The 121356-nt window shown below is 34.6% G+C and overlaps 6 protein-coding genes across 6 annotated transcripts in view; 4 read left to right on the top strand and 2 right to left on the bottom strand.

Moving 5' to 3' along the window:
• Nucleotides 1-1671: 1671 nt before the first annotated feature.
• On the bottom strand, nt 1672-14477 carry LOC132559111 (RUS family member 1-like). Its single transcript, XM_060223723.1, has 14 exons — nt 14321-14477; nt 13625-13702; nt 12717-12831; nt 12223-12301; nt 11388-11493; nt 10786-10887; nt 10324-10394; nt 9667-9851; nt 9323-9380; nt 5520-5593; nt 4814-4923; nt 4518-4563; nt 2829-3013; nt 1672-1842 (listed from the first exon to the last, which is right to left on the bottom strand). The coding sequence occupies exons 1-13, from the start codon at nt 14453-14455 to the stop codon at nt 2841-2843; spliced, it is 1332 nt and encodes a 443-aa protein (XP_060079706.1). The 5' UTR covers nt 14456-14477; the 3' UTR covers nt 1672-1842; nt 2829-2840.
• Nucleotides 14478-15801: 1324 nt separating this feature from the next.
• On the top strand, nt 15802-16587 carry LOC132559096 (coiled-coil domain-containing protein 152-like). Its single transcript, XM_060223708.1, has one exon. It carries the CDS (start codon nt 15802-15804, stop codon nt 16585-16587), a length of 786 nt encoding a protein of 261 aa, XP_060079691.1.
• A 1831-nt stretch (nt 16588-18418) lies between these two features.
• LOC132559118 (E3 ubiquitin-protein ligase RNF185-like) lies at nt 18419-25427 on the top strand. Its single transcript, XM_060223728.1, has 5 exons — nt 18419-18686; nt 20289-20420; nt 20859-20916; nt 21566-21683; nt 22353-25427. Exons 1-5 carry the CDS (start codon nt 18538-18540, stop codon nt 22448-22450), a joined length of 555 nt encoding a protein of 184 aa, XP_060079711.1. The 5' UTR covers nt 18419-18537; the 3' UTR covers nt 22451-25427.
• A 5907-nt stretch (nt 25428-31334) lies between these two features.
• LOC132559109 (ribosomal protein S6 kinase beta-1-like) lies at nt 31335-51382 on the bottom strand. Its single transcript, XM_060223721.1, has 16 exons — nt 51207-51382; nt 43469-43503; nt 42870-42987; nt 42013-42081; nt 40556-40627; nt 39911-40044; nt 39127-39227; nt 38172-38262; nt 37046-37136; nt 36836-36877; nt 35705-35770; nt 35273-35335; nt 34356-34433; nt 33947-34054; nt 33634-33746; nt 31335-31937 (listed from the first exon to the last, which is right to left on the bottom strand). The coding sequence occupies exons 1-16, from the start codon at nt 51294-51296 to the stop codon at nt 31736-31738; spliced, it is 1473 nt and encodes a 490-aa protein (XP_060079704.1). The 5' UTR covers nt 51297-51382; the 3' UTR covers nt 31335-31735.
• A 3691-nt stretch (nt 51383-55073) lies between these two features.
• On the top strand, nt 55074-102921 carry LOC132559095 (stalled ribosome sensor GCN1-like). Its single transcript, XM_060223706.1, has 52 exons — nt 55074-55097; nt 55188-55290; nt 56736-56934; nt 57214-57319; nt 58324-58422; nt 59131-59265; nt 59736-59804; nt 60531-60639; nt 61284-61358; nt 62156-62284; nt 62674-62826; nt 63424-63521; nt 63825-63900; nt 64226-64378; nt 64918-65010; nt 65254-65329; nt 65957-66116; nt 67776-67953; nt 70065-70189; nt 71813-71991; nt 72831-72924; nt 73453-73572; nt 74989-75181; nt 75682-75998; nt 76934-77158; nt 77807-77934; nt 78252-78444; nt 78904-79140; nt 79735-79929; nt 80345-80591; nt 81113-81234; nt 82157-82271; nt 82596-82775; nt 83142-83362; nt 83722-83929; nt 85301-85497; nt 85659-85848; nt 86529-86599; nt 86859-87074; nt 87560-87724; nt 88131-88292; nt 88582-88674; nt 90828-90971; nt 91803-92072; nt 92565-92681; nt 93180-93410; nt 94304-94497; nt 95586-95797; nt 95971-96119; nt 98107-98211; nt 100364-100582; nt 101019-102921. The coding sequence occupies exons 1-52, from the start codon at nt 55074-55076 to the stop codon at nt 101145-101147; spliced, it is 7998 nt and encodes a 2665-aa protein (XP_060079689.1). The 3' UTR covers nt 101148-102921.
• A 10346-nt stretch (nt 102922-113267) lies between these two features.
• Nucleotides 113268-121356, top strand: part of LOC132559110 (14-3-3 protein epsilon-like) — a 12809-nt gene continuing 4720 nt past the window's right edge. The window contains exon 1 of the mRNA XM_060223722.1: nt 113268-113439. Within this exon, the coding sequence (XP_060079705.1) occupies nt 113376-113439 (64 nt within the window). The 5' untranslated portion in view covers nt 113268-113375. The remainder of the gene's footprint in view (nt 113440-121356) is intronic.

Genomic DNA, 121356 nt, shown 5'->3' with positions numbered 1-121356 from the left:
TGATGGACCCCTTGCATCTAAACTCTTTTGTAACTTCTCTGTAATTTTTCTTAAGGCACATGTCTTTATTTAAAGGGTTGGGTCTGGTCTTGTAAGGGTCTACAGAGGCGGAGAAAGATTGTGCTTGAGAAGTGGTGAGCTTGATCTGTTTCCAATGTGAATTGTTTTTTCCTGCGCAAAGCTACTATTATTGAATATATGTACCAATGAATGCCTGCTCATTTGTGTATTCTATAGTAAGAATGTATAACTAAATTACATGAAAGTATAATCCAAAGTATGACTGTTTCAAACTTACTTGTGCATATGAGAACCACCGACTGTAAATCACCTGATTTTCCTGGGTCATTTTTTTCCATATCAGACATCTTATACACCAAGAATTTAGTATAAAATGCATGATAAAAGATTTATATAAAGAAGTGTTGGAAGAAATATTTGAAAAAAAAAAAAAAATATATCAATTTGCATGTGACAATCGTCGCAAATTAACGCGAAAAACTATCTCACGGAAAGCGAAGTGATTTACAGTTGTCATTGAGTAGATGTATGTGTATAACAGATGTGTAAATGAGTTATTAGATTGTATATTTATATGAACACACTACAGGAAGCATCAATAAATTGTTCATATATGAACTGAAATTGTGATTAATTTCCTGTTATTTCTATCTTTCCCATGAGCGCTATACAGTAATCCCATTTTGGACTGAAAACAGTTGTCCCATGCGGGACAGGACCTAGCTGTCCCATGTGGAACAGAATCTAGTTGTTCCTTGAGATACAGGACCTAAATGTTGAATGAGAGATGGGATTTAGATGTCAAACAATCTGGTTGTTCCATGTGGGACCCAACTGTTTAATGAGAGATAGGACCAAGATGTCCCAAGATCTGGTTTCTTACAAGAGACAGGACAAGCTATCACAAGAGGGACAGGAACAAGCTGTTCATATTTAGTATGAAAAACTATGTATTGCTATGGTGTAGTTTAGTGACCTTCAGAAAAGATAAATTTTAGGTCGTTTAGTACAAACTACATGAAAATAAAAAATAAAATAGAGCTTCAAGACAAAGTCAATATTGTACAAAGAAACATTTTAGACCACCTTACAGCTGCTGTTGATCAATCCTTCAAGTAAACAATCTTTATTAATGTTCAAGAACTTCAACAGGAATCTGTAATAACTTAATGAGCAGATTTAGTATGGGTCCTACTTATGCCTTTTTGAAGTTTGGTAAGATATTCAAGATGGCCACCATTTACAATGGATATCGATGATATTACTGTCAATATAACTGAGAAAACAATAGAATTTCAAGGACACCTACATTAGTTGGGCAGATTACCGTCTACCTTTTCACATACAATAGGGAAACTGAACTGCTTCAATGAAAGGAAAGTGTTCCCAGCCATCTATTGATCTATGGTCACTGTATACAATATACAAGTTTTTGTGTATATGATTATCTAGAATGTTTGGTTCACATGTTGTTTAGAGACAGACCAAAATCTGACACAGCTACATCCTAGACATCCCATGGTAAGCACCATGATCCCTTTGGGTTCTTTTGCTAGTCTCAGTTCAAATGAAGGATGATATCTTATTAAACAGATCGAACTCATTTTTTTTTTACATCAACTTTATTCAATTTTACAACCCAATCCAGATATGAATACTGAATCACTCTCTATCCAGTACAAAAATAAGTAATTTGATATTGTAAAATAATTGTCCTTTGGTTTATGGCACCTCTTTCCTTTGTTGTTATGGTAACAATGCCTTGTTGCTATGGTAACCAAATCCTTCTGCTGCCTAGACAGATGTTGTAATTCTGAAAGACTGAAAATGAATACCTGTATGATAAGAATGATCTACGTCAAAATAATAAGATATGTTCACACTTAAAATGACTTTAAGATAATGTAGAAAGGACACATCACATTAATCAGGAGAACAGTGATGAATTGGTGTAACATAAACCTGATGTCCTTGCACTATTTGCTTTGTCTGTGTCCCACCTGTCCTACTATCTACTACTCCTTCTTATCTGTGACCCTGTCACTGTCCCACCTGTCCTACTATCTACTACTCCTTCTTATCTGTGACCCTGTCTCTGTCCCACCTGTCCTACTATCTACAACTCCTTATCTGTGACCCTGTCTCTGTCCCACCTGTCCTACTATCTACAACTCCTTATCTGTGGCCCTGTCTCTGTCTCACCTGTCCTACTATCTACAACTCCTTATCTGTGACCCTGTTCTGTCCCACCTGTCCTACTATCTACAACTCCTTATCTGTGGCCCTGTCTCTGTCCCACCTGTCCTACTATCTACAACTCCTTATCTGTGACCCTGTCTCTGTCCCACCTGTCCTACTATCTACTACTCCTTCTTATCTGTGACCCTGTCTCTGTCCCACCTGTCCTACTATCTACAACTCCTTATCTGTGGCCCTGTCTCTGTCCCACCTGTCCTACTATCTACAACTCCTTATCTGTGACCCTGTCTCTGTCCCACCTGTCCTACTATCTACAACTCCTTCTTATCTGTGACCCTGTCTCTGTCCCACCTGTCCTATTATCTACTACTCCTTCTTATCTGTGACCCTGTCACTGTCCCACCTGTCCTATTATCTACTACTCCTTCTTTTCTGTGACCCTGTTTCTGTCCCACCTGTCCTACTATCTACTACTTCTTATCTGTGACCCTGTCTCTGTCCCACCTGTCCTACTATCTACAACTACTTCTTATCTGTGACCCTGTCTCTGTCCCACCTGTCCTACTATCTACAACTCCTTCTTATCTGTGACCCCATCCCTGTCGCACCTGTCCATGTAACTAGTACTCTTTTTTGTCTGTGACCCCATCAATGTCCCATTTGGCACGCCATTCATTGGCATTGAGCAGGACAGGATTCAAAACCCATTTCTGTTGTACTACTCCCTGACAGAAGGCCTCAATGGTTAAGTTTGTGTAGATCAAAGAGGCTGCTAATGCTCCATGTACATCACCTGAAAAGAAAATTATAAATACCTCTCAACCGAAATGTCTTACATGAAACAAGATCTGATGTATTTTTCAATCAAACAGCTGCGAAAGACTTGTAGTCTGTTCAGGTGGCTGTGGCAAGATCTAGTTTCTATATCTGGCTAAAATGCCCGTTCCTCAAAATAAGCCCACGTATTACATTTACCATACAAATAAGTTCCAATGTAGTCACACGCTGTTTCCTATTCCTGTAATTCTCCGATTCACCAAAACAACATAGTAAAAAAATATCTAGGACTACTTGAGACATTGTATAGTTTGATCAGATCCATCCAAATATCCAGGACTACTTGGGACATTGTATAGTTTGGATCAGATCCATCCAAATATCTAGGACTACTTGGGACATTGTATAGTTTGGATCAGATCCAGTCAAATATCCAGGACTACTTGGGACATTCTATAGTTTGGATCAGATCCAGTCAAATATCCAGGACTACTTGGGACATTGTATAGTTTGGATCAGATCCATCCAAATATCCAGGACTACTTGGGACATTGTATAGTTTGGATCAGATCCATCCAAATATCCAGGACTACTTGGGACATTGTATAGTTTGGATCAGATCCATCCAAAAATCCACGACTACTTGAGACATTGCGGGTTTGTGTGGATCAGATCCATCCAAGTGTTCTTGGCTACTTGAGTTATCATTACTTTTGCCTGGTTCTGAAATTGGATGGATTAATAGAATCTTTCACCTCCATTGACGTGAGATAGGGGTATCTTAACTCGAGGGGATAAATGATTAAGTTTGCAAACATGAGGCTTGTCGGGTGTTTTGTAACTCTACATTTTTTCACAAGGACTGAAGAATTATTTTTCTCTTACCCTGTCAGCTTTATTAGGTACTACTACTTTTAGGGTTTTAGTTGTCCCAATGTTCTGCAAAGTTGGCGTGATTTAATTATTGACATGATGTCTTACCACTCTTCTGACAGAGGAATCCCCCTGTCTCAAGCCAGTTTGGTAGGACAAGAAAATCTCACACCATTAACAGATCATGGATACATCTGTCTTAAATGAGACAGGTATTGAGAATCACATGTGTTACCCAGGGTTAGATTTTTCTGCCTGGTACATATTTGGCACCAAGTGACCTCATGGTTAATTTGACATCGTATTCAATGGTCTTTCTGACGTATAACCAAAAAGGGAGGTAATCCAATCAAAGAAAATGGATATGAAACTAGTTCAGGAAGCAACATTAACAAAGTATGTATGAGAATTAGAATCCTTTACTCTTATATCATCAAAAAGAATTTATCTCATTCTTGAGGTGACATTTTGTAACATCTCATTTTCGGCTTCACCTCAAAAGATTTTTTGTAATCCTTTGACTGATATAAAAAAATTCCAAACACATACAGGTAACAGTTTCTATAAATCCATAAATTTCTGATTGTTCAGGTAACTTTCTTACATACTCTTTCCTTCCCTCTGTGTTTTACAGGAAAACCACTAACCATTTTCTAAAGCTTTCACAACAGGGGCCAGGGAGGAATGAAGTGTCTGAAATTTATACAAAATGTATTTCCTTAGTTGTATGGTACTAAATCAGATTTCAGGAATTACCAGAACAGCAATCCAAACACTTCTTATCATCAAACTCTACCTAAGTAATGACTATACATAATCATACATCACATCTGTGCAAAAAAAAAAAAAAAATTAACAAAATAGTCCCTTTTTTCACACATGAGACAAAAACAATATGGTATTGAAAAATAAGCTCCAGCTTTTCAACAAGAATTCTACTCACTTTGTTTTTATAAAGATTTTCATACACATAATTGATGACCTCTGCTTGATAGCAACTCTGCAACTGATCTGACGTAGTAGCACGGTCTGACAGAGCTATACAGATTTCTCCTGTAACAGATACAGAAAACAATATGAAATAAGAAAGGTAGAACGTTTGTTTTGCTTACATTGAATACTCAGCAATAACATACATGAAAACGTGGATTTATCTATAACTATACCCCAACATAATAATTTAGAAATAAAAATCTGCAATAAGCCAATGTTCAGTAGGAAACTCATGCCTGAGCATCTATACTTTGGAATGAAACTAATGAAAATGAACAAAGGGATAGTGTAAAATATATTTTTCATGAAAAAACATTTTGTTGACATATGGTGTCGTGGTTAATATGCACTTACAAAATCCATTAGAGATAAGATAAGTATTCTTTGAAATTTTTTTGTCTCAAGGACATGAATTTGTTAAGAGTACACATGGAACCTGACAGAAATAAAATCCATGTGAAAATGAATACTTTTAAGGGTTAAGTATAACTCTGTATTAGAAATGAGACGTCATCTTACTCCCACCGTCTAAAGCATTGTATATGATTCTCATGCTTGTAGTGTGTAGTTACATAGAATGTTATAAGGTTACCAAGATTCATTAAACTGCTAAAATCTAGGAAGGGAAATCTGTAATTTCTGTGATGAATTTTCACCTTTTTTAATATTAAGACCCAGAAGATATGGTGTCCCCTTGTACAACATCAGCAGGGTCTGTAATTCCTTGGCACTGAAGCAAAAGAAAAGAGGACAATGCCTTAAATATGTAGAGCATTGTGAAAACTTTACTGTGTTTGTTTTGTTTAGGTCTATTCCAGTAAAATATCTATCTCACATCAGGGATCTGGGTTTTGTTTAGGTCTATTCCAGTAAAATATCTATCTCACCACAGGGCTCTGGGTTTTGTTTATGTCTATTCCAGTAAAACATCTATCCCACCCCAGGGCTCTGAGTTTTGTTTAGGTCTATTCCAGTAAAACATCTATCTCACCACAGGGCTCTGGGTTTTGTTTAGGTCTGTTCCAGTAAAATATCTATCTCACCACAGGGATCTGGGTTTTGTTTAGGTCTGTTCCAGTAAAATATCTATCTCACCACAGGGTTCTGGGTTTTGTTTAGGTCTATTCCAGTAAAATATCTATCTCACCACAGGGCTCTGGGTTTTGTTTAGGTCTATTCCAGTAAAATATCTATCTCACCACAGGGCTCTGGGTTTTGTTTATGTCTATTCCAGTAAAACATCTATCTCACCACAGGACTCTAGGTTTTGTTAAGGTCTATTCCAGTAAAACATCTATCTCACCACAGGACTCTAGGTTTTGTTAAGGTCTATTCCAGTAAAACAACTATATCACCACAGGACTCTAGGTTTTGTTTAGGTCTATTCCAGTAAAACATCTATCCCACCCCAGGGCTCTGGGTTTTGTTTATGTCTATTCTAGTAAAACATCTATCTCACCACAGGACTCTAGGTTTTGTTTAGGTCTATTCCAGTAAAACATCTATCCCACCCCAGGGCTCTGGGTTTTGTTTAGGTCTATTCCAGTAAAACATCTATCTCACCACAGGACTCTAGGTTTTGTTAAGGTCTATTCCAGTAAAACATCTATCTTATACCAGGGCTCTGGGTTTAGTTTAGGTCTGTTCCAGTAAAATACCTATCTCACCACAGGGATCTGGGTTTTGTTGAGGTCTGTTCCCGTAAAATACCTATCTCACCACAGGGATCTGAGTTTTGTTTAGGTCTGTTCCAGTAAAATACCTATCTCACCACAGGGATCTGGGTTTAGTTTAGGTCTGTTCCAGTAAAATACCTATCTCACCACAGGGATCTGGGTTTTGTTGAGGTCTGTTCCAGTAAAATACCTATCTCACCACAGGGATCTGGGTTTTGTTTAAGTCTGTTCCAGTAAAATACCTATCTCACCACAGGGATCTGGGTTTTGTTTAGGTCTGTTCCAGTAAAATACCTATCTCACCACAGGGATCTGGGTTTTGTTGAGGTCTGTTCCAGTAAAATACCTATCTCACCACAGGGATCTGGGTTTAGTTTAGGTCTGTTCCAGTAAAATACCTATCTCACCACAGGGATCTGGGTTTTGTTTAGGTCTGTTCCAGTAAAATACCTATCTCACCACAGGGATCTGGGTTTTGTTGAGGTCTGTTCCAGTAAAATACCTATCTCACCACAGGACTCTAGGTTTTGTTGAGGTCTGTTCCAGTAAAATACCTATCTCACCACAGGGATCTGAGTTTTGTTTAGGTCTGTTCCAGTAAAATACCTATCTCACCACAGGGATCTGGGTTTAGTTTAGGTCTGTTCCAGTAAAATACCTATCTCACCACAGGGATCTGGGTTTTGTTTAGGTCTGTTCCAGTAAAATACCTATCTCACCACAGGACTCTAGGTTTTGTTTAGGTCTATTCCAGTAAAACATCTATCCCACCCCAGGGCTCTGGGTTTTGTTTAGGTCTATTCCAGTAAAACATCTATCTTATACCAGGGCTCTGGGTTTAGTTTAGGTCTGTTCCAGTAAAATACCTATCTCACCACAGGGATCTGAGTTTTGTTTAGGTCTGTTCCAGTAAAATACCTATCTCACCACAGGGATCTGGGTTTTGTTTAGGTCTGTTCCAGTAAAATACCTATCTCACCACAGGGATCTGAGTTTTGTTTAGGTCTGTTCCAGTAAAATACCTATCTCACCACAGGGATCTGGGTTTTGTTGAGGTCTGTTCCAGTAAAATACCTATCTCACCACAGGGATCTGGGTTTTGTTTAAGTCTGTTCCAGTAAAATACCTATCTCACCACAGGGATCTGGGTTTTGTTTAGGTCTGTTCCAGTAAAATACCTATCTCACCACAGGGATCTGGGTTTTGTTGAGGTCTGTTCCAGTAAAATACCTATCTCACCACAGGGATCTGGGTTTAGTTTAGGTCTGTTCCAGTAAAATACCTATCTCACCACAGGGATCTGGGTTTTGTTGAGGTCTGTTCCAGTAAAATACCTATCTCACCACAGGGATCTGGGTTTAGTTTAGGTCTGTTCCAGTAAAATACCTATCTCACCACAGGGATCTGGGTTTTGTTTAGGTCTGTTCCAGTAAAATACCTATCTCACCACAGGGATCTGGGTTTTGTTTAGGTCTGTTCCAGTAAAATACCTATCTCACCACAGGGATCTGGGTTTTGTTTAGGTCTGTTCCAGTAAAACATCTATCTCACCACAGGGCTCTGGGTTTTGTTTACGTCTATTCCAGTAAAACATCTATCCCACCCCAGGGCTCTGGGTTTTGTTAATGTCTATTCCAGTAAAACATCTATCTCACCACAGGACTCTAGGTTTTGTTAAGGTCTATTCCAGTAAAACATCTATCTCACCACAGGACTCTGGGTTTTGTTAAGGTCTATTCCAGTAAAACATCTATCTCACCACAGGACTCTAGGTTTTGTTAAGGTCTATTCCAGTAAAACATCTATCTCACCACAGGACTCTAGGTTTTGTTAAGGTCTATTCCAGTAAAACATCTATCTCACCACAGGACTCTAGGTTTTGTTAAGGTCTATTCCAGTAAAACATCTATCTCACCACAGGACTCTAGGTTTTGTTTAGGTCTGTTCCAGTAAAACATCTATCTCACCACAGGACTCTAGGTTTTGTTTAGGTCTGTTCCAGTAAAATACCTATCTCACCACAGGACTCTGGGTTTTGTTTAGGTCTGTTCCAGTAAAATACCTATCTCACCACAGGACTCTGGGTTTTGTTTAGGTCTGTTCCAGTAAAATACCTATCTCACCACAGGGATCTGGGTTTTGTTCATGGTTACCACCCATAAAATTTAACTAATAACTTTAATAGAAGTAATAGGCAGGAAGATGAGTAATATATATAATTTTGGAGACCTGGGGTCAAGTAGATGCTTTAATGGAATAGCCCTTACCATGCTTAACAAAACATCTTTCTAATAAGAATTTGTTTGATACTTGTACAATGTATTTGAATTTTCACATTAGAAATAGTAAGTTAAGTGTATCGTTTATTTTACAAAATTCAAGATTATTATTTTTCTTTAAGAAAATTGAATGTCATGATAAATGAAAATCAGAAATTATTAACATGAAGTGATAACAAACTACCTGTAAACAATATTGAGATTTTAACTCAAAATTTATTGAAAATGAAAAGATATTAAAAAGAACAAACTGAAATAGCACCATCGACTGTTAGAGGATGCTGCATGGGATATAAATTATCATACAATTATTGACATACTACCTTGTCCAGTTGTAGATCCCTATAAATGAACTGGTACCACTTAAAACATTTTAGGATTGGTCATTAATCATATCGATGCCAAAATTCTTTTGTCACACAATTTCTTACGCATAATGAAAGCTTTTGAAAATTAAGAAAAAACATGTTGTATATATGGTAAGTATGCAGCATAAATACTTACCTAGTGCATAGCTTACCAACAGAACAACCAAGGATAATTTCTAATTTTCTTCGTGTTCCTGGAAATACCGAAAGAAAAAAGAAAAAAATACACTAGTATCCACGCAAATATGACAAATAAGCCTATCCTTCTCTATGATTAGTTACAGAGTACTGCAGGTTAAATGTAGTATTTTTAACTTACTTACATTTACTGTCAGCTTGACAATACATTCTTCATGTAGTCCTTTATTTCCAGTAAGTTTACGTTTTTCTTTAATGTGTTCTGATCTGTATTATATTTTCAATATATTTCAAATTGGTTACATGATAAATAGATAATTATGAAATGCAAAAGTAACTTACTAAATACTACAGGCTCTAAGCGATTGGTATGCTGTATACTTGGAATGTGGGAGCAGTCAAGAAGTTCTTTCACAATCAGATTCAATCTTGATTGGTTCATGGTTTCCATGACAACACACTTTACAGCAGAGTAATTTGCATAAAGATGTAAACAGGTGAAAATTATATACAGGAACCAAATGAGTCTGTGAAAAAAAGGTAAAATGGAAAAAAACACTGTATACTTCGAGATCTTAATTCAGGCCTTGAAAGTCTTTTTCAAGGCTCATCAGAAAGCCAAATAAGTAGGACTATTCTTATTTCATAAATCAACAGCCTTGTAACAGTGTTTATCTGTGAATATTTATCATAACATTAGGTAATGGTAAATTTGAAAATCAGAAAGATCTTTCATTTATGATGATCCACAATTCACTGAGATGAAACTTGAACACAATAAACATCAAAAGATGTTTCATTTTTTTTTATGTTGTTATCATTTTGACAGTATCGTACACGAATCGTATTTGATATGGGAAGGCATTAGCTTATATACGGGCACAAGTCTAAGCATGACTTTTTTAAGAATGTCTTGTTCTTGTGTATAGTGTGCATCATGTCCTTGAAAAAAAAATCTTTAAAAAGTGTACATTTTACATGCAAATTCAGGGTACTTACGATTGTTTGCCGGTAACTAGAGGGATGAGAGCCAGATTACATATCAAAGCTGCTAGATTAACCAGTGTCTCCTGTGTGGGAAAGTAAACAGTATCACATATTGCTTCTAGTTATATACTTGTATGAAATTTCACATTTACATGTAATCAATGTAAAATACTCAAAATTTACTTCACATTATGTGATGTATGTTTTGAATTTAGTATGTGTTGTACTATTCTATCATTTCATGCTTTTGACACTGGAAATATTAAACCATGCACGTCTCTTACAGCTCATAACTCACGAATTTAATGTAATTTCTAGATCTGTGTATGCAAAATCATCTATTTGCAAATATGTCTGAAAAGGTAAGTTTGCAAAATAAACTATTCCCAAAATCTAAGTGATTTACAATATTTCTGGCATGAAAATATGACGTGTGAACAGGATTTGATTTTACTGTGACATTGTACATCTTACCTGGCTTCCATCTTTCGCTGATACGTCAGCCATATTGTTTCTTCTGGCCTGGTGCTGAGTCAAAGCCGCTCTGGTGGCGCCACCTGCCACACCTACGACTGACTGATGTGGAAACCAGAAAAGAATAACAATGTTATGTCAAAAATACTTCTGCGTAGTTACTTTCCGATCATGCATGGCAACACTTGTATTTCATAAGAAATATTTTGTCTGCAAACAGTTTCTTCGTGATTGTATTCAATATCTTTACCAAAGTGTTTGGAGTGCATGTTTTATTTGAAATATTTCCCACACTGATGGCCATAATTTTACCTACCAGACTGGTACAAATTCTATCACTCAAAAAGATGTTTACAATTACAACATCTGTACGTAACTATTAAATAAATGTGCACAACACTATTTGGATAAGATTCACTTCACCTTTAGGAAAATCTACACCTCACTTTTGTGAAACAAGAGTGACACACCATTTGGAACATGTGCATCTCAATTTTTTAGAACATGTATATCACATCATCTGGAACACCATATCATTTGGAACAACATATCAGTTGGAACACTATATCATTTGGAACACCATACCATGTACCTTGACTTACCTTACATACCCCAGCTGTACACACCAAAGGTGTAAAGATCCCTGGGAAGTTTGGGGCCAGAATCTCTATACAGATAGCTAGATCATTCAAGATGTCAGCAAATAACCTGAAATAAAACTCTCAGAGTTACATTACATTTCCCATCCTAACCATGGATCTGGAGCAGTATAAAGGGCAAGCAATCACACCTTTCTTTCTTTTTTAAATGGCATTTAACTACAGTGTATGAATTTTTAAAACTTTACTAGAAAAGAATTATCAGCTTTAACAAAACTCAAATATGTCCTTGAATGTGGTGTTTTATTTTCAATTAATTATGCTGTTCCTTAGTGACAAACAGAAGATACCTGTATATAAAGTATGAGAATCAACAATTAGAACCTATGCTGTCAATTCCAATATGACTATCCATTGGTCAGTTTGTTTTTAAAGTCAATATTGTCCCCATCATGCATACCTGAGAACTAAGGGGAATGTTTATATATTGAAGACAGGAGCAACATACAAGAGAAGGCTGATTTGATCGTAGGCTGAAACAGCAGTTGGGGTGGCACAGGGATAACACACTTGCCTTCCCCTAGATGTCAGGGGTTTGATTTTTGGCATGACATGAAAAAGTATGTGGTCACCTACCAGACCACATGGGTCATTCCTGGGTACTCTGGTTTCTTTCCATAATAAGATTTCTTACGCATTTCTATCCAGGACAACAAAATTGATCAATATAAGCTAACATTGTTGTTTTGCAATTGTTGTAAAAAAGTAAGTATATGCTTTTTTATATCAATGTGATACTTTAATATCAATAACAGCCAGTGAGAGTGTTTCTATTTACCTCCATCGTTTAGAGTTGCAGTCTAAGCTAGATCCACGCAGCCAAGCAAAAACAATCCTCCCAAGCATACCTGTACCGTCTAGAAAAAGGGAAAAAATCAGATGTAAGCATGGCAAGCATACCCAATTTCTCTCCGTAAATAAACTAGATAAGCTACAATAAAACAAAAAAATAAAAATAAAACTTTTGTAATAAAATCCATACCCTATCATCATTACTTCTCTCCTATAACAGCAGATGTCATACCCATGAATTTAATTAACATGTATGACTAACTTCATGTCTATATTCTGGAACTAGGTACAATGATTCCATCAACAGGTTAAAGTTCACTTGTCAACGGTCAGCCTCATTTTTTGACAAAAATATTTACCATAAGACAAAGATTTAATGGACTTTTGATATAAAGAACAATCTCTACTGCAAAAATAATTTGCAATTATCACATGACCTAGATGTAGAGAAAAGAAAGTTTTGTTGTTAGAAAGTTTAACCTTTCAGAATCCAAGTCATAGTTGCAGCCAGGACAGTTGCGTTTTCATCACCGACCCCCACACCTTTCAACACAGCCTGAGCTGCCAGCGTTCCTGTGATACTGCTGGCAAATGCCTGTAAACAACAATAAAGACAAACAATGCCACAAAGCTATTATCATTGAACAAACTGAAAAAAGTACTGGTTTATTACGGGTGTAGTATGATAAAAATTTAAAAAAAAATAAAAGATAAAATATAAAAACTACAATGTTGGGGGAAATGACAATGGGGCAAGGTGTCTTACTTTACAAAGGATATGTTATTTTCTATTTGCACTATTTTCTTAACAATTAACTTTTTTCACCAAATATTTTTCAAATTACCCTGATTCATTCTTGTCAACACAAAAATAACCAAAAAACATGGCAGGAGCTGAGATATTTATGACAGGACATGGGGCTTCACATTATGGTTAAGAGAAACAATTCATAATTCATTCTTGTAAACACATAAATAACCAAATATACATCTGGGATAGGGAACTTTAAGATGGGACAAAAAAATTGAAATGGACATTTGATTTCATGGATAATTATAGTTTAATAAATCCATTCATACTAATTTAACAGTTCATGGCCTCATAGAAGCATTGGTTAAGAGAACTCATGAAAGTAGCGAAAATCAATACAAGACAAAAATTGATGATTTTCAGCAATAAATATGATATGTCTGTGTAATTAAGATTATGTTTTACAATTGGAATATTAAAATCTAAGAGATATACATTTGTTTTCACATTTCTGAAAAAGAGTATATCTTTCATATTTGTCAATTGTTAACCTGTTTCTTATCCCTCCTTCCATTGACAAATCCCGTAGTACAACATACATGTATAGTAATATCTTTAGATTTAATGAGATAAATACCTGTATGGTATCCCATATTTGATACTCCAGGTAATCTTGGCTCACACTCTCTGGATAACCTTGTGGCAGAAACACTGACTGTAAAATATAAAGCATCATTCCTACTACACTTTATTCATACAATTACAAAATATTACATTTCATATTCTCCAGTAACAATGCATGCATTTTTAATTTCAATTTTGTCAATATAAATATTTTGTTACTAACTGAGAAATAACGTCTATGTAGATTTCTTCTCTAATTCACTCTGTAGTATAAGAGCAGAATCACTCGAGTTCTGGAAGGGGCATAACTCTGTAAAGGGGAGATAACTCAACCTTATATAGATTATGCATAAGGGTCATAGCCAGCAAGTATCATTGAAATAAATTCAGTAGTATAAGAGAAGTAGCCTGTATATCGTTGCATCTACAGACGTCGGTGGTGGGAGGGAGTTTTATCAACTCTATGTGTATATGAGGTCCCTGTTCCCAGTGTTGGCAAATAAAACGTGCATGTAAACTTATTTTATATATCATTTATCAAGATATGGTCAAAGGCTTGAATATAAGATTTTTAAAAAGTTCAATGTTGAGTATATCAAAACCTTTTAAATAAAGAATCCACTTGATCTATCCTGTTTTCCTCTCCAAATCAATATTTATAAATACAAGACACGTGGATATCTATTTTTAGACCTTACTAAGTGCTTACCCTGAAAAAGTGAGAGAATGTCGTGCCGGTTGGAGATTGGTCAACCACCACTAATCGTCCATCGTCTGTCGACACATAATTCTTCTTAACACGAGACGATCCATAACCTTCCCTGCATAACACTTTGTCACCCATAATCGTTTAACCACTCTGACAAACCTTTCCAAATAGCTTATGTACATCCGTTAATAAACGGTACGTGTAATAAATATAACGTTAGGTGGCGCAATGATATCCACTTCCTGTGAAATGAAAAGTGAAAGTAGAAAAAAATTAATAAATTGCATTATCACAATAGTATTAGATAGATTTTGTGCTCTCACAAACTAAACTCTGTCAACAAAATCATCTGATTTATATTTTGTGTATGTCTTAAACCTTATACCCGACCGTTTATGAGCAAGACAAGTTTTTTTTTATTTTAATCTTTGAAATGTTTTACTCCAGTTGGGAAAAGAAGCGTTCTCGCAACTCGGTAAAAATTCTCCGTCTGCTGAAGTTTATCGCTGCGAAAATTTGTATTTCATGTCGGTAAGACATTGTTGATACAGACGAATATTTACCTCTTTACACGTAAATGCTTTCACTGAACGGGGGTTGGGAGGGTTTATGGGTTAGGTGAGATAGCATACACACAAAAAATGAAACAAAATAATCAAACGTGTTCCCTGGATATTCCTTTTTAAGCGGCCGTATGACGAGAGGAAGAAATGTTATCAGGATACGTTACGAAAGATTCACGTTTGTTTGTTACATGCAGATGCTTCTATTGTGATATGAATCTTGACATGTTTGATGCTTGTTGGTTCTGTTGTTTTATACCTTGTTCTCATATGAGAAAGTGACATTACTTTTTAGATTGACCGAGATATACATGGCTGGTGACGTAATAAAGCATAATATGCTTACTTTTACGGAATAACTGGTCTTATTCTCCTCGTGCAAGTCCATGTTAATCTTATCTTTGTTTATGTTTATGTTTTGTCCTATTGTTATTGAATATGAGTCTAAATTTAGATTCTGTTCTCATAATAATAATATGTTTTTTGTTATTTTTCATATTTACCCAAATATATACACATACAGCTTTTGAACTTTTTCTAGAGCAGTGATAAATCTACATGCGAGTCCCGAGTAATATACTCATAGCATAGCAAGACTCCTAGAATTTTAGAAAATACTTAAATTTTCACTTTAGAGAGCCATTGTTTTTTGCAATATTATTGAAAAGGACTCATCGAAACAAATTGTAGATTGATCACTGCTGAACTACTTTACTCATATTACCTTTGGGAGACTTAGTTTAACATAAGCATTTATCAGTTTCATCCCTCAGATGTTTAATGTATATACACCTCTATATTTATACATCTATATATTTCATTTCTTAGCCACGTTATTGATGCAAGTAATCATACAACCTTTCTAAAATAACTTTCCCATCGCAATATAATTTTAACGTGTTTCAGTCTAACCTTAACATGGATGAAGGTGAAAAAGATCCCCCGAAAAATCCAAATGAAAAAGGTTTGGATCTGGACTCCATCATCGACACATATGATAATTGGCAGTTGGTCATTGCTGATTTGATGAAAAAGAAAACGGAATTATCTGAAGAAACAAAAAACGTCAGGAGAGACACGGAGAGACTAGAGAGAAAAAACACAGAGCTTGAAAGAACTGTTGCTGATCTTCAGGGCATGATTGATACCCTGCATAAACAACTTCACACTGTCTGTGACCTAGAGGAAAACATCAGAAAGGGTAAAGAAGAAATCAAACGCAAAACAAACGAGCTTTGTGACGCAAAATCAGAGGCAAATGCTCAAAAAATAAATCATGCAAAATTAATTGAAAAGATACAAGCAGAACACTCGCAAGAGAGGAATGAATTGACAGAAACATTTAACAAAGAGAAAAATATGGAAATTGACAAATTAAGAGAAATAATTGAACAGAAAAACGACGAAATTTACCGGATGCAACAAAAAGTAGACAAAATCAACGGCGAAAAGGAATCTGAAATACTCAGAATTTCAATGGATTACGAAAGCAAATTGTCGAAACTGAAGCAAAAAACTATTCCACCTACCCAGTCAAATTCTTCAAATCAAGAGATTTTCCGAAAGAAACTTCTACATCTGAAAACAGAATATGACAGGGAAGTGAATCATCTTAAGTACACTATATCAGATCTTCAGGAGAAATTGGCATCACAGGCAAATACGAGTCGGATGTCGTCTTCCGGAAAGAAAAGAAAAAATTAGTACCCAATGAAAGCGGAAAGAAATGCCATATCTTAACAAAAATACAATTAGCATTAATTTATGATGACATAATGATTAAACACTTTTTGATTTAATGTTTTCAAGGTATAGAAACAGTAAATAAAGTTATTTCATTTTCCATAGAAACGCGTAAATGTTGTATATTTTTTGTCATTGTTAACATAATTTGCAATAAATGCAAGGAAACACTTGGCTCAGTTAGATTCGTACTGGTTCGTACATCAATTTTCATCAGCCATGATTAAGAAAGGCCTATAATCACGAACTCACTTAACCCGTTAACATTTTACACACGTTTATCTCAAAAAGAAGAATTCCATGATTTATTGGGTTAACGTTTCTTGATTGTATAATTTCATTATAATCAGAACTTGGATTCGCCATGCATTGAACAGATTTTTTCATATCTCAAGAAATTTGCAACTCATTCCATTATTTACAAAGTTATTGTTCCTGATTTGTCGGTGTCGAAACATAATTCGTTAAGAACATGTGATTTCCGTACTGCTTAGAGTCGTCATATTTTGTATACATGTACATTTCTGGCATGAGAAACATTTCAGTACATGAACGATATGGGATACTTCCCAAACATTTCTGCTGCCTGAAGTTATTGACCATTTTCACTTGATATAACACAGTTAACCTCTTGCTTGATCGCTACACATGACACTGAATTGGATGCACACAGAATCCGTTGGTTCATCGTGCTGTCACTATTAACGTGACGCCAATTCACCTGAAGTTGCAAAGTCTAACATCTTTATTTATTGATATTTCATGATAGAATAAAATGAAAGATAAATAAAAAGGAATGCATTTTCATCATCGATTTTTTTTTCACTTCCAACGTAATCTCAAGGACCAGTATTACGAGGAGTAACTAAATGCCTACCTGGCATGCGAAATCTTACCAACAGCCAGAGATTGGAAAACCTACCAACTTTAGCCTTCAGGAGAGTCAGGGGAGAAAGGAATGTATGACCGGAATGCTGCAACTCGGTCCAACTATGAGCTGAGGCCATTCAACGACACAGTCGGTATGTCAACTCGAAAACAATTTTTCCAAAACGAGCTTCAACTAGACTACGCAAACACTTTTTTTCCCATAAGATCATCATCGATCTGGAACAAATTACCGGACCATATTGTAATTTAAAAAACCGAAATAGATTTGAAAATGAGTTAGACTGTTAGTGGAAGAACCAAGAACTTTTCTTCAACTACAGAGCTGAAAAAACTCAACTATTGAATTAACTATAAGAAACATTGTTTTATGAGAAGCATATATAACTTTTTTATCTAGGAAACTTAACATGCATTATGGAGTCTGGTATGGGACTCTTCACGTCCTGAACCGTAAATAAACTTGTCTTATCTGGATAAGGGGTGAAGTTAACTGTATTATGAAACGTATAAACGGCCATACTGACGTTATAATTCTGCGAATGGTTAAAAAGAGATTTTTAAGGGTTGGTTTAAGTTTCGCGATATGCAGTGGCTGCTGTCACCGACCTAAAATAGAATCCTAAGTCCGTGCTACACGACAAAATAAACACGATACTAAAAATAGAAATAATCTTTCATTGACGACAATCAGCCAAAATATTTTCCTCCATACTGTATAATCCGTCACTATTAACATTCTATCTAGTATATGAACGGATCGCTTATAAAGTAAAGTAATTGTATTCAATGCTTTAATGTTGTTGTCAGCTACAGATATAGCAGACAATTTTTATCACCTCCCTTTAAAACTTACTGCGCATGAGTAGTAATACGTCAACACAGAAACTTCCGGGACTTTCCCAGTAATCTCCTTTTGACGTGACGATGGAGTAGAAGCATAAGCTTCGTCATATTTTATCTAGATAATGACGACGTTGGAATAGAACCAATCATAAACTAAACAATAGTACTATACTGAACATGGCGACTCCGAGTGGAGCAGAAGGTGGCACCACGCCTCCCGGTGGAACAGATTCAACGGACGCTGATGCTGGGACATTTTATGAGTGCAATATTTGTCTGGACACCGCACGCGACCCAGTTGTCAGCATGTGTGGACATTTATTTTGGTACGGTTGTCAGCATGTTTGAATAGTTAGAGTTCGTCAAAATATTTGCCATGGTGCCGTAGATTTGCCGTGTTAAACTCACTTGTACAATATGTTTAATGAATACTGTGCAGTAGTGATTGTATGACAAATTCAAAGCTGTTGAAAGAGAAGTATACACTAGAAATGTTTTTGTTTATTAGATGAAAACGAAAAAATGAGGACATAATGAAACTTGAAAATTTAAAAATGGAAAAGTTCAATACATACCTATTAGTTGGTTATAGACAATTATGTCTCTTAGTGATAGGAACAGTGGCCATGATAGATGATGTGGAAACGAATGATGAAATCTGAAAACGTGTTAAGTCATTACTTTCTGTACATCTTGTCAGTTAGATCAAAAGGAGACTGGATAAGATTATTTGTACTTTTTCTGAATGCCAAATATGTAAATAAAAATAAGGTCATCAACTTCGTTTGGCCATTGACCAGTCATTTTCTCGGAGATCAAGGTCTGTGCATAGTGATATATCCTTGAGCATGGCTCTTAGCCCATTGTAACGATTGTTCTTTGTAGAGGCTTTGAATAAAGTGTAGAATTGTTTAGGTTGGATATTGGTAGAATTTGCCTGTCAAGGTATGGTCCCATAGAAAACAGAACACAAAAATATTCCTCAACACAAGAACATCTTGTTAAAGTGGATACTTAATTGGTATTCCTATATGGACATCCACCAATGTATTATCTTACATTATTGTGCTTACTGCAACAAGGTGTCACTTATAAGTTTCTTGTGGTGAAACATTGTAGGAGTAACTTAACTGGTACATTACTATTAGAAGTATTAGGATATCATTAATAGTGTGATATAGTATATGTTAATGGTGAAATTTGTTGCTCAAGTGTAGAACATAATTTGTGTTAAATCTTAATGTGACCGGCTGGCTTATCAGACAGATAGTTTAATTGCGGTCACCTTAGTGTCAGAATCATGCCGTGAAACATTGGCTGGACATGCTCTCCACCATTGAGGCATTAACTGTTCACGGTTTAATTGTAGATCAGTAGAAGACACTTTCCCTATCAGAATTAGATTATAATTACGTTAGGATAAACTGTAAGATCACAGCAAATAGAGTCAGTCCTGGTGTGGCCGTGGAAGGAGTAACTTGTTAAGCTCGATACTCAGGCCATACATGTTATCATTGTTGTAACTTGTGTTAATACTCAACATTTGTACTTGAGAACGGTTGTTGCTGGTCTTTTGTATAACATAAGGATAGTACAACATAGAGGGGTAACAGTATATGATATTGTCACCAATGCCCATGTCCTGTCCTGAATTAATGTTATTCTAGGAACTTAACGATGAAACTTTATACAAAGTTCAACAAAATCAATACTTTGATTTAATTTTTGTTTCATGGTCAAAGTCACTGATATTACAGATTTTAACTTCTGATTTCATTTCTCAAAGAATTTGATACCATGTATAAGTTTGTGATTGTACATGAGAGTGAGGGAAATCACATCGCTACTAATTTCAAGTTTTTAAAAAATGACTGAAAATAAGGTAACTAACACGATAACCTAACAGGGCAACCTTATTGTAATTACAGCTGGCCCTGCCTCCACCAGTGGTTGGAGACTCGTCCCCAGAGACAGATGTGTCCTGTGTGTAAAGCTGGTATTGGAAAAGACAAGGTGATACCAGTGTATGGCAGGGGCTCCAGCAACCAACAGGACCCAAGGTTTGTCTGGAACTCAGCTTGATCATCATATCCTGGCAATAGATATTAAAAACCAAAGTCTGCTTTTGATTCTGTCATAGGAAGTTACCGTCAGTCAACATTGTCTAAGCTTGCCTTGAAAATCTCAAAAAACATGAATATTTTTCAAAATTTTTTGGCATGCTTTGAGGTAATGCTTATGTATTTGATTGAAGTATGTCTTTGGCCATGAAATTCATATTGCATATGAATTTAGAGCTGCTACTTAAATACTTTAATAGTATTTCAGTATTTACCCAGTTAATACCATATCACAGAAGACTTGACTTATCATAACTGATTTGCACTTGTAATATCAAACTAATAAGTATCTATTAAATGTTTGTTTTTTTCTTGTTAAGGAACAACATACTGGAATAAGTCTCTATTTTGAAAATTTATTATCATTACTCTTTTCAGAGAAAAACTGCCACCTCGTCCAGCAGGTCAAAGATCTGAACCAGAAAATCAAGGAGGGGTATGTATAGAAGGACAGTCCTTATAAGAACAAAAGTTGCATAAGTTAGAACAAGTTCTTTTGTGCTGAAAATTTTTATTGCCATGTTTATTGCAGGGGAGCCAACAGATTGCTTGTTATTGTTAATAAAAACCACAGATGGGTTGGTATAAAATTTTACTTCTTCAATAGTGGGATGTTTAATATCTCTGTCTGACAGCTGGCTTCTCTGTCATGGGTTAATAAAGAATTTTGGGAATACAGCCAGTGTGAAAAAAAAGAGTGGGGAGGGTGGGGGGGGGGATGGAGAAATTCTGGATGGCCCCTTTGGTCGGATTTCATGGTTAAAATGTATGACAAAGATCAAGATTACATGAGTGAAATATGACAATGTAGAGGTTTGATTGTGATGTCTTCTTCATGGGTACATTATTCGAAAATATGTTAAGTAAAAATATGCTAAATTACTCCGTTTTTGGGGAAATTTGTTTCTATTTTGGGGAAATTTCCTCAACATTTTCAATCTATTTTCTTCATAGAATATTTGTTTATATTCAGAGGGAAAGCATACCACTTGAGGAATACTATCCTTTTCTGATAGTAAAATTTGTCTAGATCAATCCTTGTCTGTATACAATGATATTATTAAACCTCTCTTTGTACAATCTAGGGATTCCCTGGCTTTGGATTTGGAGATGGAGGATTCCACATGTCCTTTGGAATTGGTGCTTTCCCTTTTGGAATTTTTGCCTCAACATTTAATTTCAATGATGGACGACCAGGCCCAGGTATGTATATTACATATAACTATGGTAAAACCCAGACCATTTGGCTTATTGTATACTGTGACTATAGGTGGGATTGGGCTGAGACATGCCTGAAATGTTCCTGAGATGGTTCTGACCATTAATATTGTCATGGTTCAGGTTACACTGAAATCAACATGACCATCTGGGAAATTAAATTTCAAACTTGTCATGTTCCACTGGTGCCATAGAGCTGAAATTTTGTTGAGAAACTGAATTAGGGAGTGCTTTTTTATCTTTACTGCTAAAATATTCCAAATTGTTTTAATCATTTAATTATCGTTCTTACCACTACTGCTGCTGTTATGTCATACAGAGAATCTTTATGGTCAGATTATCATTGAGGCCCATGAAAATGTGTATTTATCAAAATCATTGATGAGAACAAAAAAACAGATTATCATTATGAAGTAGAGTTGTTTTCATTCTCTTCACTTTCATGTGTTTACATATTGTTTACGGACGTCCTAATCTCTGGAAGTTTCATTTATATTTACCTTGCTAAAACTTCATCAATATTTAATCGAGACATTTTTAATTCTTATGACTTCTTCCTTGGTATAAACAATTATTGATACTGTTTTACATGGTACATTTAAGTAAATATTTCTTATCATTTAATGTCATACATTTTGATTTATTCTTTTTTAGCTCCACCTGGATCACCGCAGAATCGTGAGGAACAATTCCTATCTAAAGTGTTTCTGTGGGTAGCTGTTTTATTTCTTTTCTACCTACTAATTGCATAGTCAACTCTTCCAATTGACTTGTCAGTTTTTGGTTCATGAAGATAAGGAGTGATTGAACTCTACCATCATGTAATGTAACCATTTATATAAGTACATGTATTGTACTTCTTCCCCTTAATACCTTGCTTAAGAAGATTCATGACTGGTGGAGCTGTTCCAGAGTGTGTTTTCTGGTCAAGGAGCAGGTGTCGATTGAAAACCTGATATTCGTTGATCCGTGTCTGTCTGTTAATTGTTGTAATTTATCAGTAATGGGATGTCGGTGAAGTTGACAACAGTTTGGTTTTGCCACTTATTAACATGTATCATACAAAAAAAATGATATAAAGTTGATCTCAGAAAATGGTTTAAACATGTTTAAAGTGAGAAGTTGCTATGTTTCTGATATTGTGCCAGTTTGTATATCGGTAAATGTCAGACACTTCTGCCCCATAAACAAACCAGGATAATCAGTGATTCCTTTTTATTTCCAAAATGTTTCAAATCCTTGAAAAAGACTTCACACTTGGGAATACAAAAACAAATGTACTGTTTTTATGTTTTTCAGGCATCATCAAAAATAATTTGCACTCTTTGTATTGAAACAAAATTTTCTGGAAATAGCTATTTACGATTCAAATTGCAAAAGTGTAGTGACCTTGACTTCCGGGATAACTCACATATTAGGATTTTGATTTATTGTACATTTAATATTTGCATTTTGAATGTTTATGCATTTTATCACATTTTGTCATCACTTTGTATACCTGTTTTTAATTATATTTCTTCCATGTTAGAAATAACAATTATTGAAAAGCTCAAAGTTTTTTCCAGTTACATAACATCTCCCTCTGATGAAATCATCACTTCTTTTTTTTTTTTAGTCAAACAAAGCTGATTTGGTATTGTGTGGGTCATTTTGCTGTCCTGCAGAACTATCAACTGAATAACATTTCATTTTTCCTGTAATAAGTCCACCCCATAGTCTTTTTACAGGATGTATGGGTACTGTTAACATGAGGTGTAGTATCAATTTCATCAAGTGTAAAATGATTTTTTGAAAACTTTAGTCATCAGTGGTAATTATACCTCAAAATGTAATCAATACAGAAACAAGTGTGTTTTGATAAAAAAAATATAGAAAGTATCCCATAGTAACATGTTTTCCTTGGATTAATTGTTTTCTCAACTTAAAGACGAAACATAAAATTCCCAAATATGGAAGGAAGATCACTAATAACTGGTTTAAAATTCAGTTTAGGTTTAGACATTGACAAGTCTTGTTTTTGTCTTTCCTTCATTTAATCAGGTCTGAAGGCCTCATGGGAAATATCATTTTGGGTTGTTTTTGCCCCTAATATTTTACTTTGTTAATTTTGGGTAGGGTATATCAGGTAACTCATTTCATGAAAAAAGTGCTTAATTTTGCATGCAAGTGTTTCTTTAGATCAAGTGTTGTGTGATAAAATAGAGTCACATAATAAACAGAAAAAGGAATTACAACAAGTAACAATATATATTACTGTACCGTGGATTTCTATTTTGGAAGTTGTACACTTTTTTTTTTTGCACATTTGTTTTGTTCATAAAGGCCACACCTCTGTGTAAAGTGCATGCCTGTCTCAGGAGATTATAATCTGGGGAAAAAAGTATCCAAATATCGAATACCTTGAAAGCAGTTATCTCAGGTTGTCCGGAATTCTTACAATGAACCTGATATTCTGTAAGAAAATAGATGATAAATTAGATGGAGAAAGAAAAAATCAAAATATTATATGGATAGAATCCAGGTACATGTACGCAGATCCTGTTTTGTTGAAGAGGTTAAATATATTTAGATTTAATTACCCAGAAGAGGTCATTGATGAGCTCTTTTGTCAAAATAGAATTGTGTGATTTATATATATCATTTTCTTTTTTAATTTCTGAATCAGAATGAGAGCAAATGGAGGTGAAATTCTTTACTTTGATGTGAAAGGTTTACATTCGGAGCAATATATTATAATGTAATGACTCTGAAGTCAGTCCTCTTGAAATAACAAGCAGTTCATTATTTGGATTGTCATAATATATATTGTAATTTATATTGTAATATATTGCATTTGTTTTCAAATTTAAAAATCTGATGTGAAATCATTTTAATATAAGGAACCATTCCTGCAGTTTGGTTTTGTGAGCTATCATTTAAAAAGTCACTGTTTTAGAACTAAAGATCCCAATCAGCTGGTAAATCATTGTTATAAAAATTACTCATTCAGTAACTTTCCATTCTCCAGTTGGACTTTCTCCTTTCTGATCATTTAGAAATTCTTCACTCAAAATTGAATTTATATGCAGTGGAAACCATGTAATATCATGTTCCCTTTTCCAGATATAATTGTGATCATAAGGGGAATATGACATTAACAGATGTGACATTAAGTGGTTTCCATTGTACTGAAAATATTCCACCATATAATTTCTTTTTTTACGAAGATGTGTTCATTTGACTTATCTGGACGTTTGATGAGTCAGAATTTTAGACATACTACTGCAGAAGAACTTAACATTCCTACAAGCACAATGTGCTCATTACCAGTGTAACAGAAATACAAGCCAGGGATTAAGTTTTGAAATGGATCATTGAATGAAGGAGTTATTTTGTATGTTGCATTGTATTTCTGAAAGAAACATTTCTTAATGAAGTACACTAGCAACTTTATGTTTATTTGGCAAATTACTGAAACTAAGTGAACACATTTCAGAAAACATTAAGTTGAAAAATGGTTTAAATTAAAACAGATTTATATAAGTACTACATGAATATATAGTGGACAAGAAAAGAAAGTGCAGTAAAATTTTGATATGGTTACCAGTAGATTAAAAATGGAAGGCTTTTGGTGTACAAGTATATTGTAACACTATAGCCAATTTCCTATGGAGACAAAATGATATATTTATTAATCAATGTTTTGTATTGATTGTTGCAAATAAATAATTGAAGAAACTTTAAACAATATTTCTCTGTCATCGTTGTGCCTCATCATTTATGATAAAGCATATAGTGTTTTCTATGTCCTATGCAATCCTGTCTACCAGGTACTTCATTTCTTAAGAGATACCGGTATTCATCAGACTTCGTACAATGGTAAACAATTAGGAGAGGATGAGTACATGTTTCAGAGTGTATTGTTGTTTTATGTCCTATTAACAACCAGTCATTTAAGGATGTGCTGGGTTTAGATGGTAGAAGAAAGCAGATCCAGCAGAAAAAACACTGACCCGCAACCAGTACCTGGGGATTTGTATTTAGGGTGGTGGTCATGATAATAATAGCTCTTAATATATCAGTTTCCCCTCAAAAATGTTGATATTCAACAAATATTACAGCTAGTACTTGCTTGCAAATAATCAGGACACCGAGTCTCCTGAAACTTTGAAAAATTCTAAAAAGGTTTCAACATATCTGACTCCTGTCACATTGAAAATGGGTGAAGATCATTTATATGAGGATATTTTGTAACACTCCACCCAAAGAACCCACCAGCCAAATAGGTCAGGGTAGGTGAACTAAAAACATTCAGAAAAGATGTATTTCTGTTAAATCTCCTAATGGCAATAGCTAGCCAAAAGTACAATTAGAGGAAATATCAGTAGCTGCATCAATCCTCACACAGCACAGCAATAATGGAACAGAAAAAAGACAAACACAAACGAAATATTATTGTGCACTTTCTGCCTGATTTAATATCATACTTTTTAAATCTTGTCCAATCTCTTATTTTTCCATATCAAATAAATATCTCAATTTTTTTGGGATGGCACAACAAGGAAAGAATACACTTAACATTACCTTTGCTCTACATAAAAACAAATTATGATACAAGTTGTCTTGAAACGATAAAAGTTAAAACATAAGGTGCATCCCGTTACAAAAAGCAAGTCATTTTGAAATGATCAAACAGAGTTTTCTGAATAACAGGGATATATGAATGTCAGATAAATATTGACAAAAAATACATTTATGTCACACACTTTTCATAAACATCCACCTCATTAATAATCACCCTGTTAACTGCAATTACTTGAAATAAATAAACAATATTTCTATTATCCATCAAGATTGAATGTTACTATATATTGTATTTGTGATCACTTTTCAGGAGGATAGCATAATACCACAAGAGTTATCTAAAGTTTAACTATTGGAGAAAAATCTATGCAAAGAATAATAAGAACAAAGAACTTTTCAGATATGTGATAAAAGATGTAAAATCTTCGGAACAGAGTTCATATTCTGTTACTGTGGTATTGTACCAACATGTTTGAAATGAAGCCCAATACACACGATAAGAAAATAGCTCTAGCATGAAGAAAAGCTTGAAGACTTGTTTAAAGAATGCATTTCAATCCTAATGGTTATGGAAAAATGTATTTCAAAACGATGGAACATCCTAGTTTGCAAGAAAGGGGTGAGGTTTTTAAGGTAAAGAAGACACCATTCGGGAATACTTGCCATTCTTTTAATGTGATGTCTTGTCTGGATTTATTAGCTATTACTACAAGAGACTGACAAAAAATTTTAACAGTTTATAATTGAAAAGCATTTCCATTTTCTTTTATTAGACTATAAGAACAGTTTTGTTTATATTTTTATGCAATGGCTTGACGATAGCATTGTAAATGTTTATGTACATATTAATGATGCAAAAAATATCATTTACGAAAAACAAATTGAAATAAATTTCAAAAGTAATATGTTGACAAATTACGTCAGAAATATTACATATTACAAGTGAATTAAAGAGAAAAAGAACATTTTTCACTCATACTTAGCCCATATGGTCTGTAACATGTCAACTGCTCTTGATAAACATATGCAATGTCATAACATTGAAGGTCTTCATGTATGACTTGTATAACTAAATTCATAAATAAGCTAAGACACAGGCTTCAGATTTCCAAAAATCAAAAGGTAAGTGTTTTAAATTGCTTAAAACTGTTGTATACAGTACCTGATAATCGAAAGTCTGCATTTCAAAAAACATTTGTTTTTTTTTCTTAAAAATGAACAAATATATGAACAAAATGCATCAAATTAAATCAGTACATTAAATTTCAGTTAAGGAAAAAAATTGAACCGTCACCAATATTTTTCTGTTTTAACACCTGTTATAGCCTGGATTTCTTCTTATAGCGGTATATCTGAATAACAATTTTCATTAGAAAATATTTGCTCATAATCAAACTTGACAAGAACAAATTTGTTCCATCATTAAATACAGAAACTTAGGAAAACAAATACATCTCTTCTGTAGAATTTCAGTTTACAAATTGTAGAACATACAAATAAAATCTTCAAAGCAACTTGACAGTGCATACTGTTGGGGACAAGGAATTGCAATCTATACAAAATGTTAAACTAGCGAACAAAAAACAATGATTGCTTCATCACTGTATAGTTCATATCTCATTTAAATAATATATACATTTCAAAATAAAATCTACAATTTGCAACAAAATCTGTTTAGACAACCTGACAATGGTCATACAGATATATCATACAGTGATAAAACTATACATACATGATTTATAGATATATAGAGTTTCCTCTGGCTCTTACACCAATGTCCTTTAATGAGTGTAATGTCTGGTGCAGGAGTAAAACGAAACTTATATTTATACAAAATGACATACATTTTCTATCAAAGAAATAGTGTTAATATAGCAGAAATGACTCTTGTAAGAAAAATGATCAAATCACAGTCATGAAACATTTTAATAATTGTTTTTTAACTAGAGATTTTTACCGTGGCAATTCCCAGCTAATTATGAGTCTATTTTACAGAATTTTATTTTACTGAAAAATTTAATAGGAATGCATGAAGCAGCAGGGATAACTCTCTTTGGTCTTATGTGGCCAATCATATGTTTACATTTAACATTACCAAGGTGATATGATTGCATTCAGCCAAACGAAAAATAAATTCCTCCAGAGCCCTTCATTTTTCAACGTTTCATCCACATTCGCTGTTCAAGGGAGAATATGTAAACCTCTCCAAACCATTAGAACTGATGTAGCTTACCTTAATATTATTAAGACGAGAGTATCAAGGTCTATATTGGCAGTGGGAAGCCTGTCATTTTGAACTGTAAAAATATTCTTGGTGTATGTTCATGTCTCTGGCCTGATAATCCAATCAAATATCCATAAAAGGGTATGTTATGTTTCATTTTTAGAGGGTTTTATCTGCTCTAAATATAACTTACATCCAAATACAACAAATCATTTTGAAGTCTCAGAAGACAACAGTTTTTTGCTGTATGATGGTAGGCCAAAACTCTAACAAGCAGTTTAATGCTTGCTGACACTGTATGTAAGAATTTGCAATGATCACAATCAAAACTTTAAAGTAACTGGAACATAATACAGCCTCACATTTACAAAAGGTGCTAAAAAGCAGATGTGTTACAAATCCCTTTACCATTATTCTTTTGTTTCAAAATGCAGAGTTATCTGCTCTTGTGAGCATTGACTGTTTCATCATTGGTTTGTGAAAGTAATGTAATTTTCTAATGCAAACTTATGACAAATGACATTAACTGGTCGTAAAAGCAGACAACTCTGCTTTACAAAGAGCAGAATAAACATCTAAATTATACAACAGATTTGACTGATTTGTAGCCTTTAATGACCATCTTGGATCCATAAGACAAAATATGCCTAGAAAAAACCCCAATGAGAAAGCAAATTGCAGATTCCAAAAACAACAAACATAGAGTTGTCAACAACAGACATCGTTGTATTGCTATTGGATTTATACAATTTTATCTACAGATAAAAGGTATGGTCAGTGGACACAATTTTCTAAAGCAAATCCTTCACTTCAAAGAAGACCTTGATATTGTGTGTAATGAAGGTGAATTCCTATTCATAATATTATTTCTGCTAAAACAAGTGTTTACTTGCATTAAAAGTAAGGAATCAGCACTACCAACGTCATTCATGAAATGTTTTGTTAAAAGAATGTTTAAATAAAAACCTTCATAAGCTAATTGGAGAATAATGTTTAAATTTGACAATTTTCATACATTAAACCGTCACATGTATCCTATTGAAAGAAATTATGTGTACACAAAATTGACAATGCTTATTTCAAATACAATAAAAAATGAAAATCAATTAGTTTGCAGTTTTCTCAATGAATAACCCCTCATCCCTGAGTTGCATAATAGGCTTTGCTGTCTCTCAATTATGGGTTTAGTTCACTTCTTCCATAAGGGGAGATGAGGTTATTTCAACAATAAAAATAACAAAAAACGATAATACACTTGTCAACAACAATGAGTTTCTGTCTGCCCAAAATCTTGTCATAGATACACAAACACAAGCTTATACATTAAATATTAACCTAATATTGACTTAATTGTGAGACAAAAAAAAAATCATTTCTCAGCAAACAATCCTCACTCATTACTTCAAACAGTCTTGCTTTTATAATCATGTACAGAATACACAACAGGATAATACCAAATTACCTCCCTTTACAATGAAATGACGTTGACTAGATAACAATTTCTCCTAGATTATGTTTTGAATTTTAAAGAAATAAACAGCATTCCAAGCAGTTTTGTTTGTAAAAAAAAAATAGGACCTCAATTTCAATATTAATAACTGTATAACTATAAAATATACAGAAATTTATTTATCTACATGTGAACAATGTTCTGTTTCATCATGACCATTCATTTTAAACACCTAACCCTTAAAATATTGCTATATATCTGTATACCAAGATTTGGTGACTGTGATATAATCAATCTCCTTGGGGGACTTATTCTAATTGATTCGTGCCTAATCTTAAATCATGAATTCATATTTCCACAAAATGATATAAACAGTTTAAACTAAATTTATAAACAAAATCAAATGTCAGCGAAAGAAGTGTTTTTTTTTTTTTTTGAAAACCGTGAAAATGGAACCCAGGAAATAATGGATTTTATTGAACTAAGATTAAAACTTAACTTAAGCTGAATATTACTTTTGCCAAAATCTTTGAATTCCTGAGGGTGTCTTTTTGTTCATTATACCTTTATAGAGAAAGCAAAAATGTCCTATCTTATTAAAGGGAGATAATTTGGTTCTTTCCCTTATCATATAAGACGCATACCATGATCGATATATTCTTAAAATATTGAAGTTTTCTATTCCCTTTACTCTCATCACATTACTAGCACTCTCTGGTGTTGCATCAAAATTTCGATCCCTTACATAAATATCATCACTTGTGGAATAAATATCATACCATTCAAGCAAGAGATACCCTATTGAGTTTCCATCAAGGAATGTTAATAGGTATCATCCTTGCTGTTGACAAACACATGAAATCTTAAAACAATTTTCAACATTCTAATTTTTTTCTTCTGAATTGCATTTATCTGTAATAATCAAATCTATGTACATATTTCAACAACACAATTAGCATCATTTATAATAAAATTTGGAAATGGAAATGAAAATATTAATTTAAGTGTTTTTGCTGAATGTTGGGAAGATCATGTGATCCTGGAAGTGTGGGTATCAACATGACACAAAAAATCTACACTAAAAATGTAAAACATGATTGATATTTAAATCCTTGATCAGCATTGTTTACATTGATCAGCAAAAATTAATAATAAAACCACACAAGCGGTTAATTAAATTAATGTTAATTAAATTAATTTAACCTTCAATTAATCACCTAATCAGTGCTATCTTTCAATCCATGTAAAAAGCATCAATGAAGTTGAATGTAAAATATTGAAAATAAATCAATCAAATTTTGTTTACTAATCTGAAGCTGTGTGTCTAATTTGTACTGTCCATTGAACAGTATAAAACAAAAATAAGATATAAAATATTAGACCTGCTTCAACACAGGGTTTAATTTCTAAACAATCTGAAATAAATACTGGCAAACAATATATAGATTCACAAGAATTGAAAACAAATACAAGGCAACATATTAATATTTGTTTCAAAATTGACTTCATTCAAATTTTTTTTTAGATGAAAAAATATGTCTGGCTCGGTATATTAAATTCTGTCAACATTATGCAAATTCCTTGGAAGAAACAGCAGACATCTTGAAATGATCGTCGCTCCCGATCAGTTTATGGTCATATTCAATTTTGCAAGAAATGTGGAAAATCACCAGCTGTTACATATGTCCAAACATCTCCACCTGCAGACCTTCACAGAGGACATAATCAAGAAAGGACTTAACTAAATGTGTTCATTAAAAGGCAATGAAATCAAACTAAAATTCCTTAATTTAAACTTAATTAATTCATTCGTAGATGTGGTGGTCGATTCTGACTTCCTGGAAATGCCGCCTGTTTGTAGGTAGTATTTTTGGTTGCTATGGCAGGAGACGTGGACCTCTTTGTGACGACAGGAGCAGTGGTATCCATATCTTCTGGATCATCCAATCCATTGACATCAGATGCTACACGGAATCCTTCTACTAGGGACACCTGATGGGGGCTTAAAACAAGAATTTTGTGTTTAATTTACTATACAGACACATTTTTTTTAACACCTGGCAATGTGACATTATTTTCAAAGATTTTTCAAGTTAACATATGTTACGTCATAATAAAGATATAAAGGTGAAATATAAATACAAATTGTTAATTTCATATTTATCGTTAAATGTGTCAGAATAAAGTGATTGTCCACGAGTGTTTATGTTTAATTATACTACATAATATCATAATGTTAAAATTACAAAAATAATCAAAAATGTTGCAAAGAATCAAATAATCCAGGCTTTTTGGAAAACTTAATTTACAGTATTTATGGTGTGTACAGGTAAACAGAGATTGTCAAATAACCAAAATAGTTGTACATAAGCTGTGGTTTATGAATAAATTATGCAGAGGCACAGTGCGAGGAATCTTAACAGTTTAATACATTATAATGATATGAGCTAAAGGGCTATAACAGCTGTAGTGCTTCAGTATTACCCGGCCAACAAGTAAATGCTTAAATAGAGGTCAAGATATCGAAAATGCTGGCTGAGCTATGTATCCGAAGAGAGGCAACTTAACTATTTACTGCCAAATAGAAATCTTTGGGGACTTACGAATTACATGGAGTAAAATGCCCAAATTGAAGATGTACCAAAGCTGAAATACCCCCAAGAAATTTTTGTTGAACATAAGCTGTGGCTTATATTCTTTTTCAGTAATGATTTCAAGGCTTATTTTCAAGACTATCATTTCAAGGTGTTGGAGCTGTAGACAGAGTATGGAGCATTTTGAAAAATTTTCATTAATACAAAACTTGCCTCCAGTTATCTGCATTTTAATAAATAATTTCATGTACAAAATGTACGGATGAAAGTGAATCCAAACGGATAACAATACCGCGCATAATAAACGCATAATTGGGAAATGTTTCCGCAATCAAATTCATCTACATCAAAACATAAAAATAGAATACATGTTCTTATTGCAAAACCAGTAAAAGATTTGAGTGTGATGTTTCGATGACTAGACTACATGGTCACCTTCATCAGAGAAATGACCAGTGATAAGCAGATTAGCACTGGCGTATGTTGAGTATGAGCTGGTAAGGAGTTGACCAATTTTTTCGACTATACTATAACCCTATGTACACAAAGATAAAAAATAGTGTGACGAGATGGTGAACAGATTCCAAAATATTGAAACATATCAGTTTCAACTTAAACAAATTATAATTGTGATATATTTGCAAAATATCTTTTCTTCCAAGGAATCTGTAAATTATTTTCTGTTCTGTTCCAGACCAGCTAAGTGTGAACATTTGACATCATTTATAAACATGCCAGAACCATAAAACTAGAAAGTGGTCTAATTGTCTGCTGAGTTTATTTCTCCTTGAACAGTCAGCATCATTTTCAGGCAGGGTCTCCTTATAGTAACTGATGGCTACCTCACTGAACAACATACAGAAGGCACATGACATGCTATCCACGGCAAGTGTCATACCTAAGGTCACAACATGATATCACAGACAGGTCTGTTTCTTAGCCCCCTGAGAAACATGAACTGCCAAGTGTATAAAGCATCAAACTACATACCTTGGAGCTTCACCAGAGGTCACGTAGATCAACACTCTAACCAACTGAGTTATTACAGCCCTTTAAAACTAGAAAACTGCCTGAAAATTGTTATGATACTACTTCTTTTATTACCTCATTCCACCAGTCCAGCTGGACCCCACCTTTCGTGGTGATCGGGGCTCCTTCTCCGCTATCCATGGCTTGTTGAGCTCCTCCAATACAGAGGGAGCTACATAGGTGAAGCCCTGTAAACAATAAGGCCATGGTCATTCCAACATCATAAAAAGGTCACTTGTTTTATCTAACATGAATGCATTCAGAACCAAGTATATTGTAATAATATATTTATTTCAGCCATATTTCCTTAATACTGGAAACTAAAAAGTCCAGTTTAAATGGGGTCAAATGCAATTCAAGATATTAGATTTCCAAAACGCAGACATACCAAAAACACTTGATTGGCACTTTCACTGAGGACGGTGTCATCTGGAGAGTCGACTGGTGTCTGTCTTGTGAACTTCGTGTCAAACTGGCTGACATCTTCCTCGTTCATCTGGTCGTACAAAAATAAATTTTATTTTGTATCAGAAAAATCATCGTTGAAATATTGAATGCCTTACCAATACATGGTCTTTTCTCATAGTTTTCAAAAGTAAGAAAAACCCTTTCGAAAATTTTATCCTCAAATTAGTTCAAACAGATATTTAGATGTACATTTTTATGCATCCTTTTTTCAAATTCTGATTTCACTATCCTATTGATCATTGCAATGTTTACAGACTACAATGCTTTTGTAGAATTTAACACCTTTTCATTACTGATGTGACATCTCCAATCTCAGTTATCAAACTTACCACAGACGGCTTAAAAGGTGGCTCCACTTTTCTCTGGATCAACTCATTCCAATCAATGTGGCGAAAGAATGCATGATGCTACAAAATTACAGTAAATTAAGTTTAATTACTGAACGCTACCAGTGTGTATTTTCCCAATCCACGTTTGATAGTTGTACAAATCTATACAAAATAAGAGGATCTTATTTAACATGAGTTTTCAATTTTATTGAGCCTGTGGAGAGCAAAATTGAAAAAAAATTGTTTTATAAGTTTTATAAATCTTATATCAAAAGGAAACAAATTTAAAATTATATTTATCACAAGGTCAATTATTCCAGACAAATATTGTAGAAAACTGACATTTCAATATCAAACATTTCAACACTATATCTAGTCTCCATTGTTACATCACTATCTGTGAGTGTGTGACATCATTTCATTACCTAAACCTGATATCACAGTAGATTATATCAAACATGTAATAAATGGGTATATTTACTGAATAACAAGGTGATAGTATTTTGACCAGATAGTACTTGATAACACTGCTAAAAGTAGTATCCCTTCAAGCACAAACAAATAACCTCATTCTAGGCATTTGTTTCAGTATTGGTGAAAAATTCAGACAGAATAGTAGTTGAGGATTGCCAAAGCCATGTGCAAAATATACAGTAAAATGATACATTTTAATGGTGCTCAAATTCCATGGTTTTCTAAAAAGATTCATTTCCGTTGGCAATTGCTTATGTTGATGAATTCTTGATCATGGCAATAACTAGTCCTATAATCCATGTCAATTTCTACTTGTTTATTATGTCCCAGACATATAAATTCCTGGTTTTAGAGTGAATTCAATGCAAATAGATCCCCCATGGAAAATACTTATTCTAAAGTATATAGGAAGTTATAGCAGTAAGTAGAGAAGCTCACATTACCTTCAAAGGTTTGGAATCGTCAGCTCCACCACCTAGTCTGTCAGATGGAGACTTCTTCAGCAACTAGTACAGAAAACAACCCTTATTTACAAAATAAACTCATGGTGTTTTACTGATGGCATCAATTTTAATCTTTATACAATCAACACATTAGGCTGTGATACTGACTGACAGCATATTAAGTTCTAAATTAAAACAAATATTCACCAATATAGAAAATTATAAAAATTCTAAAGAGCTATTTGTTCAGGTCATCGCGAGAAATATAACAGGAACAATATTCTAAATAAAATGTATCATCTTTAGTGATAATGACCACATTTACAATTGACATGACACATCTTTGATTCTAAATGTGATGGCCCTTATCTAGTTTGCAAATGGAAGATAACACCATAAAATTTTATCAAATAAATGTGAAATACTTGTTACCTTTTTAATGAGTCCCCTAGCTTCATTTGTGAGGTATGGCGGTAAACTAAGTTTGGCTTTTAAAATCTGAAAAAGAAGAAAATATCATAACTTCAGAATAAATTAATCTGTAAAAATGGTTACAATGTGTAAGTTTTATATATAGAGATCTGTAAAAATGGTTACAATGTGTAAGGTTTATATAGAGATCTGTAAAAATGGTTACAATGTGTAAGGTTTATATAGAGATCTGTAAAAATGGTTACAATGTGTAAGGTTTATATAGAGATCTGTAAAAATGGTTACAATGTGTAAGTTTGATATAGAGATCTGTAAAAATGGTTACAATGTGTAAGGTTTATATAGAGATCTGTAAAAATGGTTACAATGTGTAAGGTTTATATAGAGATCTGTAAAAATGGTTACAATGTGTAAGGTTTATATATAGATCTGTAAAAATGGTTACAATGTGTAAGGTTTATATAGAGATCTGTAAAAATGGTTACAATGTGTAAGGTTTATATAGAGATCTGTAAAAATGGTTACAATGTGTAAGGTTTATATAGAAATCTGTAAAAATGGTTACAATGTGTAAGGTTTATATAGAGATCTGTAAAAATGGTTACAATGTGTAAGTTTGATATAGAGATCTGTAAAAATGGTAACAATGTGTAAGTTTTATATAGAGATCTGTAAAAATGGTTACAATGTTTAAGGTTGATATAGAGACCTGTGTAAGTTAAACATGTTTAATCAAGAGAACAGTGTAGACTAGATTCTTGTAATTCAAACCTGTATAACTAGAAAACCATTAATTTGCAACAACAACCCCCAACCAACCACCCATCCCACCCCAAACCCCCCAGCCCTGTAGGCCGCCTGCAGTATTTCTACAGGGTTACACAAAAGGGGCCCATGTTCATTTGTAAAGTCAAAGCAAACATATAACTGTATGGTTACAATTGAAGCATTTAATTTACTTTATTAATTATAATTTATTTATTTAATATTTATTCAACTCTTGCATAAACAAGTTAAAAAAACCTCATAAGTATGAAATTTACAATAGAAAACAATTCAATGGAATAGAGACAATATTTACAATAAGAATTTAATTATCTAAAGAAATCAAGAACATATAAAAATACTCACTTTGTCTATTGTTTTCTTTCTATTTTCAGCTGTAAATGGAGGCTGGAAAGGAAATCAATAAAATTCATTACAATTAATTCAACATAGAAATCTCCAGGTGATTGAATGAATTACTGATTGGAAATATAACAGTGGTGATGCTTGTTATATGTAAATATCAACTATATAATTTTCACAATAGTCTTTCCAAATATCCTTCTGTACACTCACCGCCCCTGTCAACATGTCGTACATGAGTGCACCAAGACTCCACCAATCAACAGCCTTCCCATGCCCACTCCTTGTCAGTATTTCAGGAGCCCTGTAACCATAGTAACCATATGTATCACTCATAGTAACCAAACTTCAAAAAACACAGTATTCAAAATATCATAAAATAAAAACCAACAATAATTCATTTTTCATTCACAATAAATTGATACATCAATCGGACAATTGTGAAATGTTTTCAACATTTATTTCTTATGGAACAGACAAGGAAAATCAATTCATGTCAGACTGGTCATTCAACCTCCTTTATGACACCAGATGGCAGGTCCAACTGACTTAGCTCCCTTGTTATGAGATCGCTTAAGTCAATCATATAAATAAGTAAAAGCCATTCATTAAAAAAAATATTTTCTTTCAACTTTATTATTTTCAGAAACAAAAAGCAAAAATATCAAAGAATAGTAAAGAAAGCAGGAGAAGGTGTTTTACTGATGTCTTCCCCTTATCTAAAATATTCTCTGGATCTTATAGCATATTGTATGGTTGATAAAAAAATACTTACTTGTATTCAATGGTTCCACAGAATGTAGGTTTTACTATACTTACATGTATTCAATGATCCCACAGAATGTATGTGTTACTATACTTACATGTATTCAATGGTCCCACAGAATGTAGGTTTTACTATACTTACATGTATTCAATGGTCCCACAGAATGTAGGTTTTACTATACTTACATGTATTCAATGGTCCCACAGAATGTAGGTTTTACTATACTTACATGTATTCAATGGTCCCACAGAATGTAGGTTTTACTATACTTACATGTATTCAATGGTCCCACAGAATGTAGGTTTTACTATACTTACATGTATTCAATGAAATGTAGGTTTTACTATACTTACATGTATTCAATGGTCCCACAGAATGTAGGTTTTACTATACTTACATGTATTCAATGGTCCCACAGAATGTAGGTTTTACTATACTTACATGTATTCAATGGTCCCACAGAATGTAGGTGTTACTATACTTACATGTATTCAATGGTCCCACAGAATGTAGGTTTTACTATACTTACATGTATTCAATGGTCCCACAGAATGTAGGTGTTACTATACTTACATGTATTCAATGGTCCCACAGAATGTATGTGTTACAGCACCCCCATTGATTGACTCTTTACATAAACCAAAATCTGTTAATTTCACATGCCCTGAAAAACCAATGATACAGACATAAAAATAACAGAAATATTTGAGAGCTACTGTTGATAACACATTATATACAAGGCACATTTGTCCTGAGCAACTTTATAAGAAGTTTATTAACTTGATAATTTTCAAAAAAAAAAACAAAAAACAAAAAAATCCACTCTAAGAATTTTATCATCATTTGTGCTCCTTTTGGTTGAAGATGAAAAATCTTGAAGATATATTCCAGAAAATTTCGTCACAATCCAAAGACTTTGAAATTATTTTTCTCCGTAACAAAAAGGAAAGTTCATTTTCCTAACTTATTTTAACTAAATTTTTATATAATTTCACAAGACCAAAGACAAATGATTTTAAACAGATGTATTTGACATATGAAACATCAGCAGAGTCGAATCAAATACCGGGGTACCTGTTTTTAACTTGTGTTAAATGAACTCTAAAATAAATCACATCTAGTCTTGTGTTTCTATTTCATTAAATCATGGCAAACTTTGGATCAATATCTATATTGGAAATCCCTAAATAAACCTAAAACAGTGTTTTCATACTACCAAAGATGATACATATGTAACAGGTACCAGTTTTTGTATCAAATGAGAACCATACATTTGGTTTGCTACTTATCATTAGAAAGGTGATAACATTAAATAACAAACTACAATTCTGCCTTGTCTTATCTCACCTAATGTTAACAGAAAGTATATTTTCTTTTCTTGTAATTTTATAACATAATTTTCCACTGACACAAAATATCTGATATCACATTTTTCCACTGACACAAAATATCTGATATCACATTCCTTACCTCTCAATAATAACGTAATATAAGTCTCAAATCATGGTATAAATTAATGTTCACTCACCTAAATTATCTAAAAGTATATTTTCTGGTTTCAGATCTCTGTATATAATCCCCTGTGAGTGGAGATGTTCTATTGCTAGTGTGATTTCTGATAAATAAAAACTGAAAAATAAAAGAAAATTATACAGAAACACCATGAATATACAAGTTACTATTCCAAATTATTAACAGAAAACTAAAGGATTATAAAACCAAAGTATGTAACTTCAATGTAATATAAAACATAAAATATATGTGATAGTCATAGGCTGGTATTGTTTGGTTAATATGTGCTTTAATATAGAATAGCTATACTGAGCTAAAATTAAGTGTTCAAAACAAGATTAAATAAAAAATATTGTATTTTGTATCTTGTACAATCATAAGATCATTAAAAACACTATTTTTTTTATATAAATTTTCTTCTTATAAATGTATGTCATTTTTTTCTGCATTTGATTCAAATCTTATTTTATTTTAATTCTTATTGATAAACAGTACATTAAAGAGCCATAGTTGTGCTTCAAAAGTGATAGTGATTAATTCAGACTTGTTACATAACATTTTGTCTGTACATTTCCCAAATCATTTGACTAGTTTTATGTAGGTCTAATTCCTGTTTTAACTACCATAACAAGTAGAATTGTGTAAAGATATACACTAACACCAAGTATAAATAGAAGGTTACCAAAAACATAGTTATATTTGGTATATAGAAAAGATAAATAAAAGACCTTATCTATAGATATAATATAAAATAACTATAATGAGCATTAAATTGACAAAGAAACCATAAAAGGACTTACCAGGCAGTGTCCTCCATAAATATTCCTTCCCGTTCAAGCTGCATGAAGAGTTCGCCTCCAGGAAGATACTCTAAAATTAGGTACAGTTTCCCTCCCGTTTGAAATGCATATATTAGGTCCACAATGAAGGGGTGCTGTAACAGAGTTGTAGAGTAAATGATAAACTGGAAAATGTCTATAAGACATAAATGCCCTTACTATAATATAAACTTTATTTATTTTACAACAATTGCGAAACAAGTTATGTCAACTTATACTAATCACTCTTGTTGGCCCGGATGTAAGCGCGCGAGGGGTCTTATTGTGGGAGTGTTATTGTCCGTTACTCGGCTTGGTGAAAGGCGAGTGCGTTAACACTGCGCCACCGGACCACCCAATGCCCTTACTTTTGTATATATACAATAAACCAGTAAGTGTTATTGCTTACTGAAGTAAAAGAAGTTGTCAAATGTGACCTTTGACCTTTTTAACCTTTACTGATAACCATCCAGTCATGATAAGGTGTAGAACTTGATGTTCTGATACTATGGGGATAAATATGAAGTTTTCAAAATATGATATAAACTCATAATTGGATAGAACAGACAAGGATCATATACAATATCGCCCCAGAACATCAATCAACTACTCCTGGATAAGTCTTACCTTAACACCTTCCAAAATGTTCCTCTCTGCTTTGGTATGTGCTGTATCTTTGGCATTTCTTGCAATCGTGGCCTATCAACAACAAAATATTAGTGGCCTATCAACAACAAAATATTAGTGGCCTATCAACAACAAAATATTAGTGGCCTATCAACAACAAAATATTAGTGGCCTATCAACAACAAAATATTAGTGGCCTATCAACAACAAAATATTAGTGGCCTATCAACAACAAAATATTAGTGGCCTATCAACAACAAAATATTAGTGGCCTATCAACAACAAAATATTAGTGGCCTATCAATAACAAATTATTAGTGGCCTATCAACAACAAAATATTAGTGGCCTATCAACAACAAAATATTAGTGGCCTATCAACAACAAATCATTAGTGGCCTATCAACAACAAAATATTATCACAAGGGGCCTTCATGGTCACCTGAGTAATATGTCAATAATTTGGGATTTTAAAATGTTGCACAAATGTAACAACACTTGTGCAGGACCGTGTGTAAAACATCTGTACCAAGTTTGAACATGATCCACCCAGTGGTTCTTGAGAGGAAGTCCAAAACCTCTTAGCCAAACAGAAGCCAGGGTGGCCATCTTGGATTTTGAATCGCCCCAAAAAGTAAAAACACTTGCCAGGACCTTGTGTAGAACATTCGTATCAAGTTTAGACATGATCAACCCAGTGGTTAATCTGACTGTTGGTTCATGCAAAGAAGATTTTAAAAATTTTACCCCATTTTTCCCCCTCCTGGTGGCCCCTATTGGGGCCACGCCCTTTTTATTCGCAAACTTGAAGCGGCTTCCCATGAGGATGCTTTGTGCCAAATTTGGTCAAAATCCATCCACTGGTTCTTGAGAAGTCATTTAAAGAAGACTTTTACATATGGCCCCTTTTACACCCCTTATGGGCCCCAAAGGGGACATTATCACTTTTTTCAACTTAATTTCATATGTCCTTTACTAAGGGATGCTGTCTACCAAATTTGGTTGAAATTGATCAAAGTTGAATTTTTGACCCTTTTGAGTGTCCCCTAGTGGGGCCGTTTTTGACCCAATTTTTTTTTCATTCCCAAACTTTGTAGACCTTCGGCTCAGGTGACCTAATAAGTCTACCTATGATACAATGTAACAATTTCACTTATACTTATCAGTAGATGCTATTTTGTGTGAATTCAAAGTTAAATCTTACTAGTTAGATCATTCTGTTTCTGAATAAAATATATATGCAGTTTGCTCATATTTTCTTGGTATAATTTCTCTTGAGAAAAAAGTCTGAAAAAGCCCCATCCTGAAGTGATAGGGAAAAACCCTGACATTTACAACGACTTTGGTCATGTTGGACTTGCCCAAGTATCATATAATGACTGACAACCTTACATATATCATAAACAGTGTCAGCATCAGGATATCTAGGGAATTTTTATTTTAATCACTTAAAGCTCACCTTCTTTAGGACCTTCATTGCAAATATTTTGCCATTGTCACTACTTGATATTTTCCTGACTTGGAAAACCTGGAAATATTGATAAAAAGAACAACTAAATAATGAAATGAAAAAGATATGAAAAGATACAATTGGATATATGAACGGATCATTAGATAAACTTTACAAAACATGACAAACTTCTATACATATTTGGAGATTCGAACACTTACTACTACTAACTGACTAGGTACTACAACAAGCTAAAGTGACACTGTGAATCAGAGCTAATTGTGATTTTTCAAAAACTGGCGGAAATCTTAGAGGAGAAGATCATTTTGAATTTTCTCAACATGTCAATGAATTAATGTGATCTAAAACTTCAGTCCTTGACCTCTGAACTGTTACCATGAATAAATTTATTGTTTCCCAATATGATTTTTCAATATCCAGGAATTTGCATCGCATTATGTAACATAGACAATGATGGAAATGTACATGTCCCCATATGTCTTATCTATTGAACACATGTACATAAGCATACTGAGTTTCTGCAGAAATACATCAGACTTCTATCATTTTATTGCTACAAAGAGATCTGTTTCCACTAGAAAAAACACCTACATTTTTACATGTACTAACATTACTAACATTTAATAAGTTCAAAGCATAGTTCAAGCTCTCTTCATTTTACAGAAATGTACTTAAAAGTTAATTTGATTAACCAGTTATAAGTTTAAAATTTCAGGAACCCAGAGTTGAAATTCTATACACGAGACTATCGTGACTTTTATTTTGAAGAAAATTTATCTGTCAATAAGCCCATGCCAAAGTAACAGTAAAAGAGAGCTGTTCAAGATTTTATTAGATTGACTAACCTTTCCATAACCACCTTTCCCTAAGACTTTAAGAAGCTCAAAGTCTTGAGGCCCGACCTTCAGTTGACCTGGGTTAACTGTGTTCTCCGACAGCTCCAGCGTTTCCATGCCATCGACACTACAAAGAAAATTGGTTTATAAATAAAAGGCCATCAAGTTTAAACTCTTATTTTCACAGTCAAACAAAATGTCCATACTTATGTCAGAGAAGAGAAAATTATCAAAAGTCATTTTGCTTTTCTGATACTACAAGATATAGAAATTACATCGTTGATAAACTGATATGTTAAACAATGTATGTAACACATTTATTAAGTTCAGACTTTCATGTATAGGTATATATTTCACCCAAAAAGTACAAGATGTAGATATTATATACCTGAATTTGACTTAAAGAATCATTTTGATTTTGATTCAAAATGTTTTGTGAATTTATTTATTTTTTCTTATTTTCTTTTTTCATTTTATTAAAGTTTCATATTTCATACTAAACCATTTGTTAAATAAATTGTTGCAAAAATCTTTATATATGTTGATTCAGCTTTAAACAAAACTAAAGTAAAACATTGTTTGTTCTAGACTATACAAATTATACTTACTTTAAATCATATCCTCCTCTTGTAGCCAGACTTCCCTATAAAAGAAACAACACACACACCATTAAACAACATATCTAATTATACAATTGTTGTGTTGCAGTAATTAATTCAAGTACATTGTCAAATCTGATATAATATAGGTAAAAACAGTGTTGATTATTATTCTAACCATATCTTGATCCATATATAGCATCTCATACATTCCCAAACTATTTCCTACGACAACAATAAAACAAATCTCGATTTTTGCATTTTGACAATTCTGCCCTCCAGATGAGAATTAGAATCAAAACCAATAATAAATCATTCTTAATTGATTATCCTATTGTTCTTATGAGGTTTTATTCTCAAAACTACCGTCTCATGGGAATGTTTATGAAAGTGTAGATAAGGATTGCTATTTATATATATAATTGCAACATTGTACTGTCAATATCATTATTAAAAGATTCTGACAATAGTAGTCAGACTTTAAATGATACTGAATTTATTGCTTGTTAATCCAAAATGGGTCTGGATTCTTTAATTGTCAATTTGGGATATTAATGTGGCCTTTTCATTTCAGAATAACAAATTGGAAGTTTTTATTTTTCTCCGGAAATATGTATAAATCTATGATAAATACTGTCAGTTGGGAATAGAACCAATTATTGGCCTCTAAAAATGTCCACAGATTAAGATACTGTACCTGTAAATGGTTATCATGATTTGGAAGCATTCACCTTATATAACAGATGTTATGTGATAAATATCATTATATTCTATTTTCCTGTACATACACAAAATGTATATACAATCTGTATCGATGGGAAATAAGCGGTGATTCATTTCATCGTTGGTAAATACACAGCCATGTTGACAAAATGTTTTGCATGCGTTCAGGTTTACCATGTGTAGGACCATTTTAAGGCAGGGTCTGCTTGTAGTAATGAGTGGTTACCTCACAGAACAACATACAGGAGGCTCACCACATGTAGATACAATGCTTATGCCACAGGATGATTTGTTTCAGAGCATCCCAAGAAAGATGTATATAACCCAGTACAAGTAGAGAGTGTCAAACCACAAACTTCTGATGTTCACCGAAGGTTGTTAGTGACAAATGTGTTGAAGCATCAATTTCACTCAATCAATTATGAATAGCATTAACTTAATTATCATTAACTACGGTAATTCAAAACAATTAAGATATTTGATCATCACTGATCATAAATCCTAATTAACCGTGAAATACAAATAAATTCATTCATTGTATCCGGTGTTTTGTCAGGTTTTGTTTTTTGTATGAGACATTGATATTAACAAATTAATATTAATTTATCCTCAAATTTATCCAGAGTAACAACACCTTTTAGGGTGTGAGGGTCAGATGATCACAAAGACAACTGTTAAAATATTTTTTTTTAGCAATTCTACTGCATTCTTTCCAGCCCTACAAATTAATGAGGAAACAGTTCCTATTTTTTGGCCCCAAGTTTTATACATTAACACTATACAAACTTGTTAATCCTATAGAAAAATCTATTAGTCCATCAGTTTTAAAGTGCTTATAGTTTATTGAAAAGAGGTTTATAAAGATACTTTTTCTGAGGCTTGAAGTTTGGAACACAGACAATCATCCCCATGGAAGTTCCATAAAGAGTGCAAGTATACTACTTACGAGGGCCTCATATTGAAACAGCAACAGATGCGGGTGGGGTTATTATCAGGCACTGGTATAATTGTTGCATAAATATTGTAAGTATACCTTGTATACCGGTACATATGTTTATACAGAATAACATTGTGAAATTCAAAATGTCAGTATCTACTTAATACTTTAATTTGTATAGTTAAAAAGAGATGAAAAGATTCTTATTTGAATCTGTTTTGTTTAATTTGCCTTCAAATTAGTATAAAAATCATAATATGCAATAAAAAAAATGAAATTTGATTAAATTGTTCCTTCGTTGAATAAAATGAATTATTTGATTAGAAATTACATTTTCTGTTTCAATTCAACAAGATCTGCCAGTAAATGCAATGATCATCATGAGATAGTCTAAATTCGATCAATCAGCTTCCATTGTACCTTAATCATGACCAAACCTTTGTCAAATGACAGGAAAACAACTTAAAACTGTGTTTAATCCAGGCATCTATGACAAAATGATTGGACAGGCTCCACTATTCGCTGACGTTGGCTAAATGTAATATGAAATCTTATAACTATCATCTTGAAACACAAACTTAATCTTTCGTTCAATATCAAGTACAATGCTGAAAAATTAATTCCGGACATGAAAAAAATGTTGAAACATAGTCTTGACGATGAACAAAGAACATTACTACTTAGAGAAAAAATATCAGAATAAAAAAATCTGACAACTTATTCTAGACATGCGTAGAAAAGCCGTACAATTCAGTCTGAAAAATGAAACAATGATCCTTAGTAATTAAATATAAAGTTATTTTAGAATAAATGACAAGAATTCAGATGGACTTTGTTGTATGTCATGTTTATATGTCTTCAAGTGATGTAATGATAGCTGTCAACTACATGCAATTAGCATTTTTCTTGTCTTCAATAGACATGTTGCTCTGTATTTCTTATGACTAAGATGTTCCTAGTAATGTGCCCAAACTTATTTATTATAATGCATGACAGTCATTTAAGGACTGAACAAGAGTCTTTATTCTATATAAGATTTACAAAAAAGAGGTCTGCGTTTTTTTTGTTTTATTTTGTTTCTAATTTTCTGTTTTGATTTAATCACTTGGAATGACATGTGAAATTCTATTCATCATAATAGTGTACCAGATATGAGCATAACCCCCAAATTACTGTACCTTCAAACATATCATATATCTTTGACTGCATGTTTGTTTTGTGATGACACAAATGTAATGCATTATTATACATGAAACTATGACGTTACCAGTGATTCCAACACAACAAAGAACCTGTACTGTATCTGCATAAGGTGATATTTCACATGTGATGTATTAGTGTTGGCTTGATAACAGGCTAGGTTAGCATTGGAATGAGGAACTACAATTTACAATTCTCCAATTTCTTGTCTGGAATGACAGTATAAAAAACGAGTAATTAGGAGTTTAAGTGATTAGTAATTCTGGCATTTGTTATGCCATTCATCCAAGTTTACAATCTTAAGTCGGAATCACACAAAAAACTGTCTTCTTGAAAATTCTTATTTTCACCTTGATATTCAAATTCCAAACTGTACATAAACTTGTGTTAATCTAGATGTTTGATATGAACAGACATGTTTTTACTGTACCTATAAATATCTACTAACATAGTTCAACCTAAAGCCTGATAAATGAATTTAATGATCAATTCTTAATCTTCACAAGGATCTATCATAACAGGTACAGGTAACATATGCTAATTACTAGGTTTGTTACATAATGTGTGTATATACATGTATACACAGAATAAATTTATCATATTCTGTCATTGTACACCAATATACAGGATGTTTGTATTTTGGGAAACAGATTTACATGCACAGCATTTGTATATGTATAGCTAGCTTCTTGAAAATTAAGTTGAAGCATAACTTTTAGGGGAAAATTGTAAAGCAGAAATTCATTTAATTCAATGTTCCTTTCATTACAAAAATTTAAGATCTTAACAGCTTATCCATACACAACAAATTTCTAACACAAAACAAATGTGATGCATGCATACTGACAAAAACAGAATTATTTTTACGGTTTCCATTGCTAATAGCTTCTTGAATGCCTATGATAACATTCTGACCTCTTTTCTCTCTTGTTGCAGATAAAAGACCGACTGACCTAGATGTTTCTAGGTCACTTGTAGCTTTACTACACTATATTAAATAAACACTCAGTATCTGTGTTCCATCCCTTGAAGCTCAATGATTAACATGAGTCAAGCTCTACACTTAACTAAATTCTATGATTATTTAAAGAACACTTCAACAAAGTGCTGATGGTCTATTAGATAAACTAATGGAAAATATAAACAACAGAATCAAAAATGTAAAAAAAAATAATAACAACTATAGTACAGTAAATAATCTACTTTCTCATCTCATTCATTCAACGCTCAGTCAATACAGCATGCCCTTTGGACTTTGGAACTCCAGGTGAAGAATTCAAGTGTGTAGTTCAATCTTCACCATGGAAGTTTGTGTTTTGACCTGGGCTGATCTAGTTATGTTCAGCTTAGGTCAGACATCTAAAATTTGATGGAGAGAATGTGGTGGGACCTTCCACATGGTTTTCAATGAGGTAACCAACCACAGTTATGATCAGACCCTATCTCAAAATGATACAGAGTTCGGGACAATAAAACCAGGAAATAAACAAAGAATTCATCAACAGGACTGTGACTGTAATCATAACATGGTACCTTACACAGTGATTATTTTTCGCCCCTAGCAGTAGCTCATTGGATTTTATAAATTTCCTACACCAGATGGATCACAACAACATCACAATTAATGAGTTGTATGTGAATAGTGGGTTATATATTTAAATTAATATAACTACAAATTTTCTGTGTTATTGTCCTAGTTAATGGCTAACAATTACGCCATCAGTGACATGGCAATGACATGCAAATTTATGTCCTTGTATTCAAAATATTTGTTCCAATGGGCACTCATTTTGTCTAAAACTTTCCTAAGACTGAACTTATTTTTTTCTCCTTTCATAATGTCTTAAGTCTGGTTTTGAAAATGAAATTAACAATACATACATGAATTTATAATAAGCATGGTACACAATGGATGGAGTTTAACTTAGTACATGTGTACATGAGGTTAAGTAAACAAGTAACAACTGCAAGAAGCAGGTAGGAGTTACATGGAAACACACGTGAGACATATGTGACTCGTGTGTCAATAGAAGTAATACATAAATTTTTGGCGTTATGAAGATTTTCTTCTTCACAGTTCATCTTCACAGACATATATTTTATTTTCCTCTTGATTTCTCATTACCATGATATTTTTTTCTATCAAAAAGTGAGGCATTCTCTAGATGCAACAGTAGTTCTGGGTACATCGTTAGACTGTATATTCAGAAGCAGTCTTCTGGAGTAATATAACCAGTAATCAGCAAGGGGCCTGTGCTTTTTATTTAAATGTTACCAAAATAAAGTTATATGATTGCCGAAGGCCACATCCATACATGTTGAGTTTTTTTATGACGTTTTATGTTCATTCATATGAACTGAATAAGAACCATAATTTACGTATTTATAAACATGGACTGCGAAGTCTTGATGACCTCAAGACAACAATAAAACATCTTAACACTAATGAGTAGCATACCAGGTGAAAGAAATCACATGGACAGATGTTGACAAGTAGTCATATCATTTGTGGTAACAGTCATCTACAATGGTCACTCATTATCATTACGTATTTGATCTGCAGCACTAATGTTACCATCAGAGTAATAGTGTTCAGTTACAATGTTCATATGTTGGTTGTAAATTCAATTCCCACTTTGTGTCTCTGTGGAGATCCCTTGCATCCTTTATGGATCCGTCCAACTCAACAACCTGCGCCATACTATATGGCCACCCCTTCAACAATCATTACCAACCTGTTCTAGATACCAACATGTATTGTAATAGAAACATATTCTACAGAAGGAACCTGAATGGATTCTCATCTGACCACCTCAGAAGAGAACGAGAGCTACCAGCAATGCAGATACCAGCTCCGCCATTCCTGATTAGAGAAAACGTCACACACTTCCAGACTTGTATCATGTGTAGGAGGCAAACCGAAAGAACGTTGGAGTACTTTACTTGAGCATGACACAGCTGAACTGTTTTTTAACCCACATTTACATTTCATCATAAACATTTATTGACATTGCCTCCCAACGACGACTAGCCTAGCTGGTCTAAAGGCATCAAATTTACAACCAACATATGAACATTGTAACTGAACACTTCAATTTATAAACAGCATCGCTGTACCATTTTTGTATGTATATAATCTATGGTTATCTTGTTCCTTTTACTTTGTAAAGCGTAACGATCTGCATTGTTATCAACACGTGATCAAGACAATGCGTTATTACGTCACAACTGAACCGTAATTTTAACCTTCGCTATGCCAATACTTGTACCGTTGTTCTGATGAGGGCTAGTCAAGAATAGTGTTGAAAATCAGTAGCAATTTCAAGATCAATACTTTTAGAAAAATTGATAACATCAAACATAGATAAAGAGGAATTTTAAAGTTTTGAGCGTACTTTGCTCTTTCTTGCCAGGAAAATTAAGAATGGATTCTACCATTTTAAATAGATTTGTCCCATAACCATTGGAAAATAATATTCATAAAGTGATGTTGATCTATTTCATTTAACCAGACACTTGATTACTTTGAAATGTTCGTTGACAGGGTTGAGACATTTTTATATTAAAGATAGGGAAACCTGAATGTCACATTTTCTTTTACAGATGATCCATCATGAAAGATTGTAGCCAATTAATTAGTTACAAGTAATTGGTGTCACTGGTAACCTATACTTGAGGAAGCTGTTTAATTGGAACTTTACACTTGTTAAAACATATCATGATCACCAGACAGAGTATCACTGTTGAAAAAAATCCTCACATGTTCAAACTAACTGCTGATTCGAACTGATCAATTGTTTACTCTACTGTGTATGTATGCCTGCTACTTGAATAAGATATAAAACAAAACGACAGAAAACGAAATCATAGAAGTCAGACATAGGACTTTTGTCAGTCCTTAGATCATATTCAGGTTCCAAAGATCAAAAAACAAATTATGGTTCAAATAGGACTAGGGAGTGATAATAACAAGCTGAATCATTCACAGAACCTAAAGAAAATATCAGACATTAACCATTCACATTTGACTTAAAAGTTTGAGAAAAAGGAACTGGTACCCTATTTTTTTATTCTTTACATCTTATATAAAAAATAAACCCTCAGATTGAAAGTAAATATATAGCCCACATCCACTACAAATATGTTTGCTAGTTATTAAAAGATATTTATGAGCTAAAATGTTACCTAACCTGCACTTTCTTAGATACAGAAACATTAACTTTTACAATCATTAAGAATGGAACTTGTTCATTACTGTTGTGTTTTCATAAAATCAGTTTTATGACAATCAATGTAATACAAAATTATACAATTGTGATTAGGCTTTGATTTATTAATAGAATTTCCATTCAAATCATTAAAGTGTATCAGGCTGATAAAGCCACCCATTGTGTATCGCAGTAAAAAGTATTATTTGATGTGTCAATAGGAAGCAATACATATTTGAAATACTTATGCCTATAAATAGATTTATTGTGTGGACTACAGGTGGCTGTCCATTACTGCAGTCTGACGACATCATACGTTTCTATAAATTTATAAACAATGGTAAACTAAGTAAATATTTACAAAGTTCATTTAAGAATATTAAGAAAATAAAGAAGAAATGATCACGAGTGAACCGAAACTTGTAGGTATTGTATTTATGCAGGGACTAAATTCCATCTGTCAAAGTGGGCTCCGAACCACATGCCCTGATGGCGGGTACAACATTCTATCGTAGAGTCCAATTAACAGAAACAGTGTATTTTTGTCAACAAATGAACTATCCAGGAAGAGCTAATGATTCACGTGTACTTTGACCAATCTACAATTCAATGTTTAACTCGAGCAGCTGAGTCAGTCCTTAGCAATGGAAAAACAGTCAGACATGGTTTCATACTTTACCTGATCGTCTGGTTCAAAGAATTCATCATCAGAAATCTCCTCCTCCCCTTCAGGGGTATCGTGTAACTCCAAATCAAAAACTCCGGCCATATCGCTACATTTGTGTCCTTTAAATGAAAGTTTGGTCAAAAACTACTATCTTAAAAGTAGCCTTATACTGTACTACGTATTCCCTTACACTTCTCCACAGCCGGGAATCTATCCGAGGGATTCCATATATGACGTCAGCTATCACATGGATGAGACCCCACGACTGAATTTTAACCAATTAAAACGCTTGTTATCGAGGACGGAAATGAGTAGATGTTATTAAACGTATTTCGATTGGTTAAGCCAGTTTCAGCCGGGAATTCTTTGAACCATTTTCGGCATTTGAGCGGTGTTGACAGTATTACTAACCCCCCATTTTGTATCCCTTGTTCATCGCCAGAGAACAATACACACAATATCGAATAAGTTGAAAGGCTTTGTAATGCTATTTATAAACAGTGTTACAGGTATAAATCTCAATGTCCACATTTGCCTCGTGACGCACGAGTTTGGAACTATAAACACGAAGTGTATGATCGTGAGAAGATTTTCAGATCAATCTTATTTGAAAGGGAATCGGTGAATTTGTCTTTTGGTAGAAATTGGCACCGTGTTCACTTCAGAAATTTGGAGACTCATAATTACAGTTCCCGTAATGGAATATAGAAGAAAATATCGTTCAACGCATTTCAGCATATTCAATCATTCATGCGAACATAATTGAACTCCCATCGAAAAACATAGATAATCTCATACTCTTTCATAGAACAGATGCATGTTTATCTACCTTTTGACTAGACTTGATTTCATTATTAGTTTTTGTTTGGAATCGTTTATTGTATCACATACTTTCGATTGTGTAAACTAATTCTAGTTATGTTCATTAAACACAGTAGTTTGGCTTACTTAAAAAGTAACCTTGATGTAATGTCAGCGTTTCGGTTTCGTTTTCAAAATGATCAAACTCGTTTTATTCTCATTCCGTTGAAGTAAACTTCTACCCTTACAATCGGAACTTACTGACGTCACATCTGCGTCTAAATGGCGGAAATCGTGGTATGACGTATATTACATTTCGCAATTGACCTTTTAACGCGCCCATCCCAGTAACGCCATCTACCGTTTAACGAAGCGTGCTGCTTTACACAAAAATCGATAAATCCTGGTAATTATGTACTACTGCGATGCTCAATTCATCATGACACGTTAATATATATATCGACAGTCACACCCATCTCTCACTGCTTTACACTGCAGTAAAGACATAGAAGATAAGATAAGTGAGTTTCATATAAAGATGGGATACAACTCTCTGTCACCAGTGGTTAACCAAACGATAATTCAGGGCAATACTGAGACAGAATCTTGTTATTCTTACAGAAGAAGAAGAATTTTAAAGAATTTGTTCTATTCACCCTTTTGGGCACCGCCCCATCGCACCAGGGGATCCAGGTCCACTGTTTGAATAAAATTGATCCCTCTTAACCGGAGAATAGTTCTGACCAACATCTGGGCAAAATTCAATTATATGAAACTGTACGTAAATGTATGAAGCTTGTTAGTCCGCTCATTCCATTGCTGTATACCCTGTTCTCATTTGAGAACATGACATTACTTACTTGGATTAACCAAGATTTTCATGACGGGTGTTGTCGATGAAACAAAAGAAGCTTACTCTTCCGCAACACCTGGTCTTTTTCTCCCCACACTTTTAGGGGTCTCTGTGTAAATATTTTTTGTTCGTATTTTACTCTAGATTTATTGAATTGAAATTAGAATTCTGATTATGTTGACAGGTTGATATGAATTGTTTATCTATTCATTTTTTATTCCCTTATTCGACCACGTTCACTGATTATCTCCTATTTCCTCTCCACCAAGGGATGCTTCAGACCAATTGGACCAAACTCAATCATTCCTACAGGAGGAAAGGATTTTATATAACTTGCTGTGTTTCCTTTCCTCTACTGGGCCCCGCTACTCCAATCCATATTGGGGCCGTGACCCATTATTTATACAAAATGTGTTCCCCTTCCCCAAGGATGCTATTGACCGAACTTTGGTTGGAAAATCTGCCCAGTCATGCATGATTAGTAACGATTTGTAGAAAAAAGTTGACGATGCCTCGGTATCCCAAATACACTTTAGGCAATATTGGCTAAAATACTAGAAAATATTTCACGTTAAATGTAAGTGCTTCTGCTCCAATACATGCAAGTATCAAAGAAGGGGCATGTAACAATGTTTTTGGGGGAAGGGCTTGTGTATTTGTCAATTTAATGAGCATCAAATAGCCTTAGATTTTTCAATAAAAAAGAATGTGTGTACATGGTACTACTTGGTTTTGTTTCCCCTGTATCCAAATTAGTCACGAGATTTGATCTGATAATTTTTCTTCTTTCTGATTTTAAGATTTAATTAACAATCTTAATCTTAAGTATCCACCAAAAGCATCGTCACTGCAATGGTAACTTTCGTATCACTTATTTAGACTTTCAGTCATCAATCAAATCATCGCTCTCTTTTCACTTCGTTTTCTGTATTTCATTTGGCTGTGCTGTATGTCTCCAAACATTTTTTCTCGTCATTTTGAAGCATGGAAATTTTATAAAAGAAAATCCGAAAGGAACTTTTTCCCCACAGATGTTTGATAAGATCTTCGATACATCCAAGAATTGCATTAATGGCAATCTTGCAAGGTATTTCCGTTCACACAGGTGACATAGATTCGATTCCCCGTTCTGATTGAAACGTAAGAGGGTCACCTGTCCGACAACGAAGTTTTCCCGTGGATTCACCGGGCCCTTTCATCTGCGCTAACTAGAGTGATCAATCAAAGCATAGGTCGAAATAACTTCGCAAACGTCGCAAAATTATTAAAGTTCTTACTTTTTAAAGCTTTACGGTGTTCGCTTCAGCGGGAGTTACTTTTTTTCCAGTTGTCCACTTTATTGAACTTCTTTGGTAATTTGTCTACGACTGAGTCTGCCTTTCTGTTAAATCACGTGATCCGACAGCGTTGCAGGACTTATCCCTTCGGTGTCCGATAATGTTTCGTGTGATTTACTAGTATTTGAATGTTGCTCTTTCCTGACAATTATTTCAGTGACTGTTTGAAAAATTCCTCATCCTCCATAATAGTCCAAATGGTTGGAAGGTAATCCGAAGGGTTTGGACTATCCGCGTTTTTATTTTGAAATTTCAATTCACTAACCACGATTTTATTTTAAAAATGAAATCGCGGATAATCCAAACCCTTCAAACTACCTCCCCATGTCGATGCAATTGACATTTTAACTTTGTGTGCTAAGGAGTTCCATCAAACAGGACATCAAAATTAAGTTGCTGTGAGAAAGTTTTTCCCCTGATTATGTTGATTTCTTTTGAAAGCACTAGACGTTGGATTAGTTCGCAGTCCAGACTGCATTATTGCATTCGAGTATATTTATTTAATGAAATCATATTAACACCTTGGTACAACACGGAATTTACTGTTAACAAACACATATGCAGACATAAAGCAAACCCGGAACTGATTTACTGGCCCCGTTTGGGCCCCATTGACCGTCATCCCGTTGGCGGAAATTCATACTTTTCTATTTTCATTTTTAAAGAGTTCTGCTATAGAGATACGCTAGTAAAGAAATAATAAAATAAAGTATTTTAAGAACTGTCTTACTTTTGTAATTTAGAAAAAATAGAGATATATTGCAAATATAATAAATTAGTTGTTATCAATTTCTATTGATAAGTCATATAGAAAATAATTGCTTTAAAAACATGTCCATATACTGAAATAGATTCAAAGTACATCACGATTAACATTGCACAACAAGCATGGCGGAACATGCGGGAACGACGGTAAGTTAATTTTTCTTCGTGACACGTGGAGATGTCAAATTAATACTAATCTGTGAAATTATCAAATCATTTGTCTTCAATTTATTCCAGAATGCTGATATACTCAAAAGATTTTCACAAAAAGTTGCCGTGTCGAGCACGAAGGAGCGAATCGACGTGTTAAACGATGTGGCAGCAATCGCTGCAGCACCCGGTAGGTTGATGACATTAGGAAATAAGAACAATCACCAAAGATGATCAACGATAAGTTATTTGCATCCTTCTTTATAATGATGTACGCATTTAATTGTGCAAGAACGCAAACAAGTTCTTCTAAATAGCTGTAACATATTTAACACATGTTATCAAATTTAGGGGCGGTCTCAAAAACATTGGACAATATATGTATATGGTATGACATTGATACAAGGCTTTTTCACCTATTACAATTTAGTGAAACAACCATCATGTATTGATGTTGAATGATATTCAAGTAAGATTATTGGAAAATCGACATGAATAGCGCTTTCATTTTCGTGATATTGGTTATTGTGATGTGAATATATACATATATATATATATACATACACACACACATATATATATATATATATTGACCAATATGTTCCTGTTGAATGTTATTTAAATGAGAGAATGACACATGTTTTATAAGACGATTAAATGATTATTCAAGTTAACACTCAATGAATTTTCATGTTGCTAGCTTTAATATCTGCAATGGTATAAAAATTAAGTTTCTCTGACTAAAAATTTTAAAATGACCACATACACTAAATATTTTGACAAGCAGTTGCCTTTTGAATTAGTCAGAGCCAGAGATGGATTATGTGATGTTTCAGTCTCTGATTTTATTTGCCTACTTTTGGTTTTGGGCAAACAAATAAAACTCATTTACATATTGATTATAATTGTAATATTATATCTCAGACACAGTTTCACTTTATCTTGAAGGCGTCATTGGTCAAGGTGATGGACTGTACTATGACATTATTAAAAGTATCCAAACTTTTGTTTTTCTGGAGCTTTTGATTATTTACAGCGCTTGAAATAAAAGAAACTTAGATCTGTTATATGTTTTAAACTCTCTCTTTATTTCCATCCTTACAACATCTATTCACAGTAAAATCATGCACCAACACTTGAAATTCCCTCACTTAGAAAAACTGTGGTTTTTTTATTTAACTAAAAAACAATTTTTCATATGATTCAAGTAATATTTCTCCAAATACATCAAGTTGAAAAATTGATTTCATATACATTGTGTTTATAATATGCATTCTTGTCTAATTTTACTGAAAGTGTAAGGCAGATGTACAATAAATAATATTTTTTATTAGATTGATTAGTGTTGGATCTCATGCATGATAATCCTTATGTAGGTCAATGGAGTCCAAGAATCATGCTTTGTCAACAGAATAACAGGCCATATTTAACGCTATGTATAAGTTTTATCTAGTCTCCTCATATGTAGCATGATTAGAATTTGGCCTCAGATCTGGACTGAGCACATAATTATTTCTCCCATCTTGTTTTGTTACATCCAGCAGATATCCTGGCAGTAATTGTTTGGTGACAGGTGTAATGAGGGAAAAACTTGTTCTTATCTTTAATTGAATTTTTAATTGGTGTTATCTCTAGAATTCCCAGAGAATGCTGTACGAGGAATTTTCAAATATTTGGCTCCAACAATAAGCCGCTACCATGACAACAGATCTCGCCATGCTGTTTTAAATGTCATCAGGGCAGTTACTAAGTCTCATCCGGAGTCAACTGTTAAGACATTGTCAAGTACCTTGGAGTCCCATGCAAATTTTCACAAAAAGCAGCTGCATTCTTGGTATGAAACATGAATTTGAATTTTTCTTTAGATATTGTTCATGAATATATTTACAAATTGATTGGTCCTCTCAACAAAAACACTAGATCATGCAATTGAAGGTAATATTTTTCAGTTTGTAACAGACAACTAATTATTTTTTTATTTTTATTTTTACATAAAATGATGTTAAGATGCTATCAATTTACTGTATATGTTATATATGTGTTTATGTCTGTCCATTAGAAGACTAAACTTGAGTCTTAAGTTTTTACTGTCACTGTGTTTATATATGTACAGTAAGAGCACATCTGGAGAAGCCTTATTTGCATTGACATGGACATGTGTTGTGATGCAGGAGACATTCCTCAAGGGAAATCTCTCGAGGGATTCCTTCAAACAGCTGGTAAGATGATAAACTCATTTAAACTTGTATAATCCAACATACTGAGGTACTTCGATTACACAGATTCAGAATGTCACAGGTTTAGTTAGTTCTATTGAGGAAGATGTCAGAATACTCGGGACTTTATAGTAGTTTTTCTAAACAAACATGAGATGACAAGCTGGATTTCTGGCAGAGAACAGACATCTTATGTTTGTCAAAATCGCAACACTAGTTAAATAGGAGTGTGTTTTGATCTTATAAAGCATGCCTCTATCAATATCTTTGAACATTCACAAAATATTACTGGTGCTTTATCATAGTGATACGAAATGGCTGTTAGATGATAGCAATTTTTACACTTTTCAGTTAGTTACTAATTAGAAGTCTTATCTTCACAGTCATCTTTACCGATTACATATTTTTGTTGACTACACTTGGCTGTATGGCACACGGCTTCCTCATGAAACCTCAGGCAATAATTACTAGACAATTACAGTCACAAATTGTCCAAAACAGACACTTGTTAAGGATTATAGCTCACAAAAAATTGGTTCTGGGCAGGAAAAATATAATAAAATATAATATTTCATGTTGCACAATATCATGATAAACATTTTTCTGTACTTACTTTATATAAGGAATATTCATTACATGGAAAACTATCGTAATTCTACATAATAAATGGGATTCACGGTATAACCTTGCATTGATTTTTTTTGTCTACACTAAAATCTGACAAGGAACATATCATGTAAAGATGGTTACCTTCAAGACATTTTACTTTTTCAAAATGTTCAAGGATCAAATGTAATCTTAATTAGACTGAAGATGGTATCAGTAGAAAGACCCATAATCTATTTCTTAGTGGTGAGAGAGAAAAAAAAGGGAAAATTTAAACATTGAAAAAAAATATTCAAATGGGTGAAACTATGAAGCCAGAAGCATGCAATAATGTTTAATCAGTTCATGAATAGAATTTCACTCAGGAAATATAGTTGTCTTTATGTAACCTCTGTTTTTAGGTTGGTGTACAATGTGGCCTTGTGTACGGGGCCCTGGCTTCCGGATCCAAGGTCATCAGCTTCTCTGCCTATAGGAAACTTGTCTCCATCTTCAGATCAGTAAGTCAATTTCCGTTACATTGAAGACCCTGATACCACAACATCATGTGATAGTTGTTATCAAAGGGAAATTAAGATTTCAATTTTAATATTTAGGTATAATTGTGTTGTACACTTTCTACTTATTTACTTACTATATCAACATATCCTTTGTATTGTCACTAGGATATATACAAACTGTATTTGGTACATAATAGACCTTTATATATTTATTTATTTATTTTACTGTAACTATATTGCTATTAGTTATCATGGCTATCAGAACCTGAATCAAAGTATGAAGATAGCTCTATATATATTCTTAGAAGAAAAATGTATAGTGACCTGTGATAATCCCATGTCTGGTAATCAGCCCACCCATATATATTGCTGTTCAGTAAAATCATAAATCAATGCTCTTTTACTGTCCTGTGATAAGTCCACCCCCTGACTTTGAGTAAGAGGTAATATATTTGTCCCCTGGTCTTATTGCAGGGTAGTTGTGATACGTAGATATCTACACCATGATTTTGAATCTTGGTATTTTAAGACTGTGCTGGAGCATGAACTCAACTTTTAGAAAATTCTTTAAAAAGCAAAACTGCTATAAAGCAGACTTCCACAAACAAATCAAACTGCTTTTATTGTTTTAACAGTTCACATTTTCCCCTACAACTTCATGCATATTTACAGTATCGTTTGACTTGACATATTGCTTTGTTTCGATAGAGTGACAAAGCAGTTGAAGAATATGCTCAGCTACTGACGGAGATTGAAGCATCCATGTTTGTACTGAGTTCTGCTGGAATACTGATATCTTACCTCACCAAGACTAAGGACCAGGAGCTCCTCAAAAAATTTAAAGTGTGTAGATTTTATAGATTGTTAGGATTGTATGTTTGTTGGTGTTATAGAATTGAAAATTGAAACTGGAAGCAAAGAGGTGTAAAGTTCATTACCTTTTCACTAGAGATCACTATGTTAAATATCTTCTTTATACAGTAAAGATTAAACAGAACATGCCCCTCACCAACTACGTTACCAATACACATATACATATGTATTGTATCATCCAAAAAGACCTTTCCTCTTGTTTTTTGCATATCAGTATGAGTCAGATATTAAATTGATGTACAAACTGTATTTTGTAAGATAAAAACTGTGTCTAAGACTACTGGTCAGAGTAAAACAGGAAAGTTTAATTTAGGAGCTTGTGTTTCTCTACTTTACAACAATGGTTGACTTTATTGCAATATTTACAACACAATATTAGTTATTCTCTAGGAATCAAAGCGGTTTTTTATATGATCTTACTGGAGTTGTCTCCCTTGTAGGGTCCCTTCCTTGACCTGTACACAAAACAAGTACTTGGATCCAGGACAAAACCATCAGTTCAGCTTCTGGTAAGTCATGTATAGAACTTTGACAGATAAAACGTCACTCAGCATTATTTTTTATTTTATGTGTCATAGTCTTGTGAGATTTTAATTTGTAATTGTTTTTTACAATTGATTTACAAGGTTCTAGTATGCGAAATCATTTTTATCTACAAATTAGTTTAAAAGATTTCACAACAATTAAAAGTTTATATCCTTATTAATAAACCTGACAAAATCCCTTGCATATTAATCTTGATTGTTTCCAGTGATATGAATCAGCTACTCCTTTCAGTATCAACTCCTAATTTTAAAGTTTTGATGTCTATACTGTATTCATGGCAATAAGACCATGGCTGGCTGTGAGTGTATCCACATCCATTTCAGTTTTATTTAAAAAAGTAAATAAATACTACATTATTGTTGTATAATAAGATCATCTCCCTAGTTATATTTTGAGGTTATATATGGCTTCCAACTCCCCCAGACTTATTACAAGATAAATACAGTATATATATATTGATGTGCTAAAGATTTGTGTCTACTTCATGCTATTTTTGGAAAGGATTTCATTGAGGCTTACTAAAGAGGAAATGAACACTCTTTAGACATGTTTTTGATAAATACGGAAAATAATCTTTGTTGGACAAGACTTTTCAACCACATTTCGATACATGTATGATAAAGAAATTTTTATGGCACATGGTAGTAGAATTATTTAAGGAAGCTGATACGAGTATGGTTACATTGTAGATATCGTGTAATAATCTGCTGAGACACTGCACACACCAAGAGTTCCAGGACTCACTAATGCCAGCCACTAAAAAAGCCATGCTGAGGAACCCAGAGAGCATTCTTCAAGGTAAACAATAGAATGTGGGGCTTTACTCGAAACTCAGGTTTATAGATAAGGTACAGTTAATTTGTAAAAATGCCTTGTGAAATAAATTTCTCTGTGAAATTGTGTTACACTGCAGCTATTTGTATAGTAATGCCTTTTGTACTCTGTGTTCATTAAACAAGCAAAAACATAACATGAGATTCTTGACAAGTTTCAGTGTCAGATGAAAAGGGCATTATTTAGAGGTTTTACTGTAAAATCATATATTTTCATGGGGATTAATTTTTGTGGTTTTCCAAAAATATACATATTCGTTAGGACTTGATTTTGTGGACATATATTACTGAGGAAATCCGGTAGGATTATAATCCATGTCAACTTTCATCTGCTTATTATTTTGTAGGCATAGAGTACCCAAAAATTCAACAAAATGAATCGCCCACAAAAAGTGATGGTTTTTACAGTACAGTGTAAAAGAAATATTATATGAAGAATAGTTACCACCGATCACTTTTACTGAATTATATTTTAATAAACAGTAACATGACAGATTTATTTGTAAAAAATTTTGAATTCCAAAACTGATCAGAACCTGATGTGAATTGCCTTCCATTTCTATAACTGCTGTGATGAACAGTCTGAAGATTATGTCCCTTGTTTTACAGCTGTGGGATACTTGATTATTGGTCAGAGCCTGGACCTAAGGCAGTATGCACAAGAGCTGGCTAAACCACTTGGAGGTATTTATATAAAGTCATGATTTATCTTGATAGTCTCTGAATGGAATAACTATGAAAATTAATTACAGAGATTAACTAAGTGCATGCTGAGTTCAATCATCCAATATCCTAATCAAAGTCTTGTGTATTATTTGCAAGGAGACTTAAGTCCTTTTATGAATGAATCAGAAATATAAGGTGGGGTAAAGTTTGATGTAATAGTACAAATATATGTGTTTATACCTCCATCATTTTATTAAGGACAATAGATAACCCACTTACTCGTGACACGTGTTGTGTTGTGATTGAGACTTTCCTGGTTTGATTTTATTAGGGACATAGTGTTGACGTACTGATCACAGTCCTGACATGTCCTGTCATATTCTGTGCCATGTCTAAAGAACTTCTCAACAGATTTGTTGCATATTTACACCATAGTATCCTAACACCAAGTTCAACCATTTCTTGTATTTAGATGGTCATTGGTCATGACGTACAAGGTCAAAGTTCACATTTCACAACTTCTTCAAATTCATAATGCAGTGATGCTTATATGGTTGGATTTGGGGGCAAATTTAACACTAGGCAAAACTGAGTAGTTTCACTCAAGGTCATCATTAATCTTTGACAAATGTTTCCTAGTATATGACAGATCTAGGACCAAACTCACGTTAGTAACATGTAGGTGTCTGATTATTGGTTAATGTTTAAATAAATGTATTTGATAGACTATAGCAGAATCATGATATTTGGTGAATGAATGAACTCCAAAGATTTGTTTTGTCTCGGTATGTGAACATTTTTCTTTTTCTTGTTAGTCCAAATCTGTTCCAAGGATCCAGCAACAAGAGCAGAGGCTGTGACTGCATTTAAAAATCTTGCAGTTCAGTGTAGTGATACAGAAGCTGTGGAGAAACTTGTCTGCCATCTGTTTGATATTCTCAACGGTTAGTATATCTGTCTGAGTGATGTTTGATTTTAAATTGAGATAGGGTGTAATAGTGATGTTCATTGATAAATCTAGAGAGGTTTTGATAATTCTTAATGATGTATCCAGAGTGACTCTGTTTAAGATCTTTTGTATAATGCTAGTTTATTATAAATCAGGACTGATAAAGGTATATTAATCGATAGATCTAAAAAGATCGAAAAGTGTTAGATACTCTATCAGAAGATGATTTTGTGATGTATTATGAGAAATCTAGGTAGTTTAAAATGATGTTCAATGATTAATCTAAGCAGAAACATTAGATAAAATTGTGATGTACACTTGGTGGACAACAGTCCAGAGTCTAATGTATGAAGTACACTCATATCTTCAAATGCTTGTTTTAAGGATCAGAGGGAAAGCTGACATCAGCTGACCAGAGGATCAGTGTATTACAGGCAGTTGGAAATGCCAGTCATTGTACGGCCAGTGGTGTTTATGCCCTGCAAAGTCTGAGTAACACAGTGACAGAAAAGTTCATCCCGATGTTACAACAGGAAGGTCAGTTTCAATGTGTATAAAGTATCAAATCAGAATCTCTAGTCTTACATGCTTATGATGACTAATGCATATTCACATTGCTGTTTGAAATTTCAATTTCACAAACTTTTCTAATTTATTCAGTGAATTTTCAGTGAAGAATTGATATTATACTAAGTAGAAACCTTCCATATTAGTAACATCTTTAGAAAGGAAAAGTCTTGAATTGTGTTTTTTTCACAGGTATTAATCATTGTGATTTTATCTTAAAAGGGAATTAGTCATTTAGTTTTTAGAGGAATCAATGATTTTGCTTTCACGGGGAATCTTAATGATTTTCTTCTGAGGGAATCAGTCTTGATGATTTTCTTCTGAGGGAATCAGTCTTAATGATTTTCTTCTGAGGGAATCAGTCTTAATGATTTTCTTCTGAGGGAATCAGTCTTAACGATTTTCTTCTGAGGGAATCAGTCTTAATGATTTTCTTCTGAGGGAATCAGTATTATAGATTTTCTTCTGAGGGAATCGGTCTGAATGATTTTCTTCTGAGGGAATCAGTCTTGATGGTTTTGTTTTTTTTAACTGGTGTTAAAATGATTGATTACTCTTTTCTTTTAGTCCATGAAGGAACTCTGGTTCATGCCTTGTCTATGATGTCACTGTGGTGCGCTAAGTTCTACACCAGTGTTCCTGACAAGCTTATAGAGTGGTTCAAGGTGAGATACTATATCTATGTACCAAACAAATGGTTAGTTCTATGTACTGCTGTGTATCAGAAAACCTGTTAAAAAGTCGTAATCATGTAAGTTCGCTATATATAAGACAGATTCACTGAGTGATTAAAATTCTGGTAAGATGCCACATGTTTATCAGTTTACTGGGTACACACATGAAGTGATAAAAGTTTGGTTAAGCTAAAATTAATTTTCATGGTTAACGATCATTCTAGACTTTTTTAATTTTGATGCAGTTTCAAAATGTTTGTCCACACTTATGAAATTCATCAATATTTTTTACAGAAAGGTGTAACTCTCAAGTCTTCCACATCTAATGTCAGGAATGCTTATCTACAATGTATGAACACTGCTTTCCATGGTAAGTCAAGGGAGATAATTTCATCTTCATCTTGTACTAGGGTTTCTTATGGTAGGTCTATCATAGCAAAACCTACAAGCCATAAATATTGACAAAAATATCTTTTAGGCATCTCTAGTATGAAGTCATAATTTTGAACTCGCTGAGCTTATAATTAATTTTCCTCAAATCTTCTAATGACCAAAAAACAAGCTTGATGGTATGAATTAAACCTGGCATAGCCATTTAAAGCAATACTGTTCTTGATCAACTGGAGCATTATAGATATACAAGTTGTAAAAAAGAAAAATTTTGTGATTTTTGTATATTTTTCTTTTATTTTAAGGAGATACCCTACCCCAGGCAACAGCAATCGTGCCACTGCTGATACAAACCATAGAGAAAGCCAACAGCCAGTCAAGTCAGATCCAACTTTTGACAGAGGCTGTCTCTGCTGCATGTATCCTTGCCAAGATTTCATTGATCGATATTCAAGCAGGTAAACTTTTATCTTTATTTCTATTTGTCAAAATTTGAATAGGAATTGTACTCCAAACAGAATTAATGTTTCTGGCTTTGTTATTTCAGTTGTGATATAAGGTCAGCTTTTTTAGGATAAGGGCAACATTTTGATGTTGTTGCTCTTAAAGTCAATGGTTCGATATTGTTTTAAAATAATTTTGTTTGCAACATATTCCACATCCTCATTACTCCAGGAGTAATGCTCACTATATTGCTTTCTGCACCCCTGGACCATGCCAATCACTAGTTGATGCGATCCTTTGAAAATTACAAAGAAGTGACACCAAACTTCAAAGATGTTTATAGCATACTGTTATGAAAATGCTGCCTTAAGATTCATTTATGTACATTAAAAAATCATTGTCCACAAGGTGTGGCATATGGAGCCTTCCATTTTGCCATGAAATATTCCATTGGTGCAGAGAGCAATAGTAAGCTAAACCCTTGCAGTATTGAGGATGCATACTCTCCATTTTGATAACATTTATAACCACATATTTTAAATTTCATTGACAGAGAGCAAACTTGGGCCATTCTGGGCTACAGTACTGGATAGTCAGAAGCAGCTTTACTTAAATGATCGTTACCTGCAGCAGGCCAGTGAGGAAGGTATGTGTTTATATTCGACAATGAAACACCATTGGTTACCTACATGAGTGTGTGAATACCAAGCTTGCTGCTGGTAAAAAAGAGTGATTTTGAACTCAGAAAGTTGTAAGAATAATGGCAATTAACATATGGGTGATTAATAGATAGATATAAGAGAACTGAATTCTAATTGACACTGTAGATCTATTACAACCTTGATGAGCTATCCTTTTACATGATTGGCATGTCTGTGTTGTCTTTCAGCTTTACCAAGTCTGATTGCCTTGTCAGAAAAACTCATTTTGGAATATCCACAGAAAATGACTGAAAAAGCATCAAAGTAAGTCAAACATTTTTTTGTTGTTTTTTGTTTTGTTTTGTTTTGTTCGTATCTGTGTTTGTGTGTGTATGTGTGTGTATGTGTGTGTGTATGTGTGTGTTGCTTATTTTGAAAGCTACAGGTTATCCTATTATTTTTGCTGTTTATCTGAGAAAATCACAACTAATGCAGGAGGATCTAAATACGAGAATAGAGGCAGTAGTCACTAGGTCAACCATTGTACATAAATAGCTTATTTGGATGAAAGTCCAATTCTGGCAAAGTGAGCTAATGCTGTGATGTGGCATCTGTCATTCATCTGACAACTTTTCCATTTAAACAACATCTTCTTGATAATCCAAGATAATCCTTGGATCATGACATTAAGCTGGTTCCTTTGATGAAGCTTATTACTTTTAAAATGAAATGACCTTGACCATTATTCAAGGTCACCTTGGTCAAATTTGTTGATTTTGAAAGTCAATGATGAGAATATTTAATGTGTTATTGTAGAAAAAAATTGAATAACAGGTGAGCGATGCAGGCATTTTGGGCCTCTTGTGTGATGATATTGTATGTAATACTGTTATTACGGAACGTACACAAAACCATTGTCTGATAATGTGATATGTAATACTGATATTACAGACCGTACTATAAAGCCATTGTACACTGCCTGGTGCACAAGTCCTGGGAAGTAAGGAAAGCTACAGCAGCTTCAGTCAAGCGTTTGCTTGGTCAGCTTGGAGGTACAGCTATATCATTGGCCCTCCTTGACCAGTTTAAGGTCTTCCTTTCCAATCACAAGGTATGGATCAGTCTAAGAAAAGATTTTTGTAGTTCTTAAAAGTTTCTTCCAAAGTTGATCAAAAAACATAATCAAAATACTTTTGAAGTACCGTAAATATTCGCGTATAGTGCACACTTTTTTAGGCTGAAACTGTCGTGTCAAAAAGGGGGTGCGCACTATACGCAGGTACATGCCATTCCTGGGGTTATCATTCCCGAGTTCTGCATCCGCCATATTGGATTACCTCCCTTCACATAGTTATATGTAAAAGTCGTCGGTCTTATATGATAGTTTGGAGATAAAAACAACAAAAAAATAAAATAAAATAAATTTCGAATGTTTTAATCATCTGCCATTCACGCTAGCATTACGGTGAATCTAATTTTTTTTGTTTCCCGTCGGTCTTACTATTGGTCAGGGCTATAGTAGTGTCTGAATTTCTGCCTCATTTTGATGATGTATCTGTGGAATTCAATAAATCCGGAAGTTTTTAGGCGATTGTCGTTCTGTTCATAAATCGGACAGCCCATCCCACCGATGCCCAAAGTTGGTGACCCCATGACCTCTCTTGATCTGCATGGCCCGCACGCGCAGTTCTGTTTTACTGGCAGCGATGCCGGGATATCGGCGATCGCATACAAAGTTGAACAGCTCTCTCTCTCCATCTCTGGGTGTTTCGCTGTCGCACCTATGTCAGCCCTTCTGGTCAGTGGTTGGGACTTTAGACGGTTTTTTTCTTTCTTCCGTGCCTTGATATTTCACTCTGGAATGTCGAAGTGGTGACCGGCGGCACGAAACTCCAGTCTCTCGGCGTAGTCAAATGGCGTTCGCAGTTTCCCCATGTCGAAGTCGGTGTAAACAATCTATCATTAAATACCTTCGGATACCGCGGTGGGTACAGATACCATGAAAGATCATGCCTATACTGAACAAACCACCTGCTTTTATGGGGACAAGGTAGGATTGAAAATGTTCAGACAGTTAAAACAACATCGTTTTCTGACCAATAGTATGCGTTCAGCCCAAGCCGGGTGTCATCAGTCTCCTCATACTCAACGTGTTAACTGTCATTAACCGTTAATTATACCATCAGCCAAGCCTTTCATGCTTGTTAGGTCACCTGGGTAAATTTGTTTACTTAAGGTAATTACATGTGTTAGGGTCACGCTCATTGTGGTTTCCTAATTATCAATGGATCAGACCACATCAAATGTTTCGTCGCAGTGACCAGTCAATTAATTTTTCTGTAGATTTTTTTTTTAAATCTGATCTCCAAAAAGTACCTGCGCACTATACGCGAGTGCGCACTATACGCGAATATTTATGGTATTTATCTTGTATCAAACTAAACATGTTAGTCCTGAATTAGTAATGTCATTCTAGTGACTTCATTCTTTAAGGGATTATGATAAAATTTTACACTAAGGTCAAATGTTATAATAAGGAATATAAGTTTGTGTTTCAAGGTCACTGTTGTTATTGAAAGAATTTTTACAATTATACTCTTATGTATTGAAGCAATGCAATCCATGGTTACCAACATTTTCTTATTAATTAATCGAAAACTTAATGTCTTATAATGTAAATTGACTAAGTTCAGTGATGAATAGTACTGTACAAGAATCTACTACCACATCTATCCTCTATGGTTACCTCCACTTTGGTTTCTTTTTTAAGTTCATTGACCCTGATACTCTGGACATGGAGAAGGAGAATTTTGATCCTAACAAGTATGTATCACCTACAAGAGTGGCACGAGCACTGATTACCTTGGTAGGTGTGGAAAAGGTCGACCCAAAGGATGCAGAAGCAATTGCCATGGCAACCATTTTGTCATCTCACCATCCCAGTATAGGTATTGTTTTACTGTAATTGACATTATGTTCAGGCTTTTGATGTGTGAACAGAATTCTTGAACAATTGCATCAAAGTTCCAGGATTTCCTCATGTCTAGAAATCATCTAAATTTTATGATTTGGTAATTTCTGACAGTTTTGTCATATCCCATTACATCACGTTGCTTCCTGTCACTTCCCAAATCAGTGTTATATCTTTATATATTCCAAAGTATCAATACATCACCTTCAAGACTTGATTAGATTCTGATTTTGATAGGAACAAGAGAATTTTATGTCTGGTAGACATTTTGTCTTTTTAGCCCACCATCTAATAGATGGTGGGTTATTCAAATCGCCCTGCGTCCATGGTCCGTCGTCCGTCTGTCCGTAAACAATTCTTGTTACCGCTATTTCTGAGAAAGTACTGGATGGATCTTCCTCAAATTTCATATGCAGTTTCCCCTTGGTCCCTAGTTGTGCATTGTACCTTTTTTGGACTGATTCGAAGATGGTCAACAGGTGGCCATCTTGGATTTTGGAAGTAAAAGTTTGTTACCACTATTTCTGATGGCCGATAGGCAGCCATCTTGGATTTTAGAAGTAAAAGTTTGTTACTGCTATTTCTTGGAAAGTACTGGATGGATCTTTCTCAAATTTCATATGCAGTTTCCCCTTAGTCCCTAGTTGTGCATTGTACCTTTTTTGGACTGATTCAAATTCAAGATGGCCGACAGGTGGCCATCTTGGATTTTGGATGTAAAAGTTTGTTACTGCTATTTCTTGGAAAGTACTGGATGGATCTTTCTCAAATTCCATATGCAGTTTCTCCTTGGTCCCTTGTTGTGCATTGTACCTTTTTTGGACTGATTCGAATTCAAGATGGCCGACAGGTGGCCATCTTGGATTTTGGATGTAAAAGTTTGTTACTGCTATTTCTTGGAAAGTACAGGATGGATCTTTCTCAAATTTCATATGCAGGTTCCCCTTGGTCCCTACTTGTGCATTGTACCTTTTTTGGACTGATTCGAATTCAAGATGGCCGACAGGCAGCCATCTTGGATTTTGGAAGTAAAAGTTTGTTACTGCTATTTCTTGGAAAGTACAGGATGGATCTTTCTCAAATTTCATATGCAGTTTCCCCTTGGTCTCTAGTTGTGCATTGTAACTTTTTTGGACTGATTCGAAATAAAGATAGTCGACAGGTGGCCATCTTGGATTTTGAATGTAAAAGTTTGTTACTGCTATTTCTTGGAAAGTACAGGATGGATCTTTCTCAAATTCCATATGCAGGTTCCCTTTGGTTCCAAGTTGTGCATTATACCTTTTTGGACTGATCTGAAATCAAGATGGCTGACAGGCAGCCATCTTGGATTTGAGAGTAAAATCTTGTTACTGCTATATCTGAGGAAGTACTGGATGGATCCTTCTGATATTTCATAGATATTGGCTTCCCTAGTTGTGCATTGTACCTTTTTTGGACTGATTTGAAATCAAGGTGGCCCACAGGCAGCCATCTTGGATGTCGACAGTAATACAGCACAAGCATATTGTCCATTATCCACCTGTAACTGACTGCTATCTAATAATACTTTGGGATCTTTTTCAAATAATATTTGCTAATAGGTGCTTAATAAAAATATCTTGTGCCATCATTGAGTACATTCAATGAAGACCAGTTCATGAACATTTACAACACCTGTAACAAACAAAAAAAAAATAATCAAATCTTCAAGAACTGAAAACAGATCTTCAAATGGTGGGCGCCAAAATCCCTCTGGGATCTCTTGTTATTTTTTATTATTAATTTTTGTTTTTTTGGTGTTTTTTGTTCTTTTGGAACAAATTTTGCTACTAACATTATGCTGTATAAAAAATGATGAAAAGTCGTTAAACCAAAACAAGCATCTAGTGATATAATGATCAATATTATCTTGATTACTTTAAAGATGAAGGGGGGGGGGGGTGCACAGAAAAATTAGCCAAATCAAATCATGAGCTGAATGAGTGGGTTTTTTTTTCCTTTAGTATATATAATTCTATAGGAATATTTCGACACTTCACCAATGTGATTAAAGCTTTACCCTATTAAGTAGATACTGTTTGATATACTTGTTTTGTGCTCTTTCAGTATATGCTAATGAGTCAGCATGGACTGACATTTTATATTACATCAAACTCGATGCCCGGAACTTTATATCAAAAAACCTGGACAGTTTACTGGCTATGGTGAGAATTGGGGAGGCATTAGACAAGGTAAGATTATAAGATTTAAGTAATTATCCTCCCCCAAGGGAGAGCATACAGTCGCCACTTTGTTCGTCGATGTGTCTGTTCATTTGTACGTCTGGAGCATAAAACAAAAACTAAAGGCGATATCAACATAAAATTTCATTCATAGGTAGATAAATCTCAACAAGAAGGAGTGAAGTGCACCAGAATCATCACTCACTTTTTGATCATAGGATTTATTGCCATTTGTTATTTTTCATAGTTAAATTCTGTCTGGAGCATTCTCAATGAGAATGAGGGCAGTGCACAAGAATCATAACTCTCTTATTGCCCTTTGTTATTTTTCATACTTCAGTTTTTCCCCATTCGGGAGTATAACCCGTCTCTAATGGCCCTTGTCTTACTGGTTGTGGTAAAAACTGGGCTGGCACTAGACAAAGTAAGATAGTTCCATGGACTAAAGTGAGAACTGCACAGATGCTGGACATGGCATGAGTGTTTTTTCTCTCTCTCTCTCTCTCTCTCTCTCTCTCTCTGTTTCTCCCCCTCCCTCTCTCTCTCTCTCTCTCTCTCTCTCTCTCTCTCTCTCTCTCTCTCTCTCTCTCTCTATTTGTGTGTGTGTGTGTGTGTGAATGTGTATGTATATCTTTCTTTCAGTGAGGCTGTGCCATCTTTTGTGAGCTTTTGTTTGAATCACTGTGTAAGGGTATGTATATGTGTATATATTAGATAACTGCTATAAAGGAGGGGAATATGTGTCATACTGTTGTATATGCCTGATTGGATGTAAAAGGGTATGCAGGCGTGTATTGATGATGTATTGATTATTACAATGATTTAATTGTATACACAGAGTGTACAGGTGGATGTGTTGCAGTTTGCGTGCATTGTTTAATGTAAAAAAAACTAAAAAAAAAAAAAAAAGATTTTACTGGGTAGCTGGTTAATTTTTTTGAGTTGTAAGTCTGACAATTAGGACCGACTTCCATTAAGGAAATTCAAGTTTCTGAATTTTCCTAAATATTACAGCAATCTAACGAAGGTATACCAATGTTTCTGTCTTTGATAATTATTTTTCTGATTCTTCATACATACATAGTTTAACTCTTTTGAAATATTTGGTGTTTGCTCAATATCAACAGTGCATTATAATGTCAGAAGGCACAGTTGACATACCTGGGTGGAGGCAACTTTTCGACTGTAGGTTAATTTGTGCTGGTAATATATAAATCTATAAAAAGCAATGACCTTGTGTTGTCCTCTACCACTATATTAAGTAATGTTATTAGCAATATGTATGAAAAAAAGTTATATTTAATATCAAAGCAAATGTCTTTATATCAGTTTGATTTATTCCACAACACATAGACACTTTTTAATTACCAACCTCTGGATTATGATAAATTACAACCTTTCTAATTGTCCTACAGGGTTTGAAATAATTTTCGTGATAACTGATGGATCACATACAAATTTGTCCTGTTATTGGGAAGGAAGGGTTAAGTGTAGGCTAGATAAGGTCTTAGTATTGATGTTTACTGAAAGGTATGATATCAGATAATGTTGATGGAAATTTTAAATCTACATAAAAGTTCCTATTAACCAACCAACAGTTTTTAATTTATCTTTTTCCTCTTTCAATTACAGAGTGCCAAAGCTGCTCTGTCCACCATGGTTCGGATTGCTCCAGACCTAGTACTGCCACCCCTTCTTGAATACTTGAGGGGAATACTGTGTCAGTCCGAGCTCATGACCATCACCGTAGAAGAATATGAGACGTTTTTGTGTCCAGAAGGCGAGCTGTACAACAAAGCCCTCCTGGCTAGGTAGGCAACAACCTTTTTATACACCCTTTTACATACATCATTACAACATATGCACAGTGTACTTAGTAATATAAATTGTAAATGTTGTGATGGAAAGAGGAATAATGGTAACACTGGACAGAGAAGTAGAAAGGGAAGGGACAGGTCTGCTTTAGATGTCTAACAGTGGACAGAGAAGTAGAAAGGGAAAGGACAGTCTGCTTTAGATGTTTAACACTGGACAGAGAAGTAGAAAGGGAAAGGACAGTCTGCTTTAGATGTCTAACAGTGGACAGAGAAGTAGAAAGGGAAAGGACAGGTCTGCTTTAGATGTCTAACACTGGACAGAGAAGTAGAAAGGGAAGGGACAGGTCTGCTTTAGATGTCTAACAGTGGACAGAGAAGTAGAAAGGGAAGGGACAGGTCTGCTTTAGATGTCTAACACTGGACAGAGAAGTAGAAAGGGAAGGGACAGGTCTGCTTTAGATGTTTAACTCAGGACAGAGAAGTAGAAAGGAAAGGGACAGGTCTGCTTTAGATGTTTAACTCAGAACAGAGAAGTAGAAAGGGAAGGGACAGGTCTGCTTTAGATGTTTAACTCAGGACAGAGAAGTAGAAAGGGAAGGGACAGGTCTGCTTTAGATGTTTAACACTGGACAGAGAAGTAGAAAGGGAAGGGACAGGTCTGCTTTAGATGTTTAACACTGGACAGAGAAGTAGAAAGGGAAGGGACAGGTCTGCTTTAGATGTCTAACACTGGACAGAGAAGTAGAAAGGGAAAGGACAGTCTGCTTGTGTAAAAGATGCAGATTAATAGAGTGAGGATAAAACAAAATTGGTTTCTTTATTTTGTATTTTAGTTTTGAGAAAAGTGAAACCAAGGAAACCAACATCAAAAGAGAAAACAAGCTTTACTCTTACAAAGAACAGATGGCTGAGATTGAGCTGAGAAAGGTAAAAAGCCTTCATGTTTTGACTTATAATAATAATTTGTAAGATTTTCTTGACACAAGAACTGAACTAAGAAAGGTGAAAGGCCTTCATGTTTCCACTTATTTTACAGTTTAATTTACATATAAAGATGGTTGCTTATAGCTTTTATCACTCTCGCACAATTTGTGTCAGTGATAAAAGGGCTCAGTCAGTATAACATTGGACATTTCTGGCAAAGATCCAAGGTGTGTTCATTGATTCCTTATTGGTGCAGTTTAAGTTTCTGAGAAAACAAATCACAGATCATCCTGTGCTATTGTCGTTGTGTCCATAGCAAGACACTATACCTATTTGCTTTGGATTGCTTGTGGTGGGCCTCCTGCTTGTTTTCCAGTAAGGTAATCACCAGTCACCACAGGGAGATTCAGGATGAAAATGACTCTGAGATGCCAATTAACCCAACAAACAGTAAGCAAATGGTAGGGATGAAATTAGTGATGAAAGACTCTAATCAAATGTATAAGCATATGGTCTTCTGGTGAATTTCAGGAACTGGAGAAGAAAAAAGGGAAGACAGAAAAACCTCCGCTGAAACTGACAAAGAAACAAGAAGAACAGCTTCAGGCTTGTATGCAGAAAGAATCTGAGATACGCAAAAGATTAGCAAAAGTAGGCAGCAACTTTGTAGTGTTTGTGTGTGGATAGGGGTAGGGGACAGGGATTGTGTATGTGGAGGGGATGAGATAGTGTATGGATAAGAGATGGGGATTATGTGTGATAGTAGACAGGGATTGTGTGTGGGTAGGGGATAGGCATTGTGTATGATAGGAGACAGGGATTGTGTGTGGGTAGGGGATAGGCATTGTGTATGATAGGAGACAGGGATTGTGTGTGGGTAGGGGATAGGCATTGTGTATGATAGGAGACAGGGATTGTGTGTGGGTAGGGGATAGGCATTGTGTATGATAGGAGACAGGGTTTGTGTGTGGGTAGGGGATAGGCATTGTGTATGATAGGAGACAGGGTTTGTATATGGGTAGAAGTCTGGGGTTGCATTTGGGTGAGGGATTGGGATTGTGTATTGGTAAGTGATGGGGATTTATTGTGATAGTAGACAGGGATTGTGTGTGGGTAGGGGATAGGCATTGTGTATGATAGTAGACAGGGATTGTGTGCGGGTAGGGGATAGGCATTGTGTATGATAGTAGACAGGGATTGTGTGTGGGTAGGGGATAGGCATTGTGTATGATAGTAGACAGGGATTGTGTGTGGGTAGGGGATAGGCATTGTGTATGATAGGAGACAGGGTTTGTGTGTGGGTAGGGGATAGGCATTGTGTATGATAGGAGACAGGGTTTGTATATGGGTAGAAGTCTGGGGTTGCATTTGGGTGAGGGATTGGGATTGTGTATGGGTAAGAGATGGGGATTAAGTGTGATAGTGGACAGGGATTGTGTGTGGGTAGGGGATAGGCATTGTGTATGATAGGAGACAGGGATTGTGTGTGGGTAGGGGATAGGCATTGTGTATGATAGGAGACAGGGTTTGTATATGGGTAGAAGTCTGGGGTTGCATTTGGGTGAGGGATTGGGATTGTGTATGGGTAAGAGATGGGGATTAAGTGTGATAGTGGACAGGGATTGTGTGCGGGAAGTGGATGGATGGGGATTGTGTGTGGGATGTGGATGGATGGGGATTGTGTGTGGAATGTGGATGGGAATTGTGTACCGGTAGTGGATGGATGGAGATTATGTGTGGGAAGTGGATGGGTGGGGATTGTGTGTGGTTAGTGGATGGGGATTGTGTGTGGGAAGTGGATAGGTGGGGATTGTGTGTGGGAAGTGGATGGGGATTGCGTGTGGGAAGTGGATGGATTGGGATTGTGTATGGGAAGTGGATGGGGATTGTGTGCGGCTATGGGATATTTACTTTGATTTACACTGCAAGAGAGATAGACTTTCCATATGTAAATTCATTACTTCAATTTTATATGGTTTGGGATGGTTGCTGAAAAACGGTGAGACAAAGTAGATAATTTTCATTGCAAGATAAGTAAAAATAAAAAAAATTCTTTTATCCTCACAGTTTGACAGTGTTGTGTGCTGTGGCTGCGACATCCTTGAAGCTAGTATCTATGGTAACCAGTCGGCGGTCCGTGACTACATGAAGGAGCTATTGGGCTGCTTAACACCGCTGTTTGTGTCACCACTTGCAGCACCACAAATAACCAAAGCTTTTATCCAACTTGGAATCTCGTCATTTGATGACAAATTACTTGGTAGGGAGCTAAACATAAGGCAGAATTCAAAAGGAAAGAAAAAACATTTAACATGAAGGGAGATGGGCATTCATAGTTTGTCTTCATTATATCTCCTTCCTCAATAAATTCATTCGAACTGTTTCTCTGTCTATCCATTATGTGATGGTGTCATATGTGTTCCAATATCTCCTAGAGATTAAGTTCTGAATTAACAAGAATACTGACCCAGATTTAATGTCACAGTATCTTAGCATTTGTAAAGAATAAAACATTCATAGAATGATATTACTATCTGTGCTCAAGTTTCTATGAAAATTCATGTAGAGGTTTTACATATCAGTAGCTTAAATAAACCATTTTGATACACTTTCTTTTAGTTCTAACTTGCCTGAAATACGTAAGTGTTAATTTTTCTGGTTTCTGGCTAATCTGTTGTTACATTTCAAATTTGTTTAACACAATAACCTAAAAAAATTCATTTTTCTATGTCATATTAATGGTATGACTTTCTCCCGCAGGTACACAGGTGTGTAATTCCACAGTTCGCTTGTTAGACCCGGCTTGTAAGGTAGAACCTGAGTGGACCAAGGAGCCTGCCCAAGACCAGGCTGCTCGTCTGGTCAAGAAGCTGTATACCATCGCATCGAAGGAGATCACAGAATTTGAGGACACCTCTCTGTTTCCAGTGGCAACATTCACTGTTATCTTTTATCTACTGAAGGCTGTGTTGAAACAAGGGGCAGCACTGGTGAAGGGAGATGATCGAACACAAGGAGAAGCCATTAAACTCATAGAACTACACGCTAGAATGAGGACGGAAGATCATTCTGATGAGGTCGGTAAATGATGTCTATATCTTTTACATGTGAAGTAGTGATGAAATTATGCAGTTTACACATCCAATGTGGATGTTGGACTTCAGGCTTTCATTTTAATAGGGCTTATGTCATTGTGCAATACACAGTAGTTGATGATGTTAATGTATGGATTACATAAATGGTCTGTCGTTCTGTTTGGTACCCATCAATACATATCATTGTATGGAACACATGAAGTGGTGATGTCATTGTTCTGTACACATCTATTGATGATGAAATTGTATGGAACACATGAAGTGGTGATGTCATTGTGCTGTACACATCTATTGATGATGACATTGTATGGAACACATGAAGAGGTGATGTCATTGTTCTGTACATATCTAATGATGATGACATTATATGGAACACATGAAGTGGTGATGACATTATTCATTATGCATCATTTGATGACAATACTAAATCTGTTTTAAAGCTTTATAGATGGTTTTTATGTGATGATATCATACAGAAGTTATTTCTCAGAGAAAATCTTACCTCTAGATCTTTTAAAAAAAAGCACCTTCTGTTTTATATTCAGGTTATGTCCATATTGTATTGTTGGTAATATTTGTAGGAGATTTCATTTAACACTTCATTTGTAGCCAATAAAGATAGTGTGAAGTTAGATACTCGGCAAACATTTTACAGGCAACTAACATCTAACGAAGTGAAATATGCCTTTATATCTGGATACCAGTGTATAGACTGATGCAAAATTCTTGTGAACTACTGAATTAGCCAAAAAACTAGGACAACCGCAAAATGATAGCCCAGCTAATCCAACAACTATTTAGAATAGTAATTCATTGTAATACAAATTTGAAAATCAGAGTTGATTTCTCTGAATCGGCCAAGGTCTAGTACATCGAAAGTTCTAATGTAATGAATTGATTGAATCATCAATTTTCAGCATGACCCAGCTTTACTTGATCACAAAGAGTTACTCTGTCTTCTTATCCATGTGATATCAACATCCATCGCAAAAGTTGGTCAGTCTGCTTCCTCAGCGCTGGTGGAAGTTTGTGATAGTATCTCTGGTAAGGAGGGGTGCAGCAAGGCTACTGAGAAGGAAATTCTTGTTCTCCTAGAAGCTTTGAAGTCTCCTTGTGTAGCAGTGAGGGACTCCACTTTACAGGTAGAGTGAATGCTTAATTTATTCGCTTAGAAATTTAAAAATCTCCAGAATCAAATAAGCATCTTTAAGAAATCATATTCATTTAAATTTTTATGTTTCCAGTCTGTTTTTCTGTTTCAAATATTTTACAATGGGTATTCCTTACCCTTGGTAGTTGTTTTTACTTTGAGCTGCAGGGTTGGGTGCCCTGACTTCAGTCCCCAGAGAAGATTAATGTCTTACAAAGGAGTACTATCAAACAAATACTGTTACATCTAATTACCGATTATTTATAATGTTATATACAATATGTAATATGTTATACTTTATCCAATACAAATTATATTACATTGTATGTAATATATAATGTCTTTGTGTCGTACATGTTCACTTGCAGTATTGCCAATTTACCTGATTTCGTCAGGTCAGCGTGAATATTTGACATATCATGACATGCTCAGATCATGAAAAATACTACATGTATAAACACTTGATATTTTTTCATTTTGTTTAGTATTTGAAAATTTCAAAATAAATATTTTTAATCTAATTTGAATCTTGAACTTGATTTTGAAGGGCTGTGACCAGATATTGTCTAGATGTTGATGACACTGATACATGTCTATAACTAATTGTGTTCTGGTATGTTTTTTTTCTCTCACTTTCTAGGGCTTAATGTGTCTTGTCGATGTGCTTCCCAATGTTGATGATAACTTTGATCTTGGAATTGCCATCGCACAGAGATTGTGGGTTGCTAGTTTTGACAGCGACGACAATGTCAAAATGTTGGGTGAAAAGTAGGAATGTTTAAATATTGAGAGAAAAAGATCAGAAATAATTTAGTTCTTTGTGCTCTACAAACTAGAAAATAATTGCAGGCCAAATGACAGTATGATATATTAACAGAAGAGGCTATTTCTGCTGGGAAAAGGTCTTGCATTTAATAAATTGTATTTAATAAATTTCACTAAGAAATTTTTAACTTTTTGTAATAAATTTGAAAATGAGAATAATTTTCAAACTTTTTTTATAATCAGTGAGCTGTGTATAAAACAATTCAATGTGTTTTCATGAGAATTTAAGCTAACCACAAAATATTGATCCTGTTGTCAAGAATACTACAGGAACTGATGTTGGATGAACCATATGAAGACATGGCTGGCCCATTGATTGATGATGTCATTTCCTCAGAGGAGGTTGTCCGTCTGGCAGCCTCGAAGGCCTTGGAGAAGACGCTAGAATGTCACAGCGATTATGTTACAGCGACTATTGAACAGCTTAAGACAAAATATGAGGACAAACTTTATGTGAGTCACCTCTTAGTTAAATATGTGTGAAATCAAAAATTTTGTTGAGGCGTTAACATTTTCATGTCCATGGAAGATTATCAACATTCTGTGATATGTTGGTGTTTAGAAACAAAGGCAGGCTAAGATATTTTTTGAATAGAGTTAGTTTCTCTTGCTAGTGGTCTGGACTAAATTTCGGCACCAATTCAAAATCACTGATGAAAAATTGATGTATTTAACACTGCATTGCTTAGAGGTTGTTCTCAGCTTATGATTAATTTAGACATCTTAAACTCTCCTTTAGGGCTCTTACTGTAATTACAGTTCCTGGCATTAAAAACAAATTGCCTTGTCAGTAAACAGGGTTAAAAGCAGCTGGTGCTTTCTCCAGGCAGTTATTTCAAAAGTTATTTATCTTTTTGTATGTAAAAAAAGATTTTTTCATTTAGAAAAATCAATGACATCCTATAATTGCAGATGCCACCACCAAAACTTGACAATTTTGGGCGTCTGGTGGAGGACCAGCCCCAGGACGAGTGGCAAGCTAGGAGTGGAGTGGCAGCTGCTCTCAAGGCCATGTCACCTCTCTTACCATCAGACCAGATCATCGAACTTTTCAGCTTCTATGTCCCTAAAGCCCTTGGAGACCGGATACCGGAAGTCCGTAGTCACATGAGAGATGCAGCTCTGGCAGCCATTAATGATCATGGAAAGGTAACTGTGAAAGTGGAAACCATTAATAATGTCTTCTGGATATTAGAAAAGGGCCATAGATAACACTTGATGTATTGATAGCAATTTTGATAGAAAGGAAATTTAACATCTAATTCAAGAAAAAGAAAGAGAAATCTGTCTCTTTCTAACCCTGTATATTGTGAGAGCCTTAGATCTTGCTGGGATGGATAGAAGCATGTGAGAGGTCCTACTGTGGAAGGAATATGGAGAATCTGGAGAAAAACCCACATGGTTGGGCAGGTGACCCTCATACCTTTTCACATTTGCTCTGGGAATTGAACCCAAGTTGTCCAGGTGAAAGGTGAATGCATTCCCAGTGCACCATTCAACCACCCTGGTTATAAAAGATTCCTATCAAATTCCTATGTCAAATAAGGTCAAATACTTTTTAAAAGAGAAACTAAACTTTGTTTGAAGATCAATACAAAATATAAACATAATATCTGTTGGATGGTGTGAGGGGGTTTTATTGTAGAGACCAGAATACCAGGAGAAATCTCACCAAGTCAGGCAATGAACATGCCTTACTTAAGACACGGCCACTTTAGAGATCATCGTTTCTATCTGTAACAGGCGAATGTGGTCCTACTGTTGCCAGTGTTTGAAGAGTTCCTAGCTAACGCACCTAACACAGCCAGTAATGATGCTGTTCGACAAAGTATTGTTATCCTGATGGGCTCCCTTGCCAAACATCTGGACAAGGACAATCCCAAAATCAAACCTATCATGGCTCAGCTGATCGGTGCGCTGTCTACGCCTTCTCAGGAGGTAGGTCGTCTTGATTGAGAAGGGAGATAACTCTATATCTCTAACAAAAGGTCTGAATATGAGAAATTATCTGCTTTATGAATTCTCATTGTTACAAATTATTTTTGTATATCAAACATTGTAAGTTTACAAAGAATAATTATTAAGGCTAATGATGAAAACTTCAACATCAAAATTAAAATGGTTTCACTGGTCCTGATTTCCAAACCGATATAGGACTTATCAAGAACAATGTTAATCCAGAAGTTCACCTACTTTTTTGAAAAATGTATCTCTTAGTTAGTGAAAGTAGCATAAAGTATTTAACTGGAGAGGGATAAAAGCTGAACTCCTGTTTACTAATCTTATAGTAAGTCTCGCCTGGGAATGGATATGTTTGCCGAGCCATTTAGTAATAAATCTTTTTCATCAATAGGTTCAAGAAGCAGTTGCCCACTGCTTACCTCCCTTGGTTCAGGGAATCCGACAGGATGCTCCAGAACTTGTTCAAAAACTGATGCAACTCCTTTTGGAGTCGGACAAATATGGTGAAAGGAGAGGAGCAGCATATGGATTGGCAGGGCTCGTGCGAGGTCTGGGAATCACTTCCCTCAAACAGCTAGAGATCATGTCGACATTGGAGGAAGCTGTGAAAGACAAGAAAAACCCACGTCGACGAGAAGGTCAGACATTTGAGGTTCTAGTCTCTCAGTAAATAAATCCTTGTCATCTGAATGGTCTAATGGTAAAATTTGCAAAATTGTTATCAATACCTCTATTTGATTTTTGTGTGGATATTTTTATTCATAGTTTAAAACCTGTCACTACATAATGATGCACATAATTCTTTCATCTGAAATTATTTGTTGCATTCTATTTTCATGGTTTGTCTTAAACTGTGAAGTTTCTACACTACAAACAATTAGCTTAATACAGTATGTCATATTAAAAGTAAGACAAGAGAAAACAGTGATAGATACACGTATATATGAGGATGAATCCTCAAGGTAAGTAAATTCTTGTCATAGATACTATTGTACAAATTCAAAGTTTGCTGCAGTAAATGTTTTTGTTGGAATGATCTGCTTATAAATAACCCAGTTCTAGAAGTTAATTCTAGTTCTCATATGTATCACTGGAATCCTGAAAAGATTACTTAGCATTATGTTTAAGTACACTATCTGATGTGTTTGGTTTATACTAGGTGCCCTGTTTGCTTATGAGATGCTGTGTGCTATGTTGGGGAAACTGTTTGAGCCATATGTGGTCAACATACTACCTCATCTTCTCCTCTGCTTTGGTGACAGCAATCAGTATGTCCGTGAGGTGAGTGTCAACACCCGAGTAAATAGGCTGAAATATTTTGTATGTTGTCTGGAACGCTCTAGAAATACAGGGGAATGGATACTATCTGTGATCCCTTCGGGCTAGTATTTCATGATTTTAGACTGTTGTTGTACTAAACAATGAGATTAATTTTAATAGGACCTCCCTGTCAAAATTTTGCAGTAAACATGAACACATCTGCACATTTACAAATGCTACACTCTCAAGTCATGATTCACTTTATATTTTCTTGGTGTTTAAAATGTAGTCTTTAGTGATGTTGAATACAGGGAAGTTGGGTATAATATATGACAGTATGTAGTATCCAGAAATGATTGTTAGTGTAGTCATCAAGCTCTTGTTTGTTAAAAAGTATAAATGTCTTGTATAAATCTACAGTAAAACCTCACTATTAACACCACCTGTTGGGACAAAAGTGTACATGCTAGCTGTGTTTCTGCTCAAAGATTGAGATGTGATGCCACATCACAATTGGATAAAGTTTAATTTACAGTTGAGCAGTTCAAGGTTCTAGTGTAATAAAGACTGGAGCTAGGGTGATATATATATTGGTTGCAGAGCTGAATAGCAATATATGTTACAACAGGCCTTAACACGTCACATGGATTACAGATGAAATAGCTCATGTTCAGTGGTATCCTGGTTTGGTGTCATATTTAAAACAACATTGAGTTATACTGATAGTAATATGTGGTGTATATAATTTTAAAAAAAACCCAGATGTCAATACCATATATATAGTCTGTGTTGTATGCAAGATATACCATCTGATTGAAGTTCCAAGGTGAAATGTATTTTTTGTTCAAAATCAGTTTACTGCCAGGTAACCAATTACACAACATCATCAAAGATGTACTGGATGTGAATCTGGAGAGTATTTAAATCTATTGTTTTTTCACAGGCAGCAGACTTTACTGCTAAAGCTGTGATGAAGATGTTGACAGCCCATGGAGTCAAACTTGTGTTGCCCTCATTATTGAGGGGACTGGAAGAGGATGCTTGGAGAACTAAAGCAGGTACTTAGGTTACAAATAACCGTGCCAGGGATATGTTTCCATATCTATAGCAATCTGGCACAATCATCAGAAATACTATATAATTGTCCTATGGTAAAGTGACCTCTTGAATTTGATTATATATGTTGGCTTCCTTAACTTCATGCTGGATAAACATACAACAAAACAGCAGATCTTAGGGAAAAAAAACACCAAAAAACATTCTAACAACCCCTAAAGCATACCTCAATGATCTTAACCTTGAATTTCATATTTTTGGCTGTTTTGATTAAATTAATTTATAAACATGTTATTATTAGTTACTGATCAATTTAACAACCACAGGGGCAGTTGAGTTGTTGGGAGCAATGGCATACTGTGCTCCTAAACAGTTATCTGCCTGCTTACCAAGCATCGTACCAAAACTGTCTGAGGTACTCACTGACTCGCACGTCAAAGTCCAGAAGGCTGGAGCTCAGGCCCTCCGACAGATTGGAGCAGTCATCAGGAACCCGGAAATTCAAGGTGGGTAATCAAGTAATGTTAATTGATATTCATGTCTTAGATTTTACTCAATCTTAGTTCGTGTTATGATATTTTGTTATTTCTCCTACTGGGTGTGTAAAATTATAATATATTTCTTTTGTCAAATGTCACAAAATAAAACAATAAACTATTTGATGTCTCTGTTGTTTCCTTGTGTTACCCAGTGTACTGGCTATAAACAGCTCAATGATAGTTAAGGTTTTACCATGCAACTTAAAAAAAATATTTTGCACGTAAGGAAATGTGTATGAAATGCAAAAAAGTGAAGTCATTTCCGTAAAACTTTCTTTTGGGAAGACAGAAAAGTATGATATGTTTGAGTAATTTATTTTGTATTTTTTTTAGAAATTGTGCCTAACCTGTTAGATGCTTTACAAGAGCCATCCAAGAAGACAATGGTGTGTCTACAGACACTACTAGACACCAAATTTGTACATTTCATTGATGCGCCCTCCCTAGCCCTTATTATGCCTGTTGTGGAGCGTGCATTCCAGGACCGCAACACAGAAACAAGGAAAATGGCCGCCCAGATCATCGGCAACATGTACTCTCTAACCGACCAAAAGGTAGACCATTGTCAGATCTTCTCAGAACGAGAAGGAGATATGTGTAAACTTGCTTTCACAGTGTACTTTCCAGTTCTACAAGTCAAGGACTAAAAAAAAGATACACACTGAAAGACAAAAGTTTAAATGTAACTAAATGGGTCATACCCAAAATATGGTCGATGTAAAAAGTGCAATAAGGACTGAGATTTGTCAGAATCAACATTTTCAGGATACACGCTTAAACTATAATTTGTTTGAAGACATTTTTACTGAATTATATTTGAACAAAATGTGATCCTCTCAAAAATGAATATTTCCCCCTTTATTTTGAAAGATATGAAAACCATATATATTAAAAATTTGTATGTTTATGCTAGGACTTGGACCCATATATAGAGAAGGTGATTCCTGGTCTACAACAATCCCTGTTGGATCCGGTCCCAGAAGTTCGTACCGTTTCCTCTCGTGCTCTTGGTGCCATGGTGAAAGGAATGGGAGGGTCCAAGTTTGATGAACTGCTTAAGTGGCTTATGGACACGCTGAAGTCTGAGAGCAGCTCTGTTGATCGATCTGGTGCAGCACAAGGTAGGTAAAATAAATACATTCAGTCATATTATCCTGTGTAATCTGACAACCTGTGGGATATGTTGGTCTAGTTTCATGCTGTAATCTTTTTCAGAATAAAATTTATCAATTTGACACATATTTGAGGCAAAATTTGCACACAACCATTAACCATTATCCATTATAAGTGACCTGACAAACACTGAAATAAACTTTATTTTTGAAGTGATGTAATAAATTGTGCTGGAGATGCTTTTTAATGCAGTTATGTAAAAGAAAATACAGACAGCCCATTTCACCAGATGGCCTGCAAAAGACACTTCCCAATGTAAAAACTAGAAGGCCATGTAGCCTCTGGACTATGAACAGAAATTTAAGGCTCATGTTCCTGTTTTAATCTAGGATAACAGGATAAATTTATGTCATTGTTGATTTTTAGGTCATCTGACCCAAAGGGTCAAGATGACCTATAGCCATCGCGCTTCGTCCGTCGTCGTTCGCCGTCCGCCCTGCGTAAACTTTTCATTCAAACAACTTCGTCTCAAATACTAGAAGGTCTAGGGGGCTAATACTTGGCACAGAGGATACTGGCATGGAGCTCTACCAAGTTTGTTCAAATGAATGACCTCGACCCACTTTAAAGGTCACAGGGGTCAAATATGTTAAAATCTTTAAACGACTTCTCCTCAATAACCAAAAGGCTCAGATTGCTGATATTGTGCCTGTGGCATGCTGGGATGAAGGGCTATCAAGTTTGTTCAAATGAAGGACCTTGAACAACTTTCAAGGTCACAGGGGTCAAATATGTTAAAATCTTTAAATAACTTCTTCTCAAATACTAGAAGGCCTAGGGGGCTAATACTTGGCCCATAGCATGCTGGCATGGAGCCCTACAAAGTTTGTTCAAATGAATGACCTTGGCCCACTTTCAAGGTCACAGGGGTCAAATATGTTAAAATATACAAAGGACTTCACCTCAATAAGCAAAAGTCTATGAGTGCCGATATTGGGTCTGTAGCATGCTGGGAGGAAAGGCTACCAAGTTTATTCAAATGAATGACCTCGACCCACTTTCAAGGTCACAGGGGTCAAATATGTTAAAATATACAAACAACTTCTTCTCAACAAGCAAAAGTCCATGAGTGCTGATATTGGGCCTGTAAGATGCTTGGAGGAGAGGCTACCAAGTTTGTTCAAATGAATGACCTCAACCCACTTTCTAGGTTTGGCTTGCTTTTTGTCAGATGACCGTTAAGGCCCATGGGCCTCTTGTTGCATATAGCCTACATGTGTACGTTATATATTATGATGTTACTAATGCATTATTTATGTTGTGGTATCAGTATGTATGAGACTTTTACATGCCTGACGGTTCCTTGTTTACTTGTATAGGTCTGAGTGAAGTAATTGGTGGCCTTGGTTTGGCTGAACTGAAACGTCTAATGCCAGGCATCATACAGACAGCAGAACGTACTGACATCCCGTCCCATGCTCGTGATGGCTACATTATGATGTATATCTACCTACCCTCCGTCTTTGGCAAAGAATTCATGGCCTACATCGGCCCTATCATTCCCTCCATTCTTCAGGTAAGTATCTGGCAGTATTGATCTCATAATGCCCTTCTCCAAGGTGAGTTCATGGCCAGTTAACTGCGATATACATTTCCCATATCTTGGACATTTCAAATGATGTGAAAATACAAACTGTCTAGATTTTCACCTTACTATTCTACTTGATTTGACTGTAGGCGTTGGCAGATGAGTCGGAGTATGTAAGAGACACAGCTCTGAGGGCAGGCCAGAGAATCATTAATGTATATGCAGACACAGCAATAGAACTTTTGTTACCCCAGCTGGAGAAAGGCCTGTTTGACGACAACTGGAGGATCCGATTTTCTTCGGTACAGTTGCTGGGTGATCTTCTCTACCGCATATCAGGTAAGATCCACGTGTTAAGGTGTATACTGGTAATGTAGTTAATTTCTTGAAAAGAACTTAACATAGTGAGGTATTAAAGATTATAGTATGTACACACAGTAATGCCAAATTTTTGTGTTTCGTTGCGTTCAATTTACAATTTTCTCTTGTGAATTATTTTTGCCTTCTTCCCAAATTGAGACCTCCTGCACTCCTTAATGAAACCATTACAGAGCTGAATACTGTAAACGTACCTATATTGGTTATTTCATTTTAGTGCTTTTTACATTGAAAGTATTATTACTTAAATGTGCTAGTTGTTGTACCTTAATGGTAGCGCTGTTGTTACAGTATTTACATGTATTTGTTATAGATACACTAATTTATCTTTGCATTAATTTGCCGAAATATGATAATGCCCAAAATTTGATTTTGCCAAGTGAAGTACATTTACAATATATAGGCATACAGAAATTGTCACATTTCATAACATTTGATTTTAAGATGCTTATTTGATAGTTTTTTTTTCGGAATTTCTATAACAAATATCAAATGGGTGTTTTCTTGTTTTATATTGGTAACTTGTTTTGTTTTTCCATACCCGTCTTTGATCTTGTTCTTCCTGCTGTAACTTCTACAGTCTACAGCATTCACTGTGTAACATTAGTTAACAGTCTTAGAAACTGTATATCTGTTGACAGGTGTCACTGGTAAGATGACCACAGAGACTGCTCATGATGATGACAATTTTGGTACAGAATCTTCATCAAAGGTAACCAAGGCCCTGTGTTATATTCTCACCGTATCTATCAAGCAGGAAGCACAAACTTTGTTATAGACCCACCCACCTCTATAGCAATTTGATCAGAAATGCTAGCAAATGCCCAGATAGCTATATAACTGTGAATGACGCATTACCTGTTTCCTCCCTCAGTTTATTACAGGCTAAATTTAAATGATAATTCTTGAAAATGTTTCCTTAATTTTACCCTGTTATGATTTTATGATTATTTCATTTATTTGACTCTCAGGCCATTATGCGAGCTCTTGGGAAGGAGAGACGCGATCGGGTATTAGCGGGACTCTATATGGGACGATCAGACACAGCCATATTGGTACGACAGTCGGCACTCCATGTGTGGAAGATCATCGTGTCTCATACACCACAAACACTTCGTGAGATTCTCCCTGTGCTATTTACACTCCTTTTGGGCTGTCTGGCCAGTACCAGTCACGACAAAAGACAGGTGAGTCTAGACTACTTTCAGGTCTTGATGGATATTTGTCTTTTATTCCCAAACATTTCAGTCATACTTGGGCTATTTTGCTTCTGCACAAATTACTGAAATTTTATTTCACATAATACTAATGTTAGCTAATCCATTCACTGAAAACTCTTTCAACTCTGAAAGTTTGTGGAATTAGGACTTGTTATTGAATGTAATCTTGAGAAAACAAATCTCTGGAAATCCTAATTATGTCTATAGTGATATTACTTTCTAAATAGCTCTAAAGACTGATTTGTTAAGCAGAAAGGAAGAGACAGGAAAACCTCATCATCCATTTGATTTTAGATCTCTTGTGAATATGTTTTACAAAGCATATAGTTTAGAAATTATTCAAGATAATCTTCTAGATAAAGGGGCTATGCTTGCTGCTGAAAGAATTTTCTATAGGAAGCCAATGTAAGCAGTATGCATGTATTTAAATCCATCTTAAACTTTGGATGTAGGTTGCGGCACGGACTTTGGGAGACCTGGTAAAGAAGCTTGGAGAACGGGTGTTACCAGAAATCATTCCAATATTGGAACGAGGTTTGGGCTCAGAGCGGGCAGACCAGAGACAGGGTGTGTGTATTGGTCTCACAGAAATCATGGCCTCAACCAGTCGCGAGCATGTAAGTTAGCTTCGTGATGTCAAGTATGATTGTGTCCTATTGAGTGTAACCAAACCTGTCTATAAATGCCACTCAAGGAAGCAGAGAAAAGTGGTCATTATACACAGGTGGCCATTATATAGAGGTTCAATTGCTATGGATTGCATTGCATTGGCTACCAAAAAAGCAGCCTTTACAGACGGGTAGCCTTGGTATAAAGATAAACTTTAAGACAGGTTTGACTGTATATTGTGCTGAATAGTTATGGCCAGATAGTATAACAGCACATAGTTGAAACTTTCTCAGACATATTGACTTTTTGACATCTACAAAGAAATGAAATGAATATTTGAGTTTCATGACTTAGTTAACTGAAATGTTAAATCATATCTGTTGTAAATATCACCTGTTAATTTTAAATCCCCAGGTACTTGTGTATGCTGACAGTCTGATCCCCACAGTACGCCGCGCTCTTGTTGACCCTCTTGGTGAAGTTAGGGAGGCAGCCGCCCACACCTTTGACAGTCTCCACTCTAACATTGGGCCACGTGCCTTGGACGAGATTCTGCCAGACCTCCTGAACAAACTGGTACAGTCTAAGACTTATTATTTACAAATATATTTCATCAGAATACAATATTAAGGGTTAATGTTGTGTTTGGATAGATCTGTACTTTCATGAAATATTTTGTCGATAACTTAATATACAGGATACTTATCAATATGTTAATCTGGCTATTTCAATAATCATAACAATTTATGCTGAAAAATCTACTGATTTCTTTCTGTAACTTTTTCTGACCAAATCCATTAAGCAAATGGGTTCACCTAAATTTGAAATCAGGGATTTTAATGTAGATGTATGTATTTATTGACAGCGTGACCCAGACCTGTCAGATGAAGCATTAGATGGCCTACAGCAAGTGATGACGGTGAAGAGTCGTGTCGTGATGCCTTATCTGGTACCACAAGTAAGTACCCCTGTTTATAAGGAGAGGTTACTAGGTCTACACGTACTGAAAAAAAGAGAAACCATCATGAGGGCCACAATAGGTTATTTATTTAATTCATATGTTGCAGTCTGGTTTGTGTTAGGGTTCAAACTGCAGATTTACCAATTAATTTTCACCTTTCATAGCATGATGAGATTTAAAAATAGCAAAGAACATTTGGTCCAGGGGAGGCTAGTTTGAACAGTTAACTTCATATTTAAAATTTAAACAATGTAAAACACATTCGATGTTTTCATTATTATTATAAAAAGCATATACTGAATTTTAGAAAGTTTTACACAAGAAGAGATTTGTTTCTTTTGTTACTTTTATAGAAATTTATAAGGTTTTCATTTATTTTCACATGACAAAATACATTTACAAATATATACAATTTCAAACAGATGAAAGAAAAGTAGTTGTCTCCCCTTGGCATGAAATATTAAATCATCTCTCCTATGATGAAAGAAAAGTATGAATTACTCCGCGCGCGAGGCTTTATTACACAGTCTCTATCCCTTGGCATGAAATATTAAATCATCTCTCCTATGGAAAACTGATTTCTTATCTTTCCTTGGGACCTGTTCATATTGGAATTATTTTTTTCAAGGATAAATTTGTACATATATAGGTATGATGTTGGTGCGTATTAATTTCCTCAAAAATTGTTCAATATCTCCAAAAAAATGAGCGGGCCTTGTCCAACTATTGAAGGAAAGTGGTTGATGGTACATTTTTGGCTAGATAATGAATAAGATCATCAGTTTTGTTGAATAGTAAATAAATAAGGTGATAAAAGGAATTTAATGATAATTAATGTTTTTTTTTTTTAATTTTTTTGAGTGTGATGAATTGAAATACTAAAAGGAATATGTGGCAGTAGAGTAGTCTGAATCGAGTTATGGCAAGTATGCCACCTTGCAAATTGAACTTACATAGCCAGTCATGGGATTTTTCCAACTGAAACACAGGTACATAGCATCCCACCACAGCGTGGAGGTCCTGTGCCATGGGTACCTGGCCAAGCCTGTTTCTGGTGTCCCACCCTCCTATTCAGGAGGCCCCCTTCTCGAGGGTTGGTGACTTTTGTCTCAGACCTTCCCAGGGGGCCTGTTGAACAACCAAGGTGTTCTGTGTGTTGCCCCTAAAGCAAGCCTTACCACCACACATGCATTGTACTGTGCATTATGTGCTATATATACTGCCGATTATAATTGTCTGATTTCAATACTTTTCTTAAATTTGCATATTTGCATCTGTTGCCTTGCATTTTAAAAAAAATTCAGTTTAATATCTATTTTTTTACTATTCTTCTCTTTTATTGAGTAGTTCTCTAAATTCTTGTTTGGTTTTAGTATTTTTATTTGATAACGAAATCAAGATTTTTTAGTCTTTGGAAAATTCATCATCTTTCTTATTGAAGGGAGACAACTCTTTCTAATATTTTCTTTTTTTTCTTTTATTTTCCTATTGTAACAAATGATATTATTAACTAAGAGATTTTAAGCAATGTTGAACAGTAAATTCTAGTTGATTATCTTTTATATTTTACCTTTCTAAGCCATGAGATTGTTACTTGTAAATGCAAGCGTTAATTTGGTCAGGGAATTATAATCTTAGTATTGGTTCCTGATTACAAAATTACTGGAGTTAATATGAATTTTCCCTTGCAAAAAAAATGTCTCTCAAAAATAATAATTTTGAAATCTAGGTATTATGTTCATGTCCTCGCTAAGGGGGAGGGGTGGGGGTTTGGAAATCATATCATAGTATTTTCTTGCCCATTATTGTATCATAGTGTTACCCATGTCTTGTCCAGTAATCATATAATGTTACCCTTGTCTTGTCCTATCCCATTCCATCCTGTTTTAAATCAATATCTTGAGAATCCTTCAGCAGATTTAATTCATATTTACCTATAGTATCCTATGGAGGGGGAATACATTTGTTTTGTCTCCTTGATTCAAACACAGCTTTTATTTGAGAAAGCATATTAAAATTTGTCAGTAGAGATTAAAAGAAGATAGAATAAATTTGAGATATTTGAGTAACCTAACATTGAAAGTCCTCAGACTCTTATGTTAAATATCCCACAAGTTTCATAAAAGTGTGACCTTTACCTTTCAATGTAGCTGGTGACCCCTCCAGTGAACACACAAGCACTGTCGTTGTTGTCATCAGTGGCAGGCGACTCACTCACCAAACACTTGCCTAAGATACTGCCTGCCTTGATGGACACACTCAGTGAGAAGGCTGGAACCCCAGATGAAGCTCAGGTAAGTCTAGTCGCTCCCAAAAATTATGTCCTACTTCTAAATAGCTTGTCACCATGGATAACCCTTGATTCATCCAAGACTTGTGAATCCCAAAAATAATATCCTACTTCTAAATACCTCATCACCATGGATAACCCTTGTTTCATCCAAGACTTGTGAATCCCAAAAATGATGTCCTATTTCCAAAATACTTGTCACCATGGACAAACACCTACTTGGGTTTTGAAGGATTATTTTATACAAAGTTTATTGCTTTCATTAGAACAGAGATGTTTTTAAAAGAAGTTTTTTTTGTACGATACTGCTTAATCTCTTGTAGAAATTCATAACTGCATGTAAATTTTCTCTTAAAGAAAAATGTCCAAACCTCTTCAATAGTATGCTTCACCCGAAATTACTTGTTTTCTTTAGAAAATTAGCAATGTCGTTATTATCTATCAAAAATTTATTTATGAAATTTTGGGTGTTTCATCCATTCAAAACCGATGTTAGATCAATGATATCTCAAGAATTTGAAAAATGTAGTCATTATAGTTAGGAGAATGTTTACGAAAACTTACAACATCCTAGTGTAAAATATTCTTATATTTCTCATAAACAAAATAAAAGTAAATTCACAAGGTCTCTGTGAATTTCACGCCTCCCAGTTAATAGATTAGATGTTGTATGTAAGATTTCTTGCAATAAATGTCAGTATCACTTAATGTAGAAATTTAAGAAATATTATAAGTTAAAAGCTTTCTCACAAACACAAAGTTGAATGTCTTGCGTATGCATTTAATCTTTGATTAAAAGTATAAATCACGGTTGTTTTGTTTGTGATTTGTACAGGAACTGGAATACTGTCGAAGTGTGGTATTGTCGGTCCAAGATGACCGTGGAGTACGTACCATCATGGAGGAACTATTGGCAGCCATCAAAAACCCATCTCCGGACCTCTGCTGTGCAGCAGTGGTTATTTTACAGGCCTTCTGTGACAAGACACAGACTGACTACTCCGACTACCGGACAGATCTATTTAGAGGTCTGATTGCATCCTTTGTGCGGAAAGAGAGTAAAGTATTACTGGCGAGCTGGGAGTGTCTCAACACAGTCACCAAGGTAACTTTCACAAAAAAAAAGATTTTTTTTAAGGAAAATAATTGAAATATCAATAAGCTCAACACCTAGCCTTCAAATTGTCTGAGAGACTGAATCATGATTCTGTTTGGACTAAGTTACCATATGGCTGATTATTTTCACAGGTCATAATTTTCGCTATTTTCTTTAAAATTAAAATTTTGCCATCTGCATATATAAAAGGCCATTCAAAAACACATGTAACTCATTATTTCACACAAAAGTTTTCACATTCACAATAAGGTACCACTTAATAACAAAATATCATCACTACTGTACAAATATAACCGGGTAATGCTACATGTTAAATTTTGGGGAGGTCTGGTTGTAATTATATTGAAAATTTTTTTAGCTGTTTCTAATATTATAGTTAAAAATAATGAGGTACAGTTCATTAGATTTATGATATTAAGGTTGGCAGGGATATGGTACCTAAAGATGAAGATCGATTAAATGAAGGTTGTTTTGCTTTAGAAACTGGACGTGTCCGAGATGTTACAACACATTCAAGACATAAGGTCAGCCATCAAGCTAGCTGCTTCTGAGCTAAAGGGAGCCAAGGAGCTGCCAGGGTTTAGCATTCCAAAGAAGGTACTGAATGGAAATTTATCTGATGATGTTTCATTCCATTTTGTTATGAAGTTGTTTAAAAATCTAATTTTGAAATCTATATTAAGACTTCATCTTTGAGTCGTTATTCTTTTTCTTTTAATGCTTTTCCCCAAGAAGAGCTGAGCATATATTAACTGGGTTTACTTAATAAAGCTTTGAGAAATTAACTTATATAAATGAAGGCTGTAAAGAATGGAGAGCTTGGGAATGATGACTTTTTCGGTGTGAAGCATTGATTGACATAGTTTAATGGATAGCTGAAAAAACGAATTGATCCATTTGATAAAAATCTTCTTAATCCATGGTTTGATGGTTTAACCTTCATATAAATAAAAAAATTGATATGTTTGATTTAAATTTTGGTCATCCCCGATTGAATAGTGTATGGATTCCCTAGAATTATATTATCTAAAACCTAGCAATCATTTCCTAAAACTTTAAATGTTCAGAATTCATTTTTCTAATGGTAAATTGCAGGGTATTGCACCAGTGCTGCCAATATTCCGTGAGGGTATGCTGAACGGTTCACAGGATGTGAAGGCTGTGGCAGCCAATGGGCTCGGAGAACTGATCCACCTGACCAGCCCAGAGGCCCTGAAACCATCTGTTGTAAATATCACCGGTCCACTCATTCGTATCCTTGGTGACCGCTTCTCAGCACAGGTCAAGGTTGCTGTCTTGGAAACTTTGACCTTACTTCTTGCCAAGGTCAGTAATAACAAATATTTTACCAAAGAAATAGCCCATCTCCTATAAAGCTTCAATGTTTTTTAGATCCCAACTTCCCCTCTTATTTAATTCCAGTTAATTTTGGAAAGATCAGAAATTTTTCCTGGCTTCAGAACAGCAAAGAAAATTCAATTTTTTGGTGATCCATTTTGATGTATAAATCATTCATAATACCATTTATAGCTAGAATAGATTAGATATTTCTATGGTGATTTCTGTCAGACAACAAACTTGAATCAAAAGATCTTTAGTAACTTCTATCAAAGCCAAATTAAACATTACAAAATGATCACTCCCCAGTTTTGAATTCAACTGTCTGTATTGAGTATATTGCTTTCCGATCAACTTTAATTTATGAATCACCTGTCTGTTTTGAATTGTGAATCACCTGTCTGTTTTGAAACTGTTAATCACCTGTCTGTTTTGGATTGTGAATCACCTGTCTGTTTTGAATTGTGAATCACTTGTCTGTTTTGAAATTGTGAATCACTTGTCTGTTTTGAATTGTGAATCATCTATCTGTTTTGAAATTGTGAATCACTTGTCTGTTTTGAATTGTGAATCATCTATCTGTTTTGAAATTGTGAATCACTTGTCTGTTTTGAATTGTGAATCACCTGTCTGTTTTGAAATTGTGAATCACTTGTCTTGTCTGTTTTGAAATTGTGAATCACTTGACTGTTTTGAAATTGTGAATCATTTGTCTGTTTTGAAATTGTGAATCACTTGTCTGTTTTGAATTGTGAATCACTTGTCTGTTTTGAAATTGTGAATCACCTTGTTGAATTACATGTTTTGTTGTTTCTCTGTTAAGATTTTATGTTTTGTTAGATTGAATCTAACCATATAGATCTTGATGTTATACTTTCCAGGTTGGCCTACAGTTGAAGCCCTTCCTACCCCAGCTACAGACAACCTTCCTGAAGGCACTAAACGATCCCCAGCGTGCTGTACGTTTGAAGGCAGCATCTGCACTTGGCCGTCTGATTGTGATACATGTACGGGTGGATCCACTGTTTACAGAACTGCACTCAGGCATTAGGAACACTTCAGATTCATCCGTCAAGTAAATATCTATTTAGTCTGTAGTCAACACATACATGTGATGAGCCAGGAATATATCAATCTTTCTATTTAATCTGATTTTGCAGTATCATTTGTTGGTGAGGTTACTACCTGTATGAGGCACATTGCATGATATTAGAAGTTGTTAGTCTTAAGTGTCTTATCTAAGGATATAAACAGAATAGCATAGAACAGCTTCATGAGAAACAAATTTGCCTGGGGTATCATTACCCCTGAATGAGGATACAAAACCCACCAGATTGGTAACATGTAACACTGGTACCCCCTAAGGAAGGTGTGAATACATTGTTTAGGGTAACTCTATCCCTAGGAGATACAGTCTCAATAGAAAAAAATGAATTTGACATTAGTTAGTGTCTTGTGCGAGATGCATTTGCATGGACTATTAAATTGGGCCCCACCATCTGTCCATCCCAGGAGCTTTTCCAGGCTGTAGCCTGTAGAATTTGAGTTCTACTGATCTCAGTAATTTTTGTATACAAGGCTTGTTTCTTAGTTGTGCCTTTCAATACTGGTGAGATCTCATTTTTTATATTTACTCTGATCCCTTTGAAACAAAATCAGAAATACCAAAATTACTGTTAGTAGTTTTCTTTATGGGCTACAACTGACAATGTTCAGCTGATCTCTATAAGTGTTAAATACATTTGTTTGGCTATTCATTGCCATGCTTTGCGGCTCCTTCTTATACTTGAACGAGGGAGCATACTTGTTCTAGATAAATTCCATCACCACACAGCTTTAAAAAGAGAAATATCATTTTGATGCTTTATATGTAAGGTCACTGCACATTTCCATTATCTATGATTTACAAGGGATTTAGTTTGTCTATCTGTGCATCTGTCTGTCTTTGGTTTCTCTATAATGATTTCCCTTAATTATCATATTACACCTGCAGAGAAGATTAGTTTGGTTGTATAACTGTCATTGAAGCAAGTAAATACATATTACCTGGCAATGAGGTTTGGTTAATGATGAATCATTCTGTATTTGACATCCAGGTTTCTCAAACATTTTATATCACTTCCTTTACAATTTTAATTAATAAATTCTGTTCTTTTGTTATAGAGACACAATGCTACAGGCACTTCGATTCTGTGTTTCTGGGGCTGGACAGAAGATGGCAGAGCCACTGAGGAAACAGATCACTGCCACATTGTTGGAGTTACTTGGCTCTCAGGAAGATGCCACACGTGCAGTTGCTGCTGGTTGCCTTGGAGCCCTGTGTACAGCTTTATCAGAAGCAGAGCTTAAAGACACACTTATACAACACTTACTAGGTAAGGGCAGACAAATTTGCTGTAATAACAGAGCATTTATTAATAATGGGTGATAAAATCCCTCTGGGATCCCACTTCTATAGATCATAAAAACATTTTACAGTACAGTATTATTTGTAAATTAAAATGTAGTTCTCTAATGCAGTAGAACATATGTTTTGATGTGTTAACAGATGCTGACCCAAGCCAGGACTGGATGTTGAGACAGGGCCGGAGTATGGCTCTAGGGGTCGCCCTGAAGGAAGTCCCGAGCAAGCTCACTGGCACTGGACTTGAGAGAAGCATAGAAGATTACATTACAGAACTAGCCACATCTGATAGGGTGAGCTGTGTATACTTACTACTGTCTCCTGGGATTTGACTTCAACAATTCTAGTAAAGCTTTTGTTGTTAGAAAACTTCTTATATTAAGAAATTTGATCTGTTACTATGAAAACAGTCAACCAAAATTACAAGTATTGGGTTATCTCCGCCAAAGTTTTAAAATTGTTCAAGATAACAGGATATACAATTAAATCTAGCCCTGTAGTAGTGAATTTTTGTTGAATTCTCTTCTTCATCGTCTTTTCAGTAACCATGGAAATAGTGAAAATTGCTGAATGTCATTACCAGAAAATTAATCCACAAGTCAATGACTTCAAAAATAAGATACAAAAACATCAAATGGGAAAGAGTATACTTTAAATGATAAGGTGATTGTGTGAAAATGGATATCTATAATATTGTTTTATGTGAAAGTACAGCATAATTGTATCAAAAAGATAATAGCTTTTAGTGGTGGAAGGGAGACATGGCATGTTAAGAATTTGAACATAAAGTAAATAAATACTGTAATAGACAAAGATCTTAGTGTTTTTAGGTTTCCAAGGTCAAGTCACCATTGTTATATGTAATAAAGGAAAAGAAAACAATGAACTATTATTCATAGCATTCACGACCTACTGACATATACAGGACAGTTATTTGATTGAAAAGGTCATTTCGCTTAAATTGCCTCTTTATTGTTGTTTGATAATGAAGATAATTCCCCCAGTAATAAAATCAAGATGGCTGTAGTTTATTGTGCATTCTTTCATATCACATTAGTAATTACTATAGCTGGTGTTAATGGGTACCTGTTAAACACACTTGTAGTTTATCAGAGACAGCTCACTAGGATTTCATAAATGTGATCAACAACAGCTGATTTGATTAAATGCTGAAATCTGTGATATTTCATCACTGCATACAAATATTGGAAATTTTGGAATCCAAATTTGAAAATAGAATTTATGATAATGATGCTTATTGTTTAAAAAAGATACAAAAAGTGATTGACATACTTCAAAATTCAAAATTTCTTATCACTTCATTATGAGGCTTTATAATGGTAAATGAGCCAAAGATGAATAGAAGTGATTATGCTCCCAAATCTAGACATGAATAAACTTTGATCCTGTTAAGGATGTAGTGACATATAGTAAATTAAGTTACGCCAACCTACATTTTCATCACTGACCTTCATCAGAGGACAAAGTTTGTCCTTACACTATCTCCTACACTTCTAGTCACTGGAACTTTATACTATGAGCATAGCTGACCTCAGTGTCAAGAATTAGTTCCTACACTAATTCCTTATTAGTGCACCCGTGGTGTGTAATTTCACATTCATTAGTAGACTGTAATTCATGAAGTTCTCAATCATCACAATCATGTTCCTACAGTTTACTTTCTCCTCGCACCACTAAATGCTATGAAAACTGTTACCTTTTTTTTCACAGAGATCTTATTTTCTCTGTTTTTGAGGTTAAATAAAAGTATGAAAAATGCATTTAGAAAATTATCTTTAAGAATTACTTTCCATTTCATAATTTCCTTTGAAAAATGTCTCTCTTTTTCCTTCAAGCTGCAGAAATTTGAACTATGGTGAAAAATTAACATTATCAGTCTGTAATATACACCTGTTTTGCTTTGTGGATAAAGTTTAGTCTATGTCATGTTTACCGTCTATATCTGATCTTATACAAATCCAGAGTAAAACAACCACAATGGCTTCCAAGTGGGAGTTCTTCAATTAGTCAACATGTTTCGCCTTGTTGAAGCCTGCACAGTGCAGAATACGTTGACGAATATGTAATGAATTGAAAAACTCAATCTAGGAAACAGTTGTGATTGTTTTACCCTGAATTGATTATCACTATGACAAATCACCCTGCATCCCTGCTGTAACCACCCAAATAGTATAGGACACCTGGATCAGCCCTAAGATAAACCACAGCTCTATCTTTTATACCTAAGTGATCCTGTATGATGTTTTTTTCTGTTGACAGATTCCCCTGTGTATCAGCGGCTATCGTTGTATGGGTTTCTTACTGAATTACCAGCTATCTAGCAGTGATGGCAGTGTACCTTCACTAGTATTAACCCTTATTAAGGTGAGTGTTAAAGTGCCTATTATCACTTATATCAATTACATTCTTCCAACACTTTATTTTTAAAAGATGAATTTTTAGGTCATTTGAAAATGACTTCTTGCTATAATGTTCAATCTGTTGTCATGCATAAACTTTTTCAGATTTTTATATCTCCTTAAAAAGCAGTCACTTATTTCAATTATTTGACTACAAACATTCCTGGGTCAATACAGTTTGAATATTGTGCAATTTATGGGTTTGGCCCCTAAGTGGAACTGGGGACAGGCCCCCAAAGGTTTCATCTCAACTAGAAATCTCAGAACTAAAATTCTTTCACAGTTGGGGACCGGCCTCCAAAGGTTTCATCTCAAATGTCAGAGCTAAAATTCTTTCACAGTTGGGGTTGGGCCCCCAAAGGCTTCATCTCAACTAGAAATGTCAGAACTAAAATTCTTTCATAGTTTGGGACGGGCATCCGAAGGCTTCCTCTCCGCTAGAAATGTCAGAACTAAAATTCTTTCACAGTTGGGGACAGGCCTCCAAAGGCTTCATCTCAACTAGAAATGTCAGAACTAAAATTCTTTCATAGTTGAAAGCCCTTAAGGGAGTTTACCAGAAATTCAGAGCTGTCCTGTGTCTAAGTGCCCCCTGGTAGAGATTGAAGTTTACTATAGTTTATCAAGGAAAAGGATACTTTTTGCGATCTACTAAACCAGTCAGTCAAATTTTATTGTTTTTGGTCACAGACATATCCTTAGAGCAAGATTGTTCAAAAATTTTGAGTGGTATGGATCTTCCTCCACCCCCTCCCCAAAAAGCTAAGGGAGAGGTCTTCAAAGGGACAAGATATTAGAAATTTCTAAAAAAAAAAAACAACAACCAGAAATATCATCTCTACCCAATAGATATTGACAGTCAACAAACAAATGATAGAAGTGTGATGCTTTCTTTACATTTCTACTGAAACATTGAAGCCATATTTGGTTTACTTTCATAGGCAGAAATGGATGATCACACATTTTATGTAAATACTGCTTCTGTGAAATAATATAATACAAACTGATTATGAATAACTTTAATATGCACTCCCAAAAATTTCAGAATGGTTTTGAACGTCTTATGATTGTTCCTACTACTTGCCTCTTTATAGTTTATTAAGAAGTCTGTCAAGGTTTGTCTGCCTCTTGTCGGGAATAAAATCAGGGCCTAATATTAGTTGAAATGCCCTCCATGTCAGTCCATGTGTGAGTCAATCCAGATGCCCATTGGTTCATGTTTCTGTTAGGTTACCAGTTAGACCTTTGATGTGTCAGGCAGTCTAAGCATCTTATAGCAAATGTCTGTTTTACCCAACACAACCAAGACAGTACAAAATGATCCATGGGCTTTTCTCACCATTTACCTCTGATGGAGATTGGACCATACTCCTCAGATTTTCAAATCAGGTTCCGAAGTCTGTTGCTCTATGTACCGAGATTTTACAGACGCAGTGACAATGGAGATATGTCACATACTGATAATCTTATCTTTGTTTAAGATATAAATATACACATTAGATATTAGTTGACACCTAAAGCCTAGTTTTTTGGAGTTGCTGCTCTTTTTTTGACGTTTTTATGTCTGGACCATAATTAGTTGGTGAAAAGGAGAAAAAGTTTCAGAATATAACATGATAAAAATTCAAATGCCACTTTGTATACATGAAATTAAATGAAATATACTGTAATTGTAAAACTGTGCTAAAGGGTACACCAGGTAATTACTTTTACTAATTGTGCTAAAGAGTACACCAGATAATTACTTTTTTAAAACTGTGCTAAAGAATACACCAGGTAATTACTTTTGTAAAACTATACTAAAAAGTGCACCAGAATCACTATAGTAAAATTACTCGTAACGAAGTATCCAGGGTATCACTGTTTAATAAATAATGAATCACTATTGTTAAACTATACTATACTGTACCACAGAATGTCTTTAATTTGTAAAACTATACTAAAGAGTCACCAGGGAATCACTATTGTTAAACTATACTAAGAAGTACACCAGGGAATTAATATTGTAAAGAGTGTACCACAGAATGTCTGTAATTTGTAAAACTATACTAAAGAGTCACCAGGGAATCACTATTGTTAAAAAAAACTGAATTTATGTGGCATTGTTATTACAACAGGGTTTAAAGAATGACTCAAATGATGTGAAGCAACTGGTCACCCAAGTAATTTCCTTCCTCATACACAATCTCCAAGGGAAACAATCTCTTGAACTGGTTAGATATCTGACTGCACCACTAGTCATGGGTGCTAAGGAGAAGAATACTTCCGTCAGATCCAACAGTGAATATGCCCTGGTCTCTCTGCTCAAGCTTCGGCAAGGAGATACATTCTTAAATGTAAGTACTTTATTTTGAATGCAGTTTACAGTACCGTTGTCAAGTTTGTTGGAAGTCTGATATGAAATTGTGTACCAATTTTTGTAAATTATATCTTGATTAGAAGTCATTTGAAACGTTCACCAACACTTTCACATGACACAATAGATTATTATGCTTGCCCTGAAAAATGATCATGTACCGGTAATGAAATACTGTTAATATCATTTAGTGTTTATTGGCAAGATCACCGCTTGATTAAATCTGAAAGGAAACATTTGAAAGCAAATCGTAAATCTTTTCAAATAATCATGAAATATGTTTGAAGCAAACTGCATGATTAATCCATAAACCTGTTGCTGTCTGTGTGTCTCCATCTTTCTATTTTTTTCACTCTCTCGCTCTTTTTTGTTTGTGTATTTGTACGAGTTTTGAATTATTCTTTGGTTGATTGCAGGAGACCTTGCAGCAGTTAGATGCAGGCATGAGAGAATCACTGTCAGAACTTGTCACTAAAACTTTATTGAAATTAAGCAAGCAAGTGGAACCACCTCCAGACAACATTGATGACACTGTTCTCAAATGATTCCACAATGTGATATTAATTTAATTATTTTCTGTAACTTTCTTGTAAAGTGCTATTTCATCATACCAAGGTACTCTCGAGGATAGCAAATTCTCCTATACATTGTGTGCTATAGATTTAAACTCAACTAATACAGGCTACCATTGTAAGAATTTTAATGCATAGTATTGTATTACCCTGTCTATCTTTCAATAAGCCCAGGGGACAGTGTGTTACTTCTGTCTCAAAGTCAGGGGTGGGCTTATTACAGGACATTAGAAAAATTTTGAAATGCTACCAAACAGCATTAGGTACAGGCAAGCCAAGTGACTGCCAAATATATATACTAAATTTGATACAGTATAAAAAGCAGGACAAAAATAATTTAAAATAATACTTTTAGAAAGTGTTCTTGATTGATAATGTTAAAAAATTAATGTTTTGCTTGTAAATCATTGATTTTTACAGCTACTTAAATTCAGTTGCTACACCTTAAGTCTCTTATTGCAAATAAAGAAGACTGCTGTCTCAAGTTTCCTAATAAATATTTGTGGACTTGATCATATTCATGAAAGATGTTACTTTGTTGAGGATATTACTATTGTGATTTGAAGTTTTTGCCTCCAATTTTTGTCATCAAACTTTCTCAATTTATTTTTAAGAATATAAATATGTTGCATGTAGAACATTAGTCTGTTTTGTTTTTGTTCCTCCACCTTTTTCTTGGGGAAGGTGGGGGAGGGGTTGTAATGTTACCCATGTCAGCCTAATCCATGCAATTGCATTCTGTTTTGAATCATTGTCAGATCTTGAGGACCTCTGAACAGATTTGGTTCATATCCATCCCCATAGTATCCTGACTTAAAGTTCTACACTTGGTCATATTAAGGAGATCATTTGGTTTAGGTTAAAAGGCCAGAGTCACATTTGACAACTTCTACAAATTCATTAAACAATGATACTAATTTGTATAGGAGTGGGTACATTCATGTCTTATAGACATATTCTACTTGTTTATATTTGCTCAATATCTCATCTCTCAGCTAATGTTTTTAAAGAAAGTTGAATTACATATTTTAGGTTTCAAATTCCAGCTTCTTAGTAAATGATTTTTTCTCTCTTTTCTTTTTTCTTTTTTTTTTTTGACAAATTTTGAAAAGAAATTCAGTTTCAGTGTTGAAACAAAGGAGGCTGTGTGTGTGACCTATTTTGATAGTTTCACAATGACACATAGTAACTACATTCAATTCTTTATCTCGGTTCTGTTGAACTTTTACTTTAATGTCATGGTTGGTTGAGTATGAATTTGTGTACAAAGATCTCCAACAAAAGGCTGAAATACAGAGGGAGGATTTCTAGTATATACAATATATGAAACAGATATTTTGTGATATAGTACATGCTACAGATGGAATATCTTGAAGGTTTAGTACCAGTGGCGTAGCCAGGATCTAAATTTAGAGGGGGGCAAAAATCTGGCAATGCTGGCGAAGCCGTGCGTCGCGAGCGCCAAAGGTGCAAAGCTTTGGTGAGGGGTCTTGGGGCCCTTCTTCAGAAAATTTTGAAAATTTTGGCTCCATTTCCTGCATTTTGAGCGTATTTTGAAGGAAAATAACGGATTTACACGTTTCTCAAAAGTCACCTCTGGGACAATTGGAGGGGGCAGTTGCCCCCCTTGCCTACGCCAGTGTTTAGTACCAAATGAAAGGTTTTGATTAAAAATTTAAACATTGTCAATGATACAGAAGTGTGTTTTGATTAAAAATAAAATAAAATCTGAGCTTGACTTTCAAAACTGACTTTGTATTTTGTTTATGAATAGGTGTTGATGTGATGTGAAAAGGCAAGAAAAAACAGACAGCGCGCCTACCACACACACACAAATTGCAATGTTTTGCCATAGAATTCAAATGTATGACATATATTACACAGACCTGAAAAAAGTACACAACACTTGTCCAACAAATATCCGTGAAATGGATGTCAATTTTTTTCCTTTAATTTAATGTGGCCTTGACCTTGGATATCCATGGAATTTCATTGACCTTACTTCATCAATATGTTCTTGATGATGAATTTGACCTTAAGCATCAATATAACCTCAATATTGACCTACCCAGATGTACTAACCTGACTGTCATTATACAAAGAGTGTTCTCAAAAGTCACCTCTGGGACAATTGGAGGGGGCAGTTGCCCCCCTTGCCTACGCCAGTGTTTAGTACCAAATGAAAGGTTTTGATTAAAAATTTAAACATTGTCAATGATACAGAAGTGTGTTTTGATTAAAAATAAAATAAAATCTGAGCTTGACTTTCAAAACTGACTTTGTATTTTGTTTATGAATAGGTGTTGATGTGATGTGAAAAGGCAAGAAAAAACAGACAGCGCGCCTACCACACACACACAAATTGCAATGTTTTGCCATAGAATTCAAATGTATGACATATATTACACAGACCTGAAAAAAGTACACAACACTTGTCCAACAAATATCCGTGAAATGGATGTCAATTTTTTTCCTTTAATTTAATGTGGCCTTGACCTTGGATATCCATGGAATTTCATTGACCTTACTTCATCAATATGTTCTTGATGATGAATTTGACCTTAAGCATCAATATAACCTCAATATTGACCTACCCAGATGTACTAACCTGACTGTCATTATACAAAGAGTGTATCACCTGACCAAGCTAGTACTTATGAACTTCTTTCACAAAACAGAAGGTTCTGACCCAGATAAGCATCATGGGTGGGTAAACAGATAGATGATCAAAATACAATTATTTGCTCCACAAAATTTATGGGGCGCATCAGGTAGAGTAGTAATTTGTGATCATATTAGTACAGATTGATCTAAATTATCCATATTTTCCTTTTTCAAAAACTTCAAAATTCCTAACATTTCACCAAAATTTTAAATATTTTGCCAGAATTTATCAAAATATTTTACAGAATCTTAAATTTGAAACAAAATACTCCAATTTTGATAAAATGGGCCAAAGCCATTCAAAGAGGGAGCAGTATGGTCACTTTTAAGATAATTCTATTGTAGTTGAAAATGTTTGTTTTTTCTTTAATACAATATTATTCTATACATTTCATTGTATGTTGAGTATGAATTTATGTACAAAGATTTCCAACAAAAGGCTGAAATACAGAGGGAGGTTTCTAGTATATACAACATATGAAACAGATATTTTTTTATATAGTACATGCTACAGATGGAATATCTTGAAGGTTTAGTACCAATGAAAGGCTTTGATTAAAAATTTAAACATCGTCATTAGTACAGAAGTATACTTTGATTTACATCAAATAAAATCTGAGTTTGACTTTCAAAATCGAATTTTAAACAATATTCTATATATAAAAATATATATTATTATTCCATATATCAAAAAGTACCCAACAATTTTTTCTTCTTCAATTTCTATTGTAGTTTAAAAATGCTAACATCACTAAACTTGTAGAGCTTTTGGTGTTAAGTGACAACATGTCAAACACATCTTTAGTTAATAAAGAATACATCAAGGACCAATACTAGGTCCTTATCCCTTCCTTGAATATACGTCACGTGATCCCTGGCAACACACGTGCCTCATTTACTTACATTTCAGAGACATCAACTGCATATATATATATAGGTATCGGATTTCTTTAAGTAGGTGTTAAAACATACCTTGAAAGTCCTCATTAGTGTTTTACTGACATTTACAATAATATCATTCGATGCATCCTTGTTTCGTAAACAAACGACCAAAGTCCAGACATCCGTACAGCGTACGTCCAAATTATATATTGATTATACGTAATGTACGTAAAGAAAAGCCTCGGAAATTACGGACGTAAAAAAATTCCTAGACAAAAAGATGATGTTTAGGATTTTACTTTCACATTGAAAATAAAATCTTTCATCTACAAAACGTAATGCTTCTGTGTATTTCCGATACAGTACACATAATACGCCAGTAGAAAGATAACCTTGCAAAATTACTGCCATGAAAAATGACAATCATCATTTAGAACAAGTGAAATCCTAACGCTTAACTATTGAAGCTGGCTCCTAGAACGCTTTTCTAAATATGCAATACCCGACGAAATTTATCGAGTAATTCAAACTCAAGCAAGTTTCCACAACACATTACTGAGACAAGAAGTTAATTATTGGTAGTGATATATAATCCTAGATCGCTGAACACCAAGGTAGTATGTAGAATATTTGGGTCGTGGTTGACAGACACCCGGCAAGCTGTTATAACACTAGAAATGGCACACATGTAATGTCCAGTGATAGGGGTTTCGGGAGAAATCCGTAAACGGTATGTTGGGGAAAAAAAACACAGTACGTCTTAATTGTGAAGGAGACAGATGGAAATCTACATGTATTTCGTTGTAAGTGAAAAGACCTACCGAAATATATTTGTATAAAACATACGATTTTTACTTAATTTACAACAATTGCGAAATGTTCTGTTAACGTGTGTTATGTTGGTACATATGGAAATGCAAGATTTTTCTTACTACGTGCGAGTCAACGTTGTGAAGCATAATCGAATGTCAGAAAATATTTCCGCGACAAAGATGACGTCATCAATCACTGACAATCAGGGACGATAAGCATGTAACATTGATATCAAATACAGAATATCTCAATCGAAGAATACCCGTGTCGTAATATATTTATTAATCTATGTATTATGTGCGTTGTTATTTACAAATACATGCTAGTTTCCCAAAATATATGTAGAAAACAATCTTATTTATTATTAGAGCTATAAAAAAACATATGTTTAGTTATGAGACGGAATCAGGGATATATAATTCAGATTTATGGGACTATTGAGTACCTTTAATTGCATTTTGCAAATTGCTATTTACCAGGGGCGTGAAATAATGATAAGAAATAGTGTATTTCAGACGATATGTAACTCATATCCAGAAATGAAGTGTAATAACGTCTTCTCTTTTTAAGTAACGACAATTGTAACCACGGATATAGATAAAGATGAAACCAAGTCCGTGTTGTTACCATGGTGACGCTGATAAATTAACCTGCGAAAGTTGCCTGTATATTGTAAATATGTAGCAGCTTGTCAAAATTTCCTGTTTCCTCTCCCTATTGCAATTAGGCCACGGACTTATATACATATACTTATATATATAAGTCCGTGATTAGGCCTACCGAAAGAATGCCTTTTTAACCACGATTTAAACGCGCGCTCTTCTCGACTCAATCCGATAACGTAATATTGCTTGTAATTCGCATCGTTGATATAGGACTTACATTAATCGTTAGCTAACTTTACAATTTATTTACAACTTGAGACAATTCAGTGATTGTATACAATTTGGTGTCCCTCACCTGTAATTTAGAAAATTATATTACAATATCAATAGGTGATTTTTTTCACGGTGGAAAAATCTTTTATATTTAATTAATTCTTTTTGTTCATAGTCAACATTTTCTGGCAATAATTTTGTAGATCTACTTTACTCATACATAAATTGGCAGTGGATGTCTTTTATTGTAACCTGTTAATATTCTAAATATGTTAAATTAATCATCTTTATTCTCATGGAGTGATAGTATTAACTTCCATACAAAAAAGGACCGATTTTACAACAATGTAGAACATAAAGTGACAACCAGCTCGGCGTATATATATATGTGTGTTTGTGAATGAGAGTTCGTCACAGGTAATTCTTGTATATTTGACAAAAATAAGATTACTGTTTCTTTTAATTTGAATTGAACTTAAAAAGGGCGCTCCAGATTATAACAAAACGATTAGGCGATATTACCATGAAATTGTTTTATTATGGCGATATAACCAATTGTCAGGGAGATATCACTTGAAATTTGGGGGATATCACCTATTAAGTTTTTGTAATAACACTATGGGCACCGAATTAAGGTAGGATAGTGAGGTAAGTGGAAGCATTCCTGTGGAACGCTAAAACCAGGAATCGAACTCGGGTTTCCGTTGCCATAAACAGATTGACGCCTAAGCAGCACTGTGTATGTACAGTTAAAAAAGGATGATTGGTGAAAGAAAAATGAAAGAAATATAAAAAAAATAGGTTTAATTAATGTACAGATTGTACGATTAGCATTCAATTTTTTTACCAAATCTATTTTTATTTTTAATTTTCCATCCGGAAAATACAGAGAACGAAGTTTCTAACATTCAATGTTATCTAATACATCGGCCGCGTAGGCCTAGACGCATGTCAGAATTCTGCAAAGAGAGCTTCGTATCATGTAACAAATAAATTCTCAGGTGTCATCGACTGTGCAAAATTTGCAATGAAAATACCGGACAGGGCAGGCAGTGAATATATGCGATACATAATTTAGGCGCAAATTGTCACTATCACGAATAGACTTGCGTCTGTGCGCATGAATACCAATGTCAGGAATTCTGCCATTGAATGGCAGGAAAGTCAGGAAATGGCAGGAAACTTACATTGCTCCGTGTTTAAGCTAACAGTATTTCGTATCGTATTCAAACCTTAAAATTACTTCAAATAATACATTTTTGTAATGTTTTTGGTGTATTTTAAGCATTTAAAGAAATTTTTTAACGTGTTTACTAACATATGTACACCGCGGCATAGGCCATGATAGGGCCCTGCAACCGCGAGTGGGCAACCTCAAACATCACAAGTCGTTTGTTTTATTCAGGCATTCTGTTTGTTTGTGAGAAATATGTGAAAAGTGAGTGTTTTGTTCACAAATTTGTGAAATATAATAATTGAAATTATTGTTATTTTTACGAACCAGGCTTCGAATATCTGACTTTGTTTATCTCACGCTAGTGGCAGGAAGGGACATAACTCGGACAGGTCTACATACTTTTGACCTGCACATTTTGATTATTGCTGTGTAGAACATTTAGCCATTTGAATTTTTTCTTCAAATGTTACCAGACTCAACGACGGGGACGTAGTTCTACCAAGAGTCCATATTGCTTTTTTTTTATAAATAATAATTTATTCTGTGTTCTAATAGAAATAACAAAAACTTTATACTTTAAAATTACCAAATTTGATTACTGATAAAAATTCACTAGTTTGTCTCAAAATGTTTTGTCACAGAAATTTCAGTGGTCTTTGAAAAGACAACTTAGAAATATCCTAGAACATTGATATTTGGCAATAATGATGCTTATGCAATATGATTAAGAATTAATGCCAAATAATGTGACAATGATATTGTTATGCCTCCTCTGGGACACCGTATTTCTTCAGAAAGTCAATGGGACGTCCTATAGTAAAACATACTTTTTATTATAAATGTCGAAATACTGATAACAACATCAGAATTTGAAAAGAAAACAAAATGCTGCCACATAGGAAAGTATGTGTCCAAATTTCAGCTTTCTACGACATTCCTTTCTAGTCCAAAACTATCGAAATGACTGTGACAAATAATTTTGAGACAAACTATAGATCTATTGATAATATAAAAATGGCAAAAATAGTAATACCTGAAACTCCACCTAAAAAACACAATACACCATAAGAAGAATTATATACCTGAAACCCTGAAAATATGCAACAATCCCCCCCCCCCCAAAAAAAAAACACCAAATTAATAGAATGTAACAAAAATAGTTTTATTTAATCCAAGATACAGAAAGTTCTACCTATAAAATAGGCCACATTACGGTGTGACAAGCCGATCTGCAACTGGATTTTATCAAATACTGAAATTACCTAGAGATCAAATTATAATACACTACAGATTCAGATTTTATGTGTTTCGATGAAAGTCGCAAAACCAGTCTCCCTTCTCTGTCAAATCTTCTACACAACTCCGATGTTTCCAATTTACACACTGTTTTTTACCTTTTGTCCAGTCACATCCAATCATGTCTTCTATACAGTCCGGTTTACCACAACTACAATTACATTCAATTTTAACAGTTTTATGTTTTGGTTCAGCTTTAGATTTATATTTTATTTGTGGGAAAGGTTTGAAAGATTGATTTTCTAAACAAGTAATTAAATGCCGTCTGAGATACTGTGTGCAGAAGTTTACCTTTTTAGAACCTGTGAAATTTGAAAAACAATATTCAACAAAATGTGCAATTGCAAAAAGACCACAATCAAAACCATTTTCTTGTTGTTGTACATCAGGTACTACCACAAGGTCCATAAATTGAAGAAAGTTGTATTTGTAATGAGTCAGATACTGTATTGTCTGATTTGTCACTCTGTAAACTATCAAAAACATAAATTGTTCCATCTTGAGACTGAACTGATGTCACCCAGTGTTGTTTACCATTATGATGTATCTGTCCTGAGGGAGATGTTTGTGGTTGGAATTCACTGTTCATTGTCCGTTTTCCTTCAGATGTTTTTACTGGTGCAAATGTTGTATGTTGAAAACCATTGAAAGTGGGAAATTGACGCGATAAAATACTATGTACATTTTCCATTATATCTGAACATAACCATCCATTATTTTCAATTTTAGCTTTGTGCCATTTTGTCAGAGTTCCTACCCAAGGTTTTTTGTTGTTGTTTGGAAAATCTCTTTTTTTGACAGGTAATTTGAGCTGTTTACATGTAGTTGTACGAGTATTTGTAGTATGATCTATTTTATGTATGTTTTCATTGTTTTTAATAATAGCTGGTATTTCAGACCTAACGGTTTCAGAAGAAATTTGAGTGTTATTTATTGTGTTTTCAATAATAGTTTGTATTTCAGATGGATCTTTTCTAGAAGAATTTGGAGTTATTGTTTTAATTTGTGGTTGTTCATCAAATTGTAACTTTTTCTTAGATTTTATACATTCAGTGTCCATGGAGTCTTCACTATTATCTAATTTCATTACTTTTGAATCAGGGGCTGGTATTACTTCTACATCCAGATCACGAGGTCTTTTTCTTCCAGATTTTTTGTCAGATTTTTTGTGTGAATTCTTACATAACTGTTTCAGATTAATTGTACGTTTTTTCACAGAACAATCTAAACCAATTGATAACTTAGCTGCAATAATATGAACTATCCTGATTTGAACAATCCTGTTTTGAACAATCCTGTTTTGAACAATCCTGTTTTGAACTTTCCTGATTTGAACTATCCTGAGTTGAACTAACCTGTTTTGAACTAGCCTGTTTTGAAGTAACCTGTTTTGAAGTAACCTGTTTTGAACTAACCAGTTTTGAACTAACCAGTTTTGAACTTTCCTCTTTTGAACTACTAGTAACTATTTCACACTCTTGATCCCAAATTGAATTTAAACAAGGCCAAATAAATCTTTTCCTGACAAAACAAACACAGTCCATCATCGTTTTCACAACCTGTCTACTACCATCTACACTAAGATGCAGTCCATCTCTACTTAAAAATGACCTCTTCAACAATCCTCCCTGCGAAAAATATCCATGACCTATGAATGATAACTGCCTATATTTGCCACAAATTGTTGCCAAAGCCCTGTTAATCTGCCTAGCCTTATCATTTATACCCTCCAAATATGAATGCTTCACCAAAACATTCCCATGTAAATTTTGCCCTCTTGGAAGAATTCCTGATATCACTATGTGCATATCAGGATGACCATGCCAAATTTTCTCAACAAGACTTTGAAATGACCTAAGAATATCCGAAACACTATCTCCACCCGACAGATTGTCTTTACCACTATGAATAACCAGCACATCATGATGACACACAACATCCCTGATCAATCCCCAAATATTTCCTATTTTCCCATAACTCCTAAACAACACCTTAGCACCATCATTTTCAGAAAGATAACTATCAAAATATTTTGCCTGCGAATCACCAGCTACAAGGACAGACATAATTGACAGCACTAAAAGTCTAAACAAAAATAACACAATCAATATTTTACCTGAATTATGTACACAGTTGATAAAAAGCACTAAAAAGAAATGAACAATATGTTACCTGTTAGGGTTCTGCAATGGGTATGATATGTACTGAGTGAAATGCCCATATTTATATGATATAATTTTTACTGAATTGTTTTCATTCATGTTAAAAAGTATTCAAAAAATCAGTGTTGATTACTTAATCACTAAATAAAAGCAACAGGTACTGCCAGACAACAAATTTGCTCCTATTAGCAATTATTAGTGATCACTTGAATAAACAAGAGTGGCTGACAGCTCACCTGAGGAGTGTCTCACCTGTCCAAACAACAGTGCATGCATGGCTTTAACAGTTATTATTTAGTAATCAATAAACTCCTGAATTGATTTCCCTTAATAAACAATCACTCATGATAATGACACATTAGAAGCTGAATACATGATGTTTGATGACACCTAAATGTATCATTTTAATAATTGGTTTATAAAAGTTAAAAAAAAAAGAAAGTGAACACTTATCCCAAGCTAATCATAGTATGGGTCAATAATTATCAAATCACATAAATGAAGGGAAAATTTTTTGTGATACAACAATCATGGCAGTAACCGTCTTGTTTGGAAGCAGTTTTATTGAACGACTAAGGAGGTTTTCAGATGGAGATCTTCACGTTCCAGGAGTATGCACAGTATTTTGTGGGAAGGGGGGACTTCGTACAGATAGAATGGATCCTGAACTACTCAACACAGTTGCCAGACACAAACCCAACACAGTATTTGTACAGATAGGCGGGAACGACATAACAACTACATCAACACCAAGGGACATCTTTGACAGAATGTGCACTCTAGTTGCACATTTCCACAACATAGGGGTTCATTGTGTTTTTATTGGGGAAATACTAACAAGAGGGAACTTCACAAAATCTCTGGGGTTAACAAAAGACAGCTTTGACAGACAAAGAAAACAAGTAAACAAGCTCCTAAAGAAGAAATTTTACACTGACTTCATCACATTCGATGACATCAAGTACCCACAAGATTTTTTACCAGACCAGGTCCACTTACAGACACACACATCAGATAGAAGAAACACAGGAATCATCAAGTATGGCAACAGGATCAGAAGAATTTTATGCAAACCAACTGCATAATAAAATAACCAAAACAGCCCTTTTCAGGGCTACATAAATGTCTAGAAAAGTAACCATTGTTTTGTATACATAAAATATATGCACTATTTAATAATATCAATATCAATAAAGTAATTTTACTGACCTGTTGTATATGTACAGAGATTTAATTATCCTGTATATTTCCCCTATAATGCATCATTATATTGTAAATTATAGTTTCATGTTACACATTCAATTACACTTATTCAGTTTAACATGTTTAATGTGTAGAATGCAGATCTAATTCAATATAAATTGTTTCTATGTATTTTAGATCTAGTAGGTATTTTACTAATAAAACAAAGTACAGGGGAAGTAAACAAGATTAATATAGTTTATCACAATATAAGAGTTTATTAATACCTTTATATAGAATCTTACACATGTTTTGTCACTTTATTTCAGTGTCATATTTAGTATTAATGATTGTGAACATGTAAGATTTATCGCCCTTTACTAGGTAAAAGCCGTACATACGTAGGCTACAATACACGATATACTACAGATGATTTAGGTGACTGTACATGACTGTACTCTCTAAAATGAAAAATCAAATTTAATTCTTTACATCATTGGCATTATCACTCACAATTTTAGATATGATAGCCAGGAACATGAGTGATTCACGGAGGAGTCGATCGAGTCGATTGTCATGAATGACAGGATTACCGTACTGCCGTAGCCTACTGGCTGTAGATCTATATCTTGGTAAACAATACGAAAACATAATTAAATTCAAATAGATCTATATAAACCCCATATCATCTTCCTAGGATCACCTGCATTGAGATCAATTCAAATATTTGATCATCAAAAATCATTTCAATAAAGTGTCGATATTACCATGAATATCGACGGCCGCCATTACTTACTATAGTAGTAGGCCTACTTATCACGACTTGCACATTAGTTCTCAAAGTGCAATCTAAAATATAATAAAATCTGTAAAACATTAAAATAAAATGTAAAATACTTTAATTAACTTAGAATTGTTTATTTTAATTCATAAAACACAAACTTAATCCACTAACATGCATTCCTGCCATTTCCTGACTTTCCTGCCATTCATTGGCAGGAATTCCTGACATTAGTAGGACGCATGAATACATAACCTATCGAATTTTTCAGGTGGACTACTTTTTAGGGGCCATTTCCTCTTAATCGCGAACTTCCTGTTGATTTCATCGGAAATCCAGCTTCACCGAGGAATTTAGAGCATCAAAATGGTTGAACGGGAAGAATTAGTATATAGAAGTAAATTGGCTGAACAGGCCGCGAGATATGAAGGTAAAAAATGTTCGGAGGGATTTGTTGAATGTCATAACTAGGAGCAACATGATGAAACTTAGTCCTCCGCCTAGCGACAGAATATTTAGAAATGCTTGTCAAACATGACGCTGAAAAATCGTTTATTTGTACCCATTGTGTCATTCCAACATTTTCGTTATTAGCATTTATTGTGCTGTACTTGAAACAAATGTCTAAAATTGGTGTGTCCATGGATATTATTACGGCAACTGACAGTCACCATCTTTAATGAGTATACGAACTGTCATTCATGAATTTAGAAAACAAATTCGGATAATAAACATTTAAGATTGTTCATTTTCATATGTATCATTGTCTTGTAGCGGGGTGAACATATTCTAAGTAATCGGCGATACATTTCTGTTTATTGACTTGGAAAATAACAATACACAAAGGTAAATCGAAAGGGGGCAGGGGGTGATGGAATGGGAAGGGCACTTGCAGTAGGTCCTAATACACACATCCCGCATATTTTCTCTTAATTGCGCTCGATCTCAGTAGTTCTAAAATACGTCATTTCTTGTCCCCGTGGATATTTTATTTTGTATCGTCGAACGAATTGAACGCTGTTGACTTTGTGTAAAATCATGTTCTGACTCATCCTTCAAATATGCGATAGTTCTTTGGTCGGGCTGTTATCGCATTATTCCGTCACTTTGATCCTGCTTCCGTAGCCAGTTGAAAACTTATGTTTTATAGGAAGAAAATGTGTTTAAAATTTAAATATCGTAATAACATTCTCTTCCATCTGTTGTATATATGTGTAGATCCATATATAGGTTAGCAGTAGAAAAAATGTTGTAAGCAAAATAAAATTGCAAGTAATTTAAATGCATTTTTCTTCAGTAACATTTTTCATCATGTCTAGAGCTATTGTTAGAAAATAAATACTTAATAAATAGATAATAAAAGAAAGTAGTTGTTGACAATTACTTTTCCTTCATGCAAGGAAGATAGTAATGTTGAGAAAAAGCAGATGCCAGTTAACTAGGGACATTGTAAAGCTGACTAAAGCAGACACCCAATAACATAATCTTGGTATCTTTGCAAAATTAAAGTGTACCCTGAGAGGTCAGCTATGTTGACCTTGAAAAATAGTTCTGTACATGAAATACACTATGCCGAAAACGCGAATGCCGTGGAATGTTCCGTTGCTGAGAAATTGCAACTTTTCTGAAAAACACACCTTTGGCTGAGAGGCGTTGACCTCGTTTTCGGGCACCCAAACCTGTGACGTCATAAGTTCAACGCTTTTGTTGATGCAGCCATATTGTTTTTACTGTGCTACATGTGATTGTGATCTATTTTGGGATTTTCCATGGTAATTTCTTTGTTTATTTACGTGAAAGTACTTCACATCTTCGCAATATCTAAGGTAGTGAACGAGGGGTTGGTGAATTAGGTGAATCCGCTAAAATGGCTTCCTATCGAGGAGGGAAGCGGTGTGTATGGTTGTCCTAACACTAACACGGATGGGGTGCCGATGCATGACGTCAATAAATAAAACTGATTGTTGATTAAATAAAAGTATATTTGTTAGGTTGATATTTTGTTATTAATTCTACAACTAAACATTTTAAATTGATAGGCTAGCCTATGACTTGGGCGGTCATAGGAATATTATTCCTTCGTAATCGTGAACTCCTAATACTCGGAGAAGGCCTAGTCGTGAATGGGTCACGGGAATTTTCACCCCGAGAATTTTCATACTACTATTATATAGTATAGAATAGAATTATTAGAATTTATAGAATAGGTTATGTGTGTATGTTGTTTGTATAAGGTGTATTTGGTTTTTAGATCTTCCAGCAGACGATGTTGTTTAGTTATTAATTTTGCGATCGTAAAAATAACAATAAGATCACCAATCTTGATTTGAAAACAGTTCACAGTGTAGAGATGTCATCTAAACTCATAATCACACCTGTGCCAGGGTAGGTAATTAGCACCTCTGTGGCTGGAAAAAACAATTGTGACACCTGTGAGGCGACACGCCTGTCGGCTAACAACAGACGCGTACCAGTGCTCGGGTAAAAACCAGTCAAATAAATGTTTAAACTTCTAAAACATCAAATTTTTATTATTAACACAGCGGAGGGCGTTATAATTGGTTGTTGACACCCTATCTATATATATCCATAGTGCTACGAAAATTCCCTGGAAAGAAAAATTCCCCTCGGACGAAACTTCTTCGGTAAGAAAATTCCTGACACCTCGTGAATGTATGCATAGTCTTGCACAAACGCGATTTCCCGACGTCAGAAATTGTTGATTGAGACTTGAAGATAGTAAAATTAGTCCAAAACCACACCCAATTTTATTTTGTTTCTTTGAAACGACGATTCACTGTTTGACTACTTTCACGACTACTGGTGAGACCCAGTGAAGTATGTGCCAATCTATGTTGCCCAAGCGATCGTCACTTTTCGAAGGGTCATTTTCCTCCTCACTGGATACATCGTCTTGTAATTCCAGTTCAAATGGGTAGGGCTGGATTCCGTCTTCAGACATATCATTCACACCATAATCAGACTCCTCAAAACTCATGCTCAAATCGCTCTCAGTTGCGGTGTCGTTGTCACTGTCAGTCATGTTGACTGCCATTTCTGTTGAACTTTAGTCACGAGTAGAAGAACCTCGATTCCGCGGAAATGACGATTCGGCTGATTAGGTCTGGGCGGACAGGTGAAAATCGACAACTTTGAGCTTTAATAACTCGACACTGGGGCGACGGATTTTGACGGGGTTTTCATTATTATTATTTTTACGGCATTCTTAACATTATATTTAAATATAAAATTACTCTCAGGGTACACTTTAAGAAATGCTACGTACACCATTGAAGAAATGTATAGCTTTGGAATTTCATTCTATGTCTTGTATTTTTCAGCTACTTGTCCGTCAGGCAAGTGAAACTTGAAATTTGCTTGCCCGAATCCAATATTCACTCACCTGAAGAAAAAAAGGCAGCAAAACATAAATTAAGGAACACAAATCTTATTATCAATTTCTATATCAAATGTTTGTACAAAACGCTTGCTTTTATTGTTTTACTCATATCTAATTCACTGTTAACGCGAGCGAGAACATCAGCTTTTTGACAGTTACTACGTACACAAAAAACAACCTTGTTTACAACATTTGTGGTGATGTAATAGGTTTTCGTGTAGTCTTGATCAGCCCAAGTCTTGACACGTGGTGTAAACAAGGATACTACATCAATGTATTTGATCGACTATCTGTGGATTTAAATTAGTTTTAAGAGTGTTTAAGTTGATAAACGTCATTTATTATGGAATATTCAATAGTCAGAACTACAAATTTAACTTGCCTGCAGGACAAGCAGCTGAAACAAATCACTCACTCGCAAGTAGCTTTGACTCATCTAGACGAGCAGACGAGTGGATTTTTCTAACCCTGAACATCAAATTATCATAATTGCTATAAACATTGATGGTTCTGGATATGAAAGGGTTACATTGCTTGCTTTTTATGCTAAGAGCATTTTCAATGCTCTTCAGCATGTTGCTGTCGCCCCTGGCCCCGAGTATCAGTACTTCGTTTTCATTGGTTCATAAATCGAATTTACTCCTACTCCATCTGCCGGACATTACCGTAATAATTGGATTATCGCCCCTACAAGTTGCTGATGCCAGTCATTCAATGAAACAACCTTATCGACATTTTCTTCGTTACTTGTACATCAAGAAAACGTTTTGTGTTGTGTATTAATGATAATCAGACATCGAAATTTGTAAATACAATGACAAAGACTCACGTTTTATGGTGGTAAATTTTGCGAGGCGATGTCAATATGGTGGCTTAACTTTCTTTTCCGCGCGATGCATTGTGGGTGTCATATATCTTTCTTTTTTTTTCTTTTTCGAAAATTTTCATCCCGTTTAATACTGTTGAAAACTTTTGAAAATACTGAAATATGTAGTTGAAAATAAGAATGAAACTAAAATAAGAATGATTTAGAGTAGCATAAAATTTTGACGGAAACAGCCGGGGTGCTCTTTGCTGCTGGACCCTGAAAGAAGACGGCGGCAGAAAGAAGATGGCGGGTATTTTATGTAGGTAAGTATCACTATATATAAATATATAAGCTGAATCTAAAGTCAATACTTATACTGAACTAGCAATTACATTTTTTGCAAAAATTCATTTGAAATGAGCTATCGCATGTATTGAATTTAGGCTCGACGGCGACGCGCAAGCTGGGCACTTTTTTCAAAATATTTTCAAGACTCTTCCTTTGAAGCAGTATGCATTTGAAAAATGTTATGTAAGCATCTAGCACATTTTTGTTGCTTCCGGAGAGTATTTCAGTGTTTTGAAATGAATTTATTTTTGAATGATCGTTTCATAATGGTCTCATTGCAGTCACTTCTGTCAGTGGCCCAACAGATAGGAAATTAAACAGAAAAAATCTTATCCGTAATATTGTACCAGGGACGTATATATGTTAATATATAGGTCCCTGATTGTACTGTACTACTTACGCTACCATGAATAGATCTAGGAATCTATCTGTGTAATATATCGATTTTACTTTAAAATATCGGTCACTGTCCGTGCTATTGTAGATCTAGCTCTTTCAAATTTCTGATCGGAGATAATTTAGAAGTACCTCAAGGCCAGGGTATGAAATCGTACGGGAACTCTACAGCTATGCTAATTGTAATGTTTACAAGTGAAGTTATAGTTTTAGTTTAAATTTAGTTTTTGTCTTTCTGACATGATGTCTCGTTGATTCTGTTGAAGAGTGATGCATGTGAACGATTGCAATATAAAGATTGGGAATAATGAAGATGTCAATTGACATCTGAATCCCGGAAAGTGTTTTAATAAAGATTAGGATAAACCTAGCAAAGTGTTAGGTCCCAGTGTGAATATGTAAAGTGTAAGGTCCCAGTGTGAATGTGTAAAGTGTAAGGTCCCAGTGTGAATGTGTAAAGTGTAATTGGTACAATTCTTATTATGCCTGAACTTTTAATATATGTACTGTATTTGTTTATCTCAGAAATTTCAGTATTATGTCAACTGCGTCAACTGTCAGTTCAACACTTGATTCATCAATTTTACACAGCCCTAGGCTCAATATTTGTCATAAATTGTCGACTGTTTTTAAGTGTTTTAGAGTTTTGTTTCCATGGTGAATGGAATGAAATGGGATAAATAGTCTAACCAATACCCATCAAGAGCTTATTAAGACATTGCAGTATTATTACTTTGGGCCTCATTAAAAGTCAAATTGAAACTTTAAGAAACTCAAGTGACCAGAAGTACAACAATAAGATGTTGATAATCAATGAAATTGATTAATTGAGAGGACATTTTCTTAGTACAGTTAACCAGGCTTTGTAGTGGTTTGTTCAGAACTGTAGTTCTGGTTAAATAACCATTAATTATGTCCTTTCAGCTACAATGACGTACATTTTTGAAATACCTCTACTGTAGCTAAATGTGGCATTTGTAATAGACATAGCCAAAGTTAATTTTGTGATAGACGTAGCCAAAGTTAATTTTAGGATCAGTTAGGACAGCTACTGTTTGTAACAGGCATTGGTTCAATTACATGATGATGTAATTAATTAAATTACAATTACAGTATGAAAATGGCATTGCCATTACAGGTATTTTCAAAATTAAATAACCATTACATGACGGTCCAATGTAATTAATTAAATTACACATTACTTTTCAAGTCAAAATGATTTTTGAAATACAAACGTCAAAATAAAATATCATACTGCACAGATTTATCACACAAATTTAATTTTATGATTCAATCTCTGTATGACCATGGTCAAGATATTATCATTTTGCTAGCTGTCCATCGCTTAATAATTTGACAGTATATTTAATATAGACTCCTATTGGGAAGACTATAAGCTTATACAGAAGTGTATATTTCTTGCACATAATCATAGCAATAATGAAATATAGTTATTTATTTCCCTTACTCTCTTTCAGCAAGTGGATGTCCCTGAAGAAATGAAATCTGGAATGGCAGAAGGTATCTCTATTGATTCTTCTAAGTTGGAATTGGCTATGGTGACCAACAATGGATTTGAGGACCTTATGGTGGAGAAAAACGTCCTTCTTTCCGGCCTCCAATTAGATGTTGAAGATGATTAATCACTTGAGGAGATGCTAACAACCATATTGCCTTTTAATGTCACAGTACTCTCTAAAGGCGGCAGTATATTTACCATCACAAAAGAAGAATCAACAAATCGGGGAAGCTAAAAAAATGTGGAAAAGATCATTGTAAACTGCATTTGTAGTAAATTTGTATACAATCTTCAATTTACTTGAGTAGAAAGATTCACTAGTTATACCAAGTTTGTGTAGAAAGGATCACTGTATACTGAGTTTGTAGTGTACATAGAAAGGTTTACTTATTTTTTTTTTTTCTGAGTTTAGTGTATACAATATATAAAAAAAAAACTTTTTGTAGAAAAGATCACCGCATACTGAGTTTGTTGTTTACAAATGTGTAGAAAAGATCGCTGTATACCGAGTTTATAGTTTACAATTGTCTAGAAAAATCTAATATGACTTCTGTTTAAAACCTTCATTTAAACCTAGGCATGTATTTTTTTATGTATCTTGAAAGTCTACCTACAACAATTTTGTGTATGCAATCTTGTACTAGGATATTGACATGACAAGATTACATTGCTGATCAAAGCACGGAAAGAATACTGTATCTAAAAACTGAATAAAACAAGATATAAGCATCTGTATCATGTTTTTTTTTTTATTATTATTATTATTATTATTGTTATTATTTTTCCATAATGTCTGTCCACATGGAATTTGTAAGCACTCTTGTGCATTCTTATACCACCAAAAGGGTGGGTAAACTGGAATCAGGTTGTCTATCAGTCCATCCATCTGTTTGTCTGTCTGTAGACACATCTTGTCTGGACAACTCCAATGAAACTTTTCAGTAATATTCAGGACAATGTGTAGATGTGCATGCACCATTTTCCCTCGAAATATTGATTGCCATGGCAACTGGTCAATATAGACGGGTTTTGCTTGTCAGTCAACTTCTGAACTTGTGGACCAATTTCAACAAAACTTTGCAGGAATGTTAGGGAACGTGCACATGCCGCTGTGTTTCAGAGGATGTTTCTGTGCAAAAGGTCACCATGGGGAGATAGCTAAGGCTGTGGGAGAAGTCGATTTCTTTAGAAATTCAGGGTCAGATGTCAAAGATCAAGGTCAGTCAAAAAACGGATAGATGCATGGGGGTGTTCTTTGCATTACCCTCATTTTTCTATCAAATTTCACAGCCTAAAAGATATTCACATCTTGCAAATTTCAAGGTCACTGTAAGGATGTAAAAAATGATAATACAAGAGGAATAAAATATCTTGCGACAAGTTTTAGAGAACAAAGAATATATAAACATGTCAACAGAATTGTAGAACCAGCAAAACAAGTGTAAAATTGAAACAAAGACAATATCTTCTCAAGATTCCCTGAAAAAGTACAAGGAGAATAAGACCAGGTGTTCCGGAAGAATAGGCATCTTCTATTTTTAGTTATGGTGACATATCATATCTGTTTTAGAAAATTGGCACTCTTATGCAGTCATTTACAAACAATCTGGAAAATGAAGCTGCCCAATATTTGTATGTAGCATGTTACTTGCATGATGGTCTAACTAATGGCCTTAAACCAATAAGATACGCAGTCTTTAAAGTGATAATATGGTGTCCAAGATCAACATTTCCTACAATGTATCCAAAGAAATGGACAACTTCCCTATCATTGCATCTTTGAGCCTACTTGGGACATGTATTGCATAAGTAATACTACTATGCTTGTTATTTCTGATATCTGTTAGTCATTTTTTATGGGCTGCAATGATTTACT

Source organism: Ylistrum balloti, unplaced genomic scaffold (genome assembly GCF_031769215.1).
Source record: "Ylistrum balloti isolate Yb309-2 unplaced genomic scaffold, AGI_CSIRO_Ybal_v1 Utg370856, whole genome shotgun sequence".
NCBI lineage: Eukaryota > Metazoa > Mollusca > Bivalvia > Pectinida > Pectinidae > Ylistrum > Ylistrum balloti.
Note: the sequence above shows the minus strand (reverse complement) of the source record. Positions and strands in the feature narration are given on the sequence as shown.

Excerpts from the sequence above, each read along its gene's own strand:
- LOC132559111 (XM_060223723.1), bottom strand. The coding sequence starts at position 14,455 with ATGGGTGACAAAGTGTTATGCAGGGAAGGTTATGGATCGTCTCGTGTT. Across the intron at positions 10,395-10,785 it reads CAGCGAAAGATGGAAGCCAG|GAGACACTGGTTAATCTAGC; the intron begins GTAAGATGTACA and ends TTTCCCACACAG. Across the intron at positions 5,594-9,322 it reads GTTGGTAAGCTATGCACTAG|TGCCAAGGAATTACAGACCC; the intron begins GTAAGTATTTAT and ends CTTTTGCTTCAG.
- LOC132559096 (XM_060223708.1), top strand. The coding sequence starts at position 15,802 with ATGGATGAAGGTGAAAAAGATCCCCCGAAAAATCCAAATGAAAAAGGT.
- LOC132559118 (XM_060223728.1), top strand. The coding sequence starts at position 18,538 with ATGGCGACTCCGAGTGGAGCAGAAGGTGGCACCACGCCTCCCGGTGGA. Across the intron at positions 18,687-20,288 it reads ATGTGTGGACATTTATTTTG|CTGGCCCTGCCTCCACCAGT; the intron begins GTACGGTTGTCA and ends TTGTAATTACAG. Across the intron at positions 20,917-21,565 it reads AACCAGAAAATCAAGGAGGG|GGATTCCCTGGCTTTGGATT; the intron begins GTATGTATAGAA and ends TGTACAATCTAG.
- LOC132559109 (XM_060223721.1), bottom strand. The coding sequence starts at position 51,296 with ATGGCCGGAGTTTTTGATTTGGAGTTACACGATACCCCTGAAGGGGAG. Across the intron at positions 38,263-39,126 it reads TATACTTTTAGATAATTTAG|GGCATGTGAAATTAACAGAT; the intron begins GTGAGTGAACAT and ends TTGGTTTTTCAG. Across the intron at positions 33,747-33,946 it reads GTGCCAATCAAGTGTTTTTG|GGCTTCACCTATGTAGCTCC; the intron begins GTATGTCTGCGT and ends TATTGTTTACAG.
- LOC132559095 (XM_060223706.1), top strand. The coding sequence starts at position 55,074 with ATGGCGGAACATGCGGGAACGACG. Across the intron at positions 71,992-72,830 it reads AACAAAGCCCTCCTGGCTAG|TTTTGAGAAAAGTGAAACCA; the intron begins GTAGGCAACAAC and ends TTTGTATTTTAG. Across the intron at positions 93,411-94,303 it reads TGACCTTACTTCTTGCCAAG|GTTGGCCTACAGTTGAAGCC; the intron begins GTCAGTAATAAC and ends TATACTTTCCAG.